General features: G+C 36.3%; 10 protein-coding genes and 3 long non-coding RNA genes across 13 annotated transcripts in view; 12 read left to right on the forward strand and 1 right to left on the reverse strand.

Moving 5' to 3' along the window:
* Positions 1-49: 49 nt before the first annotated feature.
* Positions 50-1,973, forward strand: LOC114541079. The gene is made up of 4 exons (XM_028561063.1): positions 50-513; positions 706-1,008; positions 1,126-1,428; positions 1,570-1,973. Exons 1-4 carry the CDS (start codon positions 180-182, stop codon positions 1,899-1,901), a joined length of 1,272 nt encoding a protein of 423 aa, XP_028416864.1. The 5' UTR covers positions 50-179; the 3' UTR covers positions 1,902-1,973.
* On the forward strand, positions 1,966-6,605 carry LOC114541088. The gene is made up of 7 exons (XM_028561069.1): positions 1,966-2,099; positions 2,708-3,211; positions 3,421-3,723; positions 5,458-5,748; positions 5,865-5,940; positions 6,056-6,350; positions 6,507-6,605. Exons 1-7 carry the CDS (start codon positions 2,075-2,077, stop codon positions 6,603-6,605), a joined length of 1,593 nt encoding a protein of 530 aa, XP_028416870.1. The 5' UTR covers positions 1,966-2,074.
* A 202-nt stretch (positions 6,606-6,807) lies between these two features.
* Positions 6,808-7,865, forward strand: LOC114541081 (nectin-4-like). Its single transcript, XM_028561065.1, has 2 exons — positions 6,808-7,065; positions 7,242-7,865. The coding sequence occupies exons 1-2, from the start codon at positions 6,825-6,827 to the stop codon at positions 7,586-7,588; spliced, it is 588 nt and encodes a 195-aa protein (XP_028416866.1). The 5' UTR covers positions 6,808-6,824; the 3' UTR covers positions 7,589-7,865.
* Positions 7,866-7,933: 68 nt separating this feature from the next.
* LOC114541096 lies at positions 7,934-47,652 on the forward strand. The gene is made up of 17 exons (XM_028561075.1): positions 7,934-8,141; positions 8,670-9,173; positions 9,371-9,673; positions 9,792-10,094; positions 10,236-10,537; positions 10,626-10,761; positions 11,002-11,505; positions 11,715-12,017; positions 33,828-34,129; positions 34,213-34,348; positions 34,704-34,991; positions 35,212-35,502; positions 35,621-35,696; positions 46,197-46,494; positions 46,682-46,739; positions 46,881-46,937; positions 47,306-47,652. The coding sequence occupies exons 1-17, from the start codon at positions 8,078-8,080 to the stop codon at positions 47,650-47,652; spliced, it is 4,272 nt and encodes a 1,423-aa protein (XP_028416876.1). The 5' UTR covers positions 7,934-8,077.
* On the forward strand, positions 15,552-17,123 carry LOC114541080. The gene is made up of 3 exons (XM_028561064.1): positions 15,552-16,028; positions 16,212-16,511; positions 17,013-17,123. The coding sequence occupies exons 1-3, from the start codon at positions 15,773-15,775 to the stop codon at positions 17,057-17,059; spliced, it is 603 nt and encodes a 200-aa protein (XP_028416865.1). The 5' UTR covers positions 15,552-15,772; the 3' UTR covers positions 17,060-17,123.
* Positions 47,653-49,055: 1,403 nt separating the features above from the next.
* On the forward strand, positions 49,056-65,193 carry LOC114541076. The gene is made up of 12 exons (XM_028561060.1): positions 49,056-49,506; positions 53,463-53,762; positions 60,656-60,952; positions 61,021-61,316; positions 61,549-61,684; positions 62,081-62,368; positions 62,642-62,932; positions 63,162-63,237; positions 63,315-63,618; positions 63,723-63,774; positions 63,912-64,199; positions 64,724-65,193. Exons 1-12 carry the CDS (start codon positions 49,251-49,253, stop codon positions 65,059-65,061), a joined length of 2,922 nt encoding a protein of 973 aa, XP_028416861.1. The 5' UTR covers positions 49,056-49,250; the 3' UTR covers positions 65,062-65,193.
* A 3,541-nt stretch (positions 65,194-68,734) lies between these two features.
* Positions 68,735-69,241, forward strand: LOC114541084. The gene is made up of 3 exons (XR_003689192.1): positions 68,735-68,820; positions 68,947-69,022; positions 69,111-69,241. It is a non-coding gene; the product is annotated as an uncharacterized LOC114541084 (long non-coding RNA).
* Positions 69,242-72,684: 3,443 nt separating this feature from the next.
* Positions 72,685-107,323, forward strand: LOC114541097 (receptor-type tyrosine-protein phosphatase epsilon-like). The gene is made up of 25 exons (XM_028561076.1): positions 72,685-72,705; positions 72,868-73,170; positions 80,720-80,901; positions 101,790-101,898; positions 102,030-102,105; positions 102,181-102,478; positions 102,583-102,712; positions 102,936-103,053; positions 103,371-103,627; positions 103,774-103,877; positions 104,005-104,092; positions 104,206-104,273; positions 104,350-104,383; positions 104,532-104,629; positions 104,752-104,868; positions 104,942-105,090; positions 105,227-105,368; positions 105,527-105,673; positions 105,835-105,934; positions 106,003-106,079; positions 106,171-106,302; positions 106,482-106,610; positions 106,699-106,856; positions 106,983-107,118; positions 107,243-107,323. The coding sequence occupies exons 2-25, from the start codon at positions 72,927-72,929 to the stop codon at positions 107,321-107,323; spliced, it is 3,174 nt and encodes a 1,057-aa protein (XP_028416877.1). The 5' UTR covers positions 72,685-72,705; positions 72,868-72,926.
* Positions 75,347-80,150, reverse strand: LOC114541078. Its single transcript, XM_028561062.1, has 2 exons — positions 79,455-80,150; positions 75,347-77,257 (listed from the first exon to the last, which is right to left on the reverse strand). Exons 1-2 carry the CDS (start codon positions 80,047-80,049, stop codon positions 76,206-76,208), a joined length of 1,647 nt encoding a protein of 548 aa, XP_028416863.1. The 5' UTR covers positions 80,050-80,150; the 3' UTR covers positions 75,347-76,205.
* Positions 90,106-90,638, forward strand: LOC114541086. Its single transcript, XR_003689194.1, has 2 exons — positions 90,106-90,209; positions 90,398-90,638. It is a non-coding gene; the product is annotated as an uncharacterized LOC114541086 (long non-coding RNA).
* A 14,635-nt stretch (positions 107,324-121,958) lies between the features above and the next one.
* Positions 121,959-144,179, forward strand: part of LOC114541077 (receptor-type tyrosine-protein phosphatase epsilon-like) — a 22,734-nt gene continuing 513 nt past the window's right edge. The window contains exons 1-18 of the mRNA XM_028561061.1: positions 121,959-122,113; positions 129,673-129,745; positions 129,964-130,063; positions 130,324-130,574; positions 130,799-130,902; positions 141,303-141,390; positions 141,502-141,569; positions 141,643-141,676; positions 141,833-141,930; positions 142,042-142,158; positions 142,246-142,394; positions 142,531-142,672; positions 142,837-142,983; positions 143,157-143,256; positions 143,325-143,401; positions 143,488-143,619; positions 143,806-143,934; positions 144,024-144,179. The exon at positions 144,024-144,179 is cut by the window's right edge and continues 2 nt beyond it. Coding sequence (XP_028416862.1) covers positions 121,973-122,113; positions 129,673-129,745; positions 129,964-130,063; positions 130,324-130,574; positions 130,799-130,902; positions 141,303-141,390; positions 141,502-141,569; positions 141,643-141,676; positions 141,833-141,930; positions 142,042-142,158; positions 142,246-142,394; positions 142,531-142,672; positions 142,837-142,983; positions 143,157-143,256; positions 143,325-143,401; positions 143,488-143,619; positions 143,806-143,934; positions 144,024-144,179 — 2,106 coding nt within the window. The 5' untranslated portion in view covers positions 121,959-121,972. The remainder of the gene's footprint in view (positions 122,114-129,672; positions 129,746-129,963; positions 130,064-130,323; positions 130,575-130,798; positions 130,903-141,302; positions 141,391-141,501; positions 141,570-141,642; positions 141,677-141,832; positions 141,931-142,041; positions 142,159-142,245; positions 142,395-142,530; positions 142,673-142,836; positions 142,984-143,156; positions 143,257-143,324; positions 143,402-143,487; positions 143,620-143,805; positions 143,935-144,023) is intronic.
* Positions 131,063-131,407, forward strand: LOC114541085. Its single transcript, XR_003689193.1, has 3 exons — positions 131,063-131,117; positions 131,229-131,296; positions 131,370-131,407. It is a non-coding gene; the product is annotated as an uncharacterized LOC114541085 (long non-coding RNA).
* LOC114541083 (receptor-type tyrosine-protein phosphatase epsilon-like) lies at positions 133,192-134,653 on the forward strand. The gene is made up of 5 exons (XM_028561066.1): positions 133,192-133,317; positions 133,492-133,620; positions 133,721-133,878; positions 134,004-134,139; positions 134,276-134,653. Exons 1-5 carry the CDS (start codon positions 133,258-133,260, stop codon positions 134,354-134,356), a joined length of 564 nt encoding a protein of 187 aa, XP_028416867.1. The 5' UTR covers positions 133,192-133,257; the 3' UTR covers positions 134,357-134,653.

Genomic DNA, 144,179 nt, shown 5'->3' on the forward strand with positions numbered 1-144,179 from the left:
ATTTTTCAGGTGTTGCTGGTTTCTTTGTGAAACATGTGAAGACAGGAATGTGTATCTATGACACAGCACAAATACAGTCACAAGGCTTGGGCTCGAACTCGGGCAACTTATCTTTTCTTGAACTCTCCAACAACTGTCTGGATCCAGCTGCTCAGTTTCGGTTTCGTGATAATGGCGCCATGTTGAATTTGAAAAGACAAGGATGTCTTGCTGCTTTTGTCAACTCATTTTCTGGTCACTATCTTGATATGTTTTATCTTTTCGTCCCTGCTGCCTCTGTAAGTTTAGATGTTTCTGCCTGTGCGCAAGATCCCGGAAGGAAAATCTATCGGCGTATAACCCAGACCTCCTGGGGAGGTTTATCTGTATATTATAAGGGGCGGCATGCCGTATTTCAGAACTGGTGTGCAGTCCCTAGAACACTCACCCCGCTCGTTCAAAGTTACAGAATAGACTCTTTCATTGGATTGGAATATAATTGCAATTACGCTGAGGATAGACGTTTCAACTTTGGTAAGTTTCTGTTACATGTTTCTCAAATATCCAAGTAGTAAGTACTTACATATACCGATGCAAAATATTTTGTCTTCAGGTCCTAGGAAACCATCTTATATACTGCGTCAATTTCATTGCAATAAAATTGCACTTTTTTAAACAGTGAAATTAGATAGGTATATTATAATAATATATCGTTTTATTTTCCAGGTTCAGTGACATGTTATGGAAATACGACAGAGAATGTCACTTGTTCTAAAGATCAGTTCATGGTGGTTAAGACTGCATCTTACCGTGGATTGTCTGACTCAAAGACATGTGGTTTGAGTGATGATTATAGTTGTACAGTTGATGTAACATGTCTTGTTAAGAAACAATGTGATGGTCAACATGAGTGTAAAATAACTGTGGATAAAACCTTGTTCTCTGATGATCTGTGTCCTGGATTGAAAAAATATCTTTACTTTGAATACCGATGTTTTAATGATGTGAAAAATTATAACGATGTTTGCGGTATGTACACGTGTACCGACTATAAATATATTTAGGCGTAGCAGAATTTCATACGAAATCAAGACCACAAACTATTTGATCATGTTTTCCCATTTCAAGGGTTTTTTTGTCTTGTAGTTCGTGGCGTATCTTTATCTTTAACTAACTCATCTTTGCCAAACGAAGGTATTGTGCAAATTACCGCGAATAATTGGACAAAGAGTGTTTGTGCAGGAAGTTTAAATAATAAAGCCAAGAATGTTGTTTGCGCTCACATGGGTTACAAAAGAGCAGAATCTGTTGTTAATACGTCGGTTCTACCCGATTCAAAAGATGAAATATTTTCTGGAACCATAAACTGCAATCATGATGACAACGACTTAACCTTCTGTTCGTTCACAAATTCCACCTCAAGTTGTTCCCAGTTGTCATACATAAAATGTAAGTTTCAATATTATTCAGGAATTACGAGAATCTATGAGATAAAAATTATCAGAAAACAGTTCAAGAAGTAGAAATGAAAATATGACGTAGAAGGTTAAAGCTAATAATTATATAATCAATTCAGTTTCCATATTTCAGGTCATATATGCGACAGTCCTTTGTTAGAAGACAAAGAAAGATTTCCAGATTCGTCATTCACTGCCTCAGTTTCTTCAGAAGATCACAGAGCTTCTGATGCAAGGATATCTAGTGGTAGTTCTTGGTGTGCTCCTGTCTCAGATGATAAACATTATCTTCAAGTGGATTTTAAAAGACTTTATTCCATAAATTATGTCGCAACATTTGGCGATGGTACAAGTGCCAAATGGGTGAAGACGTATATCTTGAATTATACGACAGACTTGATAAACTGGAAACAATCCAACGCTGTATTCCAAAAGGTGGTCGCTATAAATCACCATGCATATTAAGCCGCAACGTCAACTTATAGATTTCCTACCAATTAATTGCACTTTATATATCTTATTTTTAGATATTTCGAGGAAACCAGAATGCTTTCAATGGCGCAGCCATAAGAAATTTAAATGGCTTAACAACAAGAGCTTTACGGTTTATTCCATTATCGTATGAAGTTCAACCTTGTATGAGAATTGAGATCTGTGGTCAGAGTAAGTTGCATGATGTGAATAAAAAATAATAAGTTGGAAAAAAACACTGTGTTGTGGCTTGTCATTATCATTTGCGTTCAAGTGTGAACTATCTCACAGGGAAAAGAAAACATGACGAATTTTGGATTATTTGTTCACTTTAACTAAGACGTTATCCATTTTAAGCTTGAACAATGGACAAAGTGGTTTGTTTGACTTTCCTCGAGTATAGCACTATGTAATGGCTTCAGTTAAGAAAAATTAATATGTATACGTACGACGATATATACGTACCATACCGATAGAAAACAAGCATAAATTGTGTACCTTTTAAGCTTGAAACGGTTTGATTTAGCATGACTTAATGTTTCCTTAGCACGTTTTTTGTATATTATTCTTGGTTAAACGTTTTTTGAAGGTAAATTGATCAAAATTTATTGTTTGAAACGTACGTAAGCAAACCCGTGGAATAATTAAGGCTTCATACTTGAACGCAAATGATAATACGAGATCATACATCAATGTCATGGTTACATATGCTATAGTACTGCATCATAGAGCGTTTTCCTCCGTTTAATGGTGGAAGCCGTACCAACGATTTTTTTAGTCGAAAAATTCTTTTGTCATAGGAGCCGCTGGCTTTTTTGTGAAACATGTTAAGACAGGGATGTGTGTTATCGACACAGAAGTTGTGAAACATTCAGGCCCATTTTGGGGTAGCTTGTCTTTTTTGGAACTTTCTAACAACTCGTGTTTCGATGAAGCTGCTCAGTTTCGGTTTCGTGATAATGGCGCCTTGTTCAACATTAAGAGAAAAGGATGTCTCGCTGCTTATTTTAAACATAATTTTGGTTCCCAATTTGATGTTTTTTATCTCTACGTCCCCGCTACATCACTGGCATTAGATTATTCTGCCTGTGCGCAAGATCCTGGAAAGAAAATCTATCGTCGTATAACCCAGACATTTTGGGGAGGTTTATCTGTATATTATAAAGGTTATACGAAAACAACATTTCAGAAGTGGTGTGCAGTCCCTAAAACACACGCCCCGCTCGCTCAAAAAGAAGGAATTGATCCCTACATTGGATTGACAACAGATTGTAATGACACTGAGGATAAACGTTTCATTTTTGGTAAGTTTTGGCGAAATCATCCTTCTGGAAATCCTAGAGATGTTTCAATCCCATACGAAGCCAATGGATTGTCATTAACCGTCGTGAAAAATAAACGCACCAAAAATTAGTGAATACAAAATAATATGACGGAAATGATGAGCTTGAAACTTTTAATTTATTTTCAAACCTTTCGAATAAAAGCGAGACAAAAAAGTTTATCTGTTTAGGCTCAGTGACGTGTTATGGGAAGATGGTAGGCAATATCAACTGTCCTAAAGATCAGTTCATGGTGGTCAAGACTGCATCTTACCGTGGATTGTCTGACTCAAAGACATGTGGTTTGAGTGATGATTATAGTTGTACAGTTGATGTAACATGTCTTGTAAAGAAACAATGTGATGGTCAACATGAGTGTAAAATAACTGTGAATGAAACGTTGTTTTCTGATGATTTTTGTCATGGATGGAACAAATATCTTTACTTTGAATATCAATGTATTGATACTGCGAAATCTTATAGCGTTGTTTGTGGTATGTATTAGTGACGATACTAAAATACTAAAGGTGTAGAAGGTCTGAGTGACCCGTGGTAAAATTTCTAGAGAAATACGACCATAAATTTTAGCAATTGACCAAGGGGAGACAAAGCGGAGCGTGTTTGTGCTGGAAGTTTAAATAATGAAACAAGCATGTTGTTTGCATTAGACTCTGTTGTTAATACACCCCTCCTATCAACTACCAAAGATGAAATATTCTCTGGAAGTATAAACTGTACTAATGTCCTCGGGGATTTACCTCAATGTTCGATCACAACTCCCACCTTGAGTTGTTATTCATAAAATGTAAGTTTTGAAGCGAGAAAATGAAAGACAATCACAAATTATCTTCGTATTTCAGGTCATATTTGCGACAACCCTCTGTTAGAAGACAAAAAAAGATTTCCAGATTCGTCATTCACTGCCTCAGTTTCTTCAGAAGGTCACAGAGCTTCTGATGCAAGGATATCTAGTGGTAGTTCTTGGTGTGCTCTGTCAGATGAAAACATTATCTTCAAGTAAACTTAGGAAGACTTTATGTGTTATATAATGTGACAACGTTTGGTGACAGTACCAGTGCCAAATGGGTGAAGACTTACAACTTAAATTACACTGTTGATTCAACGAATTGGAAACAAGTTCAGACTGAAAATCACAAGGTAATTGATACGTGACACCCTTGTTTTCCAAAAATTCACTATTTCCTTTGGGATCATACATTAAGTGTATAACACTTTCGAAGATATTTCAGGGCAACAAGAATGCTTTCAATGATGCAGCAAAAAGAAGTTTAAATGACATAACAACAAAAGCTTTACGGTTTATCCCATTATCGCATGAAGTTCAACCTTGTATGAGAGTTGAGATCTGTGGTGACAGTAAGTTACGTTTATTTCTATCGAAGCCCGGAAAGATTTTAATTAGAAGGTTATTGGCAGAGGTTATGTGGCTCACGTGACTATCTTTACTGGGGGTTGAGGGTTGTAATTCCGACGTTCAACCGACGAACACGCGGTACTTGAAGTTATTCAGAGAAAGCATAGGGCATTCGGTCAGTTCACATAAGATTTGCCAACAGAGCGGCTTACCGCAGTGGGTTTACCGACGCTCATGTGTCATTACCGACAAACTTCGCGATTAATCGATTACTTTGCCAAAACTGGGGAATGGACTCTACGATTATTATAGATAAATATTTTTCAATGTTTGCTTTCTTTTATGCCAGCTTTATACCCAGACCAACCTAGAAACATCACCGTCTCTAATATAACGGCCCGGAGTGTTGAAATATCGTGGATTGATCCTGAGAATCAAGGATTTACCAGCGTATCAAGATTTTGGATTAAAATGAAGAAAGACGACTCGCTTATTCTGAATATCACCACGGGAAAAATAAATGAATATAAAATAGACAAGCTCACTACATACACAAGTTATGAAATATCTCTAGCTGCTGGAAACAAGGATGGTTTTAGTGAAGAGAATACTATTGTGTTTTCGACAGGAGAGCAGGGTAAGAAGTGAATGGGTAATTCCTTAACGCGGTGCCCGCGCAACATTTGTTTCATGTGTAAAGGAGGCTGGTGACCATATCACCCAGTTTACAACAACATTCAATGCCTTTTTGATATGGCATATTGTCACAGCCGTATTATATCCCCATCTGTTACATATATACAAACACTTTTTAAAACGAACCCAAAGAAACAACTTACTATTAAATTTCCAGCTCCAGAAGGTCCTCCACTGAACGTCAAAGTCACTGCAGAAAGTTCATCCTCATTATCAGTCACGTGGGATCCTCCTGAAGAAGAGAAAAGAAATGGCGTGATCGTCAATTATACTGTGTGTATCTCACATAAAGAAACTAAACCTTGCTTTAAAGAACCTACTACAGAGAAGATGATGTTAGTCATCGACAGTTTGAATGCATCAACCAAATATTTTGTTCGTGTTCTTGCAAGTACTAGAGTTGGTCGAGGAAACTACAGTAAAAGTCAGGGAATGTTTACAAATGGAGGTAAGGCCTATATTTCATAGTTTCGTTGTTAGATCTCATCCGCTTAAGAGAAAGCTAACATCACAACTTAAATACCGACATTCAAGTTCATATCATTGATGTTATTTATTTTACAGAAGGAACAAAGGTGGCAACAAAGAGAACAGAAACTACATTAACTTTCTCGTTACAAATTCCTTCAGAAAATTTTACGTAAGTTCAAAACCGGCGTTCCTAAAGCAATATTTCAGATAATTGCATGGAAGAAATTATTTCGATGACCAGCTTGAGACTTTATCTTTTACTGAACAAACGGAATATGTTTTAGGTATTTTTACCTGGTAGCTTTGGAATTGAGAAAAAGCAGCGACTGTCTTCGACCATCCAGCAGTTACAATGATCTAGTGACATACAAAGAAGCTGAAACGTCAGCTCAACCAAAACCTTATATTGCCGCCGTCATAACAAGCAGAGATAAAAACATGTTTATACTTGGTGATGGTGGAAATACAAGTTCTCAAACAACACGAAGACGAAGATCAACAACAAATTATTATTATAATGGACCGCTGGAGTCTGGAGCAAGTTACAGTATTTTTCAAAGGATCTTTCTTGATGACAAGGTATTGCTAGTTATGATATTACATTCGAAGTGATTAGGAAAGACAAATATATTCAATAAAACAAGTGAACTTTCTGCATTTTCACTAATAATCGTCTCTTTCTCCAAAATATCCTATAACCTGTTAACACGAAAACCTATTTTTATTCACTCTAAGGGTGAATTTTACTCCACTGATTGGAGTCCCGCATCGACAACGGTAACACAAGCGCCAAGACCGACCCTTACCACAAACACAGGTATTGCATATAAATAATCACACATTATTTTTTGAGCAGAATAAAAAATGGTAAGTTTACATTTAAAGAGAAGAAAGATCTCGGTTTATTTTAAGCTGTTGTTATACCATATTCTATGAGCGAAGTTATTCGAAGACCGTGCCACGCAGCCCTTGGGTTATATTGTAACGAAGGTGTATTTTTGTTCCTCAGGTGGTGCCCCTGGTGTGTTAACCAACATGTCCAGTGTTGACGTAATGGCAAAGGAAGGTGATCTTGTCAACCTGTTGTGTTCTGCTCAAGGGGAACCACCGATCACTTTCAGTTGGGAAAAAGATCAGACGTCACTGGATGGATTCATTGTAAAGGACATGCCTCATCGTAGTTCCTTACTCGTCGTAACAATGAAAGACGAAACAAGTTTTGGAAAATATATTTGCAATATTCAAGATCGATTTACAAAAACTGCTCATAATATTTCAGTTGTGAAACTTACAGGTAATTTACAAACTAAATTAGGGAGAGAAAATAACTTGTGTAATTTCCAGAGCTTATTGCATCGGTTACAGTTCTACAACAGTGGATTTCAGGGTCTTGAAATGAATACTAAACGGAGTGTAAATCTCTTGTATTCTGGGTTGCATCTTTCTAATTTTTGCTCTTCCTTTCATTAGCTCAAGAAGAGTGCGAAGGTTGCGGAAATCATCTTGTGGGAATTATAGTATTAATAATTCTTCTGGTCATTTTACTCATTATTATTGCTTATTTATTGTTTCACCGAGTTCATCGTCTCAAATCGTCAAGCACTACGGGAAATTTGGAGAGGAAGACCAAAGACAGTTCCAAAGATATTTATGAAAATCCTAACAAAGATGACGTCAACAATTATGAACAAGTGGAAAATGAACAGTCGACGTATACAGCTCTTAAAAGACCGGGAAAGGACGAAGATGATCATGTTTATAGTCATCTGAATCAAAGACCTCAAGAATACGAAAACCAGAAGGAAACTGGATTATAAAGAGGCTTTTGCACGGAACATTTACAATAAACTTAAGATTAACATTTCCATAATGAAATAAAAACGTCCAGGTGTTATCTATAATCTAGTTAAGACCACCTGTTGGTTTAAGTTAATATTTCGACCTGAACGTTTTACTTAATTTTAATAATTAACCCATCGACAACAAATTTGGTCTAGAGAGGATCATTTCTCTTAATATAACATGCACGACCATGTCATTTATACATAGCTTTTGAGAAAGATGACAGATTTTGATTGATGTCGTTATTTACAGTAGTTTAACAAGAACAAAACACAATTTGCTAAAAGAATGTCAGACGTCTTGTTGTTTGGGATCGTGAAAGCAACATTCAGACTTCACACTGAGTTTTATGAATATTTATCTTATCGCAACATCAACGATTTAGTTCGTCTTCCGGCTTCGTTTAAGCTTACATCTTTACTGCGGATATCTTTATCGATAAATCGACTTTTTAAAAAGAAAATATGTTTTTCAAGTGCTACGTGTGGAAATTATCAGCGTTTATTGTCAGTCTCTTGTATCTTCACAGTAAGTAGGCTAGCTATTAAAAAATATCATGCATTCAAAATCGAAATTCTGTCTAATCATTATGCGCTGTGTCGATTTAAACATGTTAAGTCCTGGTTGAACCAGAATGCGAGTTGATGTGAGTTGCAAGTCTTGCTTGCGTTTTACTGCTCGTTGACGCAGATCGGAAATAGCGTTAGTCCAAGGTTGATGAGTCTTGATGAGCCTTACATTAACGCTTATGATAACGTCATTATGTTAAAAACATTTTGTTTGTGATAAATGTTTTGTGCGTCAAGTAGATTGAATGCAATGAATATGTTGTGATGATATTATTATTGTATATTATTGTACTTTTCAGAATGCGCCAAGAATTACGTATTTTACATTATTTTCAAACCACAATATTTTCAATATGGCTTTCACTGACAGAGAATCCTCCTATTTTTGGTACCGGGAGGAACTGATTTCCTGGCCCAAGATGTATTCGTTATGAGATTATTCAAAGGGTTCATTGTCGTCGACTTTTGCATTTTTATGATTTTTCAGGTGTTGCTGGTTTCTTTGTGAAACATGTCAAGACAGGAATGTGTATCTATGACACAGCACAAATACAGTCACAAGGCTCGGGCGCGGGCAACTTATCTTTTCTTGAACTCTCCAACAACTGTCTGGATCCAGCTGCTCAGTTTCGGTTTCGTGATAATGGCGCCATGTTGAATTTGAAAAGACGAGGATGTCTTGCGGCTTTTGTCAACTCTTTTTCTGGTCACTATCTTCATATGTTTTATCTTTTCGTCCCTGCTGCCTCCGTAAGTTTAGATAATTCTTCCTGTGCGCAAGATCCCGGAAGGAAAATCTATCGTCGTATAACCCAGACCTCCTGGGGAGGTTTATCTGTATATTATAAAGGGCGGTTTGTCACTAGCGTATTTCAGAACTGGTGTGCAGTTCCTAGAACACTCACCCCGCTCGTTCAAAGTTACAGAATAGACTCATTCATTGGATTGGAATATAATTGCAACTACGCTGAGGATAGACGTTTCAACTTTGGTAAGTTTCTGTTACATGTCTGTCAAATTTCCAAGTAGTAAGTACTTACATATACCGATGCAAAATATTTTGTCTTAAGGTCCTAGGAAACCATGTTACTGCGTACAATTTCATTGTAATAAAAGTGCGATGCACTTTTTTAAACTGTGAAATCAGATACGTTTTTACTACTTGAAATATTATTTCGTTTTTTTAAGGTTCAGTGACATGTTATGGAAAAACGACAGAGAATGTCACTTGTCCTAAAGATCAGTTCATGGTGGTCAAGACTGCATCTTACCGTGGATTGTCTGACTCAAAGACATGTGGTTTGAGTGATGATTATAGTTGTACAGTTGATGTAACATGTCTTGTTAAGAAACAATGTGATGGTCAACATGAGTGTAAAATAACTGTGGATAAAACCTTGTTCTCTGATGATCTGTGTCCTGGATTGAAAAAATATCTTTACTTTGAATACCGATGTTTTAATGATGTGAAAAATTATAACGATGTTTGCGGTATGTACATGTGTACCGACTATAAATATGTTTAGGCGCAGCAAAATTTCATACGAAATCAAGCCACAAAATATTTGATCATGTTTTCCCATTTACTTCAAGGTTTTTTGTCTTGTAGTTCGTGGCGTATCTTTATCTTTATCTAATTCGTCTTTGCCAAACGAAGGTATTGTGCAAATTACCGCGAATAATTGGACAAAGAGTGTTTGTGCAGGAAGTTTAAATGATAAAGCCAAAAATGTTGTTTGCGCTCATATGGGTTACAAAAGAGCAGAATCTGTTGTTAATACTCCGGTTCTACCCGATTCAAAAATTGAAATATTTTCTGGAACCATAAACTGCAATCATGATGACAACGACTTATCCTTCTGTTCGCTCACAATTTCCACCTCAAGTTGTTCCCAGTTGTCATACATAAAATGTAAGTTTCAATATTATTCAGGAATTACGAGAATCTATGAGATAAAAATTATCAGAAAACAGTTCAAGAAGTGGAAATGAAAATATGACGTAGAAGGTTAAAGCTAATAATTATATAATCAATTCAGTTTCCATATTTCAGGTCATATTTGCGACAGTCCTTTGTTAGAAGACAAAGAAAGAATTCCAGATTCGTCATTCACTGCCTCAGTTTCTTCAGAAGGTCACAGAGCTTCTGATGCAAGGATATCTAGTGGTAGTTCTTGGTGTGCTCCTGTCTCAGATGATAAACATTATCTTCAAGTGGATTTTAAAAGACTTTATTCGATAAATTATGTCGCAACATTTGGAGACGGTACAAGTGCCAAATGGGTGAAGACGTATATCTTGAATTATACGACAGACTTGATAAACTGGAAACAATCACCCGCTGTATTCCAAAAGGTGGTCGCTATAAATCACCATATTAAGCCGCAACGTCAACTTATAGATTTCCTGCCAATTAATTGCACTTTATATATACTGTTTTTAGATATTTCGAGGAAACCAGAATGCTTTCAATGACGCAGCCATAAGAAATTTAAATGGCTTAACAACAAGAGCTTTACGGTTTATTCCATTATCGTATGAAGTTCAACCTTGTATGAAAATTGAGATCTGTGGTCAGAGTAAGTTGATGTGAATAAAAAATAATAAGTTGGAAAAAACACTGTGTTGTGACTTAATATTACCATTTGCGTGGAATAGTCAGGTTTCATACTTGAATGCAAATGATAATACGACATCATACATCAGTGTCATGGTTACATATGCTATATACTGCATCATAATTCATAAAGCGTTTTCCTCCATTTAATGGTGGAAGCCGTACCGACGATTTTTTTAGTCGAAAATTTCTTTTGTCATAGGAGCCGCTGGCTTTTTTGTGAAACATGTTAAGACAGGGATGTGTGTTATCGACACAGGATTTGAGAAAAATTCAAGCCCACTTTGGGGTAGCTTGTCTTTTTTGGAACTTTCTAACAACTCGTGTTTCGATGAAGCTGCTCAGTTTCGGTTTCGTGATAATGGCGCCTTGTTCAACATTAAGAGAAAAGGATGTCTCGCTGCTTATTTTAAACTTGATTTTGGTCCAAATTTTGATGTTTTATATCTTTACGTTCCCGCTACATCACTGGCACTAGATTATTCTGCCTGTGCGCAAGATCCTGTAAAGAAAATCTATCGTCGTATAACCCAGACATCTTGGGGAGGTTTATCTGTATATTACAAAGGTTATACGAAAACAACATTTCAGAAGTGGTGTGCAGTCCCTAAAACACACGCCCCGCTCGCTCAAAAAGAAGGAATTGATCCCTACATTGGATTGACAACAGATTGTAATGACACTGAGGATAAACGTTTCATTTTTGGTAAGTTTTGGCGAAATCATCCTTCTGGAAATCCTAGAGATGTTTCAATCCCATACGAAGCCAATGGATTGTCATTAACCGTCGTGAAAAATAAACGCACCAAAAATTAGTGAATACAAAATAATATGACGGAAATGATGAGCTTGAAACTTTTAATTTATTTTCAAACCTTTCGAATAAAAGCGAGACAAAATAGTTTATCTGTTTAGGCTCAGTGATATGTTATGGGAAGATGGTAGGCAATATCAAATGTCCTAAAGATCAGTTCATGGTGGTCAAGACTGCATCTTACCGTGGATTGTCTGACTCAAAGACATGTGGTTTGAGTGATGATTATAGTTGTACAGTTGATGTAACATGTCTTGTTAAGAAACAATGTGATGGTCAACATGAGTGTAAAATAACTGTGGATAAAACCTTGTTCTCTGATGATCTGTGTCCTGGATTGAGAAAATATCTTTACTTTGAATATCAATGTATTGATACTGTGAAATCTTATAGCGTTGTTTGTGGTATGTATTAGTGACGATATCATATTCGCCGGAAAATGGCATATACGACCATGGTCATACTCGCCGGAAAATGGCAAATACGACCATGGTCATACTCGCCGGAAAATGGCAAATACGACCATGGTCATATTCGCCGGAAAATGGCAAATACGACCATGGTCATATTCGCCGGAAAATGGCAAATACGACCATGGTCATATTCGCCGGAAAATGGCAAATACGACCATGGTCATATTCGCCGGAAAATGGCAAATGCGACTATGGTCATATTCGCCGGAAAATGGCATATACGACCATGGTCATATTCGCCGGAAATGGCATATACGACCAGGTCACGCCGGAAAGGCATATACGACCATGGTCAATTCGCCGGAAAATGGCAATACGATCATGGTCATATCGCGCGGAAATGGCAAACGACCATGGTCATATTCGCCGGAAAATGGCAAATACGACCATGGTCATATTCGCCAGAAAATGGCAAATACGACCATGGTCATATTCGCCGGAATGGCAAATACGACCATGGTCATATTCGCCGGAAATGGCAAATACGACCATGGTCATATTCGTCGGAAAATGGCAAATACGACCATGGTCATATTCGCCGGAAAACGGCAAATACGACCATGGTCATATTCGCCGGAAAATGGCAAATACGACCAGGTCATATTCGCCGGAAAATGGCAAATACGACCATGGTCATATTTGCCGGAAAATGGCAAATACGACCATGGTACCAAAATACTAAAGCGAACCCAAAGAAACAACTTACTATTAAATTTCCAGCTCCAGAAGGTCCTCCACTGAACGTCAAAGTCACTGCGGAAAATTCATCCTCATTATCAGTCACGTGGGATCCTCCTGAAGAAGAGAAAAGAAATGGCGTGATCGTCAATTATACTGTGTGTATCTCACATGAAGAAACTAAACCTTGCTTTAAAGAACATACTACAGAGAAGATGATGTTGGTCATCGACAATTTGAATGCCTCAACTAAATATTTTGTTCGTGTTCTTGCAAGTACTAAAGTTGGTCCAGGAAACTACAGTAAAAGTCAGGGAATGTTTACAAATGGAGGTAGGGCCTATATTTCATAGTTTCGTTGTTAGATCTCATCACCTTAAGAGAAAGCTAACATCACAACTTAAATACCGACATTCAAGTTCATATCATTGATGTTATCTATTATACAGAAGGAACAAAGATGGCAACAAAGAGAACAGAAACTACATTAACTTTCTCGTTACAAATCCCTTCGGAAAATTTTACGTAAGTTCGAAACCGGCGTTCCTAAAGCAATATTTCAGATAATTATTAGGAAGAAATTATTTGGACGACCAACTGCAGACTTTATCTCTTACTGAACAAACGGAATATGTTTTAGGTATTTTTACGTCGTGGCTCTTAAATTGAGAAAAAGCAGCCACAGTCTTCGACCATCCAGCAGTTACAATGATCTAGTGACATACGAAAAAGCTAAAACGTCAGCTGAACCAAAACCTTATATTGCCGCCGTCATAACAAGCAGAGATAAAAACATGTTTATACTTGGTGATGGTGGAAATACAAGTTCTTCAACAACACGAAGACGAAGATCAACAACGAATGATTATTACAATGGACCACTGGAGTCTGGAGCAAGTTACAGTATTTTTCAAAGGATCTTTCTTGATGACAAGGTATTGCTGAGTAGTAGATGATACATTAGGAAAGACAACAACACCAAGTGACCCTTTTGTATTTTCACTAACAATCTCCCCCAAAATACTTTTGATATATGATATCCTGTTAATACGTAAACCTTTTTTTGTCCACTGTCTGTCCTAAATATTTCATTAAAGGGTGAATTTTACTCCACTGATTGGAGTCCTCCATCGACAACAGAAACACCAGCGCCAAGACCGACCCTTACCACAAACACAGATATTGCCGGTATAGTAATAAAGCTTTGGGGAAAACTCAGGGGTGTTTTTGCAAGAAGAAAAAAGAGCATTTTTTATGTTTGAGTAAATTTTACTCGTATTTTATTTATCTGAACTAACTACTCAAAAAATTGAGTTCGTTTTGCCCCTTTTCTCGTTGGGATAATTTCACTCTTTATTTTGAGTAGATCAAAACTCGTATTTTATCAAAATCTCTTGAGTAAAGACAACTCAAAGAAAAGACAACTCTTTACTCATCAATGAGTAAATTAAAATATTCTATTTACTCAACTACGGAGTTGGAATTACTAACTCAGTGTATTGCTTAATACATATTGGAGAGAATATTTGAAGAATTAATTCACAACTGAGAATTCACAATGTTCGAATTCACACGTGCAATTTCACATAAGTGAAATCATGTGGATTTTTGTAAGGGCACATAGTTTAATTCCTTATATATATTCTCTATAAAGTCAAACTTATTTATTTCATTGTTGTGTTACTCATAATAAGGAATTAATGGCCGTCGTCCACAGTGGGTGAGTAATTGTTGAGTTTCCGTCGAAGCAATTTGTTTGAGTAACTCAATTCAACTCATTCTTTTAATAGAAATTACTCGTATTTTGAGTAATTTTTTTGCAGAGAGCTATGCTAATTGGGGTCCCTCGTGTGTTATCCATGCAGTGGTGGTGGAATGGCAAAGGAAGGTAATCTTGTCAGACCTGCTATGTTTTGCTGAAGGTGAACCACCAATCACGTTCGTCTGGGAAAAAAATCAGACGCAATCGCGACTGGATGGATTCATTGTAAAGGACATGCCTGTAGGGAAATACATTTGCTATATTCATGATCGATTTCAGAGCACAACTGACACAGTCTATCGAAAAAACCTGCACGTAATTTCCCTTTCAAACAGATTTCAACACTGACTGTTCTATCAAGAATTTTGTCAGAATCCTGTTTGAAACATATCTCATTGTTCAAGATTGTTAGATATAAATTTATTACGTTATTAAACAATAAACATTCCGACTTCCCACTGAGTTTCTCTAAATATTTATCTTCGCTGCAATGATTCAGTTTCATCTTCCGCCTTAGCATTTCACAGAGTCGTTTCAGATCTGCTGGATTGAAAAGATGTATTTCAAGCGTCTTCAACAGAATTTAGCAGTTTTTATTTTCATTCTCCTTTTTCTTCAGGGTAAGTTTGCAGTACTAATGTGCATTGATCGATGTAATTAGCCTTGTTATCACTTGATGAAGGAAAAAACGTTATCATGCAACAAGGAAGCAGCGTATCTACTTCACTAGTGAACAACTACAGTATGTTTTTGAAACAAGTCTGAGATACTTCAAGTGCTAATATATTGTGTTAATGATTCCAGCCTGACGCGGATTGACGTGCTATGGTTGGGCTCCTTGTATATATCTTCGCTCTCTTACATTTGCTTACACAAAACCATTCCGTCATACGTTGTGTTTAAATTGCAATCTAAATTAAGTAAAGCAATCTAAACTAAAACGTATAGTACGCATCTCATGTGCGCCTAGTTAATGTTTAGTAAAAGGTAAAGGTTTGTGATGAGTGTTTGCGCATCAAGTAATTCAAACTGCTCTCTCTGAAGGCTACTCTTCTCCTCTATTTTGTCCTATGATATTTCAGGTGTTGCTGGTTTCTTTGTAAAACATGTGAAAACAGGAAAGTGTATCTATGACACAGCACGAATACAGTCACAAGGCTCGTACTGGGGCAGCCTGTCTTTTCTTGAACTCTCCAACAACTGTCTGGATCCAGCTGCTCAGTTTCGGTTTCGTGATAATGGCGCCATGTTGAATTTGAAAAGACAAGGATGCCTTGCTATCTATAGAAAGCACAGGTTTCCTGAAATGTTTTGGGTCTACGTTCCTGCTACCCCAGAAGTTAAAGAAAAATCTGCCTGTGCTGACCGCCGGGTTATAAAACAAACCTCTTGGGGAGGTTTATCGGGACCTTATCGTTCTGCAGGCAGGTGTGCAGACCCTGATGGATACATAAAAACGACCACAAGCTGTGAAGACGGGGAGAATAAACGTTTTATTTTTGGTAAGTTTCTTTTCTGCTGGTACGATCTTTCTGCCTGATATAGGGGTTGTCTGAGAAATGTATTCAACAGGAAAGAGAAGAAGTGCTCAAAAAGTAATTCTATATTCTCAAACCAAGTAGACAAACTCACTTCAACTTTTTAAGTTTCGATCGAGGTCTATATTTTGTCCTATCCTTATCAAGGTTCAGTGGCATGTTATGGAAAAACGACAGAGAATGTCACTTGTCCTAAAGATCAGTTCATGGTGGTCAAGACTGCATCTTACCGTGGATTGTCTGACTCAAAGACATGTGGTTTGAGTGATGATTATAGTTGTACAGTTGATGTAACATGTCTTGTTAAGAAACAATGTGATGGTCAACATGAGTGTAAAATAACTGTGGATGAAACCTTGTTCTCTGATGACCTGTGTCCTGGATTGAAAAAATATCTTTACTTTGAATATCAATGTTTTGATACATCAAAACAATACTCATTATGTGGTATGTTTGTTTTGAATTGAAGTTGCATTGGAGTGCTGAGTATTTAATGCATGTTTCTCGTGCGAAGTGCAATAGCGCAAAATAATACTGACTAGGGCAACCCTCAAGCTTTAAACTCCCAAAACCCAAAAACTTCAAAACGCCAAAAGCTCACTAGTAGAAACCTGCGTCTGCGTGGGATATTTTCCAGCTATTTAAATTAAATATCAGTGCATGCGATTAAGTGATATAATTGTTTCTGATTTATACGAAAGATATTAACTAAGGCTATTTGTTATTGGCCCAAATGAATTCACCATAGGTCCTCAACCATCGGGAATATGAAGATAATATGTAGCTTTTGTCTTGGATATAACGTGATAGTTGCGGAATAGCAAATTCATTAAGTTGGTACTTATTTACGCTCAAGAAAATAAGAAGTTTATATATTGGTAGCTAAGAAATACCCGAGAAGGATTCTTTTTAAATTATGTGCCCATTTACTATTGTTTTTTTTTGTAGTGGATGACGTGGATCTGTCAGACTCATCTCTACCAAACGAGGGTTGATAATTCTTCACACAGTTTCCTTCAAAAACTGCACTGACTTATTCGTAATAATTGTTACCGCTATCAAAATGGAATTTAGGTGTTTGTTACGTATCAATATATCTTTACCTTTATATTTACTGCCAAATATTTCATTGTAATTACATGTATTCACGCACCGGCCGTGTAAAGTAAAAAACACGCGTTTACAGTAAAGTCTTTTGCATAATATAATCTCTTAAACAAATACGTTGCATTCATATTTGGGTTTGCATGGGCCAGCCATTTTCTTTACCAGAGTGAACACATGTACGAACGACGATAAAGGCTAATTTGGCGAGAAAGGAGAAAGCAAATTTACTTATTTTTTCTGCGAGTATGATTGTTAGATTTTTAGTACGTTATTAAACAGTAAACATTCAGACTTCACACTGAGTTTCTCTAAATATTTATCTTCGCTACAATGATTCAGTTTCATCTTCCGCCTTTGCATTTCACAGAGTCGTTTTAGATCTGCTGGATTGAAAAGATGTATTTCAAGCGTCTTCAACAGAATTTAGCAGTTTTTATTTTCATTCTCCTTTTTCTTCAGGGTAAGTTTGAAGTACTAATGTACGTTGATCTATGTAATTAGCGTCGTTATCACTTGATGAAGTATGCATGCAGTCAGCCATGTATTATTATATCATGCAACAAGGAAACAACGTATCTACTTCACTACACGCGTAAAAACGCTCAGGTTGATGCAAGTTGATATAAACAGGATGGAGCAATGTTGTGCTGCCCACATTGTTCAGAGTTGTTATCAATATTGAACAATATTGTTACACCCGATTCAGTTTCAACAATATTGTTCAATGTTGATAACAACTCTGAACAATGTGGGCAGCACAACATTGCTCCATCCTGTTTGTATCAACTTGCATCAACCTGAGCGTTTTTAGGCGTGTAGTGAACAACTACAGTATGTTTTTGAAACAAGACTGAAATACTTCAAGTGCTAATATATCAGCCTGATACGGATTGACGTGTTATGGTTGGGCTCCTTGTATATCTTCGCTATCTTACATTTACTTACACAAAACCATTCTGTCATACGCTGCATGTGTTTAAATTGCAATCTAAATTAAGTAAAGCAATCTAAACTAAAACGTATAGTACGCAACTCAAGTGCACTTATAGTTAAGTTTGAGTAAAAGGTAACGGTTTGTGATGAATGTTTGCGTATATATCAAGTAAATGGAATGCAATTTTCTCGTTGCAATTTCCTATATGGTAAATAAACTGTGATTAATTTAACAACGGCAACCTTAATATTTTATACTTTTTAAAAATGCGCCAATTAAGATTACGTATTTTACAATATTTTTAAAACACAGTTTTTTTAAATGCATATTCCTGTGCATGTGCATTTAAATGCAAAATTTTAATATAGCTACTACAATATACACCATGACCAGGTTTTTTTACTACAGATTTGAAATACCTTGCTTGCCGAATATGGCTTTCACTGAAAGAGATTATCAACATAGTGTACATCATTTCTCTGGGTGCCTTATATTTCTGTTTATAAATTTAATTTTAACCAACAGAGAGCATGCATAAATTTGTGCACCAGTGGAATACACGATAATACGTCATGATTACGCCATAATAACCTCTGCGAGCCTCGCTCTCAAGAAAGTTAATCTACTCCTCTATTTTGTCCTGAGCTCCAAAGCAACCGATTTCCAAGTCTAAATTGTATTCGTAACGTGAATGGAAAGGTTTTATTGTCGTCTACGTTTGCATTATTATGTTTTTTCAGGTTCTGTTGGTTTCTTTGTGAAACATATCAAGACAGGAAAGTGTATCAATGGCACAGCACGAATACAGGACCAAGGCTCGGGCTGGGGCAGCCTGTCTTTTCTTGAACTCTCCAACAGCTGTCTGGATCCAGCGGCTCAGTTTCGGTTTCGTGATAATGGCGCCATGTTGAATTTGCAAAGACAAGGATGTCTTGCGGCTTATGCTAAACGTGATCCTGGTTATTATCTTGACATGTTTTATCTTTACGTCCCAGCCGACCCAACAAAATTAGATTTTTCTGCCTGTGCGCAACATTCTGGGAGAAAAGTCTATCGTCGTATAACCCAGACATCTTGGGGAGGTTTATCTGTATATTATAAAGGTCATGGAAAGACCTCATTTCAGAACTGGTGTACAGTCCCTAAAACACACGCCCCGCTCGCTCAAAAAGGAATTGATCCCTACATTGGATTGACAACAGATTGTAATGACGCTGAGGATAAACGTTTCAACTTTGGTAAGTTTCTTTGTGAACACGATCTAGTAAATACTAACATATACCACACTCACGTGGAAGAACATGTATGTACAATATTAACAATTAGTAGAATCATACTAGCATACTATTGCAAATGCTGAAATTTGATTGGCTACTCTACTCGCTATCTAATTGTTGATAGATAGCGAGTAGCGAAACAGTCGCAATTCTGGCGTATTTTTTAGAAAAATGGCCTCCGGCTCGCGGTTTTCTGAGGTTTCTGAGTATGAACTTGATTGAGGATGAACTGATTCTACTAAAACAATTAGATTACTTGCTCTCAATTTCTATGAGGTGATAGTTGATTCGGGCTTCGCCCTCATCAACTATCACCTCATAGAAATCTCGAGCTGGTAATCTAATTGTTAATTATAATACTCACGGTATATGAGCTATTCTGCAATCTGATTGGCTGAGATATCCACTTTATATATGGTGAGTAGTGGAAACAGCCAGTAATTAATACAGTAAGAATTTGTGATAACTTGTAATAAAAGTTTGCACATTCTTATAATAAAGTTCTGGGTATATTATTCGTTCTCCACATATATAGCTTATAGTCAACCAGCTTTGCTTCGTTGGCCATTAGCTCATATACGACTTCAGATCATGGCATTACCATTGTTAAAACAAAACATAGGTCTCTTGTCCTAAAGAAGAAATTTTCTTCTCTTTGCTCAAACTTCCAATAAATATTATATTCAATATACATGAAACCATATACGCCCAGGTCAACGAATTTAGTATTTATGTGCTTGTGATTTGTATAAAGCTAGCGAAACTTGCAGACACAATATATTTTTGTAAAAGCTGCATTTTTTAAACACGTTTTCACTACTTGTAACGATATATAAACCATTCATAGTTTTGCTAATAACTTATTTCACCTGGAATATCTCAAAGTTAATGGTTGCTGTCACTATAGCTACTCTCAGGTAAATTTATATTTACAATCCAACAAATCTTTACATTTCGAATTAATATTTTCAAGGTTCAGTGACATGTTATGGAAAAACGACAGAGAATGTCACTTGTTCTAAAGATCAGTTCATGGTGGTGAAGACTGCATCTTACCGTGGATTGTCTAACTCAAAGACATGTGGTTTGAGTGATGATTATAGTTGTACAGTTGATGTAACATGTCTGGTTAAGAAACAATGTGATGGTCAACATGAGTGTAAAATAACTGTGGATAAAACCTTGTTCTCTGATGATCTGTGTCCTGGATTGAACAAATATCTTTACTTTGAATATCAATGTATTGGTACATCAAAAAAATACTCATTATGTGGTATGTTTGATTGACAATTTGAAGTTGCATTGGAGCAATAATGACTACCTTAGGCTTTATAATAGCGCTTAAAGCCTGGTTTTCATATAGCATAATTTATCACAATTCGTCTCTTGTGTGAAGTGCAAAAGCATCCAAAAATGCGCGATCTATAATTACTGGTGTCTTTGAAAAAACGAAAAGGAATTCTTGGTTGAACACTACATGTTAAAACATTTACAGCATTTTATTTTGCAGTGGATAACGTGCATCTGTCTGACTCATCTCTACCAAAAGAGGGTTTCATACAAATAAATGAGAATTATAATGAAACCAAGACCGTTTGTTGGCAGAGTTTAAAGAACAACGCCAAGGATGTTATTTGTCGTCAACAGGGTTATACACGAGCATCCTCTGTCCTTAATAAGGCTGTTATGTCTAGCACGAAAGAAGTATTTTCTGGAAGCATTGACTGTGATGGCAAAGAGCATCACTTGTCTCAATGTTCACTTACAACTTCTCAACAAATTTGTTCACAGCTCTCTTACATAAAATGTAAGTAAATTCTGGATATGCTGGTGCAGGTTACGTGAACAAATTTAGAATAACATTCTTTATTTCAGGTCATATTTGCGACAATCCTTTGTTAGAAGACAAAGAAAGATTTCCAGATTCGTCATTCACTGCCTCAGTTTCTTCAGAAGATCACAGAGCTTCTGATGCAAGAATATCTAGTGGTAGTTCTTGGTGTGCTTCTGTCTCAGATGATAAACATTATCTTCAAGTGGACCTGGGAAGACTTTATGTGTTATATGCTATAGCGACATTTGGCGATACCACTGGCTCTAAATGGTTGACATCATTTAACCTTCATTATACTGTTGACCTGATAAACTGGAGACGAGTACAAAACGGGACGGTAATGTTTTTGTTCTAGTTTGATGTTTTTAACAAGAAAATAAATATCGCGTAGTTGATTGGAGCTTATAAAAGCACAGGATAAAAACGGCAAACTCCACTGAAATATTTCTTGTTTCAAGAACTAAATCTTTTATAGCAAAACATTTTTAGACGGGTTCACGTTATTATGCATTAGCTTTAGATATTTCAAGAACAATATAATTAAATCATTTAAAATTAATGTTAACTTTTCGCAAAAATACATTTTTTAATTTGTTGTATTCAAAACACGAGAAGAAGCGTTTTATCATATTCCTTTGATCATGTTGCCGACCAGTAAATTTGCTTTATGTATAAAATGCTAACTAGGATGAAACATTACATAAAGAATACTAATGAACGTGACAAATGATATGTCTCATCCAATAAAGCCACCACATGAATTATTAATTAGTTTTTGAAACACTTTTTCATAGATATTTCAAGGCAACAAGAATGCTTTCAATGACGCAGCCATAAGAAGTTTAAATGACATAACAACAAGAACTTTACGGTTTATGCCATTATCAACTGCAACTCAACCTTGTATGAGAATTGAGATTTGTGGTCGCAGTAAGTTATACATTACTTTATATCCCACCGAGGCTTCAATAAAGAGTTGGCAGAAAGGATATTTGTCTCATTTTATTTTTATTCCTAACAGCCTTATATCCAGACCAACCTAGAAACATTACCTTCGTGAACATAAAGTCACGAAGTGCTGAAATATCGTGGCAAGATCCTGAGAATGAAGGATTTACTGTTGTCTCACGATATTGGATCAAATTGAAGAAGGATGATAGCACTCTCGTGTTGAATATCACCACAGAAAATACAATGAAATATAAAATAGATAAGCTCACTCCATTCACAAACTATAAAATATATTTAGCTGCTGGAAATAACGATGGTTTTAGTAAAGAGATTGAGATTACGTTCTCCACACGTCAGGACGGTAAGAATGATGCATGGACAAAAATATCTTTGACGCACTGTGAGAATATCTTCCATTTCGCGGATTTTATTTTTTTGCAAACAATTTTTCATAAGTTCATAAAAAGGTACTCATAGTATAGATATCATTAAACTTTTCTTAATGATTCTGAGAGAAATAATTCAGCCGAATTTCCATGATTACCATTTTCATTTTCACAACGCTAATAAAGGAATGCCGCAACCTTGGACGAGACAAATCTTAACTAGTTTGTTAATTGCACACACACCTTTAACTGAAGAAAGGTTTAGGAAACAACTTACATTTGTCTATTTAGCTCCAGATGGTCCTCCACTGAACGTCAAAGTCACTGCAGAAAGTTCATCCTCATTATCAGTCACGTGGGATCCTCCTGAAGAAGAGAAAAGAAATGGCGTGATCGTCAATTATACTGTGTGTATCTCACATGAAGAAACTAAACCTTCCTTTAAAGAACATACTACAGAGAAGATGATGTTAGTCATCGACAGTTTGAATGCATCAACCAAATATTATGTTCGTGTTCTTGCAAGTACTAAAGTTGGTCCAGGAAACTACAGTAAAAGTCAAGGAATATTTACAAATGGAGGTAAGATCCGACGTTTCACAAAATAAAATTCGTACAGTCAAAAATTTCATCTCAGATCACCAACAATTTTACATATTTTCCCGCAGATGGAACAAAGATGGCCACAAAGAAAACAGAAACTACATTAACTTTCTCGTTACAAATCCCTCCAGAAAATTTTACGTAAGTTCAAACGTTTGTAAAGCCATATTACAGATAATTGCATTGCATGGAAGAAATAAATTGGATGACCAACTGCAGACTTTGTCTCTTACTGAACAAACAAAATATGTTTTAGGTATTTTTACGTCGTGGCTTTGAAATTAAGAAAAAGCAGCGACAGTCTTCGACCATCCAGCAGTTACAATGATCTCGTGACATACAAAGAAGCTAAAACGTCAGCTGAACCAAAACCTTATATTGCCGCCCTCATAACAACCAGAGATGAAAACATGTTTATACTTGGTGATGGTGGAAATACAAGTTCTCCAACAACACGAAGACGAAGATCAACAACAATTGATTATTATAATGGACCACTGGAGTCTGGAGCAAGTTACAGTATTTTTCAAAGGATCTTTCTTGATGACAAGGTATTGCTAGTTATGATTATACATTAAAATAAACAAATATATTCAATAACAATAAGTGATCCTTTTGCATTTTCACTAACATATCTCAATATCTTATATCCTCATACCCTTATATCTCATATCCTAATATCCGTAAACCTATTTTTCGTCCACTCTATAATTTTATCTGTCTGTCCTAAATATTTCGTTTAAGGGTGAATTTTACTCCACTGATTGGAGTCCTCCGTCGACAACCCTTAGCATAAACTCAGGTATTGCATATAAATTATAACACCTTATTTTTTGAGCGGAAAAAACATGGTATGTTAACGTTTATTATAGATTTAATTCTACATGCCCCCAACCTGCTCATCAGTTAACTTGGAATGTATAACTGCATGTTTCTGTTCGTCAGATGGTGCCCCTCGTGTGTTAACCAACATGTCCAGTGGTGACGTAATGGCAAAGGAAGGTGATCTTGTCAACTTGTTGTGTTCTGCTCAAGGTGAACCACCGATTACTTTCAGCTGGGAAAAAGATGGAAAGGCTTTGGAGAGTTTTATAGAAAAGAATACCCCTTATCGCAGTTCTGTTCTGGTTGTAACAATGAAAGGCGAAAAAAGTTTTGGAAAATACATTTGCAATATTCAAGATCGATTTACAAAAACTGCTCATACAATTTCAGTTGTGAAACTCACAGGTAATTTACAAACTAAATTAGGGAGAAGAAATAACTTGTGTAGTTTCTAGAGCTTTTTGCATCGGTTACAGTTCTACAACAGAGGATTTCAAGGTCTTGAAATGAGTCCTAAAGAGAGTGTAAAAATCTGTTGTATTCTGGGTTGCATCTTTCTAATTTTTCCTCTTCCTTTCAGGAGGTCAAGGAGAGGGCGAAGATTGCGGAAATCATCTCGTGGGAATTATAGTATTAATAATTATTCTGGTCATTTTACTTATTATTATCACTTATTTATTGTTTCACCGAGTTCATCGTCTAAAATCGTCAAGCACTACGGGAAATTTGGAGAGGAAGACCAAAGACAGTTCCAAAGATATTTATGAAAATCCTAACAAAGATGGCGTTGACAATTATGAACAAGTGGAGAATGAACAGTCGACGTATACAGCTCTTAAAAGACCTGGAAAGGACGAATATGATCATGTTTATAGTCATCTGAATCAAAAACAGCAAGAATACGAAAACCAGAAGGAAACTGGATTATAAAGAGGCTTCTGCACGGAACATTTACAATAAACTTTAGATTAAAATTTCAATAATGAAATGAGGATGTTCAGGTGTTATCTATAATCTGGTTAAAGACCACCTGTTGGTTTAAGGTAATATTTCGACCTGAACCTTTTATCGCCATTGGTTGATGGAAAGTGCCTACAGGCAATTATGAATATTAAATACATATGATCAGTGAGCATTTAATAGATTACACAACAAGATTTCGAGGTTTGAATAATTATAAATTGGTGAAAGTCATTGAGAAATGCTAAGACCTATATAACCAAATGACGTACGACATATATGCAAGAAATGGGGAAAGATATAACATGGAGAATAAATCATATCGACAGTGCTAAACTAAGTATACCGGAAAACAAATAAATAAGGCCACAGACCATAAGTAACTGTTGCTTATTTAATTTTAAAAATAGACTCATCGAAAATAAATAAGGTCTAGAGAGAATCATTTCTCGTAATATAACATGACCATGTCATTTACAATTTTACATAGCTTTTGAGAAAGATGATAGATTTATGATTGATGCCATTATATACAGTAATTTAACAAGAACAAAACGCAATTTGCTAAAACTGTAAAACTAAAAGAATGTCAGACGTTTTGTTTGTTTGCGATCATGAAAGCAACATTCAGACTTCACACTGAGTTTTATGAATATTTATCTTGGCAGCATCAACGATTTATTTCGTCTTCCGGCTTTGTTTAAACTTACATCTTTACTGCAGATACTTGTCGATGAATCGACTTTTTAAAAAGAAAATATGTTTTCCAAGTGTTATGAGTGGAAATTATCAGGGTTCATTGTCATTCTTCTGTATTTTCATAGTAAGTAGGCTAGCTATTAAAATATTTCACCATGCTTTGAAATTCTGTCTAATTCACAATGATTTGTTCCCTGTGTCATGATTAATGCGAGTTGATGTGAGTTGCAAGTCTCGCTTGCGTTAGACCGCTCATTACCAAAATTGCGAAAGTCTAAAGTTAAAGAGTATTGACGATTACTGACGTTGTTGACGGCGGACAGGCGGAGGTAAACATGTCTTGTAACTTGCATTAACTTTCAACTATGAAAAATCCCTGTCTATCAAGAGTGTTCCTGAAGTTTTAAAATACCGAGTCTGTGCCGAGTCCATTTGCTCTTTTTATTACATTAGCCTCCTGTTTGCCAGTTGACGTAAAACTTGATTTTTAAACTCTCTAATATTTGGTAATAACATCGCAAGAAAATCAATCAATCTCGTGAATCTTCAGGTGTTGCTGGTTTCTTTGTGAAACATGTCAAGACAGGAATGTGTATCTATGACACAGCACGAATACAGTCACAAAGCTGGCTCTGGGGCAACGTATCTTTTCTTGAACTCTCCAATAACTGTCTAGATCCAGCTGCTCAGTTTCGGTTTCGTGATAATGGCGCCATGTTGAATTTGAAAAGACAAGGATGTCTTGCTATATTTGATAAGAAGAGTTTAGATGAAATGTTTTACGTCTACGTTCCTGCTACCCTAAAAGTTAAAGAAACATCTGCCTGTGCTGACCACCGGGTTATAAAACAAACCTCTTCGGGAGGTTTACGTGGATTTTTTAATTCTGCAGCCAGGTGTGCAGACCCTGATAGATACATAAAAACGAACCCAAGCTGTTTATACGTTGAAAATAAACGTTTTAATTTTGGTAAGTTTCTTTTCTGCTGGTACGATCTCTCTGCCTGATAGGGGTTGTCTGAGAAATGTATTTCAACAGTAAAGAGAAGAAGGGCTCAGAACCTAATTATATATTCTCAAACCAAGTGGACAAACTCACTTCATCTTTTTAAGTTTCGATCGCGATTAACATTTCGTGTTATTCTTATCAAGGTTCAGTGACATGTTATGGAAATACGACAGAGAATGTCGCTTGTCCTAAAGATCAGTTCATGGTGGTCAAGACTGCGTCTTACCGTGGATTGTCTGACTCAAAGACATGTGGTTTGAGTGATGATTATAGTTGTACAGTTGATGTAACATGTCTTGTTAAGCAACAATGTGATGGTCAACATGAGTGTAAAATAACTGTGAATGAAACCTTGTTCTCTGATTATCTGTGTTCTGGATTGAAAAAATATCTTTACTTTGAATATCAATGTATTGATACATCAAAACAATACTCATTATGTGGTATGTTAAACCTGCGTCTGCGTGGGATATTTTCTAGCTATTTAAATTAAATGTCAGTGCATGCAATTAAGCGTTATAATTGTTTCTGATTTATACTAAAAGATATAACTGAGCGTTATTTGTTATTGGCCCAAATGAATTCACCATAGGTCCTCAACCATTGTAAATATAAAGATAATATGTAGCTTTTGTTCTGGATATGACGTAAGAATTGCGGAATAGCAAATTTAATAAGTTGGTACTTAATTACGCTCAAGAAAATCAGATGTTTATTTATTAGTAGCTAAGAATACCCGAGAAGAATTATTCTTAAAATACGTAAACATTTACTATTGTTGTTTTTGCAGTGGATAACGTGCATCTGTCAGACTCATCTCTACCAAACGAGGGTTTTATACAAATAGATGTGAATTATAATGGAACCAAGACTGTTTGTTGGCAGAGTTTAAAGAACAACGCCAAGGATGTTATTTGTCGTCAACTGGGTTATACACGAGCGTCCTCTCTTGTTAGTAAGACTGCTATGTCTAGCACGAAAGAAGAATTTTCTGGAAGCATTGACTGTGATGGCGAAGAGCATCACTTGTCTCAATGTTCACTTACAAATTCTCAAAAAAGCTGTTCACAGCTCTCTTACATCAAATGTAAGTATACATTCTGGATATGCTGGTGCAGGTTACGTGAACAAATTTGGACTAACATTCTTTATTTCAGGTCATATTTGCAACAATCCTTTGTTAGAAGACAAAGAAAGATTTCCAGATTCGTCATTCACTGCATCTGTTTCTTCAGAAGGTCAAAGAGCTTCTGATGCAAGAATATCTAGTGGTAGTTCTTGGTGTGCTTCTGTCTCAGATGGTAAACATTATCTTCAAGTGGACTTAGGAAGACTTTATGTGTTATATGCTATAGCGACATTTGGCGATAGCACTGGCTCTAAATGGGTGACATCATTTAACCTTAATTACACTGTTGACCTGGTAAACTGGAGACGAGTACAAAACGGGACGGTAATGTTTTTGTTCCAGTTTGATGCTTTCACTAGACTAGCTACCTTAAAATACAAAAGCCTCTAGCTAAAAGGTGATTAGAGACATATTTTTTGTTTTAACAACTAAATCTCTCATAGCAAACAAGCAAAACATTATTTAGACGGTTTATTATCATTAAATATTTCAAGAACGGTATAATTAACAATAAACGAAATATTTACTTAATTTTACATTTTTTAATAGATATTTCAAGGCAACAAAAATGCTAATGACGCAGCCATAAGAAATTTAAATTACATAACAACAAGAGCTTTACGATTTATTCCATTGTCACATGAAGTTCAACCTTGTATGAGAATTGAAACTTGTGGTGACAGTAAGTTATACATTACTTTATATCCCATCGAGGCTTTAATAAAAAGAGTTGGCAATAATAATTTGGAAAGGATATTTATCTCATTTTATTTTTATTCTTAAAAGCTTTATATCCAGACCAACCAAGAAACATCACCGTCTTTAACATCAAGTCACAAAGTGTTGAAATGTCGTGGATTGATCCTGAGAATCAAGGATTTACCAACGTATCAAGATTTTGGATTAAAATAAAGAAAAACGACTCGCTTATTCAGAATATGACCACGGGAAAAATAAATAAATATAAAATAGATAAGCTCACTCCATACACAAGTTATGAAATATCTGTAGCTGCTGGAAACAAGGATGGTTTTAGTTCAGCGAAAACAATTATATTTTCAACACAAGACGATGGTAAGAATCATGGATAATTTCTTAACGCGGTTTCGAAGCATCGGCTTCATGGGTAATTGAGTTAAGTAATCATATAATACAAACACTTTCTAAAATGAACCCAAAGAAACAACTTACAATTAAATTTCCAGCTCCAGAAGGTCCTCCACTGAACCTCAAAGTCACTGCAGAAAGTTCATCCTCATTATCAGTCACGTGGGATCCTCCTGAAGAAGAGAAAAGAAATGGCGTGATCGTCAATTATACTGTGTGTATCTCACATGAAGAAACTAAACCTTGCTTTAAAGAACATACTACAGAGAAGATGATGTTAGTCATCGACAATTTGAACGCATCAACCAAATATTTTGTTCGTGTTCTTGCAAGTACTAAAGTTGGTCGAGGAAACTACAGTAAAAATCAGGGAATATTTACAAATGGAGGTATAGGGCCTATATTTCACAGATTCGTTGTCAGATCTCATCACCTTAAGAGAGAGCTAACATCACGAACTAAATACCGACATTCAGGTTCATATCATTGATGTTATTTATTTTACAGAAGGAACAAAGATGGCCACAAAGAAAACAGAAACTACATTAACTTTCTCGTTACAAATTCCTTCAGAAAATTTTACGTAAGTTCAAAACCGGCGTTCCTAAAGCAATATTTCAGATAATTGCATGGAAGAAATTATTTGGATGACCAACTGCAGACTTTATCTCTTACTGGCAAACAAAATATGTTTTAGATATTTTTACGTCGTGGCTTTGAAACGAAAAAACAATGACAATCTTCCATCATCCAGCAGTTACAATGATTTGGTGACATACAAAGAAGCTAAAACGTCAGCTGAACCAAAACCTTATATTGCCGCCGTCATAACAACCAGAGATAAAAACATGTTTATACTTGGTGATGGTGGAAATACAAGTTCTCAAACAACACGAAGACGAAGGTCAACAACAAATGATTATTATAATGGACCACTGGAGTCTGGAGCTAGTTACAGTATTTTTCAAAGGATCTTTCTTGATGACAAGGTATTGCTAATAATGATGATACATTAGGATAGACAAATATATTCAATAACACTAAGTGATCCTTCTGCATTTTCACTAACATATCTCAATATCTTATATCCTCATACCCTTATATCTAATATCCTAATATCCTATATAATGATTTTTCGTCCACTCTATATCTGTCTTTCCTAAATATTTCATTTAAGGGCGAATTTTACTCCACTGATTGGAGTCCTGCATCGACAACCCTTAGCATAAACTCAGGTATTGCATATAAATTATAACGGAAGATAAAATTATTGAGCGGGAAAAAACATGGTAAATTTACGTTTATTATAGATCTAATTCTAGATGCCGCCAACCTGCTCAGGTCAATACTTAATTTGGAATGTATAGCTGTGTTTCTGTTCCTCAGGTGGTGTCCCTCGTGTGTTAACCAACATGTCCAGTGGTGACGTAATGGCAAAGGAAGGTGATCTTGTCAACCTGTTGTGTTCTACTCAAGGTGAAGCACCAATTACTTTAAGTTGGGAAAAAGATGGAAAGGCTCTGGAGAGTTTTATAGAAAAGAATACCCCTTATCGCAGTTCTGTTCTGGTTGTAACAATAAAAGACGAAACAAGTTTTGGAAAATATATTTGTAATATTCAAGATCGATTTACAAAAACTGCTCATACAATTTCAGTTGTGAAACTTACAGGTAATTTACAAACTAAATTAGGGAGAGAAAATAACTTGTGTAGTTTCCAGAGCTTTTTGCATCGGTTACATGCAGTTCTACGACAGAGGATTTCAGGGTCTTGAAATGATTCCTAAAGAGAGTGTAAAAATCTGTTGTATTCTGGGTTGCATCTTTCTGATTTTCCCTCTTCCTTTCATTAGCTCAAGAAGAGTGCGAAGATCGCGGAAATCATCTCGTGGGAATTATAGTATTAATAATTCTTCTGGTCATTTCACTCATTATTATCGTTTATTTGTTTCACCGAGTTCATCGTCTCAAATCGTCAAGCACTACGGGAAATTTGGAGAGGAAGACCAAAGACAGTTCCAAAGATATTTATGAAAATCCTAACAAAAATGACGTTGACAATTATGAACAAGTGGAGAATGAACAGTCGACGTATACAGCTCTTAAAAGACCTGGAAAGGACGAAAATGATCATGTTTATAGTCATCTGAATAAAAGATCTCAAGAATACGAAAACCAGAAGGAAACTGGATTATAAAGAGGCTTTTGCACGGAACATTTACAATAAACTTAAGATTAACATTTCCATAATGAAATAAAAACGTCCAGGTGTTATCTATAATCTGGTTAAGACCACCTGTTGGTTTGAGCTCATATTTCGACCTTATCGTTTTATCACCATTGGTTGATAGAAAGTGCCAATAGAGAATAATGTTGACATGCATGTATCAGGCAATTATGAATATTAAATACATATGATCAGTGAGCATTTAATACACAAAACAACACGAGATTCCAAGGTTTGAATAAATATAAATTGATGAAAGTCGTTATAGACCTATATTACCTTAAGACCACGACATATTAGCATGAAATGGGAAAAATATCATAGAAAATAAAGAATATAGACAGTGCTAAACCAAGCATACTTGAAGACCAATAAATAACTCGGGCCACAGACCATAAGTAACTGTTGCTTATCTAATTTTAAAAATCAATTCATCGACAACAAATTTGGTGTCGATGACCATGTCATTTACATAGCTTTTGAGAAAGATGATAGATTTATGACTGATGCTATTATTTACAGTAATTTAACAAGAACAAAACACAATTCGCTAAAAGAATGTCAGACGTTTTGTTTGTTTGGGATCATGAAAGCAACATTCAGACTTCACACTGAGTTTTATGAATATTTATCTTCGCAACATCAACGATTTAGTTCTTCTTCCGCCTTCGTTTAAACTTACATCTTTACTGCAGATACTTGTCGATGAATCGACTTTTTAAAAAGATGTTTTCCAAGTGCTACGAGTGGAAATTATCAGGGTTTATTGTCAGTCTCTTGTATCTTCATAGTAAGTAGCCTAGCAATTAAAATATTACACCATGCATTCAAAATTGAAATTCTACGTCTATAATTCACAATGATTTGTTCACTGTCATGATTAATGCGAGTTGATGTGAGTTGCAAGTCTCGCTTGCGTTGGGTCGCTCACTACCAAAATTGCGAAAGTCCTAAGTTAAAGAGTACTGACGATTACTGACAATTACGGACGTTGTTGACGGCGAAGGTAAACATGTCTTGTAACTTGCATTAACTTTCATCAACTCCCATTCTCGTTTTAAAACTACATCAAACGATGGCAATGAATAAACACATTGTAATAACTTTTTTATGTGATGAATTAACATTTTTTACCGCTGGATACAACTGAGTTAGGTTATAAAAATATGCCCCTATGAATCCTACTATTTAACTATAAAAATCCCCGTCGTTTAAATTACCGAGTCCGTGCCGAGTCCATTTGCTTTTTTATTACATTTGCCTCCTGTTTGCCAGTTGACGTAAAACTTGATTTTTAAACTCTCTAATATTTGGTAATAACATCGCAAGAAAATCAATCAGTCTCGTGAATCTTAAATTCTTCAGGTGTTGCTGGTTTCTTTGTGAAACATGTGAAAACAGGAAAGTTTATCTATGACACAGCACGAATACAGTCAGAAGGCTCAACCTGGGGCAGCCTGTCTTTTCTTGAACTCTCCAACAACTGTCTGGATCCAGCTGCTCAGTTTCGGTTTCGTGATAATGGCGCCATGTTTAATTTGAAAAGACAAGGATGTCTTGCTATATATAAAAAGCTCAGGATTGATGAAATGTTTTACGTCTACGTTCCTAATACCCCAGGAGCTATAGAAATAGCTTCCTGTGCTGACCACCGGGTTATAAAACAAACCTCTTGGGGAGGTTTACATGGACTTTATAATTCTGCAGCCAGGTGTGCAGACCCTGATGGATACATAAAAACGACCGCAAGCTGTGTAGACGGAGAGAATAAACGTTTTATTTTTGGTAAGTTTCAGTTTCTGTTTACCAGGGTTGTCTGAGAAATGTATTTCAACAGTAAAGAGAAGAAGTGCTCAGAACCTAATTATATATTCTCAAGCCAAGTAGACAAACTCACTTCATCTTTTTAAGTATCGATCGAGCTCTATATTTCGTGTTATCCTTATCAAGGTTCAGTGACATGTTATGGAAATACGACAGAGAATGTCGCCTGTCCTAAAGATCAGTTAATGGTGGTTAAGACTGCATCTTACCGTGGATTGTCTGACTCAAAGACATGTGGTTTGAGTGATGATTATAGTTGTACAGTTGATGTAACATGTCTTGTTAAGAAACAATGTGATGGTCAACATGAGTGTAAAATAACTGTGGATAAAACCTTGTTCTCTGATGATCTGTGTCCTGGATTGAAAAAATATCTTTACTTTGAATATCGATGTTTTAATGATGTGAAAAATTATAACGATGTTTGCGGTATGTACATGTGTACCGACTATAAATATGTTTAGGCGCAGCAAAATTTCATACGAAATCAAGGCCACAAAATATTTGATCATGTTTTCCCATTTACTTCAAGGTAGTGACGATACCAAAATACTAAAGGTGTAGAAGGTCTGAGTGACCCGTGGTAAAATTTCTAGAGAAATACGACCATAAATTTTAGCAATTGACCAAGGGGAGACAAAGCGGAGCGTGTTTGTGCTGGAAGTTTGAATAACGAAACAAGCATGTTGTTTGCATTAGACTCTGTTGTTAATACACCCCTCCTATCAACTACCAAAGATGAAATATTCTCTGGAAGTATAAACTGTACTAATGTCCTCGGGGATTTACCTCAATGTTCGATCACAACTCCCACCTTAAGTTGTTATTCATAAAATGTAAGCTTTGAAGCGAGAAAATGAAAGACAATCACAAATGATCTTCGTATTTCAGGTCATATTTGCGACAACCCTCTGTTAGAAGACAAAGAAAGATTTCCAGATTCGTCATTCACTGCCTCAGTTTCTTCAGAGGGTCACAGAGCTTCTGATGCAAGGATATCTAGTGGTAGTTCTTGGTGTGCTTCTGTCTCAGATGGCAAACATTATCTTCAAGTAAACTTAGGAAAACTTTATGTGTTATATAATGTGACAACGTTTGGTGACAGTACCAGTGCCAAATGGGTGAAGACTTACAACTTAAATTACACTGTTGATTCAACGAATTGGAAACAAGTTCAGACTGAAAATCACAAGGTAATTGATACGTGACACCCTTGTTTTCCAAAAACTCACTATTTCCTTTGGGATCATACATTAAGTGTATAATACTTTCGAAGATCTTTCAGGGAAACAAAAATGCTTTCAATGATGCAGCAAAAAGAAGTTTAAATGACATAACAACAAGAGCTTTACGTTTTATTCCATTATCGCATGAAGTTCAACCTTGTATGAGAGTTGAGATCTGTGGTGACAGTAAGTTACGTTTATTTGTATCGAAGCCCGGAAAGATTTTAATTAGAAGGTTATTGGCAGAGGTTATGTGGCTAACGTGACTATCTTGGGATCTATACTGGGGGTTGAGGGTTGTAATTCCGACGTTCAACCGACGAACACGCGGTACTTGAAGTTATCCAGAGAAAGCATAGGGCATTCGGTCAGTTCACATAAGATTTGCCAACAGAGCGGCTTACTGCAGTGGGTTTGCCGACGCTCATGTGTCATTACCGACAAACTTCGCGATTAATCGAGCGCCTTGCCAAAACTGGGAAGTGGATGCTACGATTATTATTGATAAATATTTTTCAATGTTTGCTTTCTTTTACGCCAGATTTATACCCAGACCAACCTAGAAACCTCACCGTCTTTAACATCAAGTCACGAAGTGTTGAAATATCGTGGATTGATCCTGAGAATCAAGGATTTACCAGCGTATCAAGATTTTGGATTAAAATAAAGAAAGACGGCTCGCTTATCCTGAATATGACCACAGGAAAAATAAATGAATATAAAATAGACAAGCTCACTCCATACACAAGCTATGAAATATCTGTAGCTGCTGGAAACAAGGATGGTTTTAGTGAAGAGAATACTATTGTGTTTTCGACAGGAGAGGAGGGTAAGAAGTGAATGGATAATTCCTTAACGCGGTGCCCGCGCAACATTTGTTTCATGTGTAAAGGAGGCTGCATGGTGACCATATCACCCAGTTTACAACAACATTCAATGTCTTTTTGATGTGGCGTATTGTCACAGCCGTATTATATCCTCATCTGTTACATATATACAAACACTTTTTAAAACGAACCCAAAGAAACAACTTACTATTAAATTTCCAGCTCCAGAAGGTCCTCCACTGAACGTGAAAGTCACTGCAGAAAGTTCATCCTCATTATCAGTCACGTGGGATCCTCCTGAAGAAGAGAAAAGAAATGGCGTGATCGTCAATTATACTGTGTGCATCTCACATGAAGAAACTAAACCTTGCTTTAAAGAACATACCACAGAGAAGATGATGTTGGTCATCGACAATTTGAATGCCTCAACTAAATATTTTGTTCGTGTTCTTGCAAGTACTAGAGTTGGTCGAGGAAACTACAGTAAAAGTCAGGGAATATTTACAAATGGAGGTATAGGGCCTATATTTCATAGTTTCGTTGTTAGATCTCATCACCTTAGGAGAAAGCTAACATCACAACCTAAATACCGACATTTAAGTTCATATCATTGATGTTATCTATTATACAGAAGGAACAAAGATGGCAACAAAGAGAACAGAAACTACATTAACTTTCTCGTTACAAATCCCTTCGGAAAATTTTACGTAAGTTCAAAACCGGCGTTCCTAAAACAATATTTCAGATAATTGCATGGAAGAAATTATTTCGATGACCAACTGCAGACTTTATCTCTTACTGAACAAACGGAATATGTTTTAGGTATTTTTACGTCGTGGCTCTTAAATTGAGAAAAAGCAGCGACAGTCTTCGACCATCCAGCAGTTACAATGATTTAGTGACGTACAAAGAAGTTAAAACGTCAGCTAAACCAAAACCTTATATTGCAACCGTCATAACAAGCAGGGGTATAAACATGTTTATACTTGGTGATGGTGGAAATACAAGTTTTCAAACAACACGAAGACGAAGATCAACAACAATTGATTATTACAATGGACCACTGGAGTCTGGAGCAAGTTACAGTATTTTTCAAAGGATCTTTCTTGATGACAAGGTATTGCTGAGTAGTAGATGATACATTAGGAAAGACAACAACACCAAGTGACCCTTTTGTATTTTCACTAACAATCTCCTCCAAAGCACTTTTGATATATCATATCCTGTTCATACGTAAACCTTTTTTTGTCCACTGTCTGTCCTAAATATTTCATTAAAGGGTGAATTTTACTCCACTGATTGGAGTCCTCTATCGAAGACAGAAACACCAGCGCCAAGACCGACCCTTACCACAAACACAGATATTGCCGGTAAAGTAAAAAAGCTTTGGGGAAAACTCAGGGGTTTTTTTGCAAGAAGAAAAAAAGAGCATTTTTTATGTTTGAGTAAATTTTACTCGTATTTTATGTAATCTGAACTAACTACTCAAAAAATTGAGTTCGTTTTGCCCCTTTTCTCGTTGGGATAATTTCACTCTTTTTTTTGAGTAGATCAAAACTCGTATTTTATCAAAATCTCTTGAGTAAAGACAACTCTTTACTCATCAATGAGTAAATTAAAATATTCTATTTACTGAACTACGGAGTTGGAATTACTAACTCAGTGTATTGCTTAATACATATTGGAGAAAATATTTGAAGAATTACTTCACATGTGAGAATTCACAAAGTTTCGAATTCACACGTGCAATTTCACATTGTGAAATTTTTCTAAGGGCACAATTAATTCCTTATATATATTCTCTATAAAGTCAAACTTATCTATTTCATTGTTGTGTTACTCACAATAACGAATTAATGGCCGTCGTCCACAGTGGGTGAGTAATTGTTGAGTTTCCGTCGAAGCAATTTGTTTGAGTAACTCAATTCAACTCATTCTTTTAATAGAAATTACTCGTATTTTGAGTAATTTTTTTGCAGATAGCTATGCTAGTTGGGGTCCCTCGTGTGTTAGCAAACATATCCATACAGTGTTGGCGGAATGGCAAAGGAAGGTAATCTTGTCAGACCTGCTGTGTTTTGCTGAAGGTGAACCACCAATCACGTTCGTCTGGGAAAAAAATCAGACGCGATCGCGACTGGATGGATTCATTGTAAAGGACATGCCTGTAGGGAAATACATTTGTTATATTCATGATCGATTTCAGAGCACAACTGACACAGTCTATCGAAAAAACCTGCACGTAATTTCCCTTTCAAACAGATTTCAACACTGACTGTTCTATCAAGAATTTTGTCAGAATCCTGTTTGAAACATATCTCATTGTTCAAGATTGTTAGATATAAATTTAGTACGTTATTAAACAGTAAACATTCCGACTTCCCACTGAGTTTCTCTAAATATTTATCTTCGCTACAATGATTCAGTTTCATCTTCCGCCTTTGCATTTCACAGAGTCGTTTTAGATCTGCTGGATTGAAAAGATGTATTTCAAGCGTCTTCAACAGAATTTAGCAGTTTTTATTTTCATTCTCCTTTGTCTTCAGGGTAAGTTTGAAGTACTAATGTATGTTGATCGATATAATTAGCCTTGTTATCACTTGATGAAGGAAAAAACGTTATCATGCAACAAGGAAGCAGCGTATCTACTTCACTAGTGAACAACTACAGTATGTTTTTGAAACAAGACTCAAATACTTCAAGTGCTAATGTATTATGTTAATGATTCCAGCCTGACGCAGATTGACGTGCTATGGTTGGGCTCCTTGCATATATCTTCGCTCTCTTATATTTGCTTACACAAACCATTCCGTCATACGCTGTGTTTAAATTGCATTTAATTGTGTCTAAATTAAGTAAAGCAATCTAAACTAAAACGTATAGTACGCAACTCATGTGCACCTAGTTAATGTTGAGTAAAAGGTAAAGGTTTGTGATGAGTGTTTGCGCATCAAGTAATTCAAACTGCTCTCTCTCTGAAGGCTACTCTTCTCTTCTATTTTGTCCTATGATTTTTCAGGTGTTGCTGGTTTCTTTGTAAAACATGCGAAGACAGGAAAGTGTATCTATGACACAGCACGAATACAGTTACAAGGATCGTACTGGGGCAGCCTGTCTTTTCTTGAACTCTCCAACAACTGTCTGGATCCAGCTGCTCAGTTTCAGTTTCGTGATAATGGCGCCATGTTGAATTTGAAAAGACAAGGATGTCTTGCGGCTTATGCTAAATATGGTTCTGGCTTTGGTCTTGATATGTTTTATCTTTACGTTCCACCCGATCCAACAAAATTAGATGTTTCTGCCTGTGCGCAAGATCCTGGAAGGAAAATCTAACGTCGTATAACCCAGACCTCTTGGGGAGGTTTATCTGTATATTATAGAGGTTATGGCAAGAGCTCATTTAAGAACTGGTGTGCAGTCCCTAAAACACACGCCCCGCTTGCTCAAAAAGAAGGAATTGATCCCTACATTGGATTGACAGCAAATTGTAATAACGCCGAGGATAAACGTTTCAACTTTGGTAAGTTTTTGCCACAACACTATATATATAGTAAATATTCAGTTACATATACCATACTTATGTGGATGGCCGCGCATAAAATATTGACAATTAAAACTGATATATACTGTATATATCAACTCATCGCTAAAATCTGATTGACAAAGCTACTCACTGTGTATCAGCGTATATAGGGTGAGTACATAGTGAAAACAGGCGATAATACAGAATATTACGGTAATAGTTTGTAATGAGATTTAATAAAGTCATATGTATCTATATATTAGTTCACATACGACACCAGCTCATGACCGAACTATTAATTGTCAAGACAAGACATATTAGGTCTCTTGTCTTAAAGAGGAAATAATTGTTTCATGGATACGCTATAAATTATTCTGCCACACCAAAAACTCCAAACTATTCTCGCTTTGTGTCGTGAATGTAATATTTTATTAATTAAATAATTTTCATAGATTAAATTACCAGAGTAGCGATAATTGCGATGGATTATATACCTGACTATATAATCATGCATGTATTTTTAAGTCAAATTATATGTTTGTACATAGACTTTTCCCTATTTCTTTTTACGCAATGTTTTAGCATCTATTTCCAACTCTAGTCTTGTGCATGTTGCCATATAAATGATTGCAAAGCGGATACAAATTATCATCACGACTCAATTCGTTCAAACTTCCAATGGTCAATGAATTGTTCAATATGCATGAACCAAATACACCACACGCAGTTCAACGATATTTGTATTTATGTGCTTGTGATTTGTACAAAGAAGGATAGATGCGGAACTTGCAGCAACAGTATATTTTGGTCATGTAAAAGTTACTCGTTTTAAAAATGAATTTATTCAGACATGTTTTCACTACTTAATTGATCATGATAACCATTCAAAGTTTTGCTATCCTGGAATATCTCCAAGTTACTTTCAATTATTGATTGTTGTTGTTGTTCGCTACTCTCAGTCTCGGGCTCAGATAAAATTATATTTTCAATTCAAAAAATCTTTGCATTTCGAACTATTATTTCTAAGGTTCAGTGACATGTTATGGAAAAACGACTGAGAATGTCGCCTGTCCTAAAGATCAGTTCATGGTGGTCAAGACTGCTTCTTACCGTGGATTGTCTGACTCAAAGACATGTGGTTTGAGTGATGATTATAGTTGTACAGTTGATGTAACATGTCTTGTTAAGAAACAATGTGATGGTCAACATGAGTGTAAAATAACTGTGGATAAAACCTTGTTCTCTGATGATCTGTGTCCTGGATTGAACAAATATCTTTACTTTGAATATCAATGTATTGATACATCAAAACAATATTCATTATGTGGTATGTTTGATTTGGATTGAAGTTGCATTGGAGTGCTGAATATTTGATGCATGTTTCTCGTGCGAAGTGCAAGAGCACAAAATAATACTGACTAGGGCAACCCTCAAGATTTAAACTCCCCAAACCCAAAAACTTCAAAACCCCAAAAGCTCACTTGTAGAAACCTGCGTCTGCGTGGGATATTTTCTAGCTATTTAAATTAAATGTCAGTGCATGCGATTAAGTGATATAATTGTTTCTGATTTATACTAAAAGATATAACTGAGCGCTATTTGTTATTGGCCCAAATGAAATCACCATAGATCCTCAACCATCGTGAATATGAAGATAATATGTAGCTTTTGTCCTGGATATAACGTGATAATTGCGGAATAGCAAATTCATCAAGTTGGTATTTAATTACGCTCAAGAAAATAAGAAGTTTATATATTGGTAGCTAAGAAATACCCGAGAAGGATTCTTCAATTGAAATTATGTGCCCATTTACTATTGTTTTTTTTGTAGTGGATGACGTGGATCTGTCAGACTCATCTCTACCAAACGAGGGTTGATAATTCTTCACAAAGTTTCCTTCAAAAACTGCACTGACTTATTCGTAATAATTGTTACCGCTATTAAAATGGAATTTAGGTGTTTGTGACTTATCAACATATCTTTAACTTTATATTTACTGCCAAATATTTCATTGTAATTATATGTATTCTTGCACCGGCCGTGTAAAATAAAAAACACGCGTTTACAGTAAAGTCTTTTGCATATATAATCTCTTAAATAAATACGTTGCATTCATATTTGGGTTTGGGCCAGCCATTTTCTTTACCAGAGTGAACACATGTACGAACGACGATAAAGGCTAATTTGGCGAGAAAGGAGAAAGCAAATTTATTTATTTTTTCTACGAGTATGATTGTTTGATTTTTAGTACGTTATTAAACAGTAAACATTCCGACTTCACACTGAGTTCCTCTGAATATTTATCTTCGCTACAATGATTCAGTTTCATCTTCCGCCTTTGCATTTCACAGAGTCGTTTTAGATCTGCTGGATTGAAAAGATGTTTTTCAAGCGTCTTCAACAGAATTTAGCAGTTTTCATTTTCATTCTCCTTTTTCTTCAGGGTAAGTTTGAAGTACTAATGTACGTTGATCGATATAATTAGCCTCGTTATCACTCAGTGATGAAGTATGCATTGCAGTCAGCCATGTATTATTATATCACCAAACAAGGAAGCAACGTATCTACAATACTAGTGAACAACTACAGTATGTTCTTGAAACAAGACTGAAATACTTCAAGTGCTAATACATTGTGTTAATGATTCCAGCTTGACGCGGATTGACGTGCTATGGTTGGGCTCCTTGTATATCCTCGCTATCTTACATTTGCTTACCAAAACCATTCCGTCATACGCTGCATGTGTTTAAATTGCAATCTAAATGAAGTAAAGCAATCTAAACTAAAACGTAAAGTACGCAACTCATGTGCATCTAGTTAAGTTTGAGTGAACGGTAACGGTTTGTGATGAATGTTTGCGTTTATATCAAGTAAATGGAATGCAATTTTCTCGTTGCAATTTCCTATTTAATAAATAAACTGTGCTTAATCAACGGCCTAATATTTTATACTTTTTCAAAATGCGCCAATTAAGATTACGTATTTTAGATTATTTTAAAACATAGTTTTTTAAATGCATATTCCTGTGCATGCATGTGCATTTTTAAATGCAAAATTTTGATATAGCTTCTACAATATACACCATGACCAGGTTTTTTTACTACAGATTTGAAATACCTTGCTTGCCGAATATGGCTTTCACTGAAAAAGATTGTCAACATAGTTCCACATTATTTCTCTGTGTGCCTCCTATTTCTGTTTATAAATTTGATTTTAACCAATAGAGAGCATGCATAAATTTGTGCACCAGTGGAATACACGATAATACGTCATAATTACGCCATAATAACGTCTGTGAGCGTCGCTATCATGAAAGTTAATCTCCTCCTCTATTTTGTGCTGAGAGCAAACGATTTCCAAGTCTAAAATGTATTCGTAACGTGAATCGAAAGGTTTTATTGTCGTCTACGTTTGCATTTTTATGTTTTTTCAGGTTCTATTGGTTTCTTTGTGAAACATATCAAGACAGGAAAGTGTATCAATGACACAGCACGAATACAGTCACAAGGCTCGAGCTGGGGTAACATGTCTTTTCTTGAACTCTCCAACAACTGTCTGGATCCAGCTGCTCAGTTTCGGTTTCGTGATAATGGCGCCATGTTGAATTTGAAAAGACAAGGATGTCTTGCTATATTTGATAAGAGAGGTTTGATGAAATGTTTTACCTTTACGTTCCTGCTACCCAAAAACTATAGAAAAATCTGCCTGTGCTGACAAACGGGTTATAAAACAAACCTCTTGGGGGGGTTTATCTGGACTTAACGATGATTCTGCAAGAAGGTGTGCTGACCCTGATGGATACATAAAAACAAACGTAAGCTGTGTAGACGGGGAGAATAAACGCTTAATTTTTGGTAAGTTTCTGTACGATCTTTTCGTACAGCCTGCCAGCGTTGCAATTGTCTGAGACGGATTTAATTTCGATAGTAGTCAAGGGCCGCGGAAGATTGTTAAGTGGGGGGGGGGGGTGTGGTCAAATCATTCATGTTAAACCTGCAGGGTTTCCATATGACGCCGACCTGTCGCCGACTCATTGTCTGTAATCATCCAAGGAGAAAATTATTTCAGAAAGACAAAATATTTCACTCTTCAATAATCACGGATAATGATACTTTCCGACGTCGGCGTCATATGGAAACCAGGCTTTGGCAGACCGTAAAAACAATCAATTTCAAAATATACTAATAAGTAATAATGCTGAAGGACGAATAAATACAGAGATTACTTCGTAGTTGGCGAGTGTGTGCAATTTTTATGCACGAGTTGTGAAGGATTTCAACACGAACAAGTGAGCGTAGCCAACGAGGGAGTTTGCGATATTTCACATCGAGTGGATAATAAAAATCGTGACAAACGAGCCAACCATGAAGCAATCTGCTTATTAAATGTGTATAAAGATGGATCAATTTCACAACGACACGCTTTCAAATATACAAAAACACAGCGAGCAACAAAAATCGAAATTTTATGCATTAAAATATATCTATTACCGTTCAGTTACTTTGTAATCTTGTTCAGTAGAAGTTAAATATTCTTTCCGAAAGACTTTATATTGTGCTGAATGTAATATCCTATATTTTGACGCCATACAAAATAAAATACAATTTGAAATAATTTTTTCATCATTCTGCTGTGCACAAATCTCTATACACATAATAAATAAATATATGCCACCACCCTTAACGATCTTTCGTGGCGGCAGTAGTTGTTAGAGATAATAAGAAGCGGATTTCAAATTTGGAAGACCACACACAGTCCCTGCATCAATTTTTATTTTCAAGGTTCAGTGACATGTTTATGGAAAAACGACAGAGAATGTAACTTGTCCTAAAGATCAGTTCATGGTGGTTAAGACTGCATCTTACCGTGGATTGTCTGACTCAAAGACATGTGGTTTGAGTGATGATTATAGTTGTACAGTTGATGTAACATGTCTTGTTAAGAAACAATGTGATGGTCAACATGAGTGTAAATAACTGTGGATAAACCTTGTTCTCTGATGATCTGTGTCCTGGATTGAAAAAATATCTTTACTTTGAATATCAATGTATTGATACATCAAAACAATATTCATTATGTGGTATGTTTGATTTGGATTGAAGTTGCATTGGAGCGCTGAGTATTTAATGCATGTTTCTCCTGTGAAGTGCAAGAGCGCAAATAATACTAACTGGGACCACCCTCAAACGTTAAACCCCCTAGCCCCCAAAAAACCTCACCTAGAAACCTGCGTCTGCGTGGGATATTTTATAGCTATTTAAATTAAATATCAATTCATGCGATTAAGCGATAAAATTGTTCCTTATTTACACAAAAGATACAACTGAGCGCTATTGGTTATTGGCCCAAATGAATTCACCATAGGTCCTCGACCATTGTGAATATAAAGATAATATGTAGCTTTTGTCCTCGATATGACGTAAGAATTGCGGAATAGCAAATTTATTAAGTTGGTACTTATTTACGCTCAAGAAAATCAGATGTTTATTTATTGGTAGCTTAGAAATACGCGAGAAGAATTATTTTTAAAATACGTAAACATTTACTATTGTTGTTTTTGTAGTGGATAACGTGCATCTGTCTCGACTCATCTCTACCAAACGAGGGTTTTATACAAATAGATGTGAATTATACTGGAACCAACACTGTTTGTTGGCAGAGTTTGAAGAACAACGCTAAGGATGTTGTTTGTCGTCAACTGGGTTATACACGAGCAACCTCTGTTGTTAATAAGACTGCTATGTCTAGCAAGAAAGAAGTATTTTCTGGAAGCATTGACTGTGATGGCGAAGAGAATCACTTGTCTCAATGTTCACTTACAACTTCTCAACAAATTTGTTCACAGCTTTCTTACATCAAATGTAAGTATATTCTGGATATACTGGTGCAGGTTACGTGAACAAGTATGGATTAACATTCGTTATTTCAGGTTATATTTGCGACAATCCTTTGTTAGAAGACAAAGAAAGATTTCCAGATTCGTCATTCACTGCCTCTTCAGAAGGTCACAGAGCTTCTAATGCAAGAACATCTAGTGGTAGTTCTTGGTGTGCTTCTATCTCAGATGATAAACATTATCTTCAAGTGGACCTGGGAAGACTTTACGTGTTATATGCTATAGCGACATTTGGCGATAGCACAGCCACTGGCTCTAAATGGTTGATATCATTTAACCTTAATTACACTGTTGACCTGGTAAACTGGAGACGAGTGCAAAATAGGACGGTAATTTTTTTGTTCTAGTTTGATGTTTTCACTAGACTAGCTACTTTGGAATACAAAAGCCTCTAAAAATCGTAGTTGATATGGACATATTTTTTGTTTTAAAATCTCTCATAGCAAATAAGCAAAACATTCTTTAGACTGTGTACGTTATTATCATTAGCTTTAAATATTTCAAGAACGGTATAATCAACTCAATAAAAGAGATATTTACTTAATTTTACACATTTTAATAGATATTTCAAGGCAACAAGAATGCTAATGACGTAGCCATAAGAAGTTTAAATGTCATAACAACAAGAGCTTTACGGTTTATTCCATTATCAAATGAAGTTCAACCTTGTATGAGAGTTGAGATTTGTGGTGACAGTAAGTTATACATTACTTTATATTCCATCAAGGCTTTAATAAAGAGTTGGCAATAATAATTTAGAGAGGACATTTATATCATTTTATTCTTATTCTTAACAGCTTTATATCCAGACCAACCAAGAGACATCACGGCCTTTAACATCAAGTCACGAAGTGCTGAAATATCGTGGATTGATCCTGAGAATCAAGGATTTACCAGCGTATCAAGATTTTGGATTAAAATGAAGAAAAAACGACTCACTTATTCTAAATACAACCACGGGAAAAATAAATGAATATAAAATAGATAAGCTCACTCCATACACAAGTTATGAAATATCTGTAGCTGCTGGAAACAAGGATGGTTTTAGTGAAATTGCGAGAACTATTATGTTTTCAACACGAGAGGATGGTAAGAATGATGTATAATCTCTTAATTAACGTGGTTTCGAGGCATCGGCTTCATCGGTAATTGAGGCGGGTGATCATATAATACAAACACTTTCTAAAACAAACCCAAACAAACAACTTATTACTAAATTTCCAGCTCCAGAAGGTCCTCCACTGAACGTCACAGTCACTGCAGAAAGTTCATCCTCATTATCAGTCACGTGGAATCCTCCTGAAGAAGAGAAAAGAAATGGCGTGATCGTCATTTATACTGTGTGTATCTCACATGAAGAAACTAAACCTTGCTTTAAAGAACATACTACAGCGAAGATGATGTTGGTCATCGACAGTTTGAATGCCTCAACCAAATATTTTGTTCGTGTTCTAGCAAGTACTAAAGTTGGTCGAGGAAACTACAGTAAAAGTCAAGGAATATTTACAAATGGAGGTAGGGCCTATATTTCACAGATTCGTTGTACACCTAAATACTGACATTCAAATTCATATCACTGATGTTATTTATTTTACAGAAGGAACAAAGCTGGCCACAAACAGAACAGAAACTACATTAACTTTCTCGTTACAAATGCCTTCAGAAAATTTTACGTAAGTTCAAATTTGGCGTTCCTAAAAGCAATATTTTACATAATTGCATGGAAGAAATTATTTGGACGACCGACTGGAGACTTTGTTTTTACTTAACAAACAAAATATTTTTAGATATTTTTACGTTGTGGCTTTAAGAATAGAAGGCAATGACAAACTTCCATCACCCAGCAGTTACGATAACAATGATCTAGTGACATACAAAGAAGCTAAAACGTCAGCTGAACCAAAACCTTATATTGCTGCCGTCATAAAAACCAGAGATGAAAACATGTTTATACTTGGTGATGGTGGAAATACAAGTTTTCAAACAACACGAAGACGAAGATCAACAACAAATAATTATTATAATGGACCACTGGAGTCTGGAGCAAGTTACAGTATTTTTCAAAGGATCTTTCTTGATGACAAGGTATTGCTAATAATGGTGATACATTAGGATAGACAAATATATTCAATAACACTAAGTGATCCTTATGCATTTTCACTAACATATCTCAATATCTTATATCCTCATACCCTTATATCTAATATCCTAATATCCGTAAACCTATTTTTCGTCCACTCTATATCTGTCTGTCCTAAATATTTCGTTTAAGGGTGAATTTTACTCCACTGATTGGAGTCCTTCATCGACAACCCTTAGCATAAACTCAGGTATTGCATATAAATTACAACACCTTATTTTTTGAGCAGAAAAAACATGGTATGTTTACGTTTATTATAGATTTAATTCTACATGCCCCCAACCTGCTCATTAGTTAACTTGGAATGTATAACTGTGTTTCTTTTCGTCAGGTGGTGCCCCTCGTGTGTTAACCAACATGTCCAGTGGTGACGTAATGGCAAAGGAAGGTGGGCACCGATCAGTTTCAGTTGGGAAAAAGATGGAAAGGCTCTGGAGAGTTTTATAGAAAAGAATACCCCTTATCGCAGTTCTGTTCTGGTTGTAACAATAAAAGACGAAAAAAGTTTTGGAAAACATATTTGCAATATTCAAGATCGATTTAGAAAAACTGCTCATACAATTTCAGTTGTGAAACTTACAGGTAATTTACAAACTAAATTAGGGAGAGAAAATAACTTGTGTAGTTTCCAGAGCTTTTTGCATCGGTTACAGTTCTACAACAGAGGATTTCAGGGTCTTGAAATGAGTCCTAAACGGAGTGTAAATTTTGTTGTATTCTGGGTTGCATCTTTCTAATTTTTCCTCTTCCTTTCAGGAGCTCAAGGAGAGGGCGAAGGTCGCGATAATCATCTTGTGGGAATTATAGTATTAATAATTATTCTGGTCATTTTACTCATTATTATCGCTTATTTGTTTCAACGAGTTCATCGTCTCAAATCGTCAAGCACTACGGGAAATTTGGAGAGGAAGACCAAAGACTGTTCCAAAGATATTTATGAAAATCCTAACAAAGATGACGTTGACAATTATGAACAAGTGGAGAATGAACAGTCGACGTATACAGCTCTTAAAAGACCTGGAAAGGACGAAGATGATCATGTTTATAGTCATCTGAATCAAAGACCGCAAGAATACGAAAACCAGAAGGAAACTGGATTATAAACAGGCTTTTGCACGGAACATTTACAATAAACTTTACAATAAAATTCATCAATATGAAATGAGGACGTCCAGGTGTTATCTATAATCTAGTTAAGACCACCTGTTGGTTTAAGCTCATATTTTGACCTTATCGTTTTATCACCATTGGTTGATGGAAAGTGCCAACAGGCAATTATGAATATTAAATACATATGATCAGTGAGCATTTAATACATTACACAACAAGATTTCGAGGCTTGAATAATTATAAATTGATGAAAGTCATTGAGAAATGCTAAGACCTATATAACCAAATGACATACGACATATAAGCAAGAAATGGCGAAAGATATAACATGGAGAATAAATCATATAGACAGTGCTAAACTACGCATACCGGAAAACAAATAAATAAGGCCACAGACCATAAATAACTGTTGCTTATTTAATTTTTAAAATAGACTCATCGAAAACAAATTAGGTCTAGAAAGGATCATTTCTCTTAATATAACATGACCATGTCATTTACAATTTTACATAGCTTTTGAGAAAGATGATAGATTTATGATTGATGCCATTATATACAGTAATTGAACAAGAACAAAACGCAATTTGCTAAAACTGTTAAAGAATGTCAGATGTTTTGTTTGTTTGGGATCATGAAAGCAACATTCAGACTTCACACTGAGTTTTATGAATATTTATCTTCGCAACATCAACGATTTAGTTCGTCTACCGGCTTCGTTTAAACTTACATCTTTACTGCGGAAATCTTTGTCGATAAATCGACTTTTAAAAAAGAAAATATGTTTTCCAAGTACTACGAGTGGAAATTATCAGCGTTTATTGTCATTCTTCTGTATCTTCACAGTAAGTAGGCTAGCTATTAAAATATTACACCATGCTTTGAAATTCTGTCTAATTCACAATGATTTGTTCACTGTCTCATGATTAATGCGAGTTGATGTGAGTTGCAAGTCTCACTTGCGTTAGACCGCTCACTACCAAAATTGCGAAAGTCCAAAGTTGAAGAGTACTGACGATTACTGACGTTTTTGACGGCGGACAGGCGGAGTTAAACATGTCTTGTGACTTGCATTAACTTCCATCAACTCCCATTCTCGTTTTAAAACTACATCAAACGATGGCAATGAATACATACATTATAATTATTTTTTTATGTGATGAATCAACTTTTTTATCGCTGGATACAACTGAGTTAGGTTATAAAAATATGTCCCTATGAATCCTACGAGGTAACTATGAAAAATCCTCGTCTATCAAGAGTTTGCCTGAAGTTTTAAAATACCGAGTCTGTGCCGAGTCCATTTTCTTTTTTATTACATTTGCCTCCTGTTTGCCGGTTGACGTAAAACTTGATTTTTAAACTCTCTAATATTTGGTAATAACATCGCAAGAAAATCAATAATTCTCGTGAATCTTAAAATTCTTCAGGTGTTGCTGGTTTCTTTGTAAAACATATCAAAACAGGAAAGTGTATCAATGACACAGCACGAATACAGTCAGAAGGCTCGCTCTGGGGCAGCCTATCTTTTCTTGAACTCTCCAACAACTGTCTGGATCCAGCTGCTCAGTTTCGGTTTCGTGATAATGGCGCCATGTTTAATTTGAAAAGACAAGGATGTCTCGCTATCTATAGAAAGCACAGTTTTCCTGAAATGTTTTACGTCTACGTTCCTGCCACCCCAGGAGCTATAGAATCATCTGCCTGTGCTGACCACCGGGTTATAAAACAAACCTCTTGGGGAGGTTTACGTGGATTTTTGAAATCTGCAACCAGGTGTGCAGACCCTGATGGATACATAAAAACGACCACAAGCTGTGAAGACGGGGAGAATAAACGTTTTATTTTTGGTAAGTTTCTTTTCTGCCGGTACGATCTTTCTGCCTGATATAGGGGTTGTCTTAGAAATGTATTCAACAGTAAAGAGAAGAAGTGCTCAGAAAGTAATTATATATTCTCAAACCAAGTAAACAAACTCACTTCATCTTTTTAAGTTTCGATCGCGATTAACATTTCGTGTTATCCTTATCAAGGTTCAGTGGCATGTTATGGAAAAACGACAGAGAATGTCGCCTGTTCTAAAGATCAGTTCATGGTGGTCAAGACTGCATCTTACCGTGGATTGTCTGACTTAAAGACATGTGGTTTGAGTGATGATTATAGTTGTACAGTTGATGTAACATGTCTTGTTAAGAAACAATGTGATGGTCAACATGAGTGTAAAATAACTGTGAATGAAACCTTGTTCTCTGATGATCTGTGTCCTGGATTGAAAAAATATCTTTACTTTGAATATCAATGTATTGATACATCAAAACAATATTCATTATGTGGTATGTTTGATTTGGATTGAAGTTGCGTTGGAGTGCTGAGTATTTGATGCATGTTTCTCGTGCGAAGTGCAATAGCGCAAAATAATACTGACTAGGGCAACCCTCAAGCTTTAAACTCCCAAAACCCAAAACTTCAAAACCCCAAAAGCTCATTAGTAGAAACCTGCGTCTGCGTGGGATATTTTCTAGCTATTTAAATTCAATGTCAGTGCATTCGATTAAGTGATATAATTGTTTCTGATTTATACTAAAAGATATAACTAAGGCTATTTGTTATTGGCTCAAATGAAATCACCATAGGTCCTCAACCATCGTGAATATGAAGATAATATGTAGCTTTTGTCCTGGATATAACGTGATAATTGCGGAATAGCAAATTCATTAAGTTGGTACTTATTTACGCTCAAAAAAATCTGAAGTTGATATATTGGTAGCTAAGAAATACCCGAGAAGGATTCTTTTTAAATTATGTGACCATTTACTATTGTTTTTTTTTGTAGTGGATGACGTGGATCTGTCAGACTCATCTCTACCAAACGAGGGTTGATAATTCTTCACACAGTTTCCTTCAAAAACTGCACTGACTTATTCGTAATAATTGTTACCGCTATTAAAATGGAATTTAGGTGTTTGTTACGTATTAATATATAATTATTATCTTTAACTTTATATTTACTGCCAAATATTTCATTGTAATTATATGTATTCACGCACCGGCCGTGTAAAATAAAAAACACGCGTTTACAGTAAAGTCTTTTGCATAATATAATCTCTTAAACAAATACGTTGCATTCATATTTGGGTTTGCATGGGCCAGCCATTTTCTTTACCAGAGTGAACACATGTACGAACGACGATAAAGGCTAATTTGGCGAGAAAGGAGAAAGCAAATTTACTTATTTTTTCTACGAGTATGATTGTTTGATTTCTAGTACGTTATTAAACAGTAAACATTCCGACTTCACACTGAGTTTCTCTGAATATTTATCTTCGCTACAATGATTCAGTTTCATCTTCCGCCTTTGCATTTCACAGAGTCGTTTTAGATCTGCTGGATTGAAAAGATGTATTTCAAGCGTCTTCAACAGAATTTAGCAGTTTTCATTTTCATTCTCCTTTTTCTTCAGGGTAAGTTTGAAGTACTAATGTACGTTGATCGATATAATTAGCCTCGTTATCACTCAGTGATGAAGTATGCATTGCAGTCAGCCATGTATTATTATATCACCAAACAAGGAAGCAACGTATCTACAATACTAGTGAACAACTACAGTATGTTCTTGAAACAAGACTGAAATACTTCAAGTGCTAATACATTGTGTTAATGATTCCAGCTTGACGCGGATTGACGTGCTATGGTTGGGCTCCTTGTATATCCTCGCTATCTTACATTTGCTTACACAAAACCATTCCGTCATACGCTGCATGTGTTTAAATTGCAATCTAAATGAAGTAAAGCAATCTAAACTAAAACGTAAAGTACGCAACTCATGTGCATCTAGTTAAGTTTGAGTGAACGGTAACGGTTTGTGATGAATGTTTGCGTTTATATCAAGTAAATGGAATGCAATTTTCTCGTTGCAATTTCCTATTTAATAAATAAACTGTGCTTAATCAACGGCCTAATATTTTATACTTTTTCAAAATGCGCCAATTAAGATTACGTATTTTAGATTATTTTTAAAACATAGTTTTTTAAATGCATATTCCTGTGCATGCATGTGCATTTTTTAAATGCAAAATTTTGATATAGCTTCTACAATATACACCATGACCAGGTTTTTTTACTACAGATTTGAAATACCTTGCTTGCCGAATATGGCTTTCACTGAAAAAGATTGTCAACATAGTTCCACATTATTTCTCTGTGTGCCTCCTATTTCTGTTTATAAATTTAATTTTAACCAATAGAGAGCATGCATAAATTTGTGCACCAGTGGAATACAGGATAATACGTCATAATTACGCCATAATAACGTCTGTGAGCGTCGCTATCATGAAAGTTAATCTCCTCTTCTATTTTGTGCTGAGAGCAAACGATTTCCAAGTCTAAAATGTATTCGTAACGTGAATCGAAAGGTTTTATTGTCGTCTACGTTTGCATTTTTATGTTTTTTCAGGTTCTATTGGTTTCTTTGTGAAACATATCAAGACAGGAAAGTGTATCAATGACACAGCACGAATACAGTCACAAGGCTCGAGCTGGGGTAACATGTCTTTTCTTGAACTCTCCAACAACTGTCTGGATCCAGCTGCTCAGTTTCGTTTTCGTGATAATGGCGCCATGTTGAATTTGAAAAGACAAGGATGTCTTGCTATATTTGATAAGAGAGGTTTTGATGAAATGTTTTACCTTTACGTTCCTGCTACCCCAAAAACTATAGAAAAATCTGCCTGTGCTGACAAACGGGTTATAAAACAAACCTCTTGGGGGGGTTTATCTGGACTTAACGATGATTCTGCAAGAAGGTGTGCTGACCCTGATGGATACATAAAAACAAACGTAAGCTGTGTAGACGGGGAGAATAAACGCTTAATTTTTGGTAAGTTTCTGTACGATCTTTTCGTACAGCCTGCCAGCGTTGCAATTGTCTGAGACGGATTTAATTTCGATAGTAGTCAAGGGCCGCGGAAGATTGTTAAGTGGGGGGGGGGGGGAGGTGTGGTCAAATCATTCATGTTAAGCCTGCAGGGTTTCCATATGACGCCGACCTGTCGCCGACTCATTGTCTGTAATCATCCAAGGAGAAAATTATTTCAGAAAGACAAAATATTTCACTCTTCAATAATCACGGATAATGATACTTTCCGACGTCGGCGTCATATGGAAACCAGGCTTTGGCAGACCGTAAAAACAATCAATTTCAAAATATACTATAAGTAATAATGCTGAAGGACGAATAAATACAGAGATTACTTCGTAGTTGGCGAGTGTGTGCAATTTTTATGCACGAGTTGTGAAGGATTTCAACACGAACAAGTGAGCGTAGCCAACGAGGGAGTTTGCGATATTTCACATCGAGTGGATAATAAAAATCGTGACAAACGAGCCAACCATGAAGCAATCTGCTTATTAAATGTGTATAAAGATGGATCAATTTCCCAACGACACGCTTTCAAATATACAAAAACACAGCGAGCAACAAAAATCGAAATTTTATGCATTAAAATATATCTATTACCGTTCAGTTACTTTGTAATCTTGTTCAGTAGAAGTTAAATATTCTTTCCGAAAGACTTTATATTGTGCTGAATGTAATATCCTATATTTTGACGCCATACAAATTAAAATACAATTTGAAATAATTTTTTCATCATTCTGCTGTGCACAAATCTCTATACACATAATAAATAAATATATGCCACCACCCTTAACGATCTTTCGTGGCGGCAGTAGTTGTTAGAGATAATAAGAAGCGGATTTCAAATTTGGAAGACCACACACAGTCCCTGCATCAATTTTTATTTTCAAGGTTCAGTGACATGTTATGGAAAAACGACAGAGAATGTAACTTGTCCTAAAGATCAGTTCATGGTGGTTAAGACTGCATCTTACCGTGGATTGTCTGACTCAAAGACATGTGGTTTGAGTGATGATTATAGTTGTACAGTTGATGTAACATGTCTTGTTAAGAAACAATGTGATGGTCAACATGAGTGTAAAATAACTGTGGATAAAACCTTGTTCTCTGATGATCTGTGTCCTGGATTGAAAAAATATCTTTACTTTGAATATCAATGTATTGATACATCAAAACAATATTCATTATGTGGTATGTTTGATTTGGATTGAAGTTGCATTGGAGCGCTGAGTATTTAATGCATGTTTCTCCTGTGAAGTGCAAGAGCGCAAATAATACTAACTGGGACCACCCTCAAACGTTAAACCCCCTAGCCCCCAAAAACCTCACCTAGAAACCTGCGTCTGCGTGGGATATTTTATAGCTATTTGAATTAAATATCAATTCATGCGATTAAGCGATAAAATTGTTCCTTATTTACACAAAAGATACAACTGAGCGCTATTGGTTATTGGCCCAAATGAATTCACCATAGGTCCTCGACCATTGTGAATATAAAGATAATATGTAGCTTTTGTCCTCGATATGACGTAAGAATTGCGGAATAGCAAATTTATTAAGTTGGTACTTATTTACGCTCAAGAAAATCAGATGTTTATTTATTGGTAGCTTAGAAATACGCGAGAAGAATTATTTTTAAAATACGTAAACATTTACTATTGTTGTTTTTGTAGTGGATAACGTGCATCTGTCCGACTCATCTCTACCAAACGAGGGTTTTATACAAATAGATGTGAATTATACTGGAACCAACACTGTTTGTTGGCAGAGTTTGAAGAACAACGCTAAGGATGTTGTTTGTCGTCAACTGGGTTATACACGAGCAACCTCTGTTGTTAATAAGACTGCTATGTCTAGCAAGAAAGAAGTATTTTCTGGAAGCATTGACTGTGATGGCGAAGAGAATCACTTGTCTCAATGTTCACTTACAACTTCTCAACAAATTTGTTCACAGCTTTCTTACATCAAATGTAAGTATATTCTGGATATACTGGTGCAGGTTACGTGAACAAGTATGGATTAACATTCGTTATTTCAGGTTATATTTGCGACAATCCTTTGTTAGAAGACAAAGAAAGATTTCCAGATTCGTCATTCACTGCCTCTTCAGAAGGTCACAGAGCTTCTAATGCAAGAACATCTAGTGGTAGTTCTTGGTGTGCTTCTATCTCAGATGATAAACATTATCTTCAAGTGGACCTGGGAAGACTTTACGTGTTATATGCTATAGCGACATTTGGCGATAGCACAGCCACTGGCTCTAAATGGGTGACATCATTTAACCTTAATTACACTGTTGACCTGGTAAACTGGAGACGAGTGCAAAATAGGACGGTAATTTTTTTGTTCTAGTTTGATGTTTTCACTAGACTAGCTACTTTGGAATACAAAAGCCTCTAAAAATCGTAGTTGATATGGACATATTTTTTGTTTTAAAATCTCTCATAGCAAATAAGCAAAACATTCTTTAGACTGTGTACGTTATTATCATTAGCTTTAAATATTTCAAGAACGGTATAATCAACTCAATAAAAGAGATATTTACTTAATTTTACACATTTTAATAGATATTTCAAGGCAACAAGAATGCTAATGACGTAGCCATAAGAAGTTTAAATGTCATAACAACAAGAGCTTTACGGTTTATTCCATTATCAAATGAAGTTCAACCTTGTATGAGAGTTGAGATTTGTGGTGACAGTAAGTTATACATTACTTTATATTCCATCAAGGCTTTAATAAAGAGTTGGCAATAATAATTTAGAGAGGACATTTATATCATTTTTTCTTATTCTTAACAGCTTTATATCCAGACCAACCAAGAGACATCACGGCCTTTAACATCAAGTCACGAAGTGCTGAAATATCGTGGATTGATCCTGAGAATCAAGGATTTACCAGCGTATCAAGATTTTGGATTAAAATGAAGAAAAACGACTCACTTATTCTAAATACAACCACGGGAAAAATAAATGAATATAAAATAGATAAGCTCACTCCATACACAAGTTATGAAATATCTGTAGCTGCTGGAAACAAGGATGGTTTTAGTGAAATTGCGAGAACTATTATGTTTTCAACACGAGAGGATGGTAAGAATGATGTATAATCTCTTAATTAACGTGGTTTCGAGGCATCGGCTTCATCGGTAATTGAGGCGGGTGATCATATAATACAAACACTTTCTAAAACAAACCCAAACAAACAACTTATTACTAAATTTCCAGCTCCAGAAGGTCCTCCACTGAACGTCACAGTCACTGCAGAAAGTTCATCCTCATTATCAGTCACGTGGAATCCTCCTGAAGAAGAGAAAAGAAATGGCGTGATCGTCATTTATACTGTGTGTATCTCACATGAAGAAACTAAACCTTCTTTAAAGAACATACTACAGCGAAGATGATGTTGGTCATCGACAGTTTGAATGCCTCAACCAAATATTTTGTTCGTGTTCTAGCAAGTACTAAAGTTGGTCGAGGAAACTACAGTAAAAGTCAAGGAATATTTACAAATGGAGGTAGGGCCTATATTTCACAGATTCGTTGTACACCTAAATACTGACATTCAAATTCATATCACTGATGTTATTTATTTTACAGAAGGAACAAAGCTGGCCACAAACAGAACAGAAACTACATTAACTTTCTCGTTACAAATGCCTTCAGAAAATTTTACGTAAGTTCAAATTTGGCGTTCCTAAAAGCAATATTTTACATAATTGCATGGAAGAAATTATTTGGACGACCGACTGGAGACTTTTTTTACTTAACAAACAAAATATTTTTAGATATTTTTACGTTGTGGCTTTAAGAATAGAAGGCAATGACAAACTTCCATCACCCAGCAGTTACGATAACAATGATCTAGTGACATACAAAGAAGCTAAAACGTCAGCTGAACCAAAACCTTATATTGCTGCCGTCATAAAAACCAGAGATGAAAACATGTTTATACTTGGTGATGGTGGAAATACAAGTTTTCAAACAACACGAAGACGAAGATCAACAACAATAATTATTATAATGGACCACTGGAGTCTGGAGCAAGTTACAGTATTTTTCAAAGGATCTTTCTTGATGACAAGGTATTGCTAATAATGGTGATACATTAGGATAGACAAATATATTCAATAACACTAAGTGATCCTTATGCATTTTCACTAACATATCTCAATATCTTATATCCTCATACCCTTATATCTAATATCCTAATATCCGTAAACCTATTTTTCGTCCACTCTATATCTGTCTGTCCTAAATATTTCGTTTAAGGGTGAATTTTACTCCACTGATTGGAGTCCTTCATCGACAACCCTTAGCATAAACTCAGGTATTGCATATAAATTACAACACCTTTTTTGAGCAAAAAACATGGTATGTTTACGTTTATTATAGATTTAATTCTACATGCCCCCAACCTGCTCATTAGTTAACTTGGAATGTATAACTGTGTTTCTTTTCGTCAGGTGGTGCCCCTCGTGTGTTAACCAACATGTCCAGTGGTGACGTAATAGCAAAGGAAGGTGATCTTGTCAACTTGTTGTGTTCTGCTCAAGGTGAAGCACCGATCAGTTTCAGTTGGGAAAAAGATGGAAAGGCTCTGGAGAGTTTTATAGAAAAGAATACCCCTTATCGCAGTTCTGTTCTGGTTGTAACAATAAAAGACGAAAAAAGTTTTGGAAAACATATTTGCAATATTCAAGATCGATTTAGAAAAACTGCTCATACAATTTCAGTTGTGAAACTTACAGGTAATTTACAAACTAAATTAGGGAGAGAAAATAACTTGTGTAGTTTCCAGAGCTTTTTGCATCGGTTACAGTTCTACAACAGAGGATTTCAGGGTCTTGAAATGAGTCCTAAACGGAGTGTAAATTTTGTTGTATTCTGGGTTGCATCTTTCTAATTTTTCCTCTTCCTTTCAGGAGCTCAAGGAGAGGGCGAAGGTCGCGATAATCATCTTGTGGGAATTATAGTATTAATAATTATTCTGGTCATTTTACTCATTATTATCGCTTATTTGTTTCAACGAGTTCATCGTCTCAAATCGTCAAGCACTACGGGAAATTTGGAGAGGAAGACCAAAGACTGTTCCAAAGATATTTATGAAAATCCTAACAAAGATGACGTTGACAATTATGAACAAGTGGAGAATGAACAGTCGACGTATACAGCTCTTAAAAGACCTGGAAAGGACGAAGATGATCATGTTTATAGTCATCTGAATCAAAGCCGCAAGAATACGAAACTTTATAAACAGGCTTTTGCACGGAACATTTTACAATAAACTTTACAATAAAATTCATCAATATGAAATGAGGACGTCCAGGTGTTATCTATAATCTAGTTAAGACCACCTGTTGGTTTAAGCTCATATTTTGACCTTATCGTTTTATCACCATTGGTTGATGGAAAGTGCCAACAGGCAATTATGAATATTAAATACATATGATCAGTGAGCATTTAATACATTACACAACAAGATTTCGAGGCTTGAATAATTATAAATTGATGAAAGTCATTGAGAAATGCTAAGACCTATATAACCAAATGACATACGACATATAAGCAAGAAATGGCGAAAGATATAACATGGAGAATAAATCATATAGACAGTGCTAAACTACGCATACCGGAAAACAAATAAATAAGGCCACAGACCATAAATAACTGTTGCTTATTTAATTTTTAAAATAGACTCATCGAAAACAAATTAGGTCTAGAGAGGATCATTTCTCTTAATATAACATGACCATGTCATTTACAATTTTACATAGCTTTTGAGAAAGATGATGATTATGATTGATGCCATTATAACACAGTAATTGAACAAGAACAAAACGCAATTTGCTAAAACTGTTAAAGAATGTCAGATGTTTTGTTTGTTTGGGATCATGAAAGCAACATTCAGACTTCACACTGAGTTTTATGAATATTTATCTTCGCAACATCAACGATTTAGTTCGTCTTCCGGCTTCGTTTAAACTTACATCTTTACTGCGGAAATCTTTGTCGATAAATCGACTTTTAAAAAAGAAAATATGTTTTCCAAGTACTACGAGTGGAAATTATCAGCGTTTATTGTCATTCTTCTGTATCTTCACAGTAAGTAGGCTAGCTATTAAAATATTACACCATGCTTTGAAATTCTGTCTAATTCACAATGATTTGTTCACTGTCTCATGATTAATGCGAGTTGATGTGAGTTGCAAGTCTCACTTGCGTTAGACCGCTCACTAGCTACCAAAATTGCGAAAGTCCAAAGTTGAAGAGTACTGACGATTACTGACGTTTTTGACGGCGGACAGGCGGAGTTAAACATGTCTTGTGACTTGCATTAACTTCCATCAACTCCCATTCTCGTTTTAAAACTACATCAAACGATGGCAATGAATACATACATTATAATTATTTTTTTATGTGATGAATCAACTTTTTTATCGCTGGATACAACTGAGTTAGGTTATAAAAATATGTCCCTATGAATCCTACGAGGTAACTATGAAAAATCCTCGTCTATCAAGAGTTTGCCTGAAGTTTTAAAATACCGAGTCTGTGCCGAGTCCATTTTCTTTTTTATTACATTTGCCTCCTGTTTGCCGGTTGACGTAAAACTTGATTTTTAAACTCTCTAATATTTGGTAATAACATCGCAAGAAAATCAATAATTCTCGTGAATCTTAAATTCTTCAGGTGTTGCTGGTTTCTTTGTAAACATATCAAAACAGGAAAGTGTATCAATGACACAGCACGAATACAGTCAGAAGGCTCGCTCTGGGGCAGCCTATCTTTTCTTGAACTCTCCAACAACTGTCTGGATCCAGCTGCTCAGTTTCGGTTTCGTGATAATGGCGCCATGTTTAATTTGAAAAGACAAGGATGTCTCGCTATCTATAGAAAGCACAGTTTTCTGAAATGTTTTACGTCTACGTTCCTGCCACCCCAGGAGCTATAGAATCATCTGCCTGTGCTGACCACCGGGTTATAAAACAAACCTCTTGGGGAGGTTTACGTGGATTTTTGAAATCTGCAACCAGGTGTGCAGACCCTGATGGATACATAAAAACGACCACAAGCTGTGAGACGGGGAGAATAAACGTTTTATTTTTGGTAAGTTTCTTTTCTGCCGGTACGATCTTTCTGCCTGATATAGGGGTTGTCTTAGAAATGTATTCAACAGTAAAGAGAAGAAGTGCTCAGAAAGTAATTCTATATTCTCAAACCAAGTAAACAAACTCACTTCATCTTTTTAAGTTTCGATCGCGATTAACATTTCGTGTTATCCTTATCAAGGTTCAGTGGCATGTTATGGAAAAACGACAGAGAATGTCGCCTGTTCTAAAGATCAGTTCATGGTGGTCAAGACTGCATCTTACCGTGGATTGTCTGACTTAAAGACATGTGGTTTGAGTGATGATTATAGTTGTACAGTTGATGTAACATGTCTTGTTAAGAAACAATGTGATGGTCAACATGAGTGTAAAATAACTGTGAATGAAACCTTGTTCTCTGATGATCTGTGTCCTGGATTGAAAAAATATCTTTACTTTGAATATCAATGTATTGATACATCAAAACAATACTCATTATGTGGTATGTTTGATTTGGATTGAAGTTGCGTTGGAGTGCTGAGTATTTTTTAATGCATGTTTCTCGTGCGAAGTGCAATAGCACAAAATAATACTAACTGGGGCAACCCTCAAACTTTAAACTCCCAAAACCCCAAAACCTCAAAAGCTCACCTACAAACCTGCGACTGCGTGGGATATTTTCTAGCTATTTAAATTAAATGTCAGTGCATGCGATTAAGTGATATAATTGTTTCTGATTTACACAAAAGATATAACTAAGGCTATTTGTTATTGGCCCAAATGAATTCACCATAGGTCCTCAACCATCGTGAATATGAAGATAATATGTAGCTTTTGTCCTCGATATGATGTGAGAATTGCGGAATAGCAAATTTATTAAATTGGTACTTGCTTACGCTCAAGAAAATCAGATTTTTCATTTATTGGTAGCTCAGAAATACCCGAGAAAATTCTTTTTAACATACGTAAACATTTACTATCGTTGTTTTTTTAGTGGATAACGTGCATCTGTCTGACTCATCTCTACCAAACGAGGGTTTTTTACAAATAGATGTGAAATATAATGGAACCAAGACAGTTTGCTGGCAGAGTTTAAAGAACAACGCCAAGGATGTTATTTGTCATCAACTGGGTTATACACGAACATCCTCTGTTGTTAATAAGATTGCTATGTCTAGTACGAAAGAAGTATTTTCTGGAAGCATTGACTGTGATGGCAAAGAGCATCACTTGTCTCAATGTTCAGTTACAACTTCTCAAAAAAGCTGTTCACAACTCTCTTACATCAAATGTAAGTATATTCTGGATATGCTGGTGCAGGTTACGTGAACAAATTTGGACTAACATTCTTTATTTCAGGTCATATTTGCAACAATCTTCTGTTAGAAGACAAAGAAAGATTTCCAGATTCGTCATTCACTGCCTCAGTTTCTTCAGAAGGTCACAGAGCTTCTGATGCAAGGATATCTAGTGGTAGTTCTTGGTGTGCTTCTGTCTCAGATAGTAAACATTATCTTCAAGTGGACCTGGGAAGACTTTACGTGTTATATGTTATAGCGACATTTGGCGATAGCACTGGCTCTAAATGGGTGACATCATTTAACCTTAATTACACTGTTGACCTGGTAAACTGGAGACGAGTACAAGATGGGACGGTAATGTTTTTGTTCTAGTTTGATGTTTCCACTAGACTAGCTACCTTGGATTACAAAAGCTTCTAAAAATCGTAGTTGATATGGGCATATTTTTGTTTTAAAATTTCTCATAGCAAATAAGCAAAACATTCAGTTTAGACGGTTTACGTTATTATCATTAGCTTTAGATATTTCAAGAACGGTATAATTAAATCAATAAAAGAAATATTTACCCTCTTACACTTTTTAATAGATATTTCAAGGAAACAAGAATGCTTACAATGACGCAGCCATAAGAAGTTTAAATGACACAACAACAAGAGTTTTACGGTTTATTCCATTATCAAGTGAAGTTCAACCTTGTATGAGAATTGAGATCTGTGGTGACAGTAAGTTATACATTATACACTTAATTTATGCTCCCGAGGGAAATAGTTGGTGTTGTTTTTCCAAGTCTGAATGTTGAGACTCGAGGGAAAACAAAATTCACTATTTCCCGAGGTAGTGTACATTAAGTGCTTTGTTATATAGGAACAAAAAAATACATGTCACACAACAATTTAATTTTAAAAAATACACTTTACAGTTTGTTATAACAATATGCGGGCAACATTTTTTTCCTGGCGGGAATGATTGCATTTATTTAAAGCCATATAAAGCCATTTAAAATACACAGCACCTATATAACAATACTTAATATATCCTATCGAGGCCTTAATAAAGAGTTAATTGGCAATAATAATTTAGAAAGGATATTTATCTCATTTTATTTTTATTCTTAACAGCTTTATATCCAGACCAACCTAGAAACATCACCGCCTTTAAAATCAAGTCACAAAGTGTTGAAATATCATGGATTGATCCTGAGAATCAAGGATTTACCAGCGTATCAAGATTTTGGATTAAAATGAAGAAAGACAACTCACTTATTCTGAATATCAACACAGGAAAAATAAATGAATATAAAATAGATAAACTCACTCCATACACAAGTTATGAAATATCTGTAGCTGCTGGAAACAAGGATGGTTTTGGCGAAGAAACGATTTCTTCATTTTTAACATTGGAAGATGGTTAGAATTGAAATATATTCCTTATATTGGCGACGTTGTGATTAATGACGTTAGTGAGGACATGATCCGTATACCTATATACGACATTGAAGCCTGACTGATTGAAACAGAATTAGTTTACTGGGAATAATTCTTGAGGAAACTGTCTTTTTGGCTGCCTCTTGCTTGTGCAAATGGTGCTCATGGTGCAAATTTGACTTTGAAAACAATCCATTGCCTAATTCGATTTAGGGAACCAAAATATATAGTACAAACCTCCATTTTGATTTTTAGCACCAAGTGGTCCTCCATTAAACATCAAAACCACATCAAGAAGTACATCGTCTTTGTCTTTCATTTGGGATCCTCCTGAGAAAAGTAAACAAAATGGCGTCATTATGGGTTATACTGTGTGTGTTTCAAAGTCAAAAAATGGAGATTGCTTTCAGTCATTTACAATCACTGAAAGAAATTGGGTTGTGCGGGATTTGAATCCATTAACCAAATACTACATTCGTGTTCAAGCGAGTACTAAAGCTGGTCGTGGTAACTACAGTGAGAGTAAAGGATTCTTTACTAATGGAGGTATGTTGAACAACACCGTCTTTTGGTTCCCGGTCCCTGGGTACAAACGATGCAGTCAAGGTCGCTTATGTAACTTATAGTATTAAGCCACATATTTAGTATCGAATTTAAGCTGTTCATTCTTGGCACAAATTCGGAAATTGACCCAATATTTTAGAAATGAGTTAGTCATGCTCATACAGAGCGTATTACATTAATTTTGATTTTTTTTTACTATCAATATTTTCAGGAGCGACAGAACAGGCTGTTGACGTGACATCAAGTACACTCACATTTTCATTGAAAATTCCTTCAATTACGTATTTGTAAGTTTATTTATTTAAATATTAGTGTACGAAGACAGACACCAAGTGCTATTTAAGAGGTAAATGTTTCTCTTCAGGCATTTTTACGTCGTGGGATTAAAAGTAGAAGACAGCAACGAACTTAGAATAACTGGTAGTTATGACAACAATGAACTAGTGACGTATGGTGAGGCAAGAAAATCATCTGATCCCAAACCTTACATTGCTGCAATCTTTACATCCGGCGGTGTGAATGAAGACGTGTTTATACTTGGTGATGGTAAGAATACAAGTGATTCAACATCACGAAGACGCAGATCAACTGCGAGTGATTACTACAATGGTCCGCTTGAACCTGGCACTAGATACAGTATTTTTCAAAGGATTATACTCAATGATCAGGTAATTCAAGCGTTATCACAGTCTTGATGGGCATGATTGAAACGTTACTTCATAACGTCGTCCGTCTTTAGCTACTACATAGTAATATCATAATTTTGCAACAGGATTATTACTCTACGGATTGGAGCCCAGTCTCGAAGACAAGTGATTATACAGGTATATTAGCTACTTTATCTTCATCAATAATTTTTTCTATTTTTCTATGAATCGTATTTTGAAACTTGGTATATAGTAAGTGTTTATTTAACACAAATTCAGCTTTGAGAAAATGTAATTTCCTTTCCTTTCCCCAGGCAGTCCTCGTGTGTTAACCAACATGTCCAGTGGTGACGTAATGGCAAAGGAAGGTGATCTTGTCAACTTGCTGTGTTCTGCTCAAGGTGAACCACCGATCACTTTCAGTTGGGAAAAAGATCAGAAGCCACTGGAGGCTTTCATGGAAAAGAACATGCCTCATCGTAGTTCTTTACTCGTCGTAACAATGAAAGGCGAAACAAGTTTTGGAAAATATATTTGTCATGTTCATGATCGATTTCAGAGCACGAATCGTACATTTTTGATTCAAAAACAGATTGTTGAAGGTATAATTTAGTTATCGCATGCACACTGATATTTACTATCACAAATGAACGGAATTTCAGACGCTTGATTGGATTTAGATATTTCATCATTGGTGACCCAGGAGTTTTAAACAGCACGTTTGCGAGCTCTATTCATTATTAATTAACAACTATGTGAACTATGATCCAATCACATGCATGCATGGCAGTTCGAAAGGCGCTTAGCTTAAACGGTGGATAAGTTCAAAATAGAAAACAAAATTATCGATTTATTGAACAACCGAGCTGAAATATTTCGATGTAAATAGTTTAATTTTCAATGGAAGTACAATTTAAACGTATAAAATGCGAGTTCAGTGATACCCAAGATCTATGAGAGTATTTTTAAACTTTGGCTTATCGTTATAACACCGTTTAAGCTAAACGCCTTTCGAACAACCGGTCCCAGATTAGAAAATAAGAAGTACATTGGTTTCGATTTCCTTTCCACAAGGTGAGACACATTCATTGCATAGTTAATTCTTTCTAATGATTTCACCATTCAGATACGGAAGAAGATTGTGCCGGAAATCACCTGGTTGGGATTATTGTATTAGCAATTTTGCTGGTTATTTCAGTCGTAATCAATGCCTACTTAATCTACCGATTTCATCCACTTAAATCATCACACATTACGAAAAATATGGAGAATAACAAGGACAGTCCCAAAGGTGTTTATGAAAATCCTGACAAAGATGACGTCAACAATTATGAACAAGTGGAAAATATACAGGCGGCGTATACAGCTCTCCAAAGATCTGGGAAGGATGACAATGATAATCAGGCATATGCATATCTCAATGAAGTACCCAAAGACAAAAGTCAAGCGGAAACTGGGATTTAACGCATTTGTTGATAATCTTTAGTTTGGGTCTTCAAACTGAATAAAAAAATCATTCAGTGATGCTCTGCACATAACACATAAGTTCATAGAATCATATAAAGTCATTAAGAGTATGGACAGAAACATTAGAAGTAAACGAAACAAACACACATTTACTTTTTACATTGCGCCGTCCCACGCAATATTGAATACAAATTTGAAACCACAAATGCAGTAACCGCGCATTAATTGTTAATGGTCTTGGCAATGGCAACGAAATGAAAAGCTAGACTGACTCATTCATATCAATATATCTTTAACTTTATATTTACTGCCAAATATTTCGTTGTAATTATATGAATTCATGCACCGTGTAAAATAAAAACCATGCATTTACCGTAAAGTCTTTTACATAATCTAGCTCTTAAACAAATACGTTGCATTCATTTTTGGCTGTAGGCCAGGCATTTTTTTACCAGAGTGAACACATGTACGAACGACGATAAAGGCTAATTTGGCGAGAAAAGTGAAAACAAATTTATTTATTTTTTCTACGTGTAAGATTGTTTGATTTTTAGTACGTTATTAAACTGTAAACATTCCGACTTCACACTGAGTTTCTCTGAATATTTATCTTCGATACAATGATTCAGTTTCATCTTCCGCCTTTGCATTTCACAGAGTCGTTTTAGATCTGCTGGATTGAAAAGATGTATTTCAAGCGTCTTCAACAGAATTTAGCAGTTTTTATTTTCATTCTCCTTTTTCTTCAGGGTAAGTTTGCAGTACTAATGTACGTTGATCGATGTAATTAGCCTCGTTATCAATTGATGGAGGAAACAACGTTATAACACAACAAGGAAGCAACGTATCTACTTTACTAGTGAACAACTACAGTATGTTTTTGAAACAAGTCTGAGATATTTCAAGTGCTAATATATTGTGTTAATGATTCCAGCCTGACGCGGATTGACGTGCTATGGTTGGGCTCCTCATATATCCTCGCTCTCTTACATTTACTTACACAAAACCATTCCGTCATACGCTGTGTTTAAATTGCAATCTAAATTAAGTAAAGCAATCTAAACTAAAACGTATAGTACGCAACTCATGTGCACTTATAGTTAAGTTTGAGTGAACGGTAACGGTTTGTGATGAATGTTTGCGTATATATCAAGTAAATGGAATGCAATTTTCTCGTTGCAATTTCCTATATAATAAATAAACTGTGAGTTCCTCTGGGTGCCTCCTATTTCTGTTTATAAATTCAATTTTAACTAATAGAGGGCATGCATAAATTTGTGCACCAGTGGAATACACGATAATACGTCATAATTACGTCATAATATCCTCTGTGAGCCTCGCTCTGATGAAAGTTAATCCCATCCTCTATTTTGTCTGAGCTCGAGAGCAAGCGATTTCCAAGTCTAAAATGTGTTCGTAACGTGAATCGAAAGGTTTTATTCTCGTCTACGTTTGCATTTTTAAGATTTTTCAGGTGTTGCTGGTTTCTTTTTGAAACATATCAAGACAGGAAAATGTATCTATGACACAGCACGAATACAGTCAGAAGGCTTGGGCTGGGGCAGCCTGTCTTTTCTTGAACTCTCCAACAACTGTCTGGATCCAGCTGCTCAGTTTCGGTTTCGTGATAATGGCGCGATGTTGAATTTGAAAAGACAAGGATGTCTTGCGGCTTATGCTAAAATTGGTTCTGGTTATGATCTTAACATGTTTTATCTTTACGTTCCCATTGCATCAAAAGGATTAGATTATTCTGCCTGTGCCCAAGATCCTGGAAAGAAAATCTATCGTCGTATAACCCAGACATCCTGGGGAGGTTTATCTGTATATTATAATGGTAATGGCAAGATCTCATTTCAGAACTGGTGTATAGTCCCTAAAACCCACGCCTCGTTCGCTCGAAAAGAAAGAATTGATCCCTACATTGGATTGACAACAGATTGTAATGACTCTGAAGATAAACGTTTCAACTTTGGTAAGTTTTTGTCACAACACTATATGTAGTAAATATTCAGCTACATAATTATACCATACTTATGTGGATGGTCACGCATATAATATTGACAATTTAAAAATACATACACTATATATAGCAACTCACCGCTACAATCTGATTGGCAAAGCTACTCACTATGTACTATATAGGGTGAGTACGTAGTGAAAACAGGCGATAATACAGAATACGGTAATAGTTTGTGATGAGATTTAATAAAAGTTTGTGTATTTTTATTATTACGACGCTCTGGCTATGTTATTCGCTCTGGTCATATGCAGCTATATATTAGTTCACATACGACACCAGCTCATGGCCGAACTATTAATTGTCAAGACAAGACATATTAGGTCTCTTGTCTTAAAGAGGAAATAATTTTTTCATCGATACACGATAAATTATTCTGCCACATCAATAACTCCAAACTATTCTCGCTTTGTGTCCTGAATGTAATATTTTATTAATTAAAGAATTTAATAAATTAAATTACCAGAGTAGCGATAATTGCGATGGATTATACACCTGACTATATAATCATGCATGTATATACATACATGTATAATTTACATGTATGTAATCATGCATGTAGTCATAAATTATATATTTGTATATAGACTTTCCCCTATTTCTTTTTACGTAATGTTTTAGCATCTATTTCCGACTCTAGTCTTGTGCATGTTGCCATATAAATTATTGCAAAGCTAAGTCAAACTATCATCACGACTCAATTCGTTCAAATTTCCAATGGTCAATCACTTGTTTAATATGCATGAACCATATACACGACACACAGTTAAACGAATTTGTTATTTACGTGCTTGTGATTTGTACAAAGCAGGATACATGCGGAACTTGCAGCAACAGTATATTTTGGCCAGGTAAAAGTTACCCTTTTTAAAAATGGATTTATTCATACATGTTTTCACTACTTGTCATGATAACCATGCAAAGTTTTGTTATCAATTTGCCTCACTTGGAATATCTCCAAGTTACTTTCAATTATTGATTGTTGTTGTTGTTCGCTACTCTCAGTCTTGGGCTCAGATAAAATTATATTTACAATCCAACAAATCTTTGCATATTGAACTATTATTTTCCAGGTTCAGTGACATTTTATGGAAAAACGACAGAGAATGTCACTTGTTCTAAAGATCAGTTCATGGTGGTCAAGACTGCATCTTACCGTGGATTGTCTGACTCAAAGACATGTGGTTTGAGTGATGATTATAGTTGTACAGTTAATGTAACATGTCTTGTTAAGAAACAATGTGATGGTCAACATGAGTGTAAAATAACTGTGAATGAAACCTTGTTCTCTGATGTTCTGTGTCCTGGATTGAAAAAATATCTTTACTTTGAATATCAATGTATTGATACTTTGAAATCTTACAGCGTTGTTTGTGGTATGTATTAGTGACGATACCAAAATACTAAAGCGAACCCAAAGAAACAACTTACTATTCAATTTCCAGCTCCAGAAGGTCCTCCACTGAACGTCAAAGTCACTGCAGAAAGTTCATCCTCATTATCAGTCACGTGGGATCCTCCTGAAGAAGAGAAAAGAAATGGCGATATCGTCAATTATACTGTGTGTATCTCACATGAAGAAACTAAACCTTGCTTTAAAGAACATACTACACAGAAGATGATGTTAGTCATCGACAATTTTAATGCATCAACCAAATATTTTGTTCGTGTTCTTGCAAGTACTAAAGTTGGTCGAGGAAACTACAGTAAAAGTCAGGGAATATTTACAAATGGAGGTAGATCCGACGTTTAATCTTAAGATCTGCCTATTAGTCTGGGAAGAGTAAACTTCACAACTGACTAAATTATCATAGGAAAAATTCCATGCCAGATCACTAACAAATTTGCATATTTTTCCTCAGAACGAACAGGGATGGCCACAAATAAAACAGTAACTACATTAACATTCCCATTACAAAGCCCTTCGGAAAATTTTGCGTAAGTTATAAACGTTACTGAACTAATATTACAAAGAATTTCAGAAGAAACCATTCAGATGACTATATAACTACAGAATATTTTGTAGGTATTTTTACGTTGTGGCTTTAAGAATAGAAGACAATGACAAACTTTCATCACCCAGCAGTTACGATAACAATGATCTAGTGACATATAAAGAAGCTAAAACGTCAGCTGAACCAAAACCTTATATTGCTGCCGTCATAACAAGCAGAGATGAAAACATGTTTATACTTGGTGATGGTGGAAATACAAGTTTTCAAACAACACGAAGACGAAGATCAACAACAAATGATTATTATAATGGACCACTGGAGTCTGGAGCAAGTTACAGTATTTTTCAAAGGATCTTTCTTGATGAGAAGGTGTTGCTAGTTATGACATTACATTCGAAGCGATTAGGAAAGACAAATATATTCAATAAAACAAAGTGAACTTTCTGCATTTTCACTAATAATCGTCTCCTTCTCAAAAATATCCTATATCTTGTTAACACGAAAACCTATTTTCATTCACTCTAAGGGTGAATTTTACTCCACTGATTGGAGTCCCGCATCGACAACGATAACACAAGCGCCAAGACCAACCCTAACCACAAACACAGGTATTGCATACAAATAATCACACGTTATTTTTTGAGCAGAAAAAAAAATGGTAAGTTTACGTTTAAAGAGCTTAAGGAAAATCTCGGTTTATTTTAAGCTGTTGTTATATCATATTCTATAAGCGAAGTTATTCGAAGACCGCGCCACGCAGCTCTTGGGTTATATTGTAACGTAACGTAGGTGAATTTTTGTTCCTCAGGTGGTGTCCCTCGTGTGTTAACAAACATGTCCAGTGGTGACGTAATGGCAAAGGAAGGTGATCTTGTCAACTTGTTGTGTTCTGCTCAAGGGGAACCACCGATCACTTTCAGTTGGGAAAAAGATCAGACGTCACTGGATAGATTCATGGTAAAGGACATGCCTCATCGTAGTTCCTTACTAGTCGTAACAATGAAAGACGAAACAAATTTTGGAAAATATATTTGCAATATTGAAGATCGATTTACAAGAACTGCTCATACAATTTCAGTTGTGAAACTTACAGGTAATTTACAAACTAAATTAGGGAGAGAAAACAACTTGTGTAGTTTCCAGAGCTTTTTGCATCGGTTACAGTTCCACAACAGAGGATTTCAGGCTCTTGAAATGAGTCTTAAACGGAGTGTAAATCTGTTGTATTCTGGGTTGCATCTTTCTAATTTTTCCTCTTCCTTTCATTAGCTCAAGGAGAGTGCGAAGGTTGCGGAAATCATCTCGTGGGAATTATAGTATTAATAATTCTTCTGGTCATTTTACTGATTATTATCGCTAATTTGTTTCACCGAGTTCATCGTCTCAAATCGTCTAGCACTACGGGAAATTTGGAGAGGAAGTCCAAAGACAGTTCCCAAGATATTTATGATGACGTTGACAATAATGATCAAGTGGAGAATGAACAGTCGACGTATACAGCTCTTAAAAGACCGGGAAAGGACGAAGATGATCATGTTTATAGTCATCTGAATCAAAAAAGGCAAGAATACGAAAACCAGGAGGAAACTGGATTATAAAGAGGCTTTTGCACGGAACATTTACAATAAACTTAAGATTAAAATTTCAGTAATGAAATGAAGATTTCAATAATTTCAATAATGTACTTCGACCTGATCGTTTTTCACCATAGGTTGATGGAAAGTGCTAATAGAGAATAATGTTAACATGTATGTAAATTATGAATATTAAATACATATGATCAGTGAGCATTTAATACATTACACAACACGAGATTCCAAGGTTTGAATAAATATAAATTGATGAAAGTCGTTATAGACCTATATTACGTACCTTAAGACATACGACATATGGGCATGAAATGGGAAAGATATCGTGGAAAATAAATAATATATGACAGTGCTAAACCCGAGGCTATACCAAGCATACAGGAAGACACATAAATAAGGCTACAGACCATAACTAACTGCTGCCTGTTTATTTTAAAAATCAACTTATCGACAACAAATTAGGTCTAGAGACGATCATTTCTCTTAATATAACATGTATGACCATGTCATTTATACATAGCTTTTGAGGAAGATGGTAGATTTATGATTGATGCCATTATTTACAGTAATTTACTGTAAAAGAATGTCAGATGTTTTGTTTGTTTGGGATTATGAAAGCAACATTCAGACTTCACACTGAGTTTTATGAATATTTGTCTTCGCAACATCAACGATTTAGTTCGTCTTCCGGCTTCGTTTAAACTTACATCTTTACTGCAGATATCTTTGTCGATAAATCGACTTTTTAAAAAGAAAAGATGTTTTCAAAGTGCTATGGGTGGAAATTATCAGGGTTTATTGTCAGTCTCTTGTATCTTCATAGTAAGTAGGCTAGCTATTAAAATATTACACCTTGCATTCAAATTCTGTCTAATTCACAATGATTTGTTCACTGTCTCATGATTAATGCGAGTTGATGTGAGTTGCAAGTCTCGCTTGCGTTGGACCGCTCACTACCAAAATTGGGAAAGTCCAAAGTTGAAGAGTATTGACGATTACTGACGTTGTTGACGGCGGAGGTAAACATGTCTTATAACTTCCATCAACTCCCATTCTCGTTTTAAAACTACATCAAACCTATGAATTAAACCTTTAAATCTATGGCAAAACCATCTAATAACTTGCTTTGCCAAATATTGGCAAAGCAAGTTATTAGATTCGATATTTCGTATCTCTGGAGATGGTTCTTATTATATTGCCGATATTTATACTAACTAGAGTTTCCAATGGCAGTATTTCGCTTAATGATCGTTCACTAATTATCTGATTGACTTGGAAAATATAAATCACTAGAGCTTTAAATAAGGAGTTAATTCAAGCACCGCGATTCTGGAAAGCGGAAACGGGAAAGACTGAACTCTCTTGACAGAATTTTCATCCAGATTCTTCGTTTCCTATTTTTTTCCTATAAGTAAACAACGATTGCGCCTGGAGTTTTAAAACTTCGAGTTCGTTTACGCTTTATCACATTTTTGCCTATTTTTTTTCTTTGCCTGGTGTTTGCCGGTTGAGGTATAACGTGAAGCTTAAACTTTCTAATATTTCGTTAAAACACCGCAAGAAAAAAATCAAGCATTCTCTTGAATCTTAAATTTTTAGTCTCATACATTCATGGGTAAGCCAGGCGAGATGTGTTTGTGCTCATGTTTTTCAGGTATTGCTGGTTTCTTTGTGAAACATGTGAAGACAGGAAAGTGTATCTATGACACAGCACGAATACAGTCAGGAGGCTCGGACTGGGGCAGTGTATCTTTTCTTGAACTCTCCAACAACTGTCTGGACCCAGCTGCTCAGTTTCGGTTTCGTGATAATGGCACCATGTTGAATTTGAAAAGACAAGGATGTCTTGCTATATTTGATAAAAAATATCAAGATGAAATGTTTTATGTCTACGTTCCTGCTACCCCAGAAATTAAAGAAAAATCTGCCTGTGCTGACCACCGGATTGTAAAACAAACCTCTTGGGGAGGTATAAGTGGTCTACTTTATTCTTCTGCAGCCAGGTGTGCAGACCCTGATGGATACATAGAAACAGTCAGAAGCTGTGTAGACGGGGAGAATAAACGTTTTAATTTTGGTAAGTTTTGTGCGATCGTTTCTGTCTGCCAGGGTTGTCTGAGAAATTCAACAGTGAAGAGAAAAAATTGAGAACAAGAACGTATAATTAGCTACAGCTGTATTCTCCCCGAGTCCTTTCAAGTCTCAATCGCGATTAACATTTCGTGTTATCCTTATCAAGGTTCAGTGACATGTTATGGAAATGCGACAGCGAACGTGAACTGTCCTAAAGATCAGTTCATGGTGGTCAAGACTGCATCTTACCGTGGATTGTCTGACTCAAAGACATGTGGTTTGAGTGATGATTATAGTTGTACAGTTGATGTAACATGTCTTGTTAAAAAACAATGTGATGGTCAACATGAGTGTAAAATAACTGTGAATGAAACCTTGTTCTCTGATGATCTGTGTCCTGGATTGAAAAAATATCTTTACTTTGAATATCAATGTATTGATACTGTGAAATCTTATAGCGTTGTTTGTGGTATGTATTGTGTCTATAATAAAGGTTTAATTATGCTGCTTTACATGGACGTAACAATTTATCTTGGTATTTCAGGTCATATTTGCAACAATCCTTTGTTAGAAGACAAAGAAAGATTTCCAGATTCGTCATTCACTGCCTCAGTTTCTGCAGAAGATCACAGAGCTTCTGATGCAAGGATATCTAGTGGTAGTTCTTGGTGTGCTTCTGTCTCAGATGGCAAACATTATCTTCAAGTGGACCTGGGAAGACTTTATGTGATATTGACTGTCGCAATATTTGGTGACAGTACCAATGCAAAATGGGTGAAGACGTTTTACTTAAATTACACTGTTGATTCTAACAATTGGAAACAAGTTCAGACTGGAAATCACAAGGTGACTGATACGTTTTCTTTTACATTTCTATGCCTCCATCAAAGGAGGGAAATATCGTATACGGTATTATTGCATCACAATGAGTAGTCCAATGTCCGATTCTCGCGCAAATGTAAATTTTCCTGAGTGACATTTCTATGCATTTGTTCAAAGATATTTCTGGGCAACAAGAATGCTTTTAATGGCACAACCATAACAAGTTTAAATGACACAACAACAAGAGCTTTACGGTTTATTCCATTATCATATGAAGTTCAACCTTGTATGAAAATTGAGATTTGTGGTGACAGTAAGTTATACATTGCTTTATATCCCATCGAAGCTCTAATAAAGAGCTGCCAACGATAATTTAGAAAGGATATTTATCTCATTTATTTCTATTCTTAACAGCTTTATATCCAGAGCAACCTAGAAACATCACCGCCTTTAACATCAAGTCACGAAGTGTTGAAATATCGTGGATTGTTCCTGAGAATCAAGGATTTACTAGCGTATCAAGATTTTGGATTAAAATGAAGAAAGACGGCTCACTTATTCTGAATATCACCACGGGAAAAATAAATAAATATAAAATAGATAAGCTCACTCCATACACAAGTTATGAAATATATGTAGCTGCTGGAAACAAGGATGGTTTTGGCGAAGAGACTATTATTGCGTTATTAATGTAGTTTATATGTTGAGATTCTTTATAAGGATTTTGAACGTCTGGCAACTCAGCAAAGAAAAACACAATGAGACATTTTTGTGGCATATAATTTGGGCAGGAAGCGCTCGAAAAAAGGTCTAGAGGCTCTAATTAACCTAAGTTTTTCCTAGAGGAACAGGAGGACCTCTAAGTTGCAGAGGGTGTGAGCCAGCTCTGTGCATGTTGTTCAGTGAGTTGAGACCTGATGATCTAGGGACCACCATTAGTTATACTGAGACAGTAAGGGCACTCAAAACCCGACAGAGCATGCAAAAACTATAGGTTTTTCTAGAGGAACAGGCGGACCTCTAGATAACAGGGGAACAGGCGGACCCCTGTTCAGGTCAGTCAGCTCGACTCAAATATTGTCTGACTGACCCATCGAGTCTCTAGGTCAGGTCATCAGGTCGCGTTTTCGACCAAAATGACCTGTACAAATGCACTTCACGTGGTGAGGTGTTGTCCAGAAGGACAGCACTTCCTGCCATTGTTTAATCACTGCAATTCATTACAAGTTACAAGAAGAATATCGATAGACTATCTAGAGATAACATATGAACGAACTTAACGTATCAGTATATTTACATGCGGATGCCACAGCGGCCAGTCCTTCGCTGTGGGGAGGTGGGTGGGGTTTATTTTTGTAGTTTTTGTTTATAGTTACTTTTGAAACGCAGATATATGTATTACTGCCTTTCGATAGAGACCTTTAAATATTTGACCGGCGTTGTGGACGCATTGGCTGAGGTCTTGCGAATGACCAATGCATGCATGGGGAGCAGGCAAAATCCTTGCAGAAAAAAGGGGGCCATTGTTCAAGTCCACGTGAAGGGAAAGACCGTCAGGGGAGATTCGATTGGCCGTAACACAAGTTTGCATACGTTGTTCACATGCTAAGATGCCAGAGTTCGTTCAGATTTTGGACTTTATAACTATTAACATGCCTGGTAAAGACTGCCTTGTTCTATTGAGGCCTTGACCTTGCCCGGGCTAAAATTAGTGCATGCGATAACTATGACAGCTAGGCCAGAGATGGTCCATATGTAGGGTGAAATAGGACCTTCTAGAACATATTACTCCATTAACCGCAAATTTATAACTTGCGTATAAATTTTTTTTTAATGTAGTTTATATGTTGAGATTCTTTATAAGGATTTTGAACGTCTGGCAACTCAGCAAAGAAAAACACAATGAGACATTTTTGTGGCATATAATTTGGGCAGGAAGCGCTCGAAAAAAGGTCTAGAGGCTCTAATTAACCTAAGTTTTTCCTAGAGGAACAGGAGGACCTCTAAGTTGCAGAGGGTGTGAGCCAGCTCTGTGCATGTTGTTCAGTGAGTTGAGACCTGATGATCTAGGGACCACCATTAGTTATACTGAGACAGTAAGGGCACTCAAAACCCGACAGAGCATGCAAAAACTATAGGTTTTTCTAGAGGAACAGGCGGACCTCTAGATAACAGGGGAACAGGCGGACCCCTGTTCAGGTCAGTCAGCTCGACTCAAATATTGTCTGACTGACCCATCGAGTCTCTAGGTCAGGTCATCAGGTCGCGTTTTCGACCAAAATGACCTGTACAAATGCACTTCACGTGGTGAGGTGTTGTCCAGAAGGACAGCACTTCCTGCCATTAATGGCGGTCTGCACAAAGTGCAAACCGCCATTTCCGCCACGGGAAGTAGCCGAATTAGAGTCCTGTCTTTCGACAGGAGAGAGGGCCACCCTAAAATGTCTTTAAAACACAATCCTGCGAAGGTGGCCGGCAATTGTGTGTATGTGGGTCCTTGAACAAACAGATTCGAAGATATCGTGCAGTTGCCGTGGTAGCATGACAGAACAAAACATACGGCAGGCTATGAGTTTGCAGGAAGGATCCACATACACACAAATAGGGGACTGGTGTTATACGGACTATACAGCAAGGAAGCATAATGATTGAGTTTAAAAGGTAGATATTAAAACAAAATTTTTAATGTTTGGTACTTGCAGTTAGTTTGTATGGAACGGAAGCTAAGACGTCCTTTGGAGTTCTAATGTATCTCTCGTAACAGTCTGAAGACCAACGTCCTAGCGTTTTGATGAGCCAGGAGGGTAGGCCGGCTGAGCCCGCAGCTGTAGCAGCTCCGATCCTGAAACTATGAGAGGCGTAGAGGTTTTCGGCCAGTCCTTGCCCTTGAAGTAGATGACGTAGATGCGATGTTAGGGTTACACGTGTAAGTGGGACACCAGATGTAAATTGGAACAGTGGACGAGGGGTTTGGCCAGACGATGACTGGAGTAGATATGTTTTCATAGCTCGAACCGGGCAGAGTTTATTACGCGATGAGCCGATTGTCAAACGGCATCCACGACGAAAAGGGTCGGTTTTGGAACGCTTGATCAAGACATCGTAATATTCTGCGTGGAGGATATTTGGGTGGAAAATAATGTCATTGCGGGATAGGTGGCACTCGGGATCGAATGGAGAATTACACGTGAATTCACTACAGCGCAGGAAGCCAAAAAAGGCCAGAGTGAAGGCGGCCCAAAGCATCACATTGTCTAAACAGTCTGTAAACTGAGGTCGTAGGGCAGAATGAAGGGACTCGAGTTCGGTCACAGTGATAGGCCGTCGATCCCGCAATTTTTCACCCTTGAGGCGCTTCAGACCTTTTAGACTTTTTTCTAATAGTTGCATGCTCCCCATGTCGAATGGGATTTGAAAATTTACGTGGAGGTAAGACACGCTAGCTAAGTATGTTTTAACAGTTGAATATGAAACAGATTTGGATAGATGGCCGACGAAGTAGAGCAGGGTAAGTTCAGTCGCAGGCAGTAAAGGTGAACAGGGTGTCACGATACCTTTTGCAAGGCAGAATGAAATGAATTGTTTTATGCCGGCGGCGTAGGTTTGTTTGGTTGATGGTGCCCATGAATGCTGAATAAGTTCATAAACACGGTTCTTTAAGTTTGAATCATGGATACTGGGATGACGCAAGGCAGAGGAGAGGCCAGCGGCGCTAATTGTTTGAAGCGGTCCATCTGAAAACGAGAGAGCGAGTCAGCAATGCCATTGTCAAGTCCGCGTACATGCCTGGCCGTAAATGTAAAGTTGTTTTGCAAAGTACAAAGAACAATCGGTCGGAGTAAGTCCATTATCTTCGGACATTTTGACGTCTTCTGATTGAGAATTTGGACAACGGACTCGTTGTCACAGAAAAACACAATGCGTTTTGTTGCCCATTGGGCACCCCAGAGACAACATGCAAGATAAATTGGGTAAAGCTCTTGCCATGCGATCGAAATACCAGTTTTGTTAGCGATATTTTGGCTGGGTAGCCACCGGCCCTGAAACCATTGTCCTGCTAAGTATCCACCAAAACCGATGGAACCTGCTGCATCGGTAAATAATTCAAGTGAGGGCGAGGGGGTCTGCCCGAGCTCAAGAAAAAGACTAATACCATTCCAGTGTTTGAGAAAAACTTCCCACATAGCTAAATCCTTATAAAAACCCGTGTTCAACTTCACAAAATGATAGGGCTGTTTAATACCACATGTAAGGGCAATCATGCGTCGGAGGAATGTGCGTCCTGGGGCAATGACTCGGCATGCAAACTGAAGGATCCCAATAAGAGATTGAAGCTCCTTTAACTTACAGCAAGAGCGTTTGTGCCATTGCGCAAGAAGGGTCCTAGCCTGACTTAATTTATCCTCGGGCAGGAGAGCCAGCATGTGGATGGAATCAAGAGTAATCCCAAGAAATTCTAAGGTTTGGGTAGGAGCAAAAGTTTTCCAGGTGCTATGGGGACATTCAGTTCAGTGAACAAACACAACAACTTACACAGTGAAGTCAGGCATAAAGGACGGGGGGCAGCCTCAGCGATAAAGAAATCGTCCAAAATATGGAGAACATTTGGAATACCTAATTTGTGTAGGAGAATCCATTCGAGGGCATCCGAAAGCATGTTAAAAATGTACGGTGCACTGCGAAGGCCGAAGGGAAGAACACGATCGAAAAAATACAGTCCCCGCCATTTCATGCCTAGGAGTTCCCAGTCATCGGGGTGAACTGGGATATTACGGAACGCGGATTGAACATCGGTTTTGGCCATGAAACAGTTCGGGCCTAGTTCAAGAAGGATTCTCATAGCGTCGTCAATTCGGACGTACTGTAAAGAGTAATCTTCGGATGAAATATTAGCATTAACGCTAGTGGTTGATGATTTTGGATAGGAAAGGTGAAAAATGGTTCTCCATTTGGATGAGTTCTTCTTAGGGACAAGGCCCAAGGGGTAGACTTGGAAGTTTGTAAATGGAGGGCTAGTGAAGGGGCCAACTGTGTGGCCTTGTTTGACTTCGTTGAGCAGGTTTTCATCCACTATTTCCGGCGACATAAGGGCCGTTTTAAGATTAGGTGAAACGAAGGGTGACGGGGCCCCTTATACCCAATTTTAAAACCCGCCCTTAAACCCGAACAGAGGGCAACAACAAATTCGCGATCTGGGTGGTTAGTTAGCATGGACTCCAGGAGATTAACGTTAATTGGTGTAACTGGTTTTAATCTATCAACAAACTCTTTACTTGTGTTTTCTGCGACGCGGAGTGTCATCAGTTCTCGCAGAGCTGGTGTCAGCGTGTTCATATGCCGCATGCCGTCCGCCACAGCCGGATCGATTACACCGATGTTCGAAGGAACATGGGTTTGCTGAGCACGGGAGGCCCCCGTTAAAATTGCGGCAGAATCCTCGGTTGGGGAAATTGCTTGACCGGCCGCCTTCGGACCTTGATGAGGAAAGAGGGCAAACATCAGACATGTGATCGGCGCCGCCACAGACAAAGCAGATAGTGCGCGCGAGACCTGTGAACTTATCTAGCCACAGCTGGAGATGACGTTCGCCCCAATTGAGCGCTGGATGTTTCGCGGCGAGCTTGCGAAAATCTATGTCGTACGCATACCAAGCCAAACCTTTAAACTTTTGTGAAGCCTCTCGGATTATGCGCTGGTAGGCAAACAGCTGCGAAGCTTTGTGCGGAAATTTAGCGACAACAACCGAAGCGTAAACACCGAAGGCTGTTAGCCACTTATCAAGACTGTCGATTTTTGGACGCTTGCCGAAATTTGAGAAATTCGGAAGAGGTATCGAATAGCCCTGATCACCTTCGACTGACAGGCGAATTGGACCGAAAGAGGGGCGGTCTGAATTACCCGGGAGAAGCAAAGAGAAATCGACAAACTCACCGTTAACGATCTGTTCCTCGACTTTCTTAGGCAGACTGGGAGTCTCTGACGGTAATGAGGTGGATGACGAGTAAACTGGCGAAGACGAGATTAAAGTGGCAACGCTGGAAGGATTACCCAGATCGAAAGAGGGTGTTGGCGCGGACTGCGCGATAAGGCTCGCTGCTGGCGATGGTTGTGGAAGCGGTGGTTGAGGCGATGGTGGCGTGTCGCGGGCCAAAACGTCGCGGAGCAACGGTGCGAGGTTAACTGCCAACGAGCGGAGAGATTCAGCGGAAAATTGAGGCGTACTGGGAGTCGGATCACGTGGTGGTAGAGCTGGTGTTAAGGCTGGAGAATTTGCCGTTCTGTCGTGATCAGCAAGGCGGCGTAAAAGAACGTCACGCGAACCAGAAAGAGAGAGGTTTCGCTGGGCCAAGAGAAGATGGAGGACTTCGGTGGACATGTCGGCGTAGTTCGTGGCAGAACCAAGCGGCTGTTCGCTGGTGTGGTTGGCCGCGTTCGACGTCTCGCCATTGGTTTCCGCCACAGTTTGTTCGTTTTGACGCGATGGACGAGTACGAGTTGAACGGCGCTTTTTAGCTTGCTTCGGCATTGTAGTTTTTGTTTATAGTTACTTTTGAAACGCAGATATATGTATTACTGCCTTTCGATAGAGACCTTTAAATATTTGACCGGCGTTGTGGACGCATTGGCTGAGGTCTTGCGGATGACCAAGCATGCATGGGGAGCAGGCAAAATCCTTGCAGAAAAAAGGGGGCCATTGTTCAAGTCCACGTGAAGGGAAAGACCGTCAGGGGAGATTCGATTGGCCGTAACACAAGTTTGCATACGTTGTTCACATGCTAAGATGCCAGAGTTCGTTCAGATTTTGGACTTTATAACTATTAACATGCCTGGTAAAGACTGCCTTGTTCTATTGAGGCCTTGACCTTGCCCGGGCTAAAATTAGTGCATGCGATAACTATGACAGCTAGGCCAGAGATGGTCCATATGTAGGGTGAAATAGGACCTTCTAGAACATATTACTCCATTAACCGCAAATTTATAACTTGCGTATAAATTTTTTATTTAACACGAGAGGATGGTAAGAATGATGGATCTTTCGCGCATTGCTTAAGATTGCTACAACTCTTGTGATAGATATTTTAACTGACTAATATTCTGCAAAATAATAACGAATTGTTACCCGGCCTCATTTGTTACCTGTCGAAACAAAGAAAATTCGAGGAAACGTCTTACGGTTACCATTTTGATGTATTTAGCCCCAGAAGGTCCTCCACTGAACGTCAAAGTCACTGCAGAAAGTTCATCCTCATTATCAGTCACGTGGGATCTTCCTGAAGAAGAGAAAAGAAATGGCGTGATCGCCAATTATACTGTGTGTATCTCACATGAAGAAACTAAACCTTGCTTTAAAGAACATACTACAGAGAAGATGATGTTAGTCAAGATGATGTTAGACAATTTGAATGCCTCAACCAAATATTTTGTTCGTGTTCTTGCAAGTACTAAAGTTGGTCGAGGAAACTACAGTAAAAGTCAGGGAATGTTTACAAATGGAGGTAGGGCCTATATTTCATAGTTTCGTTGTTAGATCTCATCACCTTAAGAGAAAGCTAACATCACAACCTAAATACCGACATTCAAGTTCATATCATTGATGTTATCTATTATACAGAAGAAACAAAGGTGGCAACAAAAAGAACAGAAACTACATTAACTTTCTCGTTACAAATCCCTTCAGAAAATTTTACGTAAGTTCAAAACCGGCGTTCCTAAAGCAATATTTCAGATAATTGCAAGGAAGAAATTATTTGGACGACCAACTGCAGACTTTATCTCTTACTGAACAAACGGAATATGTTTTAGGTATTTTTACGTCGTGGCTCTTAAATTGAGAAAAAGCAGCGACAAACTTCCATCACCCAGCAGTTACGATAACAATGATCTAGTAACATACAAAGAAGCTAAAACGTCAGCTGAACCAAAACCTTATATTGCCGCCGTCATAACAAGCAGAGATGAAAACATGTTTATACTTGGTGATGGTGGAAATACAAGTTTTCAAACAACACGAAGACGAAGATCAACAACAAATGATTATTATAATGGACCACTGGAGTCTGGAGCAAGTTACAGCATTTTTCAAAGGATCTTTCTTGATGACAAGGTATTGCTAGTTATGATGATACATTAAAATAAACAAATATATTCAATAACACTAACGCCTGTATTCAAAAAGCTCACTCACACCTACACTCATTGAGTGTGGCATATAAATTTTGTTAATGCTGGTCAATGAGAAAGTTTTCTTTCAATGATGGAAAGATATAAGGTAAATCACTGAAAATCAATCCCCTTTTCGGCTGGAAATACCGTCATGGAAACGTTATGAGAAGATAAGGATCTCCCACTCAACGAGTTTGAGTGTGAGTGAGCTTTTAGAATACGGCCATTAGTGATCCTTCTGCATTTTCACTAACATATCTCAATATCTAATATATCCTCATACTCTTATATCTAATATCCTAATATCCGTAAACCTATTTTTCGTCAACTCTATAATTTTAACTGTCTGTCCTAAATATTTCATTTAAGGGTGAATTTTACTCCACTGATTGGAGTCCTCCATCGACAACCCTTAGCATAAACTCAGGTATTGCATATAAATTGTAACACCTTATTTTTTGAGCCGAAAAAACATGGTATGTTTACGTTTATTATAGATTTAATTCTACATGCCCCCAACCTGCTCATCAGTTAACTTGGAATGTATAACTGCATGTTTCTGTTCGTCAGATAATGCCCCTCGTGTGTTAACCAACATGTCCAGTGGTGACGTAATGGCAAAGGAAGGTGATCTTGTCAACTTGTTGTGTTCTGCTCAAGGGGAACCACCTATTAATTTCAGTTGGGAAAAAAATGGAAAGGCTCTGGAGAGTTTTATAGAAAAGAATACCCCTTATCGCAGTTCTGTTCTGGTTGTAACAATAAAAGACGAAAAAAGTTATGGAAAATACATTTGCAATATTCAAGATCGATTTACAAAAACTGCTCATACAATTTCAGTTGTGAAGCTTACAGGTAATTTACAAGCTAAATTAGGGAGAGAAAATAACTTGTGTAGTTTCCAGAGCTTTTTGCATCGGTTACAGTTCTACAACAGTGAATTTCAGGGTCTTGAAATGAGTCCTAAAGGGAGTGTAAATTTTGTTGTATTCTGGGTTGCGTCTTTCTAATTTTTCCTTTTCCTTTCAGGAGCTCAAGGAGAGGACGATGGTCGCGGAAATCTTCTTGTGGGAATTATAGTATTAATAATTCTTCTGGTCATTTTACTCATTATTATCGTTTATTTGTTTCACCGAGTTCATCGTCTCAAATCGTCAAGCACTACGGGAAATTTGGAGAGGAAGACCAAAGACAGTTCCAAAGATATTTATGAAAATCCTAACAAAGATGACGTTGACAATTATGAACAAGTGGAGAATGAACAGTCGACGTATACAGCTCTTAAAATACCTGGAAAGGACGAAGATGATCATGTTTATAGTCATCTGAATCAAAGACCGCAAGAATACGAAAACCAGAAGGAAACTGGGTTATAAACAGGCTTTCGCACGGAACATTTACAATAAACTTTAGATTAATATTTCAATAATGAAATGAGGACGTCCAGGTGTTATCTATAATCTAGTTAAGACCACCTGTTGGTTTAAGCTCATATTTCGACCTGAACGTTTTATCACCATTGGTTGATGGAAAGTACCAACAGGCAATTATGAATATTAAATACATATGATCAGTGAGCATTTAATACACAACACAACACGAGATTCCAAGACCAAGGTTATAATAAATATAAATTGACGAAAGTCGTTATAGACCTATAATAACTTAAGACATACGACATATGAGCATGAAATGGGAAAGATACCATGGAAAATAAATAATATAGACAGTGCTAAACCAAGCATGCAGGAAGACAAATAAATAAGGCCACAGACCATAACTAACTGCTGCCTGTTTAATTTTAAAAATCAACTTATTGACAACAAATTAGGTCTAGAGAGGATCAATTGTCGTAATATAACATGCATGACCATGTGATTTATAGATAGCTTTTAAGAAAGATTATAAATTTATGATTGATGCTATTATTTACAGTAATTTACTGTAAAAGAATGTCAAACGTTTTGTTTGTTTGGGATTATGAAAGCAACATTCAGACTTCACACTGAGTTTTATGAATATTTATCTTCGCTACATCAATGATTTAGTTCGTCTTCCGCCTTCGTTTAAACTTACATCTTTACTGCAGATATCTTTCTGGATGAATCGACTTTTTAAAAAGAAAAGATGTTTTCCAAGTGCTACGAGTGGAAATTATCAGCGTTTATTGTCATTCTCTTGTATCTTCACAGTAAGTAGGCTAGCTACTAAAATATTTCACCATGCATTCAAAATCGAAATTCTGTCTAATTCACAATGATTTGTTCACTGTGTCATGATTAATGCGAGTTGTATGAGTTGCAAGTCTCGCTTGCGTTAGACCGCTCACTACCAAAATTGCGAAAGTCCAAAGTTGAAGAGTACTGACGATTACTGACGTTATTGACGGCGGAGGTAAACCGCATGTCTTGTAACTTGCATTAACGTTCATCAACTCCCATTCTCGTTTTAACACTGCATCAAACGATGGCAATGAATAAACACATTGCAATTATTTTTTTATGTGATGAATTAACTTTTTTTACCGCTGGATACAACTGAGTTAGGTTATAAAAATTAGCCCCTATAAATCCTACTAGTTAACTATGAAAAATCCCCGTCTATCAAGAGTTTGCCTGAAGTTTTAAAATACCGAGTCTGTGCCGAGTCCATTTTCTTTTTTATTACATTTGCCTCCTGTTTGCCGGTTGACGTAAAACTTGATTTTTAAACTCTCTAATATTTGGTAATAACATCGCAAGAAAATCAATCATTCTCGTGAATCTTAAATTCTTCAGGTGTTGCTGGTTTCTTTGTGAAACATATCAAGACAGGAAAGTGTATCAATGACACAGCACGAATACAGGACCAAGGCCTGCTCTGGGGCAGCCTATCTTTTCTTGAACTCTCCAACAACTGTCTGGATCCAGCTGCTCAGTTTCGGTTTCGTGATAATGGCGCCATGTTCAACTTGAAAAGACAAGGATGTCTTGTTATATATAACAGGAGGGTTCAAGATGAAATGTTTTACCTCTACGTTCCTGCCACCCCAGTAATTAAAGAATCATCTGCCTGTGCTGACCACCGGGTTATAAAACAAACCTCTTGGGGAGGTTTACGTGGCTTTTTTCATTCTGCAGCCAGGTGTGCAGACCCTGATGGATACATAAAAACGAACCCAAGCTGTTTAAACGGGGAGAATAAACGTTTTAATTTTGGTAATTTTCTTTTCTGCCGGTACGATCTTTCTGCATGCCAGGGTTTGTCTAAGAAATGTATTTCAACAGTAAAGAAAGGAAGTGCTCAGAATCTAATTATATATTCTCAAACCAAGTAGACAAACTCACTTCATCTTTTTAAGTTTCGATCGTGATTAACATTTTGTGTTATCCTTATCAAGGTTCAGTGACATGTTATGGAAAAACGACAGAGAATGTCACTTGTTCTAAAGATCAGTTCATGGTGGTCAAGACTGCATCTTACCGTGGATTGTCTGACTCAAAGACATGTGGTTTGAGTGATGATTATAGTTGTACAGTTGATGTAACATGTCTTGTTAAGAAACAATGTGATGGTCAACATGAGTGTAAAATAACTGTGAATAAAACCTTGTTCTCTGATGATCTGTGTTCTGGATTGAAAAAATATCTTTACTTTGAATATCAATGTTTTGATAATGTGAAATCTTTTAGCGTTGTTTGTGGTATGTATAGGGTCTATAACTGAAGGTTCTTGCTATCTTGCAAGGTCTTAACAAGCGATCTTCGTATTTCAGGTCATATTTGCAACAATCCTCTGTTAGAAGACAAAGAAAGATTTCCAGATTCGTCATTCACTGCCTCAGTTTCTTCAGAAAGTCACAGAGCTTCTGATGCAAGGATATCTAGTGGTAGTTCTTGGTGTGCTCCTGTCTCAGATGGTACACATTATCTTCAAATTGACCTGGGAAGACTTTATGTGATAATGACTGTTGCAATATTTGGTGACAGTACCAGTGCAAAATGGGTGAAGACTTTTTACTTAAATTACACAGTTGATTCTAACAATTGGAAAAAAGTTGAGACTGGAAATCACAAGGTGATTGATACGTTTCTTTTACATTTTTAGGCCTACATCAAAAGAGGGAAATATCGTATACGGTATTATTGCATCAAAATGAGTAGTGCAATGTCCGATTCTCGCGCAAATGTAAATTTTCCTGACATTTCTATGCATTTGTTCAAAGATATTTCAGGGCAACAAGAATGCTTTTAATGGCGCAACCATAACAAGTTTAAATGCCACAACAACAAGAGCTTTACGGTTCATTCCATTGTCACATGAAGTTCAACCTTGTATGAGAATTGAGATCTGTGGTCACAGTAAGTTACGTTTATTTCTATCGAGGATTTGGTAAAGCATTTGCAGTTGGTGATTAGAAAGCGATAATTATTTAATTATGAGTTTGATTTCCTTTCTTAACAGCCTTATATCCAGACCAACCTAGAAACCTCACCGTCTCTAACATCAAGTCACAAAGTGCTGAAATATCGTGGATTGATCCTGAGAATCAAGGATTTACCAGCGTATCAAGATTTTGGATTAAAATAAAGAAGGACGGCTCAATTATTCTGAATATGACCACGGGAGAAATAAATAAATATAAAATAGATAAGCTCACTCCATACACAAGTTATGAAATATCTGTAGCTGCTGGAAACAAGGATGGTTTTGGCGAAAAGACTATGATTGCATTATTAACACGAGAGGAAGGTATCGGTTTATTCTTCGCGCATTGTTTAAGATTGCTACAACTCTCGCGATAGAAATTTTAACTGACTGATACCCTGCCTCATTTGTTACATGCATGAACCCGTCGAAACAAAGAAAATTCGAACAAACGTCTTACGGTTGTCATTTTGATGTATTTAGCTCCAGAAGGTCCTCCACTGAACGTCAAAGTCACTGCAGAAAGTTCATCCTTTTTATCAGTCACGTGGGATCCTCCTGAAGAAGAGAAAAGAAATGGCGTGATCGTCAATTATACTGTGTGTATCTCACATGAAGAAACTAAACCTTGCTTTAAAGAACACACTACAGAGAAAATGATGTTGGTCATCGACAATTTGAATGCCTCAACCAAATATTATGTTCGTGTTCTTGCAAGTACTAAAGTTGGTCGAGGAAACTATAGTAAAAGTCAAGGAATATTTACAAATGGAGGTAGGGCCTATATTTCACAGATTCGTTGTCAGATCTCATCACCTTAAGAGAAAGCTAAAATCGATCTCAACCTAAATACTGACATTCAAGTTCATATCATTGATGTTATTTATTTTACAGAAGGAACAAAGATCGCAACAAAGAAAACAGAAACTACATTAACTTTCTCGTTACAAATTCCTTTAGAAAATTTTACGTAAGTTCAAAACCAGCGTTCCTAAAGCAATATTTCAGATAATTGCATAGAAAAAATTATTTGGATGACCAACTACAACTTTTACTTAACAAACAAAATCTGTTTTAGATATTTTTACGTCGTGGCTTTGAAACTGAGAAAGAGCAGTGACAAACTTCCATCACCCAGCAGTTACGATAACAATGATCTAGTAACATACAAAGAAGCTAAAACGTCAGCTGAACCAAAACCTTATATTGCTGCCGTCATAACAAGCAGGGATAAAAACATGTTTATACTTGGTGATGGTGGAAATACAAGTTTTCAAACAACACGAAGACGAAGATCAACAACGAATGATTATTATAATGGACCACTGGAGTCTGGAGCAAGTTACAGTATTTTTCAAAGGATCTTTCTTGATGACAAGGTATTGCTAGTTATGATATTACATTAAAATAAACAAATATATTCAATTACACCAAATGATCCTTCTGCATTTTCACTAACATAGGCTATCTCAATATCTTATATATCCTCATACCCTTATATCTAATATCCGTAAACCTATTTTTTGTCTACTCTATATCTGTTTGTCCTAAATATTTCATTTTAGGGTGAATTTTACTCCAATGATTGGAGTCCTCCATCGACAACCCTTAGCATAAACTCAGGTATTGCATATAAATTGTAACACCTTATTTTTGAGCCGAAAAAAACATGGTATGTTTACGTTTATTATAGATTTAATTCTACATGCCCCCAACCTGCTCATCAGTTAACTTGGAATGTATAACTGCATGTTTCTGTTCGTCAGATAATGCCCCTCGTGTGTTAACCAACATGTCCAGTGGTGACGTAATGGCAAAGGAAGGTGATCTTGTCAACTTGTTGTGTTCTGCTCAAGGGGAACCACCGATCACTTTCAGTTGGGAAAAAGATGGAAAGGCTCTGGAGAGTTTTATAGAAAAGAATACCCCTTATCGCAGTTCTGTTCTGGTTGTAACAATAAAAGACGAAAAAAGTTTTGGAAAATACATTTGTAATATTCAAGATCGATTTACAAAAACTGCTCATACAATTTCAGTTGTGAAACTTACAGGTAATTTACAAACTAAATTAGGGAGAGAAAATAACTTGTGTAGTTTCCAGAGCTTTTTGTATCGGTTACAGTTCTACAACAGAGGATTTTAGGGTTTTGAAATGAGTCCTAAACGGAGAGTAAATCTGTTGTATTCTGGGTTGCATCTTTCTAATTTTTGCTCTTCCTTTCATTAGCTCAAGGAGAGTGCGAAGGTTGCGGAAATCATCTTGTGGGAATTATAGTATTAATAATTATTCTGGTCATTCTACTCATTATTATCGCTTATTTATTGTTTCACCGAGTTCATCGTCTCAAATCGTCAAGCACTACGGGAAATTTGGAGAGGAAGACCAAAAACAGTTCCAAAGATATTTATGAAAATCCTAACAAAAATGATGTTGACAATTATGAACAAGTGGAGAATGAACAGTCGACGTATACAGCTCTTAAAAGACCTGGAAAGGACGAAGATGATCATGTTTATAGTCATCTGAATCAAAAACCGCAAGAATACGAAAACCAAAAGGAAACTGGATTATAAAGTTGCTTTTGCACGGAACATTTACAATAAACTTAAGATTAAAATTTCAATAATGAAATGAGGGCGTCCATGTATAATCTATAATCTAGTTAAGACCACCTGTTGCTTTAAGCTAATATTTCGACCTGAACGTTTTACTTAATTTTAAAAATCAACCCATCGACAACAAATTTGGTCTAGAGAGGATCATTTCTCTTAATATAACATGCACGACCATGTCATTTATACATATAGCTTTTGAGAAATATGAAAGATTTATGATTAATGTCATTATTTACAGTAATTTAACAAAAACAAAACACAATTTGCTAAAAGAATGTCAGACGTTTTGTTTGTTTGGGATCATGAAAGCAACATTCAGACTTCACACTGAGTTTTATGAATATTTATCTTCGCAACATCAACGATTTAGTTCTTCTTCCGGCTTCGTTCAAACTTACATCTTTACTGCAGATATCTTTGTCGATGAATCGACTTTTTAAAAAGAAAGGATGTTTTCCAAGTGCTATGAGTGGAAATTATCAGGGTTCATTGTCATTCTCCTGTATCTTCATAGTAAGTAGGCTAGCTATTAAAATATTACACCAGGCATTGAAAATCGAAATTCTGTCTCATTCACAATGATTTGTGCACTGTCTCATGATTAATGCGAGTTGATGTGAGTTGTAAGTCTCGCTTGTGTTCGACCGCTCACTACCAAAATTGCGAAAGTCCTCTGACGAATACTGACATTATTGACGGCGGAGGTAAACAGGTCTTGTAACTTGCATTAACGTTCATCAACTTCCATTCTCGTTTTAAAACTGCATCAAACGATGGCAAGAATAAACACATTGTAATCACTTTTTTATGTGATTAATTAACAATTTTTTACCGCTGGATACAACTGAGTTAGGTTATAAAAATATGTCCCTATGAATCCTACTAGTTAACTATGAAAAATCCCCGTCTATCAAGAGTTTGCCTGAAGTTTTAAAATACCGAGTCTGTGCCGAGTCTATTTTTTTATTACATTTGCCTCCTATTTACCGGTTGACGTAAAACTTGATTTTTAAACTCTCTAATATTTGGTAGTAACATCGCAAGAAAATCAATCAATCTCGTGAATCTTAAATTCTTCAGGTGTTGCTGGTTTCTTTGTGAAACATATCAAGACAGGAAAGTGTATCTATGACACAGCACGAATACAGTCAGACGGCTCGGACTGGGGTAGCGTATCTTTTCTTGAACTCTCCAACAACTGTCTGGACCCAGCTGCTCAGTTTTGGTTTCGTGATAATGGCGCCATGTTGAATTTGAAAAGACAAGGATGTCTTGCTATATATAGTAAGAGGTATCAAGATGAAATGTTTTACGTCTTCGTTCCTGCCACCCTAAAAGTTAAAGAAATATCTGCCTGTGCTGACAAACGGGTTATAAAACAAACTTCTTGGGGAGGTTTACGTGGATTTTATAATTCTGCAGCCAGGTGTGCAGACCCTGATGGATACATAAAAACGAACCCAAGCTGTTTAGACGAGGAGAATAAACGTTTTAATTTTGGTAAGTTTCTTTTCTGCCGGTACGATCTTTCTGCCTGATATAGGGGTTGTCTGAGAAATGTATTCAACAGTAAAGAGAAGAAGTGCTCAGAAAGTAATTCTATATTCTCAATGCAAACCAGGTATACAAACTCACTTCAACTTTTTAAGTTTCGATCGAGGTCTATATTTTGTCCTATCCTTATCAAGGTTCAGTGACATGTTATGGAAATACGACAGAGAATGTCGCCTGTCCTAAAGATCAGTTCATGGTGGTCAAGACTGCATCTTACCGTGGATTGTCTGACTCAAAGACATGTGGTTTGAGTGATGATTATAGTTGTACAGTTGATGTAACATGTCTTGTTAAGAAACAATGTGATGGTCAACATGAGTGTAAAATAACTGTGAATGAAACCTTGTTCTCTGATGATCTGTGTCCTGGATTGAACAGATATCTTTACTTTGAATATCAATGTATTGATAGATCAAAACAATACTCATTATGTGGTATGTTTGTATTGGATTGAAGTTGCGTTCGAGCGCTGAGTATTTGATGCATGCTTCTCGTGTGAAGTGCAAGAGCGCAAAATAATACTAACTGGTGCCACCCTCAAACTTTAAACTTTCCAAACCCAAAAACCTCAAAACCCCAAAAGCTCACCTAGAAACCCGAGAAGAATTCTTTTTAAAATACGTAAACATTTATTATTGTTGTTTTTTTAGTGGATAACGTGCATCTGTCTGACTCATCTCTACCAAACGAGGGTTTTATACAAATAGATGAGAATTATAATGGAACCAAAACAGTTTGTTGGCAGAGTTTGAAGAACAACGCCAAAGATGTTATTTGTCGTCAACTGGGTTATACACGAGCATCCTCCGTTGTTAATAAGACTGCTATGTCTAGCACGAAAGAGGTATTTTCTGGAAGCATTGACTGTGGTGGCAAAGAGCATCACTTGTCTCAATGTTCACTTATAACTTCTCCAAATGGCTGTTCACAGCTCTCTTACATCAAATGTAAGTATATTCTAGATATGCTGGTACAGCTTATGTGAAAAAATTTGGACTAACATTCTTTATTTCAGGTCATATTTGCAACAATCCTCTGTTAGAAGACAAAGAAAAATTTCCAGATTCGTCATTCACTGCCTCAGTTTCTTCAGAAGGTCACAGGGCTTTTGATGCAAGGATATCTAGTGGTAGTTCTTGGTGTGCTTCTGTCTCAGATGGTAAACATTATCTTCAAATCGACCTGGGAAGACTTTACGTGTTATATGTCATAAAGACATTTGGCGATAGCACAGCCACTGGCTTTAAACGGTTGATATCATTTAACCTTAATTACACTGTTGACCTGATAAACTGGAGACGAGTACAAAACGGGACGGTAATGTTTTGTTCTAGTTTGATGTTTTCACTAGACTAGCTACCTTGAGATACAAAAGCCTCTAAAAATCGTAGTTGATGGACATATTTTTGTTTTAAAATCTCTCATAGCAAATAAGCAAAACATTCTTAAGACAGTTTACGTTATTATCATTAGCTTTAGATATTTCAAGAACGGTATAATTTAATCAATAAAATAAATATTTCCTTAATTTTACCCTTTTTAATAGATACTTCAAGGCAACAAGAATGCTAATGACGCAGCCATAAGAAGTTTAAATGACACAACAACAAGAGCTTTACGGTTTATTCCATTATCAAATGAAGTTGAACCTTGTATGAAAATTGAGATCTGTGGTGTCAGTAAGTTATACATTATACACCTAATGTATGCTACCGATGGAAATAGTGAGTTTTGTTTTTCCAAGTCTGAATGTTGAGACTCGAGGGAAAACAAAATTCACTATTTCCCGAGGTAGTGTACATTAAGTGTTATATAGGAACAAAAACATACATGTTACACAACAATTTTTAATTTTAAAAAAACACTTTACTTTGTTATGACAACATGCGGGCAATAATTTTTTACTTTGTCGTGCGGGAACCATTGCATTTATTTAAAGCCTTATATGACTACGAATGAACCAACCAAATATAAAATACATAGCACCTATATAACAATACTTAATATATCCCGTCGAGGCTTTAATAAAAAGAGTTGGCAATAATAATTTAGAAAGGATATTTATCTCATTTTATTTTTATTCTTAACAGCTTTATATCCAGACAAACCAAGAAACCTCATCGTCTTTAACATCAAGTCACAAAGTGTTGAAATATCGTGGATTGATCCTGAGAATCAAGGATTTACCAACGTATCAAGATTTTGGATTAAAATGAAGAAAAACAACTCGCTTATTCTGAATATGACCACAGGAAAAATGAATAAATATAAAATAGATAAGCTCACTCCAGACACAAGTTATGAAATATCTGTAGCTGCTGGAAACAAGGATGGTTTTGGCGAAGAAACGAGTTCTTCATTTATAACATTGGAAACTGGTTAGAATTGAAATATATTTCTTATATTGGCGACGTTGTGATTAATGACGTTAGTGAGGACATAATCTATACCCACGACATTGAAGCCTGACTGATTGAAACAGAATTAGTTTTCTTGAGAAAACTGTCTTCTTTACAGTTCTCTAATAATTGTTTATAGTGCGGTCCAAATTTGACTTACAACACTACCCATTCGCTGACCTATTGCGCTCGTTATTAGTTAATCTGATAGATTCATAGCATTTGATTGGTTTGTGTTCGCTCAAAGATAGCGCTGGTGGAATTCAAATCTGAACCTCGCTCGGAGCTGTTTGTTTTGGTTCAATTGTCTAATAATATACAAAATATCAACTATACGAACCTCCATTTTGATTTTTAGCACCAAGTGGTCCTCCATTAAACATCAAAACCACATCAAGAAGTACATCATCTCTGTCTTTCATTTGGGATCCTCCTGAGGAAAGTAAACAAAATGGCGTCATTATCAGTTATACTGTGTGTGTTTCGAATACAAACGATGGAATTTGCTTTCACTCATTTACAACCACTGAAAGAAATTGGGTTGCGCGGGATTTGAATCCATCAACCAAATATTATATTCGTGTTCAAGCGAGTACTAAAGCTGGTCGTGGTAACTACAGTGAGAGTAAAGGATTCTTTACTAATGGAGGTATGTTGAACAATAATGTTGAAACGACACCATCTTGTGGTGTTGAATTGGTTCAGATATATTCAGTATCGAAAATAAGCTTTTCATTTTGTCACCGATTCGAAACTTCACCTAATATCTAAAGATACATCTCAATCGCAGATTTGGAAAACATCTCTGCAGAAAATTGCTAAAATTTCGTTTTTTAAACACGGGAATGTATTATTTATGCACATGCAAGCCCGTATTACATCAATTTTGTTTTTTTACTATAGGAGGGACAGAACAGGCTGCTGACGTGACGTCACGTACACTCACATTTTCATTGAAAATTCCTTCAATGACGTATTTGTAAGTTATTTATTTAAATATTAGTGTACGAAGACAGACACCAGGTGCTATTGAAGAGGTAAATGTTTCTCTTCAGGCATTTTTACGTCGTGGCTTTAAAACTTAAAGACGGTAAAGAACCTAAATCATCTGGTAGTTATGACAACAATGAACTAGTGACGTACGCTGAGGCAAGAAAATCATCAGATCCCAAACCTTACATTGCTGCAGTCTTTACATCCGGCGGTGTGAATGAAGACGTGTTTATACTTGGTGATGGTAAGAATACAAGTGATTCAACATCACGAAGACGCAGATCAACTGCGAGTGATTACTACAATGGTCCGCTGGAACCTGGCACTAGATACAGTATTTTTCAAAGGATTATACTCAATGACCAGGTAATTCTATGTAAATTTTATTATAGTCTAGATACAATAATTCCTTCGTCTAGTTTCAGTTTACCAGGCTTACTTACATGTCAAAAATTGAGAGGAAAAGAAAAATGAGAATGAGGCTGAACTCTGAAGAGTGAAAAAGGACAAATATCAGAAGAGGAACATCGTTACACCAACTAAAAAAACAAGTATTTCATGTCATCATCCGTCTTTCTGGGTCATAACATATAATGATCATTTTCTTAAAATAGGATTATTACTCCACAGACTGGAGCCCAGTTTCGAAGACAAATGAATATACAGGTATAAATTTCTTTCACACAACAATATCTTGGTACATTCCAAGGTAACTTACTCTTAAAGGGTTTATTAAACAAAAATCTAGTTTTAAAAAATTGAGGTTAAGTTCAAATGCCTGTTAATTTCATTTCCCCAGGCAGTCCTCGTGTGTTAACCAACATGTCCAGTGGTGACGTAATGGCAAAGGAAGGTGATCTTGTCAACCTGTTGTGTTCTGCTCAAGGGGAACCACCTATTAATTTCAGTTGGGAAAAAGATCAGAGGCCACTGGATGGATTCATGGTAAAAGACACGCCTCATCGTAGTTCTTTACTCGTCGTTACAGTGAAAGACGAAACAAGTTTTGGAAAATATATTTGTCATGTTCATGATCGATTTCGGAGAACGAATCATACATTTTTTATCCAAAAACAGATCGCTACAGGTAACATGAATTTTTACCAAATTGAGAAATTAACAAATGCACACTGGCTTTCACTAGCAAAAATGAACGGAATGCCTGGAACGGAATCCTGGATCGTTAATTCCAGATCTCGATTTAATCAATCTTGATTCGAAAATCAAATAAATTTTAGGATCCCATTATAGATGACCCAGGAGCTTTTTAATCGCGAGTTCTGTATTTTATTATTTAGCAACTGCATGGTTGGATTTCTTACACTGGTTACCTAGAATTATTACTCTTCAATACATGATGCATCTTCTTAATTTTCTATCTTTCAGACGGTGCAAGAAATGAAGTTGTTGGAATTATTGTATTGGCAATTCTCCTTGTCATTTCAGTCGTAGTTATCGCTTATTTAATCTACCGTGTTCATCGTCTCAAATCATCAAGCGCTACGAAAGACGTGGAGAAGACCAAGGAAAATTCCAAAGATATTTATGAAAATCCTGGAAAAGATGACGTCGACAATTATGAACAAGTGGGAAATGAAAAATCGACGTACACAGCGCTTAAAAGGCCTGGAAAGGAGGAAAATGATGATCATGTCTATAGTCATTTAAATGAAGCGCCCAAAAAACATGAAAATCAGGCGGAAACTGGATTTTAATAACAAGGGCTCTTGTACGACGCATTTGTCGATAGTATAAACTTAAAAGAGCTGTCAAAGTAGAAATTTCCAGCCTGAATAAATCGACTATTCATGCAATGTATACTCCGCACTTAGCACTTAACCAAACACGGAAGAATTGACAGTTGAAGTGATCATGATAAGAAGTTGATCTAAAATATCAGTATGGAATTATACTGACTCGTATTATAACCGTTAAATATACGACTAAGAAATGAATGCATGTGAATGAATTGAATTTACGTACGTCCCCATGATGTAGTTGACAAAAACACTGAAGAATTGACAGTGATCATCATAAGTAGTTGATATAAAATATCAGTGTGGAATTATACTGACTCGTATACATTCCTGTATTATAACCATTAAATATACAACTAAGAAATGGGAAAGACAATGAAACGGCGAAGACACTATAAATGAAAGCATGTATACCTAAGTGAAACATATTTTTTCATCTGCTTTCGATTAACCAATAGATTTTGCATGGAAATCAGTTTCTTCCGCTGAATTGGTGGACTGGAATCTTCTTAAAATGCCAATGATAAAAAAAGGGATTCAAATCGTCTTTTTTGCTTATATAAAGGTTTCGCCTGTATTGCACCTTATTACCTAATAACCGCCATGCAGATCTGTGAGGCCCTCAGAAGCTTTTATCAGGATATGAAAGAAAAAGATTTTGCAACTATTTTGATAACTGATTTAACTAAGAGACTACAACTAAATTCATTAAAAGTTTCTGATCAGACGTATATTGAAATCACTAGTGTTTTGACTTTTGTCTTTGTTCGTTTAAGAGTGCTTAAGGAAGTAATGTAAGAAATGTAAACAAACGATTAAAAACGATTATCACTATAGGTCGATTATCGATCATTATTCAGTACATATACCACGATATACAAGTCATATAACACGATATAGTCAACATATACTACGCTTAATATATAATTTGAAGTTTTGAATAATACTGACTGGTGTAACCCAAGTATAACTTTTCAAAATATCTGATTGTAATGTGATTTAATGTTCATACAGGGTATCTCAAATGATTTTTAGACAATCGTGTGAAGCGTCCATTGGTTTTAAACCAGTCGTATCCAATTTTGCATCAATGAAAGATGGGAACTGATACAGTATTTTACAGCATCATTAAAAAGCGGTATACAACAAATCTTAATGTGAAAGAATGTTAATAATTTGGTTTCAGCATGCAATTATAAAAAAAAACATTCAGACTTTACACCGGCTGCTTTGAATATTTATCTTCGCTACATTGATTTAGTCTCGTCTTCCGCAATCGCAATTCACGAAGTCGTTTTCGGTTATATTTGTACATCTCGTTCTTAATGAAGTGTCTTTTTGAAGATGTTTTTCAGGTGCTTTGAGTACAAATTTATAGGGTTGATTGTCAGTCTCTTGTATCTTCATGGTAAGTATTAATTTAAACTATATCATTTACAATTTATAAAAACTGAATACTTGGCTTAATTCGCACTGATGAACTTATCTGGTGAATCTATGTACTGTCGCAATAAAATGATATCTCAAGTCTGCTTACTTTCAGTTACGACATGGACAAAACCAGCATCTGAAGTATCTATGAATGACCCTCAGTTTCTCATATTCGAGTACATTAGTTTTGCGTGATCAGTTAACTAGATATATATTTGTGTATGTATGTTATACGCATTACACATATAGCTATATATGGATATATGAACAAGGTTGCACTATACTCTATAGAGGTTAGAAATATATTTGCTGTGAATGTGAAAGTGTTACTGACATTGTTGTTGGGAGGGGGGGGGGGTTTAAAGCCTTGTGGTACTTATAGTTCATGATCACCGGGGATGATTCCGGGGATGGCTATTGTCGCCCGATCTTTCGGGAATGGAAATAAAGTGTTTCGTTATTTTGAATAAATTTTCTTCATCATGCAGCGCTTACCAACAATTCATTGCCGACTGTCGGTAGTCAGTGAGAACCATGCAGGCTTAACGACGAAACATATGACTTGGAGGGCGCAAAGGATATTGAGTTTATAACACTTTACACCGAAAACCTTTGTAAGAAACCGTAAGATATCATTAGGTGATTCTCTGGTCACAAACGTTACTCAATGTTATTTCTGCAGGCTTTATATTTAACAGCAATGTGACCTGAGAATCACCTCATGGAACAGATGTAGAAAAGACACACCGCTCTGCTCAAAAGGTGCTTTTCTATGTGTAAAAAGCTTGGCAAATTATCAGAGAATTGCGTGTCTTTTTGTTCTGACATGATCTATCTTACATTGTAAACAGATCTAGCGATCACATATTTATAAAAGCGGATCAAATATTTATAAAAAGTGCATTACTTATTTATAGTAATAGCTCACAAATCGAAGCAAAAAACTTGACTGCTGCACAAATTAGGATGCTCCTAGTCTGCTATAGCTAGACTCCGCAACAATGAATTATTTTCGTGTGTTCAAAAGTTATAAATTTAAGAACTTATGCTATAAAACTTATGCAAAACTTACTAAAGATGAATTCGCATTGTTATCGCAAAACGCTAGACCAGTATTTCTCTAGCTAACCTTTGGTAATTCTATACTGCATAGAAAATTAATCATTATCATGGAATTGCTTAGAATGTCTAAACTTTTTTATGGTTTTTTTTCAATATAACGCATATAAAATAAGCGGAGTGATGTTTTTTCCAGGTGTTGTTGGGTTTTTTTTGAAACATATCAAGACAGGAAAGTGTATCTATGACACAGCACGAATACAGTCAAAAGGCCCGGACTGGGGCAGCGTATCTTTTCTTGAACTCTCCAACAACTGTCTGGATCCAGCTGCTCAGTTTCGGTTTCGTGATAATGGCGCCATGTTGAATTTGAAAAGACAAGGATGTCTTGTTATATTTGATAAGAGGTATCAAGATGAAATGTTTTACGTCTACGTTCCTAATACCCCAGGGACTATAGAAAAATCTGCCTGTGCTGACGACCGGGTTATAGAACAAACCTCCTCGGGGGGTTTACGGGGATTTTATAATTCCGCAGCCAGGTGTGCAGACCCTGATGGATACTTAAAAACGAACCCAAGCTGTCTAGACGGGGAGAATAAACGTTTTAATTTTGGTAAGTTTCTTTTCTGCCGGTACGATCTCTCTGCCTGTCAACGTTGTCTGAGACGGGTTTGCGATAGGGCCGCGGGGGATAGCAATGTGTGTGGGGGAGGGGGATATTCATGTTCTCAGACCGTAAAACAATATATTTCAAAAGATACTAATAATGATGAAGGTGAATATAGCTACGGTATATAGATTACTTCATGGTTGGCGAGTGCGTACGATTTTTATGCAGGAGTTGTGAAGGATCGCAAAACGAACGAGTGAGTTTGCGATCCTTCGCAACGAGTGGATAATAAAATTCGTACAAACGAGCCAACAATGAAGCAATTTGTTTAGTAAATGTGTATAGAGATCAATTTGACAAAGACACGCTAGCATAATTTTAATATACAAAAACACAGCGAGCAACAAAATTTCGAAATTTTATACATCAAAACATATTTATTACCAGTTTCTTTGTAATTTTGTTTAGTAGAAGTTAAATATCCTTTCCGAAAGATTTGATAATGGGTTGAATGTAATATCCTATATTTTGACGCCATCGTATTTCACGATTTAAAATACAATTTGAAATACGATTTTTATATCATCACTCTGCTGTGCATAAATCTCTATACACATAATAAATGAATATATGCCCTCCCCTCTTAAAGATTTTCCGTGACCGCAGTAGTTGTTAAAGAGGATATATAAGAAGCGGATTTCAAATTTGGAAGACCACACACAGCCTGGATCAATTTTAATTTTTCAGGTTCAGTGACATGTTATGGAAATACGACAGAGAATGTCGCCTGTTGTAAAGATCAGTTCATGGTGGTCAAGACTGCATCTTACCGTGGATTGTCTGACTCAAAGACATGTGGTTTGAGTGATGATTATAGTTGTACAGTTGATGTAACATGTCTTGTTAAGAAACAATGTGATGGTCAACATGAGTGTAAAATAACTGTGAATAAAACCTTGTTCTCTGATGATCTGTGTCCTGGATTGAAAAAATATCTTTACTTTGAATATCAATGTATTGATAAATCAAAACAATACTCATTATGTGGTATGTTTGTTTTGGATTCAGTGAAGTTGCGTTGGAGTGCTGAGTATTTAATGCATGTTTCTCGTGTGAAGTGCGAGAGCGCAAAACAATACTAACTGGTGCCACCTTCAAACTTTAAACTCCCAAAAACCTCAAAACCTCCCTGCGTCTGCGTGGGATATTTTCTAGCTATTTAAATTAAATGTCAGTGCATGCCATTAAGCGATAAAATTGTTTCTGATTTATACAAAAAGACATAACTTAGCGCTATTTGTTACTGGCCCAAATGAATTCACCATAGGTCCTCAACCATCGTGAATATGAAAATAATATGTAGCTTTAGTCCTCGATATAATGTAAAAATTGCGGAATACCAAATTTATTAAGTTGGTACTTATTTACGCTCAAGAAAATCAGATGTTTATTAATAGTAGCAAAGAAATACCAGAGAAGAATTCTTTTTAAATACGTAAACATTTACTATTGTTGTTTTTGTAGTGGATAACGTGCATCTGTCAGATTCATCTTTACCAAACGAGGGTATTTTACAAATAGATGTCAATTATAATGGAACCAACACTGTTTGTTGGCAGAGTTTAAAGAACAACGCCAAGGATGTTGTTTGTCGTCACCAGGGTTATACACGAGCATCCTCTGTTGTTAATAAGACTGCTATGTCTAGCACGAAAGAAGTATTTTCTGGAAGCATTGACTGTGGTGGCAAAGAGCATCACTTGTCTCAATGTTCAGTTACAACCTCTCAAAAAAGCTGTTCACAGCTCTCTTACATCAAATGTAAGTATATTCTGGATATGCTGGTGCAGCTTACGCGAACAAATATGGATTAACATTCTTTATTTCAGGTCATATTTGCGACAATCCTCTGCTAGAAGACAAAGAAAGATTTCCAGATTCGTCATTTACTGCGTCAGTTTCTTCAGAAGGTCACAGAGCTTCTGATGCAAGGATATCTAGTGGTAGCTCTTGGTGTGCTTCTGTCTCAGATGGTAGACATTATCTTCAAGTCGACTTAGGAAGACTTTACGTGTTATATGCTATAGCGACATTTGGCAATAGCACAGCCACTGGCTCTAAATGGGTGACATCATTTAACCTTAATTACACTGTAGACCTGGTAAACTGGAGACGACTCAGACGAGTACAAGATGGGACGGTAATGTTTTTGTTCTAGTTTGATGTTTTCACTAGACTAGCTACCTTGAAATACAAAAGCCTCTAAAAAGTTGATTAGAGACATTTTTTGATTTTTTGTATTAACAACTAAATCTCTCATTGCAAATAAGCAAGTCATTCTTTAGACGGTTTACGTTATTATCATTAGCTTTATATATTTCAAGAACGGTAATTATTAACAATAAATGAAATATATACTTAATTTTACACTTTTTAATAGATATTTCAAGGCAACAAAAATGCTAATGACGCAGCCATAAGAAGTTTAAATGTCACAACAACAAGAGCTTTACGGTTTATTCCATTATCATATGAAGTTCAACCTTGTATGAAAATTGAAATTTGTGGTGACAGTAAGTTATACATGACCTAAATACATTACTTATAATATATTCTATCCAGGCTTTAATAAAGAGTTGGCAATAATAATTTATTTTTATTCTTAACAGCTTTATATCCAGACCAACTTAGAAACCTCACCGCCTTTAACATCAAGTCACGAAGTGTTGAAATATCGTGGATTGATCCTGAGAATCAAGGATTTACCAGCGTATCAAGATTTTGGATTAAAATGAAGAAAAACAACTCGCTTATTCTGAATATCACCACGGGAAATATAAATAAATACAAAATAGATAAGCTCACTCCATACACAAGTTATGAAATATCTGTAGCTGCTGGAAACAAGGATGGTTTTAGTTCAGCGAAAACAATTATGTTTTCAACACGAGAGGATGGTAAGAATGATGGATATACAATTTCTTAACGCGGTTTCGAAGCATCGGGTTCATGTGTAATTGAGGCGGGTAGTCATATAATACAAACACTTTCTAAAACGAACCCAAAGAAACAACTTACAATTAAATTTCCAGCTCCAGAAGGTCCTCCACTGAACGTCAAAGTCACTGCAGAAAGTTCATCCTCATTATCAGTCACGTGGGATCCTCCTGAAGAAGAGAAAAGAAATGGCGTGATCGTCAATTATACTGTGTGTATCTCACATGAAGAAACTAAACCTTGCTTTAAAGAACATACTACAGAGAAGATGATGTTGGTCATCGACAGTTTGAATGCATCAACCAAATATTATGTTCGTGTTCTTGCAAGTACTAAAGTTGGTCGAGGAAACTACAGTAAAAGTCAGGGAATATTTACAAATGGAGGTAAAATCCGACGTTTAATCTTGAGATCTGTTATTACTTATTAGTTGAGGAGAGCAAACTTCACAAAGTAAAATTCTCACAGTCAAAAATTTCATCTCAGATCGCTAACAAATTTACATATTTTCCCGTAGAACGAACAGGGATGGCCACAAATAAAACCAATACTACATTAACATTCCTATTACAAAGCCCTTCGGAAAATTTTACGTAAGTTGAACTAATATTACAAAGAGTTTCAGAAGAAACCATTCAGATGACTATATAACTACAGAATTTTTTTAGATATTTTTACGTCGTGGCTTTGAAACGAAAAAACAATGACAAACTTCCATCACCCAGCAGTTACGATAACAAAGATCTAGTGACATACGAAAAAGCTAAAACGTCAGCTGACCCAAAACCTTATATTGCCGCCGTCATAACAAGCAGGGATAAAAACATGTTTATACTTGGTGATGGTGGAAATACAAGTTCTCAAACAACACGAAGACGAAGATCAACAACAATTGATTATTATAATGGACCACTGGAGTCTGGAGCAAGTTACAGTATTTTTCAAAGGATCTTTCTCCATGACAAGGTATTGCTGGAAATTTATCTTGAATACATGAGGTTACCGAAACATATCGAAAAGGGAACCTTCTACAGATGTTAATGCAGTCTCAACTTAATATTTCACTCCAGAGTGAATTTTACTCCACGGATTGGAGCCCTGCTTCAACAACGACTGTTAGAAAAACAACAGTTGGAAAGACGACAACGTCAGCAACAAGCACTCCCAAAGCAATCACAACTGACTCAAGCACCACCACAAGTAAAAGTAAATACTTAAAACGTAACCTGTGTACAAACTCAGCTTATACTGTAAAAAAAAAGGAGGAAGTGAATCATCATTGATTCAAAGTTTTAAACGAGCTTGTTTTCGTTTATAAAAACGATAAACAATTTAAAAACTGACTGCATGTTGTCTTTACCAGAACTAAAGATATTTTTGTTTATGACCATGTAATATAACATATTTGTTATGCCCACTACAGAGAGTGATGGAAACGACGATACTAAGAGTGATAATATTCCAATAATTGCTGGTGCAGCAGGTGGTGGGTGTCTTCTTCTTATCCTGGTTGTAGTCGTGATCATTCTGTGTAGAAGAAGGTAATCATGTTGAAGATCAGTTTACAAAAGATCCATCCTCTCGGGAATGAATGAACTCTGTCCTTCAGTCCTTGCGATTATTTATATCCGAGGAGCACAAAAATCCCTGAATGACGAGGAAGACTGTCACAGAGTGTTTTTATAGAGTGCGTGCGTGAACATGTGAAATATTGTTTCAAGTTTCTCTTATATGATGACTCTACCATAGCTTTCAATGGTGATGATGACGATGACATGTTATTTCTCGACATTTTGACGTAAATACGCCCGTTGTTTTGTGTCTTTTTTCACTGCTTGAATGTCATCTTGTATTTCAGACGCAAAGACGAAAAAGATCATTACGATGAAGTAGATTATAAACTCGAAGAGAAACCAAGAGTTGCTTCACCCGCGATCAACGAGGGATATCTTGATCCTAACGACGGTGATCTTGATCCCAAAGAGTCTATTGAAGTACAACAAAACCCCACCGTTGCTGGAGCAGATGAAGTAGACGTTAGTCCAGTTGGGGAGGAGAAGACATATCCTTCAGATTTTGCAGCTGGTGATAAAAATATCTATGGTAACCAAGAAGGTGGGTGAAACAAAGATGGGAGAAGGTGGGGCACCTTACTAAGACAAAGTTCTCCCTGTCACTGACTATAGGCAACCAAGCAGTGCTTAATGACAGAATATTGTATTTCGTTAAATCCTCGTTAACTCAAATGCATATTTTGCCAGCTGTTGTTGCGAGGATTCATAATCCTGTTCCTGTTGGCGAATTCAGTGATTACGTGAACAACCTGAGACAAAACGATAAAAAAGATTTCAAGCTGGAATTTGAGGTGAAGTGAGAAATTCACAACCATAACACTACTCCAACCAAGTTGTCTTTATCATAATTCTGAAATTAGTTGACATCGTTGCAGTAGCTTTCTAAATTTGAACCAACTTTCGTATTCAACTTTTCAGGATTTACCAACTGCCCACATTTCCAAAGGAGACATCTCAAAACGAGCGTTTAACCGACCGAAAAACAGATACGGCAACGCAGTCACATGTAAGTTAGTTAGACTTGATGTTTTCATATGACATCGTTACGATTCAAGAATATAAGTAAACGATGGTAATCTTCAGCCATCAACGAGTACTGAATGTTTTCTCTGGTTGTAGATAATGATTCTCGTGTCATTTTGTCTGGTGACGAAAAATCAGATTACATCAATGCTTCGTACATCAACGTGAGTGCAAAAACAATGACGTAGGGTAATGTCTCTACCATGAATCTCTAAATGCTTTTTTGAAAATAATTTGTAGGGATTGGTGGAGAAGAGTTACATCGCTACACAAGGTACAACATAATATGTTGACGAATCTATATCATAATATGTTGACGAATCTATATCACAATAAGTTGACGAACTTTTTTCATTCAGCCTGGATATTAAAGAGTAATTAAAAAGTATGAAAAAAGACCTGAATGATCGTATTTTACTTAGGACCAAAACCAGCAACAGTGAATGATTTCTGGAGGATGATTTTTGAACACAAATGTCCAACAATTGTCATGTTGACCACATTGAAAGAAATGGCAAAGGTTTTGTATTACGTGACTTTTATTATACCTAAAGCAAGACTAAACTTATAAAATTAGTAACTAAATCTTTCACTGTGTAGATCTTGCTCTGGCGGAGTGAAATATGACTTTCTTTTTCACAGGTAAAATGTGAGAAATACTGGCCCGATGACTCTGGTTTGTATGGAGATATCAAAGTGACTGCCAGAAAAACAAGAACATTTGCTGATTACGTTACTCGGATATTCACTGTTGAGAAGGTAACCATAAACACCAATGAATTCCCACGTTATCTATAAACTCAGACAAGATGATATGCTATCTTTAATCCAGGGAGGTGAACAACACGGAGTTCAACAGTTTCACTTCAAAGCATGGCCAGACTTTGGTGTTCCTCACTACCCAACACAGATTTTAACTTTCAGAGGACATTTCAAGTCTTTTCATGAGACTAAAACTGGGTCAGCTGTCATTCATTGCAGGTACGAAATTATTAGATTACTGTTAGAGCAAGTGAAGATCGTGAAAATTATGATAGATGAGAGTTTCCCAGGAATGGTTGGGACGGGATAAAAGCGATATTCTAGAGAACGTTTACCATTAATACTTTCAACGCAGTGCTGGAGTTGGTCGAACAGGAGTGTTCATTGCTGTGGACAAGATTTTGGATGATCTTGACAAAGAAAAGAAAGATGTGATCGATGTCTTTGGCTTTGTGAAGGACATGAGAACAAGACGAATGAACATGGTGCAAACTGCTGTAAGTGTTAGGTGACATATAGCTATTGACTGTCCATAACCAACTGTTGCTATAACGAAATGAAAAGGAATACCAATCAAGATGCCTGTGACAATCACTCTCTTAAAACCAAACACCAGCACACCATTAATAACAAGGTTATTTTGTTTACCATCCAGGATCAATATGTGTTTATTCATGATGCAATCGTTGATCACATCAAGTGTGGAGCGAATGAAGTTCAAGCAACGCATGTGAAATTCGAGATCAAGAAATTATCAGAGCAAACTAACGAAGGTCAGACTGGATTCGAAGAGAAGTTTAAGGTAAAGCAACATTTGTTTCATTCGCAACTTGGCCACGTACCATTGTCATTTCTATTCACAAAAGTAATTTTGAGTAGGTATTTATATAGCTCGTTGCCACAGTGTATGTGAAGGACTTGTGTTAAACCTTCAATATATCCAAGATATTCTTTCTTGTACAGCGTTTGAACACAGTCTCGCCGAAGTTGATGGAGGATCAATGCGAAGCAGGACTTTTGGAGGAGAACAAGAAGAAGAATCGAAAGGAACACATTTATCCATGTAGGTTAAAATGTGTTTTAATTTGAAAATTTCCCTTTTAATATTTTGTGTTTATCTTTCTGTTCCAGCTGAGTCTGGTCGTGCTTGTCTCAGTCATATTGAAAATGTCGCAAACTCGGATTATATAAATGCTTGTTTTGTCGATGTGAGTTTATTATTATGGTAATTAACCGAGTAAATAGTAAAATAAATATCAAAATGACGAAAACCCTTTTGAAACCGATTTATCTAAATAGGGTTATCTTGGCAAGAATTATTTTATCGCTACACAAACACCTCTGCAGGAGACGATTAACGACTTTTGGAGGATGGTGACAAAATATTGTTCGTCAACAATCGTCATGTTAAATCAGTTGGGTGAGGACGAGGTCAGTAGACAATTGCGTTCTTCAGTCCCAACTGAAGAATCTGTCAAGTCTGTTCTCTATCACCCCAATCAGCATGCCTGTTCTTCGGGAAAATTTGGAATGCCTTGATACTTGCTATTGTGAAGCCCACTGCTAATTCTTCACTTTAAATCGTGCTAACACAATTGTTATCATTCAAGGAATACCCAATGTTTTGGCCAACCCAAAGAGCTAAACCACAGTCATTTGGAACCACCACAGTAATGTTGGATTCTTTCGTCAAAAAAGAAAATATTGTTGTTAGAAAATTCATCGTTTCACCCTCAGCGGTATGTATTATCAGTACAGCTCGATTATATCTCAAACATTATCATCCTGATGAACACTTGATTTGAACTTTCTTCTATACACAACCAGGATTTGAAAAGTGGTCACATGCTAAGATTGGTTCAATACATGTCGTGGCCAGACCATGGAGTTCCAGAAAATGTTAACGATATTGTGAAACTTTTGTCTGAAGTTGAGGACGCAAAAAGAGCAGCAGAAAAGAAGGGACCAATCATTGTTGTTTGCAGGTATGAAATTATATACATTTGTGACTTTTTACTGGAATTAATCTATTAAGAATCAATTAATCGGTCAATTAAGAATCAATTAACAAGTATTTGTCAATTAGTTTAAGCATTTAGTTTATTTCCTAGCGATGGTGCTGGAAGAAGTGGAACGTACATTGCAATTTCTAATCTTGTGGACAGAGTGAAAGTTGTTCAAGTCATTGACGTCTTTCAATGCATCAAATTGATCCGTGCAAAGCGTCCACAGTTCGTTGAGACCGCGGTAAGTTAACGCAGAATGAACTATTCCAATCGTAGTTCTAATGAAACTACATAAAGTTACATCAAGGTAACATTATTGACACGAGAAAACCAGTTGATTTACTTCGTGTTTTTTCCCGTTTCAGGCTCAATTCAAGCTCTGTTATGAAGCAGTTTCAGCTGTTTTGAATTCCTTTAATGAATATTCAAACTTTAGCGATACTTAACACAACAAAATCAGCACTTCGTAATCAGCTAGTTAAATACTTAGGTATATAACCGCTTAGTTTTAATTTAATCAGGGGAATTAGGAAAAGACCAAGGACATGCAGTTCATAAAATATTATTGAGATAATGGAAATAGAAACCTCCATATATTTTGAAGATCAGGCTAAAATATATCGCCTGATGAATTTATGTATACCATCTGACGAGTCAGTTGAATAATATTAACATTTGGGGATTTTTTCCACCGTATGACAGCCAGATTGTAGCGTACATTATTGTTCCTGGGCACTCAACTATAGCACTAATGAATACGCTGCATTTCGTAACAATTAAAGAGGAAAACAGACCTTAGAAATACAGTTTCCTTAGAAATCTAAATATCGTCCATAGCATTAGCGATTGTTGGCTTATATTTCATGTCCTAAATCAACACCTCGACTGTTATTCATAATATATCCATGTCATTCAAATTGCTTTTGAAAAATATAACAGAATTGCATGGTAGAACTCAGCAGAAATTAGTTCAAGAATGTCAGAACTTTCGTTTAACCTTTTGAATTATGAAAGCAGCATTCAGACTTCATGCTGAGTTTTTATGAATATTTATCTTGGTCAAATAGAATTAATCTCCTCTTCCGTCTTCGCCATCATCATAAAGACGTTTCCTTGCACAACTAAATCATGTAATATATCGCAATCTTTATGAAGTGTCGCCTCAATTAATTGATAAGATGTTATTCAAGTGTTGTAAATGGGAGTTGACAGGGATTATTGTCATCCTCGTGTATTTTCAGGGTAAGTATAAGCTGTATAACATCATTTAAAGCAAGCAGGAACTATTTGAGAACGGGCTATAGGTATTGTCGCGATTGAATATGTGTCTCACAAGAAAAGCCTTTAAAGATTTCTTTAGGCTCGATTTATATTCAGAGGAACGAACTTGGGAAAGAGAAGACTTCACCGCTAATATGGTTCGTCTTGACTGTATATGTTTGGTAGCCTACAAGTGTATAACAAGTGTTCAGAGCCAGACGATAGTTCCCAGCATATATAAGTATACTGATTATTAGATTGACTATGGCTACCTGACAAATATATGTGACCCTTCTTTCGCCATGAATTAAACCTGCTAAGACATCACTTACTTCTACTGACGGATGATTTTACTCGCTGATCTACCAAGACGTGCTCAGTAATTTAATTTAAGTTGAAAGAGACAAGTTCTGTCTCATGACAAACTTCAGGACGTCTATATACTCAATACAATACACTCTTCTTGCAGTGATTTCCCACAGGAATAGCGTTGTGGAATCGCGGGCCGGTCTGTGTGATCGGGCTTTATTTAAACCGGAGCTCCGCCGGCACAGTCACAAGAAAAGAGAAGTTTCGCTCTGCGCACGAAATTCCACGTGTAGTAGAAGACATGCAGTCTTCAAGCAGTCTTCAAGCATTATCCTCAGAATTATATATTTAATATTGGAAAAGATCGTGATTACTGTTTGCTGCTTTTTCCAGACAGTACTAGACAGGTAGTTCAAATGCTTGCAATGACTTCACACGGTATTTTCTCATTTTCCAGATGTTGCTGGTTTCTTTGTGAAACATGTGAAGACAGGAAAGTGTATCTATGACACAGCACGAATACAGTCAGAAGGCTCGACCTGGGGCAGCGTATCTTATCTTGAACTTTCCAACAACTGTCTGGATCCAGCTGCTCAGTTTCGGTTTCGTGATAATGGCGCCATGTTGAATTTGCAAAGACAAGGATGTCTTGCGGCTTATGCTAAATCTGATTTTGGTTATTTTCTTGACATGTTTTATCTTTACGTTCCCAGTGCATCAAGAGGATTAGATTATTCTGCCTGTGCGCAAGATCCTGGAAGCAAAATCTATCGTCGTATAACCCAGACCTCTTGGGGAGGTTTATCTGTATATTATAAAGGTCGTGACAAGACCTCATTTCAGAACTGGTGTGCAGTCAATAAAACATACGCCCCGCTCGCTCAAAAAGAAGGAATTGATCCCTACATTGGATTGACAACAAATTGTAATGACACTGAGGATAAACTTTTCAACTTTGGTAAGTTTTTGCCACAACACTATATATAGTAAATATTCAGTTACAAATAATTATACCATACTTATGTGGATGGCCACACATATAACATTGACAATTAAAAAATATATACTGTATAGCAACTCACCGCCAAAATCTGATTGACAAAGCTACTCACTGTGTATCAGCGTATATAGGGTGAGTACGTTGAGAAAACAGGCGATAATACAGAATAATACAGTAATAGTTTGTGATGAGATTTAAAAAAAGTTTGTATTTTTATTATTATGACGCTCTGGCTATGTTATTCGCTCTGGTCATGTGCAGCTATATATTAGTTTACATACGACACCAGCTCATGGCCGAACTATTCATTGTCAAGACAAGACATATTAGGTCTCTTGTCTTAAAGAAGAATTTTTTTTAAAAATGGATTTATTCATACATGTTTTCACTACTTGTCACGATAACCATTCAAAGTTTTGCTATCAATTTGTCTCACCTGGAATATCTCCATGTTACTTTCAATTATTGATTGTTGTTGATGTTCGCTACTCTGTCTTGGGCTCAGATAAAATTATATTTTTAATTCAAAAAATCTTTGCATTTCGACTATTATTTTCCAGGTTCAGTGACATGTTATGGAAATACGACAGAGAATGTCACTTGTTCTAAAGATCAGTTCATGGTGGTCAAGACTGCATCTTACCGTGGATTGTCTGACTCAAAAACATGTGGTTTAAGTGATGATTATAGTTGTACAGTTGATGTAACATGTCTTGTTAAGAAACAATGTGATGGTCAACATGAGTGTAAAATAACTGTGGATAAAACCTTGTTTGTTTCTGATGATCTGTGTCCTGGATTGAAAAACTATCTTTATTTTGAATATCAATGTATTGATACCGTGGAATCTTATAGCGATGTTTGTGGTATGTAATATGTACTACAAATGAAAGAAAATAAGAAAATACTAAAGGTTTAGAAGGTGCATGGTAGTGATCCGTAGTAAGATTAGGAATTGGCATTTGTCTTTTAGTTTTTGGCGCGTTTTTATCGAATTCATCGTTGCCAAACGAAGGTGTTGTAAAAGTAATTACGGACAGCGGAGACAAAAGTGTTTGTGCAGGAAGTTTAAAAAACAAAGCTAAGGATGTTGTTTGCATTCAAATGGGATACAAAAGAGCAGACTTCGTTGTTAACACGCCTGTCCTATTAACTAGCAAAGATGAAATATTCTCTGGAATTATAAACTGTAATAACGACCTCGAGGATTTACGTCAATGTTTGATCACATCTTCCACCTCAAGTTGTTCTGAGTTGTCATTCATAAAATGTAAGTTTTGAAAGGAGAATATATAAACAATAAGTCCAAGAATTAGAAGGAAATTACCATTGTAAAAAATTCGAGAACTTAACAAGTGATCTTCGTATTTCAGGTCATATTTGCGACAAGCCTCTGATAGAAAATAAAGAACGATTTCCAAATTCGTCCTTCACTGCCTCAGTTTCTTCAGAAGGTCACAGAGCTTCTGATGCAAGGATATCTAGTGGTAGTTCTTGGTGTGCTTCTGTCTCAGATGGCAAACATTATCTTCAAGTGGACTTGGGAAGACTTTATGTGATATTGAATGTAGCAACATTTGGTGACAGTACCAGTGCCAAATGGGTGAAGACTTACAACTTAAATTACACTATTGATTCAGAGAATTGGAAACAAGTTCAGACTGAAAATCACAAGGTAATTGATATGTGACACCCTATTTTACACGTTGATATATATATATATATATATATATATATATATATATATATATATATATATATATATATATATATATATATATATATATATATATATATTTTTTTTTTTTTTTTTTTTTTTTCTCAAAGATATTTCAGGGAAACAAGAATGCTTTTAATGGTGCAGCCATAGGAAGTTTAAACGGCAAAACAACAAGAGCTTTACGGTTTATTCCATTGTCATATGAAGTTCAACCTTGTATGAGAATTGAGATCTGCGGTGACAGTAAGTTACGTTTATTTCTATCGACGTTTTTGTAAAGAGTTTGCAGTTAGTGAAGATCGAGTTATTTAATTATAAGTTTGATTTCCTTTTTCTCAAGCTTTATATCCAGACCAACCTAGAAACCTCGCCGTCTTTAATATTAAGTCACAAAGTGCTGAAATATCGTGGATTGATCCTGAGAATCAAGGATTTACCAGCGTATCAAGATTTTGGATTAAAATAAAGAAGGACGGCTCACTTACTCAGAATATGACCACGGGAGAAATAAATAAATATAAAATAGACAAGCTCACTCCATACACAAGTTATGAAATATCTGTAGCTGCTGGAAACAACGATGGTTTCGGCGAAGAGAAAAGTATTATGTTTTCAACACGTGAGGATGGTAAGAATGATGGATCCTACGCGCATTGTGTAAGATTGCTACAACTCTCGCAATAGAAATTTTAACTGACTGATATTCTGCAAAATAATAACCAATTGTTACCCTGCCTCATTTGTTACATCCTTGAACCCGTCCAAACAAAGAAAATTCAAAGAAACGTCTTACGGTTGCCATTTTGATATATTTAGCTCCAGAAGGTCCTCCACTGAACGTCAAAATCACTGCAGAAAGTTCATCCTCATTATCAGTCACGTGGGATCCTCCTGAAGAAGAGAAAAGAAATGGCGTGATCGTCAATTATACTGTGTGTATCTCACATGAAGAAACTAAAACTAAACCTTGCTTTAAAGAACATACTACAGAGAAGATGATGTTAGTCATCAACAATTTGAATGCATCAACCAAATATTATGTTTGTGTTCTTGCAAGTACTAAAGTTGGTCGAGGAATCTATAGTAAAAGTCAAGGAATATTTACAAATGGAGGTAGGGCCTATATTTTAATATTTAGTTGTCAGATTGACATCACAAACTAAATACTGACATTCAAGTTCATATCATTGATGTTATTTATTTTACAGAACGAACAAAAATGGCCACAAATAGAACAGAAACTACATTAACTTTCTCGTTACAAATCCCTTCTGAAAATTTTATGTAAGTACCAAACATTCCTGAAGAAATATTACAGAGAATTGCATGGAAGAAATAATTTGGATGACTAACTTCAGACATTGTTTTTTTGCACTTGACTTAACGAACAGAATTTTTGTAGGTATTTTTACGTCGTTGCTTTGAAACTGAGAAAAAGCAGTGACAAGCTTCCATCACCCAGCAGTTACGATAACAATGATCTAGTGACATACAAAGAAGCTAAAACGTCAGCTGAACCAAAACCTTATATTGCCACCGTCATAACAAGCAGAGATAAAAACATGTTTATACTTGGTGATGGTGGAAATACAAGTTCTCAAACAACACGAAGACGAAGATCAACAACAAATGATTATTATAATGGACCACTGGAGTCTGGAGCAAGTTACAGTATTTTTCAAAGGATCTTTCTTGATGACAAGGTATTGCTGGAAATTAGTGCTAAAAGGCTTTTAATATCTTATAGCTTGTGAAAACAAAAAGGATTAAGATTTTCATCCATGTTAACCGTATTTAGAGTACATCCTAACTCCAGCCGGTCAGATTTTTAGCTTTGAACTAGATTTTTTGAACGACTGCTGACCTCGATCTTTTACTTCAGGGTGAATTTTACTCCACAGATTGGAGCCCAACATCAACAACTGTCGAAAAGAAAGAAACGCTAGCGCCATGTCCAACGCTAAGCAAAAACACAGGTAAATACATATAAATAATTGCCATATATTGACTACCGATTCCAGTAAAATAAAGCACAGCAGGTTTAATGTTTCCCTATTTCTAATTTCTTCAAAATAACTTCAATAAAGGAAATTCTCTCTAACGATTTTCTGTAACATATATATGTCACGTCCTAGTCGACAAGAAAAAAGACCAGAAATCACAGGACACGACAACAAGTTTTAGAAAGTATATTTTTCGACTAAATTAATTTTCAAACACGAGTCGTATGATTTTGATCTAAAAAACACTGAATTTCGAACAAAAGAGGATAGTTTTTATGTTGATACATTATTCAATAGACTGCATCGTTTTAATTCATTCATCTTTAGATGCAAAAGAAGCTTGGGATCTTGTAGGAATTATAGTATTAGTAATTCTCCTGGTCATTTCACTCATCTTCAATGCTTATTTGGTTTATCGACTTCGTCTCAAATCGTCAAGCACCAAAGCGAATTCGGGAAAGAAGACCACTGACAATTCCAAAGATATTTATGAAAATCCTAACAAAGATGACGTTAACAATTATGAACAAGTGAAAGATGAACAGTCGACGTATACAGCTCTTAAAAGAACTGGGAAGGAAGAAAATGATCATGTTTATAGTCATCTGAATCAAAGATCTCAACACTACGAAAACAAGAAGGAAACTGGATTATAAAGACGCTCTTTCATGGAAAATTCACAATATAAACTTATGACTAGGATTTCTGTCTGGATAATGAAAAGGGGACGTCCAGATATTGTCCAAAATCTGGCTAAAATAGACCATTTGCTGACCCAGTGTTAAACGGATTTATTTGAGTACTTTTATCTGACAGTGTGTGTTCCTGGAACTGGTGCCAATAGAGAAAAACTGTTAACATGTATCGGGCTATTTAACTAAAAGGTTTCAAATGAATATTGAATATAGCTATACTTAGTAAGCATTTAGTTAATAACACAAAACGATATTTTTTGGTAAAGTGGGTGACGACAGTCAATAAGAAATGCTACAACAAAAATTAACAATTAGACAACGAGTCCGAGTTGTCTATGAGCGAATAGTCAACGAAGGCGAAGCCTGAGTTGACTATTCGCTCATAGACAACGAAGGCGAGTTGTCTAATTGTTTTAGTATACCTAGCTGTACCTAGATATATTAATTTCGAGAAAATAATCGATACACCGCAATTACACCGAGAAATAATTTAATTTTATACGGTCGCGCGAGCGAAATTTTCCCAACCGTGCACCATCACGAATAGACAATGATTGAGTAGCCAATCAGAATGTAGGATTTGTAATAGACAATAGTCGGGTGTATACTAATATAATACAGATAATGCTAAACCAATCCCTAGCTAGCATACTGGAAGACAAAGAAATTTACAGTTTCTTTGAAGTCTGTATATCATAAGCATGCTGATCGATTCCTATTTAGCTATTAATTTTGTAAAATCAACCATCTAAAATTAAGGCACGTTTACGACTCTCATGTTTCACACATAGCTTGGTTTAAAAAAAAGCAAATTTATGATAGCGGTTAGTCACGGTATCTTAACAGGAACAAAACACAATTTGCTAAGAATGCTAAATGTTTGATTTCAGTCTTATTTCAGGCTCCACGTACATGGACTGAATATTTATCTTCGCTACATTGACTTAGTTCTGTCTTCCGTCTTAGCAATCAGAAAGTCGTTTACTTTCACCTCTATAAATCATGTAATATATCGCAATCTTTATGAAGTGTTTCCATCAATTAATTGATAAGATGTTGTAAATTCAAGTGTTGTAACTGAAAGTTGACAGGGATTATTGTCATCCTCGTGTATTTTCAGAGTAAATATATAACATCATCATTTAAAGCAACCAGGAACTATTTGAGAATGGACTATAGGTATTGTCGCGATTGAATTTGTGTTTCACAAGGAAGCCTTTGAAGAGTTCTTTAGGCTCGATTTAGTTTAAGAGTGAAAATCAGTTTGGGGAACGAACTTGGGAAAGAGAAGACTTGCACGCTGATATGGTTCGTCTTGACTGTATATGTTTGGTATCCTACATGTGTAACTAGTGTTCAGAGCCAGACGATACTTGCCAACATATAGTATACTGATTATTAGCCTGACTATGGCTACCTGACGAATATATGTGACCCCTATTTCGCCATGAATTAAACCTGCTGAGACATCACTTACGTCTACTGACGGATGATTTAATTTTACTGGCTGATCTATACGCAAGGCGTAAACAGCTAGTCATTGAATTATAGTTAAAAGAGACAAGTTCTGTTTATTGACAAACTTCATGACGTCTAAAAAATTTGCGAACATTACATGCATGGTGCACTTATTAACACACACAATTCTCCGCTATAAGCCTATAGTAGTCAACGCAGTCACATGTAAGTTAGTTAGATTTAATGTTTTCATATGACATCGTTAAGATTCAAGATTATCAATAAACGATGGTAATCTTCAGCCATCAACGAGTACTGAATGTTTTCTCTGGTTGTAGATAATGATTCTCGCGTCATTTTGTCTGGTGACGAAAAATCAGATTACATCAATGCTTCGTACATCAACGTGAGTGCAAAAACAATGACGTAGGGTAATGTCTCTACCATGATTCTCTAAAAGCTTTTTAAAAATAATTTGTAGGGATTGGTGGAGAAGTGTTACATCGCTACACAAGGTACAGCATAATAAGTTGACGAATCTATACACAGTTCTAATGAAACTACATAAAGTTACATCAAGGCAACATGAAAACCAGTTGATTTAGTTCGTGTTTTTCAGTTCCCGTTTTAGGCTCAATTCAAGCTCTGTTATGAAGCCGTTTCAGCTGTTTTGAATTCCTTTCATGAATACTCAAACTTTAGCGATACTTAACACAGCAAAGTCAGCACTTCGGAATCAGCTAGTTAAATACTTAGGTATATAACCGCTTAGTTTTAATTTAATCAGGGGAATTAGGAAAAAACCAAGGACATGCAGTTCATGAAATATTATTAAGATAATGAAAATAGAAACCTCCAGATATTTTGAAGATCAGGCTAAAATATATCGCCTGATGAATTTATGTATACCATCTGACGAGTCAGTTGAATAATATTAACATTTGGGGATTTTTTCCACCGTATGACAGCGAGATCGTAGCGTACATTATTGTTCCTGGGCACTCAACTATAGCACTAATGAATTTGAAACAAAAAATACGCTGCATTTCGTAACAATTAAAGAGGAAAACAGACCTTAGAAATACATTTTCCTTGGAAATCTAAATATCATTCATAGCATTAGCGATTGTTGGCTATTTCATGTCCTAAATCAACACATCGACTGTTATTCATAATATATCCATGTCATTCAAATTGCGTTTGAAAAATATAACAGAATTGCATGGTAGAACTCAGCAGGAATTAGTTGAAGAATGTCAGAACTTTCGTTTAACCTTTTGAATTATGAAAGCAGCATTCAGACTTCATGCTGAGTTTCTATGAATATTTATCTTGGTCAAATAGAATTAATCTCCTCTTCCGTCTTCGCCGTTCACCAAAGACGTTTCCTTGCACAACTAAATCATGTAATATATCGCAATCTTTATGAAGTGTCGCCTCAATTAATTAATAAGATGTTAGTCATGTGTTGTAAATGGGAGTTGACAGGGATTATTGTCATCCTCGTGTATCTTCAGGGTAAGTATAAGCTGTATAACATCATTTAAAGCAACCAGGAACTATTTGAGAATGGACTATAGGTATTGTCGCGATTGAATTTGTGTTTCACAAGGAAGCCTTAAAGAGTTCTTTATATGCTCGATTTATATTCAGAGCCGGCAAAAATCAGTTTGGAGAACGAACTTGGGGAAGAGAAGACTTGTACGCTAATATGGTGTTCAGAGCCAGACGATACTTGCCAACATATAGTATACTGATTATTAGAATTTAGAACCAAGACTACTTGACGAATATATGTGACCCTTCCTTCACCATGAATTAAACCTGCTAAGAAATCACTTACATCTACTGACGGATGATTTTACTCGCTGATCTACGCAAGACGTGGTCAGTAATTTAATTTAAGTTGAAAGAGACAAGTTCTGTCTCATGACAAACTTCAGGACGTCTATGTACTCAATGCAATACACTCTTCTTGCAGTGATTTCCAACAGGCATAGCGTTGCGGAATCGCGGGCCGGTCTGTGTGATCGGGCTTTATTCAAACTGGAGCTCCGGCACAGTCACAAGAAAAGAGAAGTTTCGCTCTGCGCACGAAATTCCACGTATAGCAGAAGACATGCAGTCTTCAAGCATTATCTTCAGAATATATTTAATATTGGAAAAGATCGTGATTACTGTTTGCTGCTTTTTCCAGACAGTACTAGACAGGTAGTTCAAATGCTTGCAATGACTTCACAGGGTATTTTCTCATTTTTCAGGTGTTGCTGGTTTCTTTGTGAAACATGTGAAGACAGGAAAGTGTATCTATGACACAGCACGAATACAGTCAGACGGCTCGACCTGGGGCAGCGTATCTTTTCTTGAACTCTCCAACAACTGTCTGGATCCAGCTGCTCAGTTTCGGTTTCGTGATAATGGCGGCATGTTGAATTTGAAAAGACAAGGATGTCTTGCGGCTTATGCTAAAATTGGTTCTGGTTTTGGTCTTGATATGTTTTATCTTTACGTTCCCATTGCATCACTAGGATTAGATGTTTCCGCCTGTGCGCAACATTCTGGGAGAAAAATCTATCGTCGTATAACTCAGACCTCTTGGGGAGGTTTATCTGTATATTATGAAGGTTATCGCAAGAGCTCATTTCAGAACTGGTGTGCAGTCAATAAAACACACGCCTTGCTCGCTCAAAATTACGGAATTGATCCCTACATTGGATTGACAACAGATTGTAATGACACTGAGGATAAACTTTTCAACTTTGGTAAGTTTTTGCCACAACACTATATATAGTAAATATTCAGTTACACAATTATACCATACTTCCGTGGATGGCCACGCATATAATATTGACAATTAAAAAATATATACTGTATAGCAACTCACCGCTACAATCTGATTGGCTGAGCTACTCAGCGTATATAGGGTGAGTACGTAGTGAAAACAGGCGATAATACAGAATAATACGGTAATAGTTTGTGATGAGATTTAAAAAAAGTTTGTGTATTTTTATTATTATGACGCTCTGGCTATATTATCAGTCCCTCTGGTCATATGTAGATATATTAGTTCACATACGACACCAGCTCATGGCCGAACTAGACAAGACATATTAGGTCTCTTGCCTTAAAGAAATTTAAAAATAGATTTATTCATACATGCTTTCACTACTTGTCACGATAACCATGCAAAGTTTTGCTATCAATTTGTCTCACCTGGAATATCTCCAAGTTACTTTCAATTATTGATTGTTGACTTTGTTGTTGTTTTTCGCTACTCTGTCTCGGGCTCAGATAAAATTATATTTTTAATTCAAAAAATCTTTGCATTTCGACTGTTATTTTCAAGGTTCAGTGACATGTTATGGAAATACGACAGAGAATGTCACTTGTTCTAAAGATCAGTTCATGTTGGTCAAGACTGCATCTTACCGTGGATTGTCTGACTCAAAGACATGTGGTTTGAGTGATGATTATAGTTGTACAGTTGATGTAACATGTCTGGTTAAGAAACAATGTGATGGTCAACATGAGTGTAAAATAACTGTGAATGAAACCTTGTTCTCTGATGATCTGTGTCCTGGATTGAAAAAATATCTTTACTTTGAATATCAATGTATTGATACTGTGAAATCTTATAGCGATGTTTGTGGTATGTATTATGTATTATGTACTACAAATGAAAGAAAATACTAAAGGTTTAGAAAGTGCATGTTAGTGATCCGTAGTAAAATTAAGAGTTGACTTTTGTCTTTTAGTTTTTGGCGCGTTTTTATCGAATTCATCGTTGCCAAACGAAGGTGTTGTGAATGTTATTACGGACAGCGGGGACAAAAGTGTTTGTGCAGGAAGTTTAAATAACAAAGCCAAGAATGTTGTTTGCATTCAAATGGGATACAAAAGAGCAGACTCCGTTGTTAATACGCCTGTCCTATCAACTACCAAAGATGAAATATTCTCTGGAATTATAAACTGTACTAATGTCCTCGAGGATTTACGTCAATGTTTCATCACAACTTCCACCTCAAGTTGTTGTGAGTTGTTATTCATAAAATGTAAGTTTTGAAGCGAGAGAATATTATAAGGAAATACACATAATAAATAAAATCATCATTCTCTGGAGCTGTAAATTTTAATCATTAAGACGACGATTTATCTCAATGTTTGGTCTTATATTCCGCCTTAAGTTTCTCTCAGTTGTCATTCATGAAATGTAAGTCTTGAAAGATTATGATAACCTGCGAGAATATATGGAAAATAAGAATAAGAAAGAGGATGATACGCCCATCGTAGAAAAACGAGGACTTAACAGGTTATCTTCGTATTTCAGGTCATATTTGCAACAATCCTTTGTTAGAAGATGAAGAAAGAATTCCAGATTCGTCATTCACTGCCTCAGTTTCTTCAGAAGGTCACAGAGCTTCTGATGCAAGAATATCTAGTGGTAGTTCTTGGTGTGCTTCTGTCTCAGTTGATAAACATTATCTTCAGGTCGACTTAGAAAGACTTTATGTGATACGGACTGTTGCAACATTTGGTGACAGGCGGAGTAGTAGTGCAAAATGGGTGAAGACTTTTATCTTAAATTACACTGTTGATTCATCAAAGTGGGAACAAGAGAAAAATGGAAATAAAAAGGTAAATCCTGCATTTCATGCTTGTAGTACATCGGATAGTGACTACATGTGATATTTCACTCTACGGACCGATCAGTAACTGGATGTTCAAATCATATTTTTAATATATCATTCATTTTTGTTACTATCACATATTGGCCGCATGTGGAATTAATGTGAATCTGGTGCACAAAACAGTATGAACTAAAATAGTAATAATGATAATGTATAATTAGACACATGATATTTATAACACCTTAAGGCTAATTTCCACTCCGGAAAACGAGCAGCGGATCGGATTTTTTTCCGAGCTGGTCCAATCCATGAAGTGATTTCGGTTCGGATCAAAAAAAGTTAAAACTATTTGAACTTTTTTTATCCGTTCTCGGACGCTTTCGGACCAATATAAGCCAAAAATTTCAGCAGACGGCGCACGCGCGGATTATCTTTCGTTCCGATCCGATCCGCTGCTCGTTTTCCGGAGTGGAAATTAGCCTTTATAGTCCTGATTATCTTTAGATATTTCAAGGCAACAAGAATTCTTACAATGACGCAGCTATAAGAAGTTTAAATGTCATAGCAAGAGCTTTACGGTTTATACCATTATCATATGAAGTTCAACCTTGTATGAGAATTGAGATTTGTGGTGACAGTAAGTTATGAACGTTTGTAAACTTAGTTATGAGATTTTTTGTGAGCAAAAAATGCTTTACAATGTGATGATATTTTTCTCTCAAGCTTTATATCCAGACCGACCTAGAAACATCACCGTTCCTAACATCAAGTCACGAAGTGTTGAAATATCGTGGATTGATCCTGAGAATCAAGGATTTACCAGCGTATCAAGATTTTGGATTAAAATCAGGAGGAACAACGCTCTCATTCTGAACGTCAAAATAGGAAAAATGAATAAACATAAAGTTAATAATCTCACTCCATTCACAAGTTACGAAATATTCATAGCAGCCGGAAACAAGGATGGTTTTGGTGAAGAGAATAAAATCTCGTTTTCAACACGCCAGGACGGTAAGAGAGAATTAAACACTCCGATAGCTTTTGTTTTACCTCGTTTGCACTCCGCTTACCTATAGACACTGAATTCTTCAGAACGCGCGTGAAAGTACCTTTTCAGCTTCACCGCATCCAAAGAAAACAAAATTAGCACACTATATTTAGGTGCAGTACATGCAGTTGACTTAGTTGTTTCGCGAAAGCTAGCATTTCTTGGAGAGAAGTGCGTACGCCATGAGTTAATTTGATGTATTTTCACTTCGTCTCACCTGTAATGTATGTTCAGCTCCAGAAGGTCCTCCACTGAACGTCAAAGTCACTGCAGAAAGTTCATCCACATTATCAGTCACGTGGGATCCTCCTGAAGAAGAGAAAAGAAATGGCGTGATCGTCAATTATACTGTGTGTATCTCACATGAAGAAACTAAACCTTGCTTTAAAGAACATACTACAGAGAAGATGATGTTAGTCATCGACAGTTTGAATGCATCTACCAAATATTATGTTCGTGTTCTTGCAAGAACTAAAGTTGGTCGAGGAAACTACAGTAAAAGTCAGGGAATATTTACAAATGGAGGTAGGGCCTGTATTTCAAAGTTTAGTTGTCAGATTGACATCACAAACTAAATACTAACATTCAAGTTCATATCATAACATTGATGTTATTTATTTTACAGAACGAACAGAGATGGCCACAAATAGAACAGAAACTACATTAACTTTCTCGTTACAAATCCCTTCTGAAAATTTTACGTAAGTACCAAACGTTCCTGAAAAAATGTTACAGAGAATTGCATGGAAGAAATCATTTGGATGACTAACTTCAGACATTGTTTTTTTGCACTTAACATACAGAATTTTTGTAGGTATTTTTACGTCGTTGCTTTGAAACTGAGAAAAAGCAGTGACAAGCTTCCATCACCCAGCAGTTACGATAACAATGAACTAGTGACATACAAAGAAGCTAACACGTCAGCTGAACCAAAACCTTATATTGCCACCGTCATAACAAGCAGAGATAAAACCATGTTTATACTTGGTGATGGTGGAAATACAAGTTTTCAAACAACACGAAGACGAAGATCAACAACAAATGATTATTATAATGGACCACTGGAGTCTGGAGCAAGTTACAGTATTTTTCAAAGGATCTTTCTTGATGACAAGGTATTGCTGGAAATTAGTGCTAAAAGGCTTTTAATATCTTATAGCTTGTGAAAACAAAAAGGATTAGGATTTTCATCCATGTTAACCGTATTTAGAGTACATGCATCCAACTCCAGCCGGTCAGATTTTTAGTCTTGAACTAGATTTTTGGAACGACTGCTGACCTCGATCTTTTACTTCAGGGTGAATTTTACTCCACAGATTGGAGCCCAACATCAACAACTGTCGAAAAGAAAGAAACGCTAGCGCCATGTCCAACGCTAGGCAAAAACACAGGTAAATACCTAAATAATTGCCATATATTGACTACCGATTCCATTGAGATAAAGCACAACAGGTTTAATGTTTCCCTGTTTTAAATTTCTTCAAAATAACTTCAATAAAGGAAATTCTCTGTAACGATTTTCTGTAACGTATATATGTCACGTCCTAGTCGACAAAAAAAAAGATCGATCAGAAATCACAGGACACGACAACAAGTTCTAGAAAGTATATTTGTCAACTAAATTAATTTTCAAACACGAGTCGTACGATTTTGATCTAAAAAACGCTGAATTTCGAACAAAAGAGGATAGTTTTTATGTTGATACATTATTCAACAGACTGTGTCGTTTTAATTCATTCATCTTTAGATGCAAAAGAAGATTGGGATCTTGTAGGAATTATAGTATTAGTAATTCTCCTGGTCATTTCACTCATCTTTAATGCTTATTTGGTTTATCAACTTCGTCTCAAATCGTCAAGCACCAAAGCGAATTCGGGAAAGAAGACCACTGACAATTCCAAAGATATTTATGAAAATCCTAACAAAGATGACGTTAACAATTATGAACAAGTGAAAGATGAACAGTCGACGTATACAGCTCTTAAAAGAACTGGGAAGGAAGAAAATGATCATGTTTATAGTCATCTAAATCAAAGATCTCAACACTACGAAAACAAGAAGGAAACTGGATTATAAAGACGCTCTTTCACGGAACATTGACAATAAACTTAAGACTAGGATTTCTGTCTGGATAATGAAAAGGGGATGTTCAGATACTGTCAAAAATCTGGCTAAAATAGACCATTTGTTGACCCAGTGTTGAACGGATTTATTTGAGTACTTTTATCTGACAGTGTGTGCTCCTGGAACTGGTGCCAATAGAGAAAAACTGTTAACATGTATCGGGCTATTTAATTAAAAGGTTTCAAATGAATATTGAATATAGCTATACTTAGTTAGCATTTAGTAAATAACAAAAAACGATATTTTTCGGTAAAGTGAGTGACGACAGTCAATAAGAAATGCTATAACAATAATATAATATAGACAATGCTAAACCAAGCGCTAGCTAGCATACCGGAAGACAAAGCTCAGAAATTTACAGTTTCGACTCAGTTGAATAATATTAACATTTGGGGATTTTTTCCACCGTATGACAGCGAGATCGTAGCGTACATTATTGTTTCTGGGCACTCAACTATAGCACTAATGAATTTGAAGCAAAGAAATACGCTGCATTTCGTGACAATTAAAGAGGAAAACAGACCTTAGAAGTACAGTTTCCTTGGAAATCTAAATATCGTCCATAACATTAGCGATTGTTGGCTTATATTTCATGTCCTAAATCAACACATCGACTGTTATTCATAATATATCCATGTCATTCAAATTGCTTTTGAAAAATATAACAGAATTGCATGGTGTAACTCAGCAGGAATTAGTTCAAGAATGTCAGAACTTTCGTTTGACCTTTTGAATTATGAAAGCAGCATTCAGACTTCATGCTGAGTTTTTATGAATATTTATCTTAGTCAAATAGAATTAATCTCCTCTTCCGTCTTCGCCATTCATAAAGACGTTTCCTTGCACAACTAAATCATGTAATATATCGAAATCTTTATGAAATGCCGCCTCAATTAATTGATAAGATGTTATTCAAGTGTTGCAAATGGGAGTTGGCTGCGATTATTGTTATCCTCGTGTATCTTCAGGGTAAGTATAAGCTGTATAACATCATTTAAAGCAACCAGGAACTATTTGAGAATGGACTATAGGTATTGTCACGATTGAATTTGTGTTTCACAAGGAAGCCTTTAAAGAGTTCTTTATATCCTCGATTTATATTCAGAGCCGGCAAAAATCAGTTTGGGGAACGAACTTGGGGAAGAGAAGACTTCACCGCTAATATGGTTCGTCTTGACTGTATATGTTTGGTAGCCTACATGTGTAACAAGTGTTCAGAGCCAGACAATATTTGCCAACATATAGAATACTGATTATTAGATTGACTATGGCTACCTGACGAATATATGTGACCCTTCTTTCGCCATGAATTAAACCTGCTGAGACATCACTTACGTCTACTGACGGATGATTTTACTGGCTGATCTACGCAAGATCTGCTCAGTAACTTACTTCTAACTTCATGACGTCTATAATACTAGCGATCCGCAAACACTGCATGCATGCATGGTGCACTTAACACACAATATATTATATCTACTAGCAGTGATTTTTTAAGGACATTGCGATCTCGAATTGGGTCCTGTCTGTGTGGGCTTTACATGAATGCTAGCTCACATTAATCACACGCAAAGAGCAATTTTGCTTCGAGCGCGAAATTTCCTCTAGTAGAGAACAACTTTAAAGGTTGTTAGAGATATTCTCAATACGCCATATTCGGGATATTTTTATTTAATAATCAGAAAATATTGTTTGCCGTTTTGGCAGTACCAGGCAGGTCAAATGCTTGCATTGGCCCGATTTATATAATTATACAAGAGGCGGATAATCCAACTGAACTAGAAAACGAACTATCTTTCGCTTGCCCAAGTTCTTCTAGATGGATGATCCCGTCTCTAGAATAAATCGCGGTATTTTGTAATTTTCCAGGTGTTGCTGGTTTCTTTGTGAAACATGTGAAGACAGGAAAGTGTATCAATGACACAGCACGAATACAGTCACAAGGCTCGAGCTGGGGCAGCGTATCTTTTCTTGAACTCTCCAACAACTGTCTGGATCCAGCTGCTCAGTTTCGGTTTCGTGATAATGGCGCCATGTTGAATTTGAAAAGACAAGGATGTCTTGCTATATTTGATAAGGATCATCAAGATGAAATGTTTTACGTCTACGTTCCTGCTACCCCGGAAACTATAGAAACATCTGCCTGTGCTGACAAACGGGTTATAAAACAAACCTCTTGGGGGGGTTTATCTGGACTTAACGATGATTCTGCAAGCAGGTGTGCAGACCCTGATGGATACATAAAAACAATCGCAAGCTGTGTAGACGGGGAAAATAAACGCTTTATTTTTGGTACGTTTCTGTGCGATCTTTCTGCCCGCCAGCATTGCAATTGTCTGAGACGGATTTAATTTCGATAATAGTCAAAGGCCGCGGAGGATTGTTAACTGGGGGGGGGGGAGGTGTGGTCAAATATTCATGTTAAGCCTGGTTTCCATATGACACCGACCTGTCGCCGACTCACTGTGTGTAATAATCCAAGGAGAAAATGATTTCAGAAAGGCAAAATATTTCACTCTTCAATAATCACCGTCAATAATAATTTGCCGACGTCGGCGTTATATGGAAACCAGGCTTTGGCAGATCGTGAAAAAGATCAATTTCAAAATATACTAATAAGTCATAATGCTGAAGGACGAATAAATATAGAGATTACTTCCTGGTTGGCGAGTGTGTGCAATTTTTATGCACGAGTTGTGAAGGATTCCAATACGAACAGGTGTAGCGAACGAGTGAGTTTGCGATATTTCACATCGAGTGGATAATAAAAATCGTACAAATGAGCCAAGCATGAAGTAATTTGTTTATAAAATGTGTATACAGATCAATTTGACAACGACACGCTTTTAATATACAAAAACACAGCGAGCAACAATAATCGAAATTTTATGCATCAAAATATATTTATTACCGTTCAGTTTCTTTGTAATCTTGTTCAGTAGAAGTTAAATATTCTTTCCGAAAGATTTTATATTGTGCTGAATGTAATATCCTATATTTTGACGCCATACAAATTAAAATACAATTTGAAATATCTTTTTATCATTCTGCTGTGCATAAATCTCTATACACATAATAAATGAATATATGCCCCCATCCATAACGATCTTCCGTGGCCGCAGTAGTTGCTAAAGAATATAAGAAGCGAATTTCAAATTTGGAAGATCACACACACTCCCTGCATCAATTTTTATTATCAAGGTTCAGTGACATGTTATGGAAATACGACAGAGAATGTCACTTGTTCTAAAGATCAGTTCATGGTAGTCAAGACTGCATCTTACCGTGGATTGTCTTACTCAAAGACATGTGGTTTGAGTGATGATTATAGTTGTACAGTTGATGTAACATGTCTTGTTAAGAAACAATGTGATGGTCAACATGAGTGTAAAATAACTGTGAATGAAACCTTGTTCTCTGATGATCTGTGTCCTGGATTGAAAAAATATCTTTACTTTGAATATCAATGTATTGATACTGTGAAATCTTATAGCGATGTTTGTGGTATGTATTGTACTACAAATGAAAGAAAATAAGAAAATACTAAAGCTTTAGAAGGTGCATGGTAGTGATCCGTAGTAAAATTAAGAGTTGACTTTTGTCTTTTAGTTTTTGGCGCGTTTTTATCGAATTCGTCTTTGCCAAACGAAGGTGTTGTGAAAGTTATTACCGACAGCGGAGACAAAAGTGTTTGTGCAGGAGGCTTGAATAACAAAGCCAAGAATGTTGTTTGCATTCAAATGGGATACAAAAGAGCAGACTCTGTTGCTAATACGCCTGTCCAATCAACTACCAAATATAAAATATTCTCTGGAATTATAGACTGTAATAACGACCACAAAGATTTACGTCAATGTTTGATCACAACTTCCAAATCAAGTTGTTCTGAGTTGTCATTCATAAAATGTAAGTTTTGAAAGGAGAATGTATGAACAATAAGTCCAAGAATTAGAAGGAAATTACCATTGTAAAAAATTCGAGGACTTCACAAATGATCTTCGTATTTCAGGTCATATTTGCGACAAGCCTCTGTTGGAAGACAAAGAAAGATTTCCAGATTCGTCATTCACTGCCTCCGTTTCTTCAGAAGGTCACAGAGCTTCTGATGCAAGGATATCTAGTGGCAGTTCTTGGTGTGCTTCTGTCTCAGATGGCAAACATTATCTTCAAGTCAACTTAGGAAGACTTTATGTGTTATATAATGTGACAACGTTTGGTGACAGTACCAGTGCCAAATGGGTGAAGAATTACAACTTAAATTACACTGTCGATTCAGAGAATTGGAAACAAGTTCAGACTGGAAATCACAAGGTAATTGATATGTGACACCCTATTTTACACGTTGATATATAAATATATATATATATATATATATATGTATATATGTAAGGTGTATTTGTTCTTCTGCACAAGTATAACCAAGCAGAAAATTCTACTTGACCGCGGTGGGAATCGAACCCGCGACCTTCGCATTTCTAGAACGATGCTCTACCGTCTAAGCTACAAGGCCAAGTTGGGAACGACTGTGATTTTACTTAAGTTGTTATTGACAATGCGGAGTTTCGTCCTTTTACATGTCGTTATGCAGTTACTTCTGCAAATGTTGATAATTTGTACTTTTGCTCTCAATTGAGCCATGTGTTCACTTGTGGATATATATGTAAGGTGAATTACACCTTACATATATATCCACAAGTGAACACATGGCTCAATTGAGAGCAAAAGTACATATATATATATATATATTAATATATATATAATATATATATATATATATATATAATATATAATATATATAAATATATAATATATATATATATATATATATATATATATATATATATATTTTTTTTTTTTTTTTCAAAGATATTTCAGGGAAACAAGAATGCTTTTAATGGTGCAGCCATAGGAAGTTTAAATGGCAAAACAACAAGAGCTTTACGGTTTATTCCATTGTCATATGAAGTTCAACCTTGTATGAGAATTGAGATCTGCGGTGACAGTAAGTTACGTTTATTTCTATCGACGTTTTGGTAAAGAGTTTGCAGTTGGTGATTAGAAGATCGAGTTATTCAATTACAAGTTTGATTTCCTTTCTCTCAAGCTTTATATCCAGACCAACCTAGAAACATCACCGTCTTTAACATTAAGTCACGAGGTGCTGAAATATCGTGGATTGATCCTGAGAATCAAGGATTTACCAGCGTATCAAGATTTTGGATTAAAATGAAGAAAGACAACTCACTTATTCTGAATATCAAAACAGGAAAAATCAATGAAAATAAAATAGACAAGCTCACTCCATACACAACATATGAAATATCTGTAGCTGCTGGAAACAACGATGGTTTCGGCGAAGAGAAAAGTATTATGTTTTCAACACGAGAGGAGGGTAAGAATGATGGATCCTTCACGCATTGTTTAAGATTACAAGAACTCTCGCAATAGAAATTTTAACTGACTGATATTCTTCAAAATAATCACGAATTGTTACCCTGTCTCATTTTGTTACATCCTTGAACCCATCCAAACAAAGAAAATTCAAAGAAACGTCTTACAGTTGCCATTTTGATATATTTAGCTCCAGAAGGTCCTCCACTGAACGTCACAGTCACTGCAGAAAGTTCATCCTCATTATCAGCCACGTGGGATCCTCCTGAAGAAGAGAAAAGAAATGGCGTGATCGTCAATTATACTGTGTGTATCTCACATGAAAAAACTAAACCTTGCTTTAAAGAACATACTACAGAGAAGATGATGTTAGTCATCGACAGTTTGAATGCATCAACCAAATATTTTGTTCGTGTTCTTGCAAGTACTAAAGTTGGTCGAGGAAACTACAGTAAAAGTCAGGGAATATTTACAAATGGAGGTAAGATCCGACGGAAGAGTAAACTTCACACAGTCGAAATTAAAATTTAATCTCAGATCGTCAACGAATTTACATATTTTCCTGCAGAAGGAACAAAGATGGTAACAAATAGAACAGAAACTACATTAACTTTCTCGTTACAAATTCCTTCAGAAAATTTTACGTAAGTTCAAAACCAGCGTTCCTAAAGCAATATTTCAGATAATTGCATGAAGAAATTATTTGGATGACCAACTGCAGACTTTGTCTCTTACTGAACAAACAAAATATGTTTTAGATATTTTTACGTCGTGGCTTTAAAACTGAGAAAACAAAGTGACAAACTTCCATCACCCAGCAGTTACGATAACAATGATCTAGTGACATACAAAGAAGCTAACACGTCAGCTGAACCAAAACCTTATATTGCCGCCGTCATAACAAGCAGAGATGAAAACATGTTTATACTTGGTGATGGTGGAAATACAAGTTTTCAAACAACACGAAGACGAAGATCAACAACAAATGATTATTATAATGGACCACTGGAGTCTGGAGCAAGTTACAGTATTTTTCAAAGGATTTTTCTCCATGACAAGGTATTGCTGGAAATTGATCTTAAATGAGGTTACCAAAACATATCGAAAAGGGAAACTTCTACAGATGTTAATGGTGTCTCAACTTAATATTTCACTCCAGGGTGAATTTTACTCCACGGATTGGAGCCCTGCTTCAACAACAGTTGCAACAAGCACTCCCACAACAAATACAAGTAAGTGCAAATACCCAAGACCTGTGTATAAACTGAAGTTATGTTGTCAAAACAGGTGATAGTGAAGTGAATGAATAATTGTTTTATGGTGAAAAAGGTATGTGCGGAAGGTTTGAATGAACTGCACCCCCTTTTTAAAAAGGCTAAACAATACAAGACGAGGTAAAATCGTCGGATTAACGTCAGGACTAAGAATATTTTTGTTTATGATCATGTAGAGAGTAAAAAAAGCGATAATATTCCAATGATTGCTGGTGTAGCGGCTGGTGGTTGTATTCTTCTTATCCTGGTTATAGTCGTGATCATTCTGTATAGAAGGTAATCATTTTTACGAAAGATTTAACCTGCAGGGGAACGAACTCTGTTCCCCAGTTCTAATCATTATTTACATCTATGTATCACGGCTCCTTTTCAATAGATTAGTTTCATAGAGTATTCGAGTGAAGAAATTGTATCATGTCTCGTAGGATAGCTCTAAAATGGATTATATAAGGCCCTTCAAAAACGTTTTGTTCCTCAACGTTGCAACTGTGCGCATTGCTGTTTTACGCTCGCTGCTGGAATGTCATCTTGTATTTCAGACGCGAGAGCAAGAAAGATTCAGAACCGTATTTTGAAATGGAAGAGAAACAAAAAGTTGCTCTACCTGCGATCAACGAAGCATATCTTGATTCTAACGACAGACATCTCGGTCCCAACAGCTCTACTGAAGTACAACCGAACCCCACCGTTGCAGATGAAGTAGATGCGGGTAATCCAGTTGAGGAGAAAAAGATAGATCCTTCAGATCTTGCTGCTGCTAATAAAAATATCTATGATAACCAAGAAGGTGGGTGATTTTAATGGTTGGTTACTGTGACGCCAAAGTCACAGGTTGCTCTCTCTCGTTACAGCAGGGGACACCCCACCCTAACCCTAGGACCCCAAAGGGGAAAGGTGGGGGCACCTTTCTAAGACAAAAGTTATCCCTCAAACGAGGCAACCAGTTAGCGCTTAATGACAGAATATTTTATTTCTTTGAATCCTCGTTAACTCAAATGTATATTTTCCCAGCTGTTGTTGCGAGGATTCATAATCCTGTTCCTGTTGGCGAATTCAGTGATCACGTGAACAACCTGAGACAAAACGATAGAAAAGATTTCAAGCTGGAATTTGAGGTGAAGTGAGAAATTCACAACCATAGCACGATTTCATCCAAGCTGTCTCTATCATAATTCTCAAACCATTTAGCATCATTATTATAGCTTTCTAAATTTAACCCAACTTTCCTATTCAACTTTTCAGGATTTACCAACGGCGAACATTTCCAACGGAGATATTTCAAAACGAGCGTTTAATCGACCGAAAAACAGATACGGCAACGCAGTCACATGTAAGTTAGTTAGACTTGATGTTTTAAAGACATCGTTAAGATTCAAGAATATCAATAAACGATGGTAATCTTCAGCCATCAACGAGTACTGAATGTTTTCTCTGGTTGTAGATAATGATTCTCGCGTCATTTTGTCTGGTGACGAAAAATCAGATTACATCAATGCTTCGTACATCAACGTGAGTGCAAAAACAATGACGTATGAAGAGGTCTGACCAGCACGACATTCCTAATATTTGTAATTATTTCTAGGGATTGTTAGCGAATTATTACATCGCCACACAAGGTAAAACGAAGAACACAATGAATATCATGCATTCAATAAAAACACTATTCACAACGTTTCATTCTCTTGAAGTGGAATGAAAAATATAACTGTAATTTCTTTATTCAGCTGGCCCAAATACTAGAGTGTAAATATCTGAGTTGACGTATTTTACTTAGGACCAAAACCAGCAACAGTGAATGATTTCTGGCGGATGATTTTTGAACACAAATGTCCAACAATCGTCATGTTGACCACATTGAAAGAAATGGGAAAGGTTTTTTATTATTATAACATTTTACCATCAGACAGCAATGTAAAAACTACAGTTACATAAAAAATTTAAATTAATCTCTGGAAAAATGAAATACGACTTTCTTTTTTCAGGTAAAATGCGAGAAATACTGGCCTGATGACTCTGGTTTGTATGGAGATATCAAAGTGACAGCCAGAAAAACAAGAACATTTGCTGACTACGTTACTCGGCTATTCACTGTTGAAAAGGTAACTAACTATAAACACAAATTAGCTCTATTAACTCAGACAAGATGAGTAGATGAATGCTTTAAAATGAATATCTTTAATCCAGGGGGGTGAACAACACAGAGTTCAACAGTTTCACTTCAAAGCATGGCCAGACTATGGTGTTCCTCACTACCCAACACAGATTTTAACTTTCAGAGGACATTTCAAGTCTTTTCATGAGACTAAAACTGAACCAGCTGTGATTCATTGCAGGTAGGAAATTATTAGATTACTGTTAGAGCAAGTGAAGATTGTGAAAATTATGATAGATGAGAGTTTCCCAGGAATGGTTGGGACGGAATAAGCGCGATATTTCTAGTGAACGTTTACCATTAATACTTTCAACAGCGCGGAGTTGGTCGAACAGGAGTGTTCATTGCTGTGGACAAGATTTTGGATGATCTTGACAAAGAAAAGAAAGATGTGATCGATGTCTTTGGCTTTGTGAAAGACATGAGAACAAGACGAATGAACATGGTGCAAACTGCTGTAAGTGTCAGGTGACATAAAGCTATTGACTGTCCATAATCAACCATTATTTTAGCGAAATGAAAAGAAATACCAATCAAGATGTCTCTGTGACATTCACTCTCTCAAAACCAAACACCAGCCCACCATTAATAACAAGGTTATTTTGTTTACCATTCAGGATCAATATGTGTTTATTCACGATGCAATCGTTGATCACATCAAGTGTGGAGCGAATGAAGTTCAAGCAACGCATGTGAAATTCGAGATCAAGAAATTATCAGAGCAAACTAGCGAAGGCCAGACTGGATTCGAAGAGAAGTTTAAGGTAAAGAAAAATTTGATTCAGTTGCAAGTTGGATGCTGTTGTTCATTTCTATCTACAACTATCATGGGATTAAAAGTAATTTTGAGTAGCCACAGTGTATGTGAAGGACTCGTGTTAAACCTTCAATATATCCAAGATATTCTTCCTTGTACAGCGTTTGAACACAGTCTCACCGAAGTTGATGGAGGATCAATGCGAAGCAGGACTTTTGGAGGAGAACAAGAAGAAGAATCGAAAGGAACACATTTATCCATGTAGGTTAAAATGTGTTTTAATTTGAAGTTTTGCATTATAATATTTTGTGTTTATCTTTCTGTTCCAGCTGAGTCTGGTCGTGCTTGTCTGAGTCATCTTGAAAATGTCGCGAATTCGGATTATATAAATGCTTGCTTTGTCGATGTGAGTTTATTATTATGGTAACCGAGTAACTAGTAAAATAAAGATGTGACGAAAACCCTTTCAAAACCGATTTATCTAAATAGGGTTATCTTGGCAAGAATTATTTTATTGCTACACAAACACCTCTGAAGGAGACGATTAACGACTTTTGGAGGATGGTGACCAAATATTGTTCGTCAACAATCGTCATGTTGAATCAGTTGGGTGAAGACGAGGTCAGTAGGCAATTGCGTTCTTCCTAACTGAGGAATCTGTCAAGTCTGTTATCTATCACCACATCAGCATGCTTGTTCTTCGGGAAAATTTGGGATGCCTTGATGCTTGCTATTGTGAAGCCCACTGCTAATTCTTCACTTTAAATGGTGCTAATACAATTGTTATCATTCAAGGAATACCCAATGTTTTGGCCAACCCAGAGAGCTAAACCACAGTCATTTGGAACCACCACAGTAATGTTGGATTCTTTCGTCAAAAAAGAAAATATTGTTGTTAGAAAATTCATCGTTTCACCATCAGCGGTATGTATTATCAGTACTCGATTGTATCTCAAACATTATCATAAATGACGCGTACACTGCTAATAATGATTGATTTGAACTTTCTTCTATACACGACCAGGATTTGAAAAATGGTCACATGTTAAGATTGGTTCAGTACATGACGTGGCCAGACCATGGAGTACCAGAAAATGTTAACGATATTGTGAAACTTTTGTCTGAAGTTGAAGACGCGAAAAGAGCGGCGGAAAAGAAGGGACCAATCATTGTTGTTTGCAGGTATGGAATTATATACATTTGTGACTTTTTACTGGAATTAATATATTAATTAATTGAATCATTCAATTAAGAATCAATTAACGAGTATTTGTCAATTAGTTTAAGCAATTTAATTTATTTTCTAGCGATGGTGCTGGAAGAAGTGGAACGTACATTGCAATTTCTAATCTTGTGGACAGAGTGAAAGTTGTTCAAGTCATTGACGTCTTTCAGTGCATCAAATTGATCCGTGCAAAGCGTCCACAGTTCGTTGAGACCGCGGTAAGTTAACGTAGAATGAACTATTCCAATCAGTCGCAGTTCTAATAAAACTATACTGTACATAAAGTTACATAAAAGGCAAAATTATTGACACGAGAAAACCAGTTGATTTAGTTCGTGTTTTCTCCCGTTTTAGGCTCAATTCAAGCTCTGTTATGAAGCCGTTTCAGCTGTTTTGAATTCCTTTAATGAATATTCAAACTTTAGCGATACTTAACACAGCAAAATCAGCACTTCGGAATCAGCTAGTTAAATACTTAGGTATATAACCGCTTAGTTTTAATTTAATCATCATGGGAATTAGGAAAAGACCAAGGACATTCAGTTCATAAGATATTATTAAAATAATGAAAATAGAAACCTCCATATATTTTGAAGATCAGGCTAAAATATATCGCCTGATGAATTTATGTATACCATCTGACGAGTCAGTTGAATAATATTAACATTTGGGGATTTTTTCCACCGTATGACAGCGAGATCGTAGCGTACATTATTGTTCCTGGGCACTCAGCTATAGCACTAATGAATGAATACGCTGCATTTCGTAACAATTAAAGAGGAAAACAGACCTTAGAAGTACAGTTTCCTTGGAAATCTAAATATCATTCATAGCATTAGCGATTGTTGGCTTATATTTCATGTCCTAAATCAACACATCGACTGTTATTCATAATATATCCATGTCATTCAAATTGCTTTTGAAAAATATAACAGAATTGCATGGTAGAACTCAGCAGGAATTAATTCAAGAATGTCAGAACTTTCGTTTAACCTTTTGAATTATGAAAGCAGCATTCAGACTTCATGCTGAGTTTTTATGAATATTTATCTTGGTCAAACAGAATTAATCTCCTCTTCCGCGTTTGCCATTCATAAGGACGTTTCCTTGCACAACTAAATCATGTAATATATCGCAATCGTTATGAAGTTTCTTCTCAATTAATTGATAAGATGTTATTCAAGTGTTGTAAATGGGAGTTGACAGGGATTATTGTCTTCCTCGTGTATCTTCAGGGTAAGTATAAGCTGTATAACATCATTTAAAGCAACCAGGAACTATTTGAGAATGGACTATAGGTATTGTCGCGATTGAATTTGTGTTTCACAATGAAGCCTTTAAAGAGTTCTTTATATGCTCGATTTATATTCAGAGCCGGCAAAAATTCAGAGCCGGAACGAACTTGGGGAAGAGAAGACTTGTACGCTAATAGGCTATGGTTCGTCTTGATTGTATATGTTTGGTAGCCTACAAGTGTAACAAGTGTTCAGAGCCAGACGATGCTTGCCAACATATAGTATACTGATTATTAGATTGACTATGGCTACCTGACGAATATATGTGACCCTTCTTTCGCCATGACTTAAACCTCCAGAGACTGATCTACGCAAGATGTGATCAGTAATTGAATTGTAGAGACAAGTTCTGTCTCATCAGACAAACTTCTAACTTCATGACGTCTATAAAACTAGCGATCCGCAAACACTGCATGCATGATGCACTTATCACACAAAGTACTAGGACATTGCGATCTCGACCTTTTCAGGACATTACGATCTCAAATTGGGTCCTGTCTGCATGGATGTGCGGGCTTTACAAGAAAGCTCACGTTAATCACACGCAAAAAGCAATTTTACTCCGAGCGCAAAATTTCCCCTAGTAGAGAACATTCTTTAAAAGTTGTTAACTGTTTTGGCAGTGCCAGGCAGGTCAAATGCTCTTGCATTGGCCCGATTTATATAATTGGATGATGATGATGATCCGCCTGAACTAGAAAACGAACTATATTTCGCTTGCCCAAGTTCGTCTAGATGGATGATCCGTCTCTAGAATAAATCGGGCCATTGGTTCCACACGGTATTTTGTAATTTTCAAGGTTCTGTTGGTTTCTTCGTGAAACATATCAAGACAGGAAAGTGTATCTATGACACAGCACGAATACAGGACCAAGGCCCGCTCTGGGGCAGCCTGTCTTTTCTTCAACTCTCCAACAACTGTCTGGATCCAGCTGCTCAGTTTCGGTTTCGTGATAATGGCGCCATGTTGAATTTGAAAAGACAAGGATGTCTTGTTATAAAAAATAGGAAGAGTCAAGGTGAAATATTTTACGTCTACGTTCCTGCTACCACAGTAATTAGAGAAACATCTGCCTGTGCTGACAAACGGGTTATAAAACAAACCTCTTGGGGAGGTTTACGTGGACTTAAAGATGATTCTGCAGCCAGGTGTGCAGACCCTGATGGATACATAAACATGACTGCAAGCTGTGTAGACGGGGAGAATAAACGTTTTATTTTTGGTAAGTTTCCGTACGATCTTTTCTGCTAGTCAGCGTTGCAATTGTCTGAGGCGGATTTAATTTCGATAGCAGTCAAGGGCCGCGGAGGATTGTTAAGTGGGGGAGGGGGAGGTGTGGTCAAATATTCATGTTAAGCCTGCAGGGTTTACATATGACGCCGACCTGTCGCCGACCTATTGTCTGTAATCATCCAAGGAGAAAATGATTTCAGAAGACAAAATATTTCACTCTTCAATAATCACCGACAATAATACTTTGCCGACGTCGGCGTCATATGGAAACCAGGCTTTGGCAGACCGTGAAAAAGATCAATTTCAAAATATACTAATAAGTAATAATGCTGAAGGACGAATAAATATAGAGATTACTTCATGGTTGGCGAGTATGTGCAATTTTTATGCACTAGTTGTGAAGCATTTCAACACGAACAAGTGAGCGTAGCGAACGAATGAATTTGCAATATTTCACATCGAGTGGATAATAAAAATCGTACAAACGAGCCAACTATGAAGTAATCTGCTTATTAAATGTGTATAGAGATGAATCAATTTAACAAAGACACGCTAGCTTAATTTGAATATAAAAAAACACAGCGAAAAACAAATATCGAAATTTTTATGCATCGAAAACATACTTATTAACGTCCAGTTTCTTTGTAATTTTCTTCAGTAGAAGTTATAGATATTCTTTCCCAAATATTTGATAATGTCAAATGTGATATCCTATATTTTGACGCCATCGTATTTCACGATTTAAAAAACAATTTGAAACACGATTTTTATTTCACCATTCAACTGTGCATATAAATATCTATACACATAATAAATGAATATATGCACACCCCCCCCCCCCTTAAAGATATTCCGTGGAAGAAGAAGAACGCGTAAGAAGCGTTCTCAATTTAGAGGATTACACACAGTCACTGCATGCATTCTTTTTATTAAGGTTCAGTGACATGTTATGGAGAAACGACAGAGAACGTGAATTGTTCTAAAGATCAGTTAATGGTGGTCAAGACTGCATCTTACCGTGGGTTGTCTGACTCAAAGACATGTGGTTTGCGTGATGATTATAGTTGTACAGTTGATGTAACATGTCTTGTTAAGAAACAATGTGATGGTCAACATGAGTGTAAAATCACTGTGGATAAAACCTTGTTCTCTGATCATCTGTGTCCTGTATTGAACAAATATCTTTACTTTGAATATCAATGTATTGATACTGTGAAATCTTATAGCGTTGTTTGTGGTATGTATAGTGTCTATAATAAAGATTTATGCTGTTTTACAAGAACGTAACAAGTTATCTTGTATTTCAGGTCATATTTGCAACAATCCTCTGTTAGAAGACAAAGAAAGATTTCCAGATTCGTCATTCACTGCCTCAGTTTCTCCAGGTCCCAGAGCTTCTGATGCAAGGATATCTAGTGGTAGTTCTTGGTGTGCTCCTGTCTCAGATTATAAACATTATCTTCAAGTGGACCTGAGAAGACTTTATGTGATATCGACTGTCGCAATATTTGGTGACAGTATCAGTGCAAAATGGGTGACAACTTTTTACTTAAATTACACGGCTGTTGATTCTAACAATTGGAAACAAGTTCAGACTGGAAATCACAAGGTAATTGCTCCGATACGTTTTCTTTTACATTTTTATGCCTACATCAAAAGAGGGAAATATCGTATACGGTATTATTGCATCAAAATGAGTAGTCCAATGTTCAATTCTCGCGCAAATGTAAATTTTCCTGACATTTCTATGCATCTGTTTAAAGATATTTCAAGGCAACAAGAATGCTTTTAATGGCGCAACCATAACAAGTTTGAATGTCACAACAACAAGAGCTTTACGGTTTATTCCATTGTCATATGAAGTTCAACCTTGTATGAGAATTGAGATCTGTGGTCAGAGTAAGTTACGTTTATTTCTATCGAGGATTTGGTAAAGCATTTGCAGTTGGTGATTAGAAAAGTTCATTTTGATAATTATGAGTTTGATTTCCTTTCTTAACAGCTTTATATCCAGACCAACCTAGAAACATCACCGCCTTTAACATCACGTCACAAAGTGCTGAAATATCGTGGATTGATCCAGAGAATCAAGGATTTACAAGCTTATCAAGATTTTGGATTAAAATGAAGAAGGACGGCTCAATTATTGTGAATATGACCACGGGAAAAATAAATAAATATAAAATAGACAAGCTCACTCCATACACAAGTTATGAAATATCTGTAGCTGCTGGAAACAAGGATGGTTTTGGCGAAGAGACTATTATTGCGTTAGTTACACGAGAGGAAGGTATCGGTTTATTCTTCGCGCATTGTTTAAGATTGCTACACCTCCCGCGATAGAAATTTTACCTGACTGATATTCTGCAAAATAATAACGACTTGTTACCCTGCCTCATTTGTTACATGCTTGAACCCGTTCATGCATAGAAAATTCGAAGAAACGTCTTACGGTTACCATTTTGATATATTTAGCACCAGAAGGTCCTCCACTGAACGTCAAAGTCACCGCAGAAAATTCAACCTCATTATCAGTCACTTGGCATCTTCCTGAAGAAGAGAAAAGAAATGGCGTGATCGTCAATTATACTGTGTGTATCTCACATGAAGAAACTAAACCTTGCTTTAAAGAACATACTACAGAGAAGATGATGTTAGTCATCGACAGTTTGAATGCCTCAACCAAATATTATGTTCGTGTTCTTGCAAGTACTAAAGTTGGTCGAGGAAACTACAGTAAAAGTCAGGGAATATTTACAAATGGAGGTAAGATCCGACGTTTAATCATGAGATCTATTAGTCGGAGAAGAGTAAACTTCACAAAGTAAAATTTTCACAGTCAAAAATTTTACCTCAGATTGCCAACGAATTTACATATTTTCCCGCAGAAGGAACAAAGATGGCCACAAATAGAACAGAAACTACATTAACTTTCTCGTTACAAATTCCTTTAGAAAATTTTACGTAAGTTCAAACATTTGTAAAGCAATATTAGAGAGAATTTCATTGCATGAATGAAATAAATTGGATGACCAACTACAGACTTTGTGTCTTGCTGAACAAACGGAATATGTTTTAGGTATTTTTACGTCGTGGCTTTGAAACTGAGAGAAAGCAGTGACAAACTTCCATCATCCAGCAGTTACAATGATCTAGTGACATACAAAGAAGCTAAAACGTCAGCTGAACCAAAACCTTATATTGCCGCAGTCATTACAACCAGAAATAAAACCATGTTTATACTTGGTGATGGTGGAAATACAAGTTTTCAAACAACACGAAGACGAAGATCAACAACAAATGATTATTATAATGGACCACTGGAGTCTGGAGCAAGTTACAGTATTTTTCAAAGGATCTTTCTTGGTGACAAGGTATGACTGGGAATTTATCTTAAATACATGAGGTTACCGAAACACATTGAAGATGAAAACTTCTACAGATGTTAACGCTGCCTCAACTTAATATTTCCCTTCAGGGTGAATTTTACTCAACGGATTGGAGCCCTGCTTCAGCAACAGTTGGAAAGATGACAACACCAGCAGCAAGCACTCCTACAATTGCAACAAGCGCAAGTAAGCCCAAATACATAAAACCTGTGTATAAACTAAGGTTATGTTGTCAAAACAGGCGCATGATAGTAAAGTGCCATGAATAATTGCTTTATGGTGAAAAAGATATGTGCAGAAGGTATGAACGAACTTCATATCCCCTTCGTAAAAAGGCTAAACAATGCAAGACAATTTAAAATCGTCGGATTAACGTCAAGACTAAGGATATTTTTATTTATGATCATGTAGAGAGTGAAGAAAGCAATAATATTCCAATGATTGCTGGTGCAGTGGCTGGTGGTTGTGTTCTTCTCATCCTGGTTATAGTCGTGATCATTTTGTGTAGAAGGTAATCATTTTTACGAAAGATTTAACCTCAGGGGAACGAACTCTGTTCCCCAGTTATAATCACTATTTATATTTCACGGCTCCTTTTAAATAGATTAGTTTCATAAAATGTTTGAGTGAAGAAATTGTATCATGTCTCTGAGGATAGCTCTAAAATGGACTATATAAGGCCTTTCAAAAACGTTTTATTCCTCAAAGTTCCGATTGTGCGCATTGCTGTTTTACGCTCGCTGCTTGAATGTCATCTTGTATTTCAGACGCAAGAGCAAGAAAGATTCGGAACCGTATTTTGATATGGAAGAGAAACCAAAAGTTGCTCCACCTGCGATCAACGAAGCATATCTTGATTCTAACGACAGACATCTTGGTCCCAACAGCTCCACTGAAGTACAACCGAACCCCACCGTTGCAGATGAAGTAGATGCGGGTAATCCAGTTGAGGAGAAAAAGATAGATCCTTCAGATCTTGCTGCTGCTAATAAAAATATCTATGATAACCAAGAAGGTGGGTGAGACTAATTGTTCCTTACTGCGACGCCAAAGTCAGAGGTTGCTCTCTCTCGTTACAGCAGGGGACACCCCACCCTAACCCCAGGACCCTAATGGGGAAAGGTGGAGGCACCTTACTAAGACAAAGTTCTCCCTGTCACTGACTATAGGCAACCAGTTAGCGCTTAATTACAGAATATTGTATTTCTTTGAATCCTCGTTAACTCAAATGCATATTTTGCCAGCTGTTGTTGCGAGGATTCATAATCCTGTTCCTGTTGACGAATTCAGTGATCACGTGAACAACCTGAGACAAAACGATAGAAAAGGTTTCAAGCTGGAATTTGAGGTGAAATGAGAATCTCACTACCATAACACGATTTCTTTATCATAATTCTCAAACCATTTAGCGTCATTGTTATAGCTTTCTAAATTTAACCCAACTTTCCTATTCAATTTTTCAGGATTTGCCAAATGCGAACATTTCCAACGGAGATATTTCAAAACGAGCGTTTAATCGACCGAAAAACAGATACGGCAACGCAGTCACATGTAAGTTAGTTAGACTTGATGTTTTGAAGACATCATCAAGATTCAAGAATATCAATAAACGATGGTAATCTTCAGCCATCAACGAGTACTGAATGTTTTCTCTGGTTGTAGATAATGATTCTCGCGTCATTTTGTCTGGTGACGAAAAATCAGATTACATCAATGCTTCGTACATCAACGTGAGTGCAAAAACAATGACGTATGAAGAGGTCTGACCAACATGACATTCCTAATATTTGTAATTATTTCTAGGGATTGGTAGCGAAGTATTACATCGCCACACAAGGTACAACGAAGAACACAATGGATATCATGCATTCAATAAAAACACTTTTCACAACGTTTCATTCTCGAAGTGGAATGAAAAATATAACCGTAATTTCTTCTTTCAGCTGGCCCAAATACTAGAGTGTAAATATCTGAGTTAACGTGTTTTACTTAGGACCAAAACCAGCAACAGTGAATGATTTCTGGAGGATGATTTTTGAACAAAAATGTCCAACAATTGTCATGTTGACCACATTGAAAGAAATGGGAAAGGTTTTTTATTATTATGACATTTTACCATCAGACAGCTATGTAAAAACTACAGTTACATAAAAATTTTAAATTAATCTCTGGAAAAATGAAATACGACTTTCTTTTTCACAGGTAAAATGTGAGAAATACTGGCCCGATGACTCTGGTTTGTATGGAGATATCAAAGTGACAGCCAAAGAAACAAGAACATTTGCTGACTACGTTACTCGCCTATTCACTGTTGAGAAGGTAACTAACTATAAACACAAATTAGCTCTATAAACTCAGACAAGATGAGTAAATGAATGCTTTTTTAAATGAATATCTTTAATCCAGGGAGGTGAACAACACAGAGTTCAACAGTTTCACTTCAAAGCATGGCCAGACTATGGTGTTCCTTACTATCCAACACAGATTTTAACTTTCAGAGGACATTTCAAGTCTTTTCATGAGACTAAAACTGAACCAGCTGTCATTCATTGCAGGTAGGAAATTAGTATATTACTATTAGAGCAAGTGAAGATTGTGAAAATTATGATAGATGAGAGTTGCCCAGGAATGGTTGGGACGGGATAAAAGCGATATGCTAGTGAACGTTTACCATTAATACTTTCAACACAGCGCCGGAGTTGGTCGAACAGGAGTGTTCATTGCTGTGGACAAGATTCTGGATGATCTTGACAAAGAAAGGAAAGATGTGATTGATATCTTTGGCTTTGTGAAGGACATGAGAACAAGACGAATGAACATGGTACAAACTGCTGTAAGTGTTAGGTGACAGAGCTATTGACTGTCCATAATCAGCCATTGTTAGTATAGCGAAATGAAGTGAAAAGAAATACATATCAAGATGTCTGTGACATTCACTCTCTTAAAACCAAAGACCAGCCCAATATTGAAACAAGGTTTATTTTGTTTACTATTCAGGATCAATATGTGTTTATTCATGATGCAATCGTTGATCACATCAAGTGTGGAGCGAATGAAGTTCAAGCAACGCATGTGAAATTCGAGATCAAGAAATTATCAGAGCAAACTAACGAAGGCCAGACTGGATTCGAAGAGAAGTTTAAGGTAAAGCAACATTCGATTCAATTGCAAGTTGGATGCTGTTGTTCATTTCTATCCACAACTATCATGGGATTAAAAGAAATTGTGAGAAATCAGATCAGTTCGTTGCCACAATGTAAATAAGGACTCATTTCAAAACTTATACCACTATATCCAAGATATTCTTCCTTTTACAGCGTTTGAACACGGTATCACCGAAGTTGATGGAGGATCAATGCGAAGCAGGACTTTTGGAGGAGAACAAGAAGAAGAATCGAAAGGAACACATTTATCCATGTAGGTTAAAATGTGTTTTAATTTTACGTTTTGCATTATAATATTTTGTGTTTATCTTTCTGTTCCAGCTGAGTCTGGTCGTGCTTGTCTCAGTCATCTTGAAAATGTCGCGAACTCGGATTATATAAATGCTTGTTTTGTCGATGTGAGTTTATTATTATGGTCACCGAGTAAATATTAAAATAAATGTCGAAATGACGAAAACCTTTTTATAACCGAAATATTTAACAGGGATATCTTGGCAAGAATTATTTTATCGCTACACAAACACCTCTGAAGGAGACGATTAACGACTTTTGGAGGATGGTGACAAAATATTGTTCGTCAACAATCGTCATGTTGAATCAGTTGGGTGAAGATGAGGTCAGTAGGCAATTGCGTTCTTCCTAACTGAGGATTCTGTCAAGTCATTGCAGAATTATGTCTAGATCTGCTTGTGCTTGAGTAAAATTTGGGATTTTCCTAAATCCTTGCTACTGTGAGGGTCAAACAATGTCCACTGCTAATTCTTCACTTTAAATCGTGCTAATACAATTGTTATCATTCAAGGAATACCCAATGTTTTGGCCAACCCAGAGAGCTAAACCACAGTCATTTGGAACCACCACAGTAATGTTGGATTCTTTCGTCAAAAAAGAAAATATTGTTGTTAGAAAATTCATCGTTTCACCCTCAGCGGTATGTATTATCAGTACTCCAACATTATCATAAAGGACGCGTACACTGCTAATAATGATTGATTTGAACTTTCTTCTATACACGACCAGGATTTGAAAAATGGTCACATGGTAAGATTGGTTCAGTACATGACGTGGCCAGACCATGGAGTTCCAGAAAATGTTAACGATATTGTGAAACTTTTGTCTGAAGTTGAAGACGCAAAAAGGGCAGCAGAAAAGAAGGGACCAATCATTGTTGTTTGC

The sequence above is a fragment of the Dendronephthya gigantea genome, unplaced genomic scaffold (assembly GCF_004324835.1).
Source record: "Dendronephthya gigantea isolate DGI-Jeju-01 unplaced genomic scaffold, DenGig_1.0 000265F, whole genome shotgun sequence".
NCBI lineage: Eukaryota > Metazoa > Cnidaria > Anthozoa > Malacalcyonacea > Nephtheidae > Dendronephthya > Dendronephthya gigantea.

What these genes read in the sequence shown, in the direction of transcription:
- LOC114541080 (XM_028561064.1), top strand. Translation starts at nt 15,773, where the DNA reads ATGTTGAATTTGAAAAGACAAGGATGCCTTGCTATCTATAGAAAGCAC. An exon ending in GAATAAACGTTTTATTTTTG is followed by an intron (nt 16,029 to 16,211) that starts GTAAGTTTCTTT and finishes ATCCTTATCAAG; the next exon opens with GTTCAGTGGCATGTTATGGA. An exon ending in AAAACAATACTCATTATGTG is followed by an intron (nt 16,512 to 17,012) that starts GTATGTTTGTTT and finishes TTTTTTTTGTAG; the next exon opens with TGGATGACGTGGATCTGTCA.
- LOC114541097 (XM_028561076.1), top strand. Translation starts at nt 72,927, where the DNA reads ATGGTGGTCAAGACTGCATCTTACCGTGGATTGTCTGACTCAAAGACA. An exon ending in GATTCGAAGAGAAGTTTAAG is followed by an intron (nt 105,674 to 105,834) that starts GTAAAGCAACAT and finishes TTTCTTGTACAG; the next exon opens with CGTTTGAACACAGTCTCGCC. An exon ending in TAAATGCTTGTTTTGTCGAT is followed by an intron (nt 106,080 to 106,170) that starts GTGAGTTTATTA and finishes TTATCTAAATAG; the next exon opens with GGTTATCTTGGCAAGAATTA.
- LOC114541079 (XM_028561063.1), top strand. Translation starts at nt 180, where the DNA reads ATGTTGAATTTGAAAAGACAAGGATGTCTTGCTGCTTTTGTCAACTCA. An exon ending in GGATAGACGTTTCAACTTTG is followed by an intron (nt 514 to 705) that starts GTAAGTTTCTGT and finishes TTTATTTTCCAG; the next exon opens with GTTCAGTGACATGTTATGGA. An exon ending in CCAGTTGTCATACATAAAAT is followed by an intron (nt 1,429 to 1,569) that starts GTAAGTTTCAAT and finishes TCCATATTTCAG; the next exon opens with GTCATATATGCGACAGTCCT.
- LOC114541078 (XM_028561062.1), bottom strand. Translation starts at nt 80,049, where the DNA reads ATGCCGAAGCAAGCTAAAAAGCGCCGTTCAACTCGTACTCGTCCATCG. An exon ending in CGAGGAACAGATCGTTAACG is followed by an intron (nt 77,258 to 79,454) that starts GTGAGTTTGTCG and finishes TCTCGTTTTCAG; the next exon opens with ATGGACCGCTTCAAACAATT.
- LOC114541096 (XM_028561075.1), top strand. Translation starts at nt 8,078, where the DNA reads ATGTTTTTCAAGTGCTACGTGTGGAAATTATCAGCGTTTATTGTCAGT. An exon ending in CAGTCTCTTGTATCTTCACA is followed by an intron (nt 8,142 to 8,669) that starts GTAAGTAGGCTA and finishes ATGATTTTTCAG; the next exon opens with GTGTTGCTGGTTTCTTTGTG. An exon ending in TTCAGACTGAAAATCACAAG is followed by an intron (nt 34,130 to 34,212) that starts GTAATTGATACG and finishes ATACTTTCGAAG; the next exon opens with ATCTTTCAGGGAAACAAAAA.
- LOC114541076 (XM_028561060.1), top strand. Translation starts at nt 49,251, where the DNA reads ATGTTTAATTTGAAAAGACAAGGATGTCTCGCTATCTATAGAAAGCAC. An exon ending in GAATAAACGTTTTATTTTTG is followed by an intron (nt 49,507 to 53,462) that starts GTAAGTTTCTTT and finishes TTTATTTTCAAG; the next exon opens with GTTCAGTGACATGTTATGGA. An exon ending in ATTTTTAACATTGGAAGATG is followed by an intron (nt 62,369 to 62,641) that starts GTTAGAATTGAA and finishes TTTGATTTTTAG; the next exon opens with CACCAAGTGGTCCTCCATTA.
- LOC114541088 (XM_028561069.1), top strand. Translation starts at nt 2,075, where the DNA reads ATGAGAATTGAGATCTGTGGTCAGA. An exon ending in AATTGAGATCTGTGGTCAGA is followed by an intron (nt 2,100 to 2,707) that starts GTAAGTTGCATG and finishes CTTTTGTCATAG; the next exon opens with GAGCCGCTGGCTTTTTTGTG. An exon ending in GGATAAACGTTTCATTTTTG is followed by an intron (nt 3,212 to 3,420) that starts GTAAGTTTTGGC and finishes TTATCTGTTTAG; the next exon opens with GCTCAGTGACGTGTTATGGG.
- LOC114541081 (XM_028561065.1), top strand. Translation starts at nt 6,825, where the DNA reads ATGGCAAAGGAAGGTGATCTTGTCAACCTGTTGTGTTCTGCTCAAGGG. An exon ending in TTCAGTTGTGAAACTTACAG is followed by an intron (nt 7,066 to 7,241) that starts GTAATTTACAAA and finishes TCCTTTCATTAG; the next exon opens with CTCAAGAAGAGTGCGAAGGT.
- LOC114541083 (XM_028561066.1), top strand. Translation starts at nt 133,258, where the DNA reads ATGGTGACCAAATATTGTTCGTCAACAATCGTCATGTTGAATCAGTTG. An exon ending in ATCAGTTGGGTGAAGACGAG is followed by an intron (nt 133,318 to 133,491) that starts GTCAGTAGGCAA and finishes TTATCATTCAAG; the next exon opens with GAATACCCAATGTTTTGGCC. An exon ending in CACAGTTCGTTGAGACCGCG is followed by an intron (nt 134,140 to 134,275) that starts GTAAGTTAACGT and finishes CTCCCGTTTTAG; the next exon opens with GCTCAATTCAAGCTCTGTTA.